The 142,247-nt window shown below is 45.6% G+C and overlaps 3 protein-coding genes and 4 long non-coding RNA genes across 9 annotated transcripts in view; 4 read left to right on the forward strand and 3 right to left on the reverse strand.

Moving 5' to 3' along the window:
- Positions 1-47,493, forward strand: part of LOC126542489 (ras-specific guanine nucleotide-releasing factor 2-like) — a 402,122-nt gene extending 354,629 nt beyond the window's left edge. For both annotated transcript variants that reach the window (XM_072286375.1, XM_072286374.1), the window contains 18 exons: positions 2,989-3,215; positions 6,061-6,143; positions 7,258-7,333; positions 7,399-7,598; positions 7,996-8,276; positions 9,206-9,473; positions 9,923-10,129; positions 10,576-10,877; positions 12,825-13,196; positions 20,561-20,691; positions 22,894-23,073; positions 23,343-23,440; positions 23,524-23,608; positions 24,598-24,795; positions 24,873-25,070; positions 33,568-33,636; positions 35,550-35,811; positions 38,063-47,493. In XM_072286375.1, coding sequence (XP_072142476.1) covers positions 2,989-3,215; positions 6,061-6,143; positions 7,258-7,333; positions 7,399-7,598; positions 7,996-8,276; positions 9,206-9,473; positions 9,923-10,129; positions 10,576-10,877; positions 12,825-13,196; positions 20,561-20,691; positions 22,894-23,073; positions 23,343-23,440; positions 23,524-23,608; positions 24,598-24,795; positions 24,873-25,070; positions 33,568-33,636; positions 35,550-35,708 — 3,134 coding nt within the window. In that variant the 3' untranslated portion in view covers positions 35,709-35,811; positions 38,063-47,493. The remainder of the gene's footprint in view (positions 1-2,988; positions 3,216-6,060; positions 6,144-7,257; positions 7,334-7,398; positions 7,599-7,995; positions 8,277-9,205; positions 9,474-9,922; positions 10,130-10,575; positions 10,878-12,824; positions 13,197-20,560; positions 20,692-22,893; positions 23,074-23,342; positions 23,441-23,523; positions 23,609-24,597; positions 24,796-24,872; positions 25,071-33,567; positions 33,637-35,549; positions 35,812-38,062) is intronic.
- LOC140216081 (uncharacterized) lies at positions 1,683-30,137 on the reverse strand. Its single transcript, XR_011892727.1, has 2 exons — positions 29,860-30,137; positions 1,683-1,878 (listed from the first exon to the last, which is right to left on the reverse strand). It is a non-coding gene; the product is annotated as an uncharacterized lncRNA (long non-coding RNA).
- A 3,178-nt stretch (positions 47,494-50,671) lies between the features above and the next one.
- Positions 50,672-56,301, reverse strand: LOC126542487 (protein LLP homolog). Its single transcript, XM_050189576.3, has 2 exons — positions 55,977-56,301; positions 50,672-50,956 (listed from the first exon to the last, which is right to left on the reverse strand). Exons 1-2 carry the CDS (start codon positions 56,188-56,190, stop codon positions 50,745-50,747), a joined length of 426 nt encoding a protein of 141 aa, XP_050045533.1. The 5' UTR covers positions 56,191-56,301; the 3' UTR covers positions 50,672-50,744.
- An 11,916-nt stretch (positions 56,302-68,217) lies between these two features.
- On the forward strand, positions 68,218-73,364 carry LOC129387760 (uncharacterized). Its single transcript, XR_008614942.2, has 3 exons — positions 68,218-70,224; positions 72,885-72,965; positions 73,071-73,364. It is a non-coding gene; the product is annotated as an uncharacterized lncRNA (long non-coding RNA).
- Positions 73,365-76,318: 2,954 nt separating this feature from the next.
- LOC126542486 (uncharacterized) lies at positions 76,319-121,403 on the reverse strand. Its single transcript, XM_050189573.3, has 14 exons — positions 121,014-121,403; positions 120,822-120,928; positions 120,591-120,728; positions 120,256-120,364; positions 119,361-119,495; positions 115,911-116,037; positions 114,038-114,109; positions 109,136-109,274; positions 99,508-99,663; positions 89,384-89,749; positions 85,675-85,870; positions 82,627-82,718; positions 77,872-78,039; positions 76,319-77,637 (listed from the first exon to the last, which is right to left on the reverse strand). Exons 1-14 carry the CDS (start codon positions 121,249-121,251, stop codon positions 77,284-77,286), a joined length of 2,397 nt encoding a protein of 798 aa, XP_050045530.1. The 5' UTR covers positions 121,252-121,403; the 3' UTR covers positions 76,319-77,283.
- Positions 89,756-113,810, forward strand: LOC129387761 (uncharacterized). Of its 2 annotated transcripts, none has more exons than XR_008614943.2 (2): positions 89,756-90,938; positions 111,053-113,810. It is a non-coding gene; the product is annotated as an uncharacterized lncRNA (long non-coding RNA). The 2 variants fall into 2 exon arrangements; XR_008614944.1 differs by lacking the exon at positions 89,756-90,938 and adding an exon at positions 100,915-102,395.
- Positions 94,012-95,930, forward strand: LOC140216082 (uncharacterized). Its single transcript, XR_011892728.1, has 2 exons — positions 94,012-94,484; positions 95,505-95,930. It is a non-coding gene; the product is annotated as an uncharacterized lncRNA (long non-coding RNA).
- Positions 121,404-142,247: the final 20,844 nt, after the last annotated feature.

Consider the following 142,247-nt stretch of genomic DNA (forward strand, 5'->3'; position numbering starts at 1 on the left):
CAATTCAGAAGCACGTGTCAATGCACCAATCTTCCTCCAAACGTTCAGCAACGCAATTTTTGTGTGTGTGTGCGATTTTTTGGGGCGTTGTGGCACTTCCGGTGGCAGTTGCCAGCGCTCTTCGCTTTCTCTTTCCTGTCAAATCTATGTTTTCAAAACAAATAGTAGTAGTAGTAGTAGTAGTAGTAGTAGTAGTAGTAGTAGTAGTAGTAGTAGTAGTAGTAGTAGTAGTAGTAGTAGAAGTAGCAGTAGTAGTAGTAATAATAATAATAATAATAATAAAGCTACATTCAAGGGTTCCACAGCGTTTTAGTTCTAAACTTAAAACAATTTTCGCGCTTGCACTGCAGCATAATCCACAGAACAATTTCGTAGATTTATTTCTCTCTCTCTATCTCTCTCTCTCTCTGTCTCAATTTATTTTATTTTATTTCATTTCAGCGCGAGAGAGTTTGCGATTTTACGAGACAACCGAACATTGCGCTGTTCTGAACAAAAAAAAAATACGGCGCATGAAGACTGCTTATTGCGGCATCAAATAACACTAACGCATGCGCTAACAGTATTTTCGGTTCCTCGAAAACGAGAGCCAGGCGCTCTGTAAACGTGGAAGAAGCAAGAGAGTGAATGAGGGCGGCGAAGTAAGTTTTCCTTGGCGGGGAATCCCGCGCGATATGTGTAAAGTAGCGAAAGCGTTGTTTCGCAGGCGCGGTTTCGAAGGATCATTGCTTACGGCTGGCTTCGAGCTGTACGCGAGCTCGACGGCCCCGGGCCACCACCGCCCGTTTGAGAGGGCTTCTTAAATCGCAAAACAAATGCACGACACCGCAACCGAGAGGATGGGAAGAAGCGCAAGAGGTTTATACGGCCCCGTCCTCTTTCTTTCCGCAGCCGCCTCGCATTAGAGTTCGCAGAAAACAGATGTTCTTCTTCCCAGGCGCATTAGGAATCGCTCTGGGTTTCGAAACGACAAAAATAAAATGAGCCAAGAAAAATTAAACGTAAAGAGGAAAACGTTATTCTCTTTCTGCCCGGCGTCTGAACCAAACGCTGCGGCCACAAATCTACCAGAAAATGGATCGTCCATACAGAACACGTATACTCTGCTCTCTCTTTCTTTCTCGCGATAAGCGCTTTATTGCCCAGTTCACTCCGCTTTCCTAAGCCGTGCTCATTGAAAACCGATTCGTCAGGTGCATCAAACCGTCGTGACGGCGCACCGCACTGCGCTCGCATTGCGAAATTTCCGGCGATGATTTGCGACTCCCTTCTGCTAGTCCCTCGTCTCTTATTCTCAAAGGGCTGAATTTCCACATAGAAGCGAATGCGCGGGACCCGGCTGCCCATCTGATTTCGTCTCCGCGAGAGGCATTGCGCAATCGAGCACTCCTGAAAAGACTACTCACGATATGTGCATAACGTTTTAATAATACATCCTTAAAATAAAGTTCGTATACAATGCTTCACTGGCAACCTCCACAAAAGACTCTCCCGTACTGGCAGGTTCATAACTGAGTAGAACAAGTAGCTTGTGCAAAAGCTTTTCGATGGACGTTTCGATCACATTGTTTCTCAGTACGCAAGTGCAAAAGCCCTCTGAAACGGCGTACCTCTTACCTCCTTGCTTCGATTTCTTCTCAAAAGCATCTCGCGATAAAAGAAAGATTTTACCTTTAATAGCCTTTAATAGCCCAATGAGCCAACCCTCTTTTAATAAAGCTGTACCATACCATCTTCACAAAGCCTAAACGTTCTTCCATGTTACAGTACAAGTAGCACCGGATCATAAGAGCTCTAAAGTGCAGCATTTGACTTTGGTGGTTTTCGAAATTACAGGCACATTATGACGTCCATTCAAACCTCCAACAAGAGCAAGGGCTGCAAAAGAGAAAGAGCAGAATTTTATTTCAGTCACTTGATCACTACTTCTGTGCCGACGACGATAGTCTCGAGAGACCCTGTCACTCGGTAGCGCTTAGCAATTTCTAGAAAGCTTTCCTTTGAGCTGCCATAAACGTTAACATTGGGGGGTCGACAGCCGGAGGCAGCCCACTCGCGAGCGTCTTCGTACACTGCGCGTCTTAATATCAGTTGTCATTAGAACAGTGCGACAGTTATGTCGCCTTTTGTACGGTTCTACATTTTCCGTTTCGTTGCGCTTCCTTCTCAACAGTGTTTAACGTGGCGAAAGTACTCGAAATTAGAAGCAATCTTGTGACTACATGCAAAAGTGGCAGATTGCTGTTCGTATACAGGTTTTAAAAAATCGCAGCGTGTGTAGTATTTTTGACAAAAAAATGTATATCAGGGAGGATTCGGTACATCCATCTGTGTCATTGTATGCTGACTAAGAGGTCGGCAGACGTTTTCTTTTTCTGTTTGTTTTTTGTTTTGGTTTTTTGTCCGCGAAGAAAGTGGTGCTCGTCGTTACAGGTAGTTTACACATTTACCTATAATACCACGCTCTTACAAGAATGGAATGACTAGATTTGAACTTATTTATATTCAAAACAGCGATTTAAAGCTGGCACACAAGTAGTGCCCTGAGCTTCAGAAAATAAATTTGCAAAACGAAGGCCTTTCTTTTTTCGTGTGTTCAAAACCGTCTTTCTTTCTTTCTTTCTTTCTTTCTTTTTTCCTTTCTTTCCTTCTTTCTTCCCTTCTTTCTTTCGTATTTTTCTTTTCCTTTCTTTCTTTTTTTCATTTTTTTTTTCAGATATGCATTTTCAGGACGACTCGATAAAAGTGAAAGCGCATCCGAGAAAAAAAAACTTAGTCACGCAGAGTGAAGAAGGCATTCGCCCTCGCGTTTGCGGCAGCATGATTCCATCGACCAGCCGAAGATCCGCGGTCGATAGACGCCTTCTTAATTTTATGAAGCGACATGCAGGCGCGGCAGCGCACCCGCCACGGGCCACGGAGAGTCAGATTGTTGTTTTTCCCCCTTTCTGCTCCTCTCGACGAACCTCCTCCTGACTTCCGGTGCAGAGGGCTCGGTGAGTTCGGTATCGAGCCTCACGAGCGGACTCGGCAGCAGCGCCGACTCCACCGCCACGACAACGGCGACATCCGGCGGTGGGTCGGGGCAACAGAAGGACTATGGCGGTCTCGACTTCAAGATCATCGTCGACTTCAAGACCGCGCCGCCGGTGACGGTGCAGCTAGTCGCTCCCACCATGCAGGAGAAGGCGGCCTGGACGAGCGACATTAGCCAGGTGACGAACGGGCACGCACGCTGCATTACGACGGTTGCCGCGCTTTGAATCCGATTCGCCGCGTGTGGCGGTGGTGACTGCGCCCAAAGCGTCGTCGCCGCTGGCGTTGTCAGCTGCGGCGGCCGCCGGTCAGAGTAAGCCTAGCAACGCCTCGGCCGCCCTCGCCCGCTCGTTCGTCCCTCGCGCTTGGTGTACAAAGCGCCACGAGAGCCGAGCAGAATTCGGTCCCGGGTGCAGCCGGGGCAGCAGCAGGCATCCCGCGGGCGCAGCACGCACGCATTGCAGCACTCCTGCTGCTGCTGCTGCTGCTGCTGCGTGCAATGTGCAGCCGGTGCAACAGCGCGCGCGGCTGGTCATGCTATCGAGCAGGCTTATCGTATGAGACGTCTCTCGACCTACGCGGCACGTGACAAAGTGCGAGCGCCTGCAGAAATTTTTAGCCAGTGGGTCGTGTGCATGCACCCACATTTTACGCGAAATATGGAACTGGCGTTCATGTCTTGGAAGCAAAACGCAGAATTGCTTTTGAACCGGCGCTGCTGCCGCTAACTAAGCGCTGCCGTACGCAGCAAGTGGAAGGTGAGTGCGAATCGGCGACAAGGCTGCTCGTCTGGTAGCACCGCAGAATTTTTCGCCTTATCAGTGTTATGTGCGTCTGATCTGCACAATGTTTACTACTGTTATTAACCATCCGCACATGAAACGGCAGCACAACTTCTCTTACGATTAGGAAATAAAAAATAAAAGTGTCTGGCGGACTTCGGAATATTTAGAATGTAGTGAAACGTCACAGGCCTTATTTTGAACTAAGATTGGGGAACCAAACGGTAGTTTAAAAAACAATGTGCGAGAATAGACCATAGAACTTCATGGACATAAAACCAAATTGCATGGCAAAGCAATTGGCGGGGTAATTCCCTTACAAATTGACGCGATTGTACAGCTCGTGTGCCAAGAGAGCCACAATAAAGTAAAATGTGCAAACATGTGACAAAATATTTTTATACTAAAACACTTTTTTCTGTGTAACCTATTTTAACTTAACATAATGTTTGTTCCATGTCACATCCTCACCATCCACTCTTAAAGCAAGTTGTAATTGGCAATACGCGAAGTACGAAGACCCAGTATAAGTGCACACTGCTCAGTGTTCGCATTCTGTATTTTGTCCGTCATCGAATTGTTTGCGTTGTCGATTACAACATGTATATAGAAGAAATTACCCGGTCTCTTATTGTTAACCAAGCGTGATATGTCATGAAATTCCCGGGACTTGTACCGTCGCAGCTCATTCATTTGCTTGTTGAAATTAAAGATAATATTACACGTGAACACTGCGTGTTACCGCAACAATGGGCGCATTCTTTTAAACAACAGGAACGACTTTATCAAGTCCTAAATTATTTTTTGCAAATCGTTAGTCTCACTACTTCAGTGGTTAGCTAGCAAGCTTTCTCTCTAATACATTAAACCCAAGATGAGTTCCCATATCCACCACCTCGCTTTTCGCCCTGCTTCAATACTGAACCCTCAGTGGTGCTAGCTCACCTAGTATAACTTTATTGATCAATGTCTGCAATACATTGCGCGAGTTGTTGGACTCCGTCTTACCTTCTCAAGTTAGCCTTCACCCCGCGCACACCATCGTCAGGTGGTGCACGCTTTACAGGAGCAGCAATGCGACCGAGAAGCAGCCTTTACGGGGTAAACGTGTAAGAGAACGACGAAACTAGAGAGAGGGATGGAAGACAGCGAAAAGCAGAAGTAATCTGACAGTTCTTCTAACAAAAAAAGAAGAGATAGGAAGATAATAAATTAATAATCACATGCCCAGCAAGGGTGAGTGAGAAAGTCAGTCATCAAAAATATATACGTAGGTTGAAAGAGAGTAAAAATCGCTATAAATTTAAAAAAAAAGGGTACACCTAAGGAGGAAGTCTCACGTTTGTTTGTTTTTTATTATTATTTAGTCAGTTTATTACTTGTGTTTGTTTATGTTACTGTGGGCCATTGTCCTCTAGTCACTCACGGTATTTGTAAGCAATGGAATGTGCGTCCAAGATTGAACCAGATATGTTTGCACGAGGAAAGCAGAAAGCACCGCTCAACATAACTTGATAATGTGTTGTGTTCTTCCTTCAGTGTTCGTCTTTTGCGCTGTGCAAACATGTCGATGCTCAATATAAGTTCCCAATCATCTCTGCGTATCCACAACGCCCATCACCTGCCATCGCCAACACACCCAAGCTCTTTACGTCAATCTACTTATTCATGCCCCTGCTTGCAGGACGGGCGTATGCATTCTCAATTATCAGCAAAATTAAAATTTACTACTCAAAGTGCGTCACAATACTCAATCCTTCGGTCTTAATTTCAACTGCGGTCCACATTCCTTCGTCTATCAAATGGAAGCAAAGCTGCAAGGCGCCACCATGAGTGACAAATAAAATTAAAGTATTTAGAGAATCGCTACGAACAAAGCGATAGCAAACGAACCACCGAATATTGCAGGTCTTTTTATTTAATTCTTACGCTTCAAAAGTTAAACAGTTTTATAATACTTGCGCCTAAATAGGCACGATCATTTTATGAGTAATACTCTAAGCTGCGGTAATTGCAGATCTTTCTTACAGTCACCATCTTTCCTGTACAGAAAGAGAAATGAAAAACATTCATTCATTCATTCATTCATTCATTCACTCATTCATTCTAATTATCTATATTTATAAAGACGTTTTGCACTCACTAAATTTTCCTCCTCATCGCATCAAATAAAGGAGGTACGCTGCGCCAATGGGCACTGCGTTTGTTCAACAATCTTCTCTCATTCCATCTTTTATTACAGTGCATCGATAATGTGCATTTCAACGACCTCTTCCACGGCACGATGAGCGACGCTTCGTCGGTCACGATGCCGCATTCCATCAGGTACGTGGCGACGACAAGAGTCATCCAGCGTTCGTATTAGTCAAGGTTCGCATGTCTCGGTAGCAGAAGATTTCCTCGCTACAAGCGAGATGTAGCGACGACTCACAAAAGCGATCTCACATTCAATAGTCTGAAATGCTTTAAATGTTTATCTCTCTAGGGGAAGATTTTGCAGCCTTTTAATCCGTCAACATCGAAACAGAACAAAGTCGACGGACTGTATTTTGGAAGGCTCGAGAAATTCCTATTTCTTCCTCCTGTCTAAACTTTTGTCGATTGTAACCAACTAGCCCAAACCAGTACCCTTTTAGTCGATTAGTTATTTGAGAGCTAATTTGCGCCTTGTTTTGACCATGAGGTGACAGCAATCCCACCACTGTAATTTAGGCTTCGGCAAGAACGATAAACGCGCCTGTTTCGAAGAAAACAGCACAGAACCTGATGACCTTGAGATTATCGATAACGACATCGAAGAAGCTTACTGGCAAATATTATTGTACTTGAGTACGAGCGGGCATCGTAGTACAAGATAGAGCATTTTTGCACCACGTTCTTGAACTTGTTATAGTCTAAGACATCAGGGCAAAAGAAGTAGTGCAGGTAAACAGTGAATGTGAAAATATATTATATATCCTGATCTAAGTTATATGGACCCATTACAGTTCTAAACATGGCAATACGTCACGGTCCCCGTGTGTAAATGTATGCTATAACAGAAAAATTAGTAAGAAGAGAAAGGTGGCGGTGAGATCAAACTTGCATTTCTGAGCGTTTCCACGCAATCTAACAGAATTTCGCTACGGCTGGTGGAGGTTAGTTGAATTAGTGTTTATAACTAACTACCCTGCCTTCGAGTGTGAAAAGAAGTTCAGGCCGGCAACTACTGCACAAACTGGTTGGCGTAATAGTGTCTATGTTCGGGAACAAAATAAAAAGTTTGCCTCGACCAGCAATGACGCTATTAGAACCATTATTTCTTTTTCAGTGTGAACCAAACGAAACAGAAATGTCGACCAACTAAACATTTCTACATTTATAAACGTTTTTACTGCAATGAATGACACATTACCAGAGTAATTGAAACACCGAGGCGCGTCATTGTCACGTGCTGCAGGAACGACCCCAGGCTGTTCAAGGACGACGTGGACATCCGATTCAGTCGTACACTCAACTCCTGCAAGCTGCCCCAGGTAAGTGCTCGCGCGCTGTCAGGCTCGTTCGTGCGCGCACACGTCACGTTCACACGCGTCTGCAGATCCGTTATGCGAGTCCCGAGCGCCTTTTCGAGCGCCTGACGGACCTGCGCTTCCTGAGCATCGACTTCCTGAATACGTTCCTGCTCACATACCGAGTCTTCACCGACGGTGTCAAAGTGCTGGAGGCGCTCAAGAAGGTCCACTACAATCCGGACCTGCAGATCAACGCGATGGGCGCCGCGCTTCAGGACTCAACTGGGTGAGTGACCGCTAAACATAGCGCGCGCACACACACACACACAGAGAGAGAGAGAAAAGAAAAGAAAGTACGTATGCGCTGAGCGGGCGCTAAACAGTACGCAGCCAAGATTAAAGGTGCCGCGAACGGTAGCAGTAATGGCACATGCGGTAGCGCAATGTTAAAAGGCTGCGTTGATGTCTCTATATTATTTGCCCACTTGCCTCCGCCAAACCTTTTTTTTACAAATTCGCTAAATTAACCTTGGACAAGAAACAGACACAGACGCAAATTTAGGCATGCCTTTACGATTCAAGAATGTGTGTTAAGTGCATACTGCTCTGCAAGTATCGCGACAGTGTCACCAGATTGGCCCAGAAGGTGCGCGATGAGGTCAGTTCCCTGGCTGCGGACGCAGGTCCTTGGACGCCGTCGGTGTCGATGGCGGCGGCCCTTCCGGGGGGGCCGCTGCCGGTCCGGCGGGCGCCGCCGCCACCGCCGGCGCGCCAGGCGCCGCGCCAGACCGGGACATGGGAATGCTGGTGGTGGAGTACGACTACTCGCGGCGCATCAGCACGACCAGCATGCTCTCGGAGGCAGGCGACGCTCAGCAGGGCCACAGTGGCCCCGACCACATGCAGCAAGTCGTGCAGCAGGTCTCGCGAAGCCAGCAGCACTGGAGACTCAGCTACAGAAAGTGTACGTCTCCTCTCTCCTGCACTCCCCATCTGCTCCGTGACCACGAGACTATATAACCTGGGTGGACTCTCGCGGTACTTACGACTTCCCCCGTCCCCACGAAAAAAGAAAGAAAGAAAGAGGAGAAACAGCGCACGATATTTGCTTCACGCCATCACTTTCTGTGAAATTATATACTTTTCATTTTTGTTCCAAGTTACGTATTTGCGATGAAGTTACACCTAGGACGTATGTCCGGCGCTTACGATGACTAGTCTCATCCTGCAGTGGTTTCATGTACTCCCTTTCCGACCCCTTTTTATGGCTCATGGATGTACTTCCTTTACGAAATACAGAACTAGCATATGCGTTTGTATCGAGAACAAGCAGACAACCTCCGCTTCGAAATATAATCATGCGTCCGCTCAACCTAGATATACCACTAATCACTAGGCACAATGGCATACTTTATTTATGTCCACTTGAATATACGTGCGCAACAGCTAACACTCTTCAATGTACTTAGTGCTCGAAACGTTCACCTAAGGCATACCAACGTATACAGGAGAAAGACAAGGGTGCGTGGCCACGCGTCGTACATGCACAGTCACGCAACTATGTAAAGGCGTTACATAAAGCCGGACAAATAGGTCTATTCTACCTTGACGTCGATGTTATTCGTAAAATCAACGAGGAAAGTGAAGTACCAATGAAGCCGGAATTATTACATCTTTTACATTGCGTCGAAAAAATAAGCAGTGCCGGAACGCTCACTACAGATCGATTGAGCCTATAGTTGTAATCATTTTCATATAGAGAGCGAGTGTAAAGCAACGTTGTCCCAGAGAGCTTACTGTTCGTCTGCCAACGAGTTCTTCATTGTGAGTCACAGCGGGACCAACAGTTATAAGTGGGGGTGCACGCGTTTATTCTTTGTCCGTCCACCGCAGTCGAAGAGGAGCAGCTGAAAGAGCAGACGCTGAAGCGGATCCGCGAGGTCGTGTCGCCCAGCCCGGAGCCCATCCTGCCGCCTCCCCCGCCCACCCCCGAGCCGGCCACGGGCGGCCTGGTTCACACGTTGCCCATGCCCGGCACCAGCGGCGCACCACTACAAGGGGCCACGCTGGCGCCGCCCGAAGACGTCGGCTTCTTCGGCCAACTCATGCACCTGCACGAGACCAGCGTGGTCGCCGCGGCCACCGCAGTCGGAATGCCCATGTAAGTGCATAGCACATAAGCTCCTCTTTCCTGCTTTGTTTCCTCCTTGAATGAAATGAATGCACTAATTTATTTCAACGGGTATGGCAACTTTACCAGCCGGTTACCTAGGAGTTAAGGTCTATAGGTACGTTACACTAACGAGGTCTCGCACGCGAAGCCCCACAGAGCGATAATTTTCTTTCCGCCCCTTACCAGAGTAATCGTCTGCATGCAGGACATTTTGAGTGAACAATGCTTTATTTCTGGCCCTATAATGCGTCACGCTTCAGTATAAGGTGTCTCATGGTGGGAGCTCAAAGTCCAACACGGGATTGGCAATGCCTGCACCACCCGAAGGCGTAGCAAGCCCGTGCACATCGAAAATGATGTCGGGGAGGTTTTCAACAAGTCCGGCGCGCTAAATGTGCCCTGGCGCTGCCATATACGGGGTGGTGTCGACTGCGCAGGGGCCTGACGGGCACCAACGGCGGCCCCTCGGCGAGCCAGCAGGAGCAGCCGCGGCTCGAGGCGCCGAAGGCTTCTCTTTCGTCGGACACGCTGAGTGCCGACGCTAGTTGCCCATCGACACCCGGAAACCTCAGCTCGACGGCGTCCACAGCCACGCTCGTTGGCAGCGTGGGAAGCAACGAGTCCCCTAAGCCCAGTCCCAGCCGGTCAGTGCAACAGTGCCGCATGCAACGTGATCATTCAGTGCGCACCGAGTAGCGGGACTGTAAAGAAGCTTACACGTTGAATTTCTGGTCAGTCAGTTAGAGTGCGTATCGAGCCGTATAAGTGACTGAAATTAAAACGCTTCGCTCGCGTCCCTGGCCCTTCGCTGGGCAGCTTCATGGAGCAGCGAAGCGTCTTCAGTTCGCTGATTTCCGCTTTAGTTCACCAGCGAAGCCGGTGAGTTGGCTCGATCTTACTTTCATCATGTCAGGTTTATGTATGCACGTCAGGAGAACGAACGCCTTGACCTAATGCTACGAGTCAGGCCAAGCTATTGGCACGACGCTCGCTCCATATTAAGTTTCAGTCGTGTCGATCCGCCCCGCGTGTGACGGGGCCGCCTCGCGCCTCACCACTCTGAGATGTGTCCGTACTGCTCGGCGTGCAGGAAGAATGCGCCCGTTCGGCTTCCGACGCAAGACAGCGTGCAGAGCGCCCACGACGACACCCCGCCCCCGACGCCCCCAGCAGCTGCGACGACAGCCCCGCCGGTGGTGCAACCCGTGGTGCCGCCGACTCCGCCGCCCTCGGCGGCGACAGTCGCGGCGGCATTGTGCACGGGTTCGCCGGCCCGCGCCGCGCCGCAGCAGCCCCCGACCGACATCCGACCAGCGGCCCGGGGGCTGCCGCCGCCAATGACCTCGAGCCAGTCCGCGCCCAACGTCATGAACTACCTGCGTGTGCGCGGCGGTCAGTGTGGGCCTTTTCCTTTTTCTTTCCTTAAGGCAGGTTGTAAGCACTCCCTTGTAACCAACAGTTCGGCAGAACACCATCGTCCGGCCAGGTAAAGGCCTCATCAGTGAAACCAGCCACCGAGTTATGTTGCAAGTACAGACTGACGCAAATTCACAAAAGTTTCCTCGCTGAACGGCACTCGCATGCCCGCCACTCGTGATATCGAGGCAATGGCCGCGGCGACGGCCAGTCACTGACTGAACGTACGTCAGCTAAGTAATGCGAAATTGGCCGCGTTACATTCTTTGTTCAGCTTTGCCACAGAAGTTATACAAAATAGCATGCACAGAACCTGCAAGCATAAAACGTACAGTATACCTCCGCCCTTACAAAGTTATTGGATTTGGTTATAAGAGTCCCGCTAGAATCGGGGAGTGTCTAAACGAGTCAGTAACGCAGGCAATGCGCTACAACAGCGCAGAAGCTCGTGAAATGTAGATACTGAATCAAACTTCGCGCTCGATAGTACTGACGTGACAGTGACGAAATACTGTTGACGGCCAATGAGCAGCTTCATGTCATAGTCTGTCGCGAAACCCTGCCGCCACGTGGCACCATGGCCTTTGAAGGCATCTTAAACCCCGTATTGTGTTCTCCATCTATGCCGCACCGAGCAGTCCCGCGCAAATTTGCCGGTTCACATGTCCTACTAAGCGGAGTGAGGTACAACTCCATTTCGAATAACCCAATCTAAAATACGTGCACTGCAGCTGAAACCACGAAACGCTTTTGTACAAAGGGCATTTTTTTAAAACAAAAGAAAGATTGTGTTGTAACTACGTTTATTACCATTCCTAATTATTTCGCATGAAATTATTACTCACAACTAAAAAAAAAAATAGCTTTCATGTTTCACTGGAAACTCGAGAGCCACTGATAGTGACAGGGAATTCTGTAGGGTAGCGCGATAAAGCTAGCTTTATCACTACGATTGTTGCGATACGCTGCAATAATTTAATAAATGTTTCCTACCTCTCTCGCGCATCTGCGCAATGCTATTAGAGAGTTCTGGTTTAGGGGACGCAAGCGGCTTGCGTACGCAAGAACTAGGGGCGACGCTACTGCGCATGCGCAGACCCTGACGTAGCGGTCTGCGCATGCGCAGTACCGTGGCCCCTAGTTCTTGCGTACGCAAGCCGCTTGCGTCCCCTAAACGAAAACTCTCTATTATGTTCGTCCAACGTCTGGGGCGCCTCTACGGCTTTCATTTGCTGTTTGGTCTATGGCTGTTGCATGGCGCATTTCGTGAGGCTATTAGAACACCTATTACAGCTGATGTACACTCCATCCAACATTGTCAACCACTTCGCACTGTCCCGTCTTGTGCGTTGGTTCCTGGTGTTACAACAACGGCGACCACTGTGATACAGTACTCTCCTCGTTGTCTAAAAATGTCTGCGGGATTAAATTCCAAACAGCGTACGGAGCTCATCGGTCAGGCGACGGTGCACTAGAGATGAAGCTGAAAGCAAGAGAAGGAAAGGTTTTTGCTAGCGCCTCTCCTATAGAGAGCAACCGTGGCTTTGGCACATTTATATCCTATCTTATGGCCGATCCAAGGAGTATCACCTTCAGACCAACTTAAAGCTACATATATAATGTTGCCTCTACGAAATGCCTCGCACCGCATGTAGTAGTACAGCGCCGTGTAATATGACATATTACGTAGTGTCCAGTAAAAAGAAGAGCGATCTCGATCAAACTATCAACATAGTTAGACGAAGATCTCGTTTCAACGTGAATACTATCCTGCACATATTCGCGCGTGACGTTCCAACTCGCACTTCAGGAGTAGTCCTCGGTCGGAATGCTAATCACGCGTTCGCTTTCGTAATCCGCGGTCCCGTGCGCATCTCGGCGGCTCACTGCTCCCCCCCCCCCCCCACTTGCACCCGCGTGCAGCCCAGGGCAAGCGGGGCAGCAGCGACACGGAGAGCTCGAGCGTCTCGGTGACGCCTCGCTCGAGCTTCCAGACCGAGTCGACGATCCTGTCGACGCCCCGGTCCAGCTTCCAGTACCCCGACTCGCCGCAGCACAGCAGCAAGGCGGGCGTCGTGGTCACCTCGTCCCGGGCCTCTACGCGACGTTCGTCGACGGCCAGCGCGGCCGCCGCGTTCGCCGTGGCCACCGCGGGCTCCTCGAACCCCCCGGAGCCGCTCGTGGCCGCGGCTGCCGCCGCAGCGGGCGGAGGCGCCGTGCCGCCGGGATCGCAACCGGCCAGTAGGGCCGGCAGCCGCCTGCCCAGCGCGGTCGGCGCCGACCTCAAGATACCCGGTGAGCTCTCTTCGGGCGCCGAGTTTTGCGCGCGCGCTAAAGCAACGCGCACCAAATGTGAACTGGCCTAAGAAAATAACTGTATCTATGATGTGTCACGTACGTACATATTGAAACACCCCTGACTGGGCCTGTGCTAAGAGTTTACATAACATGTGTAAACTTGAGTAAAACGAGTTGGACGGTAGACGGCTGCATGTTTGCTCTCAATGTCAGTATGTAATGTAGTTGGGTTCGCTTCCGTTACAAAAATGTCTACAGAGTTCTAATTTAACTTCTGTTGATTCTATATACAACTGTTTCGTACTTGTACTTTTGTTTTGTACAACTGTATACAACTGTATTTGGACTAATTTGCTTGTCAATAAAATTGAATTGAATTGATGCGTCGGCCGCTCATGCTAACAAAAACCCGGCGGCGACCTCCGATTACCTCGCGGCCTAGGATAAGACACATTGGAGAGGAAGAAACAAGTGTGTGACGCCACACGTGAGAGCAGGAACGAATAAAGGACATGAGGTGGGGAGGATGCGTAAAGGAGGAAGAGAGTGGTTTGACGTCACACCTTAGGTGCCAATAGGAATACACAAAGGTGGAAATTTAACTTTCCCATGGGGGGGAGATGGGGATGGGGCCTGACTGCAGCTTTCATATATATAACCTTAATATCAGTTGCACTTGAAGAAACTTTGTGTGACTTCGAAGAATTGTTCACTGAAGTGACGACCTTACATGAGTATATACAAGGCCTCGTAGTAGGAGACTGTTCAGTTTCAGAGCGTGAGTCCTCTCGCACCACCAAGAATCTGGCACCTCTCGGTGGTGTAAATCTTCCTTCGCAAATTTGTTTTATACTTCGCTATCACTAATATTGCTTCGCCTTTCCGGAGAAACTGCAGCATCTCTCTTTCTTTTTCTGTGAGTATAAACGCTGCTGCGCATGACTGCTGTTGATTCTGATTTCGAGTGAATCCGGCTTCGCCTCATTTCGGTTATCGAGCGAATTATACAGGATGTCCCAACTATCATGCACGAAGACTTAAAGAAAGAGTGGAGTAGCCGCCAGTAACTGTTTCATTACTGAGATTTGATTAGGTAATTATAATTATCTAACTCGAGAAGCACTGATGTAATTATCAAAGTATCAATGAGGAATCTGTAGGCACTCCCCAATGACGTATAACTGCGGTGTTTTCAGCGACGTACTAATTGCGCACTATTTTTTTTCAACTAGTTAAGAAACCCCACGAAAAATGAAGAATGCTACGTTACTGCGCTCCCACCCGCATCATAAAGCAGCGCCCCTCAAATAAGCTGATTGAAAGCAATAGGAGGTCCCGATACAAACTTCGACTATGCGACTGCCTTCTGTATACTAAATACTAAATTCTGAACTCTGTGCCTGCCGCAAACCCGAAGAGACAGCGCATCACCTTGATAATGGTACGGAAGGAGCACCAACAGCATGTTTCGCCGCTTCGCAACTCTTCCTTCCTCTAATTTCTACGCCACACTTACCATCCGTCTCCCATGGCCGACTGGTCACATTTATGACAAACGCCCCTTAATAACGGGGCCGAAGCGTCCCTCTGGCCGCGCACGAAACGCGAAAAGCAATGGAATAAGCATAGAATGTTTCGAAATCCCGGCTTTGCTCGCTTGCTTGCTTCGGACAAACTCAAATCAAACTGAAGGTTTTATTTTTCATTAGAGTGTATACGTGCTGCAAAAAGAGATTCGTGGCAAGAAAAATAATAATAAAGGCGAAATAAGCAGGCCGGGAAGTGACTCGCATGTATAGAAAAGGAAAAGCCGAAGAAAGTAAATGTACCTCTTCTAACTGAGCCGAATTGGCAATAGGGACGTGTGCACAAAAAAAAATAACCACGCAGAATCTTTGAGATTTATTTGAATGATGCGTAAGCATTTCGCAGTACTGACGTGGTGTTTCATGGTAGCTATGGTATGGTAGTACGCTGGTATGTTTGGCATAATTGCGAGAACGACCGCGAAACGGAGAAGCGCAGTTGCAACACCGAACTGTTAAGTGAGACCTGCACGAGACGACGTAGAAGAGGCGAGTAGAAGCAATGTTCACTGGACGTGGGATGACAGGATCAGGGAGATGTAGCAAATGAAGGAAATATATGCAACATTTATTAGGTACACTGAACCATTATGAACGGTGATCAACCGCGCTCCGTAGGCGGCTAAGACTGGCGCGGCGGCGCGGTCCGTATCTTGAAAGTGATCTGCGAAAGCGGCAGAGCACGGCATGTACCGAGAGCTCCGTGAGCGCTGTTTTCTGGGCGCTTCGTTGGCGTTGAAGGGAGAGGCAGCACGCAGGCGAGTTCGCTCGCTGCAGAGGACGCTATGTTCAAAGCGATCGTCTTAAGGGACGGAGGGAGGGACGGTTTTTCAGTTGGGTAAGGGTATAAATGCTTACGCATTTAAAACCATCGGATTTCAGTGTGCCCTTATTTATCTATGAATTCGCAAGCGCCGGTGAACATCAGTTCCTGCCTAGAGGACGTGCTTGGATAGGTCTCCTTCTGCAGCTACGCAGTACTGAGTTCGATTTATCACATCTTCTGTGTTTTTTTTTTTTTTTTCATTTTTTTTTTCATGGTTGACGCTGGAATTCTACGGCAGACATCCGTTATCTTTGCCTTCAGCTCATCTGACGTCCGTCTCGATCAAGTAAACACAATCTTTCACATAATCCCGAAGAAAAAAAATCGAGTGGAAAGAGGTCATGTGGCCTATAGCCGGTCAATTGCAGGCCTGTGCCTTTCAATCTATTGCGCATGAAAAGTCGCATCCAGCCAGTTTCGTGCTCGGCTGCTGCTGTGTGCTGGCACTCCATCTTGCTGATGCCAGAGATGTGGGAGACGTGACAGCGGGACTTCGCTGAGAAACTCATCCACCACTCCGTGACGGATTTCGTCAACGTAACGCTGTCCACTCAGTGTGTGATGTAGGAAGATGGGACCGATTATAGCACCGGCGTAAATTCCGAACCGCACATTGAACGACCACTGGCACATGGTGTCCATTGCGCTTTACCCAATGTGAATCGGAGTCACTCCAATGCAAATTTACCTGGCTGTTTCTGCAAAAATTGGCTTCATTTGTGCACATGGGCCCTGGACTTTGCTATGCGTCACGCAGAAGCGGTGGCGAAACGGGCTAAGCGTCATGCATATGCTGAATTGCGACGACCAGAAGCAAAGATAAAGTGGCATATGAGGCGGCTAAATGTCGAGCTGAAAAGGCCGCAGAAGCGGAGCGCCAGCGCCTTGTGTACAATTGGAGCAGCGAATGCCTTCAACCGAGACTTTCAAAGTGTTAATGTTAACGCATCTTCGTCCGATCAACCAAGTGATCAACCATTAATTTTTTTTCTCGAAAGGCTCTATTGTATCTAAATTGAATTTTTTATGGAATGCTGCTAAGTTTCGTAAACAGATAGGCCACCGTGCTTTAATATTTTTCAATGTTCAATAGAACGCCTGTTGAGTCAGTCAAAAGAAGCTGGACCCACCGTGGTTGCTTAGTGGCTATGGTGCCGGACTGCTACGCACGAGGTCGCGGGATCGAATCCCGGTCACGGCGGCCGCATATCGATGAGTGCGAAATGCGAAAACACCCATGTACTTAGATTTAGGTGCACGTTAAAGAACCCCAGGTGGTCCAAATTTCCGGAATCCGCCACTACGGCGTGCCTCACAATCAGATCGTGGTTTTGGCACGTAAAACCCCATAATTCTTTTTTCTAAAGAAGCTGGTAGGCTAGCCTCACTCTAAGAAAGTGACACTTGCCTATTTAGGAAGAAACGGCGATGCCCCTTATGCCCCTTAATTGGGGCAATTTTCCTAATGTAGGTAAAACCCGAGAAAAAGAAATTCGGCAGCGTTTCTCTTTCGATTCATATTATGAGCCGGCCCCAGGTCACATCACTTATGCATACAAACACATCTCACACAAACAGCAAGGCAACCGCTACGCAGAATAGATACACACGACACATTCGCATACAAACATTGCTCGTGCTACCTGTACCCAAGATGTCTCAACCTATTTATATACATGGTGTTTCGACCTACAATGTATATAGTGCCAGTGGGGATCTTTGTCGAACACAATTGAACAATGAATCTCGACAGCATGCTTGTATGCTTATAATAATCTAATAGGAAACTGAACAGCGCACAATCCTGTTAATACATAACCTTATTAAATTGAATGACTCTCGATTAGCAACCAACGAATCAAATTCGTTTCGATTTTCACATTTTGACAGTGATCAGTAACTACTCAATTAAATGTGTACTGAATGTGAGTCAACTGACGCTTTCTTAACTTTAGTCAATTAAATCTCTATCGACCTTACTCATTAGAAATTGACGCTGCATTGTTTTTCTATAAACTCAGAATGAACCTGATGCACAGTCAAAGGGTTATTTCATTGTTATTAACAATATTTTATATCAGGCATATTTTTACGTTACTGGACAGGTGCTTTCAAACTATACCGTACATGAAACAGTTGATGATCTTCTCACATTTTACATCCATGTAGAAAGTTCTCGCAGAGAGTTCACATTCCATAGACTTGACAAAATTCACAGAGGGATTAAAAAATATTAATCCATTCTGCAGCTATACGCGTTTCGTGATACTGAATATGAAAGAAATGTGTGGAAATAAACTTTTATACAGACAGAATTATTTGGCCCCTGAAGCGGCTGTAACCGTGTCCTTCTTCGAGCCACTGCTTTTGTGGTCAGAAAAAAGTTAGAAAGTTAGATGCTGTCCTGACGTGCGCAGTTGTAGGTGCTGCGTCTGAAAGTGTTACGGTCGTAAATAATACCAGGGTAGTATCGACTCTTACCTCTCATGAAAAAAAAAAATTTAATTTGAACAACAGATAGATCACCCATAGAGTTTTGAATAGGCTGATTTTCCTTCTTGCAAACTAGTCCTTTGGGCAATATGAAGTCCGTAAAAGCAGTTAATAAGACGACTTCCTTCGGTCTATTGTCCATGGACTTAACTAGTGGGTTCCTTAGATGAAGATACAGACATTTGCCGACAAGTAATATGAGATCATGTGTCCACGGGCGTGCAGCCACAATTGTAATGTGTCACAGAAAAACGCCTACATACTTAGTGTATACTGTCTAAATACATTCTCGTGAGATATCACTGTTATTACTACAGAGATTTATTGATGCGCAAAACGTGATCGGCCGGCGGGAGGCACTGTGCTGAAAGTGCCTACTGATTAAAGCGGACGCCGTATGACACGCACTTCGGCCGTAATAGCAGCATGCGTTATCGCAAGGTGCGAGAAGAGCACGCCGTCGCCAGGTGACGGCACGCTGAAAATGGCGTCTCAAATACTTGGTTGCCCGTTAGCAAAAATGGCTAAACTGTATAGCTCTCAAGCCGCGTGCCGTTTTCGGCGAGTCCGACGCCACGTGTTCAAGTGGTAGTATTCCCGTAGAGATCTCGAAGGTTGAACGTTCAGTTATTTCTTAACTCAAGTGAAGACGTTGCGCACTTTTTTTTACCCGCCATGGTTCATAATACTCCAAAAAAGAAATCAATGCGCCATTATATGTGTTAAAAATAAGTTCAACCGACGTTATTAAAAACCTCATACGCCAGCGTTTGGTGTGCTTCTTCGACAGTCTCGTTTATTGTTCTTCGTAATCCGCACCCCTCGTCCCCTTTGGTGAGACACCATTAGCGCTGCAAGGAACACTGCCTTAGAGCTCGCAGGCACGGCAGCGACAGTTGACACTGGTACTATTAAAAATGTGCACGCGCCAACCAGAAAGGTGACTAGAAAAAACTACCGAATATATAGAAAAAGAATAAGTACCGTCCGGAGGCCTCTCAGGAAGGCTTTTTAACGACGGCACTGTGTAAGCGCATATATTTAAGCACGTCTCAAAAACATATCACGAACGCATTTTTACGAAAGCGTCCATGCCAACAGCTTCTGCATAATAACCTTGCCAGGCTATAACATACGATCGTGCCAAGCTTGTGTACATTTCTGTGCAAGCAAAAGGGAGGGACGTCAACAAGGCTTTAGTAGATAGTGGAGCTTGCATAACAGTTGTAAACAAGAGCGAAATTCCAGACCTAAGTATCGTGGAGGATTGTCCTGTGATGATGTATGGTTACGACGGCAGGAAAGAGACGTACAATGAGTGGTCGGAATTGTTGATCACGTGCAAAGGAAAAGGTACCTTAACTAAGGCTCTCGTAGTCGATGCAGTAAAAATATCAGTTGATAACACCTTTGGGCGTTTTCGGCATATTACGTTGATGTGTAACATTATTAAAATTTTTATTTCAATGCTGCAATATTCTGAAATGAACCGGCCTTGAACACCGCCGTTCTCAACGCTCAAACGGTGTTGACGCACATGCCGTAAGCAAGCCAGGGAAAAAAATCAAGTTATTTCTGCTAATACTAACACGCTGCGGATAGAAGAAATATTGCACAGCCGTTCCCTGTTTACGAAGAGAGTCTAGCGGACAAGAATGAAAATCCGCAGTGCTCTGATACGGGACCCTGCAGGTTTGAAACATTTCTAGTTTGCAGCTAATCACAATTCCATTAATAAATCTTGCCACAATAAATACGGGAAATAATGCATACGTGTTCTTGTGGCAAGATGCACATTTCTTTTGCTTAAAAAAGTAAAAAGAGGCATTTCGTGCATTGAGCGCGCGAGAAAATGCACTTCCTTCTCCTTAACACGTGACACGGAAGTTCTTGCGGGCCACGGACTCGCCGCTGCCACGGTGCATGCGAAAGTGTCTATAGCGCGGAGTTTCCTGCAAAAAATTACGCTAGAGGAGACTCTGACGCTGCCCCCTATACGGGGGCTGCATGCGCGGCAGTTCAGTCATCATGGGAATGACGGGGAGTGCAAAGATTGCCGGCTTCAAACGGGTTTGCGAAGTTTGCAGACTGATCAGTTTATACAATATATTGCGTTGCAGATGCAACAATTTGCGATGATTACACATACGGGCAAAAACTATATATGTCTTGCTGAGCCAAGAAAAGTGTGGTCGTCCGGGTATGTAGAAAGATTAAGCCTAATAAATGACACCACTACAACGCCTGAAGCTAAAAAACACGAAGATTAGACAAATCCGTGTACTATACCCATAATTTCCACGATGGCTGAACGGTCAGTGCGCGAATGTTCCCTCTAGTAATGTTTGTACATAACTATGTGGTCTGCAGTCCTCCTATGCGACCTGTTGCATCGCCAAGCCACTTGCATCGTGCTATTCTCCAGCGCTGACTCACGAAATGGCATGATCTCGCAGGAGCAGCTGGCGGGGCCGCCGTGGGCCCCGGACCGGCAGCCTTACGCGCCAAGCGGGAATCAATGATCAGCACCGCGGCCACCATGCGAGTGCTCAACGTACTACGCCATTGGGTCTCCAAACACTCCCAGGTCAGCACTCATGAAGTTACAGACGTGCAAAGTGTTAGCTCGTAGACGACAGCGTTTCGAACGCGTTCTTTTGCTGCGTTTCGAAACGGGCAGCGTGCGTGCGTGCGTTGAGCCCCGCCCGTATATGGCACAACGCTGATAGCTTTCGTCCGCTTCTGGTAGCAATAGTACACTCAGCTATATCGAAAGCTTACGCCTTTCTCGTATTTGTAGATCGAAGAATTCTGTCGTGAATACGTCTCCATGTATAATCTGTGAAATGTATCCGACATTGCAGCTCCGCCAAGCCGGTTGTCGGAGACTATGGCCGAATACTAGGGTGTATTATCTTTCGGACATTAGCAGCAAGAAACACAAGCCTAATTTCGCTATTTAGCTGAAATATGCTAATTAAGCATATAATCACTATCTAAAGGCCACATGACGTAAGTGCGAAATTGAAGCCGACGAGTAGCGAAGTTATATCTGCTAAGCAGAAATCCTACAACTGGCACCGCTTTCGTATATGCGACCTTAAAAAGTGCTACGAAATGCATTGACCTTCCCGTTAAAGTTTCCCAAAAGCGCCCCTTTAACAGTTCGGGACGAACTTGAAGGACACTAAAGGCAAATACTAAGTCGACGTGGACTGTTTAAATACCATTCCAGAAACCTCGCAACGCTTGTTTCGTACCAATGAAAAACTTAGTTTGCGAGAAAATAGCAACTGAAGGGTATGAATACCTTTGTCGCAATTCAAATCTCCCGACACATAACTGGAGAGTAGTGACGTTGCATACGCCATCACCGCCCTTTGCTGCCCCCGGGGAGTAAAACGGTGCCCGACAGACGGGGGCATGGACGGCGGTACAGTTCCTTGCACAAAACGCAAATTAGCGTCCACGGAGAAACAGAGCCAAGACAGAACGATGGATTCGCCGCTGCAGCTGCTTTTGGTCAAGTGGAGTGGACCGCTCGAGCATCCCGCGACATCACATGGAAGTGGACTCCTCTGCAATTTTCAGTTTGTGCGAGTTTCGCGAGCCAGCAAAACCAGCGCAGCATTACACGATAACGAAACTACTGAAACCCGAAAGTGCGGGCGCCGCAGAGTCGAGCGAGAACGAGACCTTTCGACCGCTCGCGTCTTTATCAATGGTAATGTCAACGAGTTCCTTATATCTTTTTTTCTAAAAATGAAATAGAACTGGACAAGTAACATTTTATTTCGTCTTGTAATGCAATACCATGATGTTTTTATAACGACTGGTTGAATACTAGTGACAGAATTTAAATGAGGACGCCCTTCGTCATCGGGCAAGTACTTGAATGTTCCGGAGGACTCTATAATCGTGTCCTGCATTTACCTCAATATTTCGATTATTAAGGCTCTGGTTGCGATTATATTGACGCCTTACAGATTCTCGAGCACTAATAAATCATTTTAGCTTGACTTTGTATGTGCCTTTAGTGTCCCTTCAGGTGAAAACGGCAAGGCTTTCTTTAGCAAATATGGCAAGGATATCTGAAAAGTAGTGCTTAGAGTCTTCGGATTTTAGTAAGTAATCCTTCGCTTCAATTTCGCAACTACATGTGCCCGAAAGTTAATAATTTAAATGTAATTAGCACGTTTTAGTTAATCACGGGAATTACCGCAGAAATATTTCTTGCTGCTTATGTCCCCCTAGGCATGTTGCCTATCTGCAAAAAAAGAAAAAAGGGCAGGAGCCTTGATATGACAGTTTCTTGTAGCAAAACAAGGTATTCCAGATAAAAACAAACGCATAGTATATGCCGTGAACTTCAGAAAGAACAAAACAGAATATGTTTAACGTAGTTAAATGCTCATGCAGCTCATCTACCAAGCCACAGCATCCGGGAATCAGGTTTTTCAGTCTGTGACCTTTGGAGCACCATTACATAGAAAGTCTACATTGACAAGTAGCAAACTTATGTCAAAAACAGGTTATCAAATTTTCGACACCCTCCGCACGCACTATGAAAGTCCTTTTTGGGCAAGAGCTTGTCACCGGGGCGATTGAGCCTAGAGCAATTGTGCTACGAGGGCAGCTTTTATGTGTATGCTCTGTGAACAAGGGGCAAAGGTTCTCAACATTATGTGCCATTGGTCACCCCTATTATTTCCCTGTTTGCCGCGCACATTTTAAGCCCATGTCCACGATACGACGGCATACATGTTCGCTCTGACGGATGGCGTTGCAGGACTTTGAGAACGACCCGAAGCTGCTGCAGTTGACAACAGAGTTCCTGGAGGAGCTGGCTCACAACCCCAACCTCCTTCCGGCTGAACACAAGGCGGCCGCCCAGCTCTTGCACATGATCTCCAAGCAAGATCAGGACAAGACGAAAGTAGACCTCGACATCCTCTTGGCTCCTCATATGGTACGTCTCTTGACCAACATCGCCTTTCACACGGGTGCATAATATGAAAAGTAACATTTCCAGGCATATATTTCCGCAACAGTGGTGCTGCGCTTTCAGATGCGTAAAACTAATAGATTGGCAAGTTCTTTACCAAGAATCATTCTTTATCCAAGAGCTGACCGCTTAAAGAATATCGTTGGTAATTAGGATGTAGAGCAGTAAAAAATTGTATTATGTTGAAGATTATGAGAAGATTCTCACGTAATTTCTTGCTGTATTCACTGCAGACACCAAGTAAAGAGACAGTAGAGTCCTTGTCGGCCCTTGAGATCGCCGAAGGCATGACCTACCTCGACCACAAGATATTCATAGCTATACGCAGCGAGTGAGTGACACATTCTACCGATGTCGGTGTTTTCCTTTACAGCATGATGTCAATCCTGATTCTAAATAATCTCTTGAACACAGGGAGTTTCTAGGTCAAGCCTGGATGAAGCCCGAGAAGGCAACCAAGGCTCCTCATATTCTTCTTATGACAAGAAGGTTCAATGATGTGAGTTTTCTATCTATTCAGCACTGTTACATACGCATATTTCGACATTTAGACGCAGAAAATACACCCGACACAATTTATTTAAGAGGTTATTTGAGCCAGAGCTGTGATTTTCCGTGTGAAAGCACACAGGCAACCTTAAATCGTCTGGATCATATAACGTCATCGTCTCTGCCTCCCTTTCAAACACACAAGTGCATACACACACAAATCTGAATGCATCCACATGGACGACTCGGATCGCAGCCTTCACCGCCATGATGCCGACTTACCAGTTGTCAGGCTCGCTTCACTGCTTAGCCTAATCTTATTTCCGATATCAGCAGAACCGCCTTTGTACTCGCCACGTGATTCCAGTGCCTATGGCATTGCGCTACTGAGCACGAGGTCACGGGTTCGATTCCTGCTGCGGCAGCGGCATTTTGGAAGGGGACGAAACGCAAAGACACTCGTGCACTCAGATCTATGCGCACGTTAAAGAACCTCAAGTGGTTAACATTAATGCAGGGTGCTACGGCATGCCTTATAATCATTTCGTGGTTTCAACACGCAAAACCGAAGAATTACATATTTTTAAGAACCGCCTTGTTTCATCGCAGGGTACTTGGGATATTACGAAATCAGTGAAATGCCACACGGTAATGACACAAAGACTATAACATACATACATTGCGCTTTTAGTGCCCTGTCTTGTCATTGTCTCGTGGCACTTTATTACTTTAGCAATGCTAAACCAGTATGCTTGACATTCTATTCCATTACTGCTTGTATACGTATACATGATGGCGGTCACTTGTACGGGATGCTTTGAATGCCCTAAACTGTTCTGTCTCGTTTAAGTGAGCAGCTGCCCCTCACCTCTGTACATGTCACATTTGATGCTCACATTTCCGAAAATCATGCATTCAGATGCGCCGAATTGTGATCCCGTTCAAATTGGAATGAGTGACTAATGCAGCTCACCTTGTGTGTATCTGTCACGTGGACAGGTGAGTCGTTTGGTGGTGTCGGAAATTATGCGCTGTCCGGAGATGTCCAAGCGAGTGACCATCATCGACAAGTGGTCCGCCGTCGCCGACATCTGCCGCTGCCTGCACAATTTCAACGGTGTGCTCCAAATCTGCGCGGCCTTCATGAACAGCTCGGTGTTCCGCCTCAAGAAAACCTGGGAGAAGGTCTCAAAGACGGTAAGTCCTCGAATAGCCCGGCTGTCTGGTCGCACACAGCACGGGTGACTGTGGCGCTGTCTTCTCTTTCCGCACAGACGAAGCAGACGATCGACAAGCTGCAGGCATTGGTGTCGGCTGACGGGCGGTTCCGCAACATGCGTGACGCTCTTCACCGCTGCGACCCACCCTGCATTCCGTACCTGGGCTTGTACCTCACCGACCTCTCCTTCATCGAGGAGGGCACGCCAAATTTCACAGATGAAGGACTGCTCAACTTCTCCAAGATGAGAATGGTGCGCAAATTGATGGCACTTCCTCTTGCCTCGCCTTGCCGGTTTTATTGCGTATACAGAATCCATCCCAGACTTTGACATACGTATTGAAACGTCGTTCAATGAGTAGCACAATTATCAAACTATTTATTTCTGCAATAACCCACAAGGATTTCCTAAGCTCCAGGAGAACATAACCCCAACTATCCCTTTAATCTACCTATACCAACAGTATCGTCGGCGCTCATGTTGGCAAGCACATTTAGAACATATCACTTGTCGAAGGATGCAGTTTATACGGAAAACGCAGTAGAAAACTAGAATCTGCAATCATATACTGATATTTACTTTGCTTCAACACAATAAGGCTTAGCGTGCATCAGCGCACATCATACAGGGATACCTGCTCCAATATATTATAAGGTGATACCAGCGTGCGCGCGTTCGCAAACAAAATACACAGCAGTTCGCAGAACGCTTTGGGACATATGAGCGACGAGCAGCTCAGCAACCATGACATTCTGCTTCTGGGCATAAGGTGGCGAGTTCGACTCCCGGTTGCGATGTAGGCTTTCCAAAGAGGGCGAAATGACAAAATACTCGTTCACTTATAAGTTAACGAGCACGCAAAATAAAGACATACTCAAAATTAATTCGCAGCCCTCTATTACGGCATCCCTCGCACACCTGGTGTAGCTCTAGGAATTAAGTGTCCATCAACTATTTGTCCTTTGTGCGTGGAGAATAAACATCATGCACGAGGTCTCGCGGTTTTGATTCCTAGCTTCTGACGGAGACAGAATACAACGCTCGTGTACTATGGTTTGGTTGCGTGTTGAAGGGCTTGGCCGTTTTAAGCAAACAAGAGTAGCGTATACTTACGCACTGTCAAGCGTGTCTATAAGGTATTACGGCACTACTACGCCTCGAAAACAGCTAAACCATGCGCCCTTTCAAGGATGCTGTGCTATTAGCCAGTGAGTCAGTCACACGCACAAGGGCCTCCTTGCAGTGCGATCTACATCACTCACCATGACTAATTATCCAATGCGAGAGGCGCAACGCCGCCACTGTAAATGCGCGGCGCTGAGAGGAAGAGAAAAAAAGGAGGCAGGGCTCGACACCACAGTACCTCCCTCTACTCCGGTATGAGAAAAGGAAGGGAAGGAATACCACTTGGAAAGACCACTAGAGGCAGAGGGCCAGAGCGTCTCCGTTGGTAGTGACACTCGCCACCTGGCGGCATCGCAACAGTTGAAGTTTGAAGTTTATTTGTCCTGCCTGCTTACAGGAATAGAAGCAGAAACTAAAGGTGCTACATAGCCTGACAAAAGGCATCTGCTCCTATTACAGTTCGGAACGCAGGCCGATGTGCATGACACAATATTGCCCCTCTAATCATTTCAAGAAAAAATTATATTTCACATTGCCATTGTTTTCACAGCATTTCACAGCAGAGAAAAAGAGCATAGAAAATGGGAAAGAAAAACAAACAAACTATGGGACAAGTCATGGTACATTGTCAAAATTCACGCAACTAATGTAACGCAGGCGTGTACATCAGCTGAATAAAAAAAAAAAAAAAATTAGGTCACACAATGCAAAATGACATAAAGTATGACAAGACAAAAGCATTTTGTTATTTAAGCAAATTCAATATCATGACGTGTCAGGATAGACTTGGCCATAGTACTAGAATGTATATGATCAGAATCTATGAGACCAAGTAAGTGATTTAGCAATGCCGGTACTTGATATTCTATTTGTTTACCATAGTTTTTCCTCAGTGTTCGTTTTTTTTTCTTTTTTGCATTGCTAACATATGTTTTACATTGTATCCGCTGATGTACTCCGAAAAAATCCAGGCTTCTTTTACATAACCCATTGTAAAATCTTGAAATGGTATAGTTGTGTTACTTTTAGCATTGAATATTTTTCAAAAAGGGATTTAGCTTTCAAGTTCTTGATAAGGCCACGATGCTGTTCGAATGCTCGCACAACTCTCTTCTGCAGAATTATTAGTTTTTGATAATTAGTTTGTGCGGATGTACCCCATACCAAAATACAGTATTTTACTCCAGAAAAGACCAGAGCATAATATAATGCATGTTGTAACCATTTTGGCAAGACTGGGCTGAGTTTGCATAAGCATCCAACAATTCTACTAAGTTCTATTGTTAGTTTTTTTACATGTATATTCCACGTCAAGCCTTCATAAACCAAACTGCTAAGAAAATCTGGGTCATTACCTACTCTGTCTGCCCTCAAACACAATGATTGTTTTGTATTGATGTGATGTGGCTTATTGATTGGAGCAAATATTATGTATTTCGTTTCACTAACATTTACTTGGAATTTATTTGAACTAAGCCAACCTGCCAGCTTACCTGGGTAATTATTCACTTGGTGCTCAAGTTCTTGAATAGATGTACTGCTGAAAAAATTATTAGTGTCATCTGCATACATTATTACCTTGGGAGAACATTGGATGTCACCGAAATCGTTTATATATATTCTGAACAGAGGCCCGAGTATTGACCCCTGTGGCACTCCTCTGGCTATATTTGCATAAGCCGATGAACTGTTATTTATGCTAACATACTGATGGCAGTTAATTAGATAGTTTTTAATTAACTCAAGAACCACTCCACACCCATCGTACTTGCCAAATTTGTACACGAGGGCTTCATGACATACCGAATCAAATGCCTTCCTAAAATTTTTAAACAAACCTAATGTGTAGGGCATATATGATCAACGTTCTTAATTCATTCATGTTTAATATTCAGAAGGGCTGCTTTGCAAGATTTATGTTTCTGGAAGCCATACAGCGCCTCACTGATCACATTGTACTTAGCAAAGAATTTGTGCGATCGAGCATCTGTCACATTCTCAAATACTTTAGATAAAACTGGAAGAATAGAGATTAGTCTGTAGTAAGTGAATTGTTGCTTATCACCTCCTTTAAAAACATGGCAAACTCTGGCTATATTTATGCTGTCTGGAAAAACATCAGTATCAAATATTCTATTAAATATATAAGCGATGATTGGGGCTATAATATAGGCTACATATTTTAAAGGGGCCCTGAAAAACCCCCCGGCCTTGGTGAAATAACAGTCTGCGGATAGCATACACTGCTGTGAACATCTCAGCAAAGTTTTGCTGCCGTACGCAGTGCGCGGAGCTCGCAAGCGGACTGCGAAGTCACCTTTCTCTCAAATGCTCTCTTTTCAACAGAAGGCCCTGTCCTCACTCTCTTCTAGACGCACTATTTCGTCATTCCTTTAGATGGCTATTGGCCGATAGCTGACATCGAGCTGCAGTCGGCTACATGGCGTAGATACCGCAACCATCACAGGGTGCCGCCACAAGTCCATTGGCTTTCGCTGTCAATTGGCATTGTCCATTGGCATTTGGCTGAGGACAACTGCGTTTTGCTTATGTTTAGCGAATCGTAAGCACCAAAGGAGGAAGTCGTGGCGTCTATGTTAACATCCAAAATGAAAGTTGAACTGGGTGCCACGGTGACACTTAGAAGGTGGAGCGTTGTGGGCACGCCCCACTTCGCCGTAGCCGTCGCAGTGCAAGACATTGAAGAAGGAATGAGAGCACAGCGGAAGCCATATTTGATTGCCCATAACTCCACTTCTGCTGAATGCATTGAAGTACTTTTTACAGCAAAGTATTTCTGAAATAGCCTGTTTTCACTTCAAATGCCTTTCTCCACTTTGATAAAAAGTGGTTCAGGGCCCCTTTAAAGGAGTTGACTTAACCTTGTCGAAACCAGCCACTACATTATTCTTGATCTGATATATTAATTGCATGACTTACTTCAATGTCATGAGGGTTAATACTACAGAGTTTGTAAGGCTCAATTCATTTAATGTAGAATAACGTATCAAATTGTTATCTTGTCTTCTGCACTTGTCACAAAAAATTGTTCATCTTAGTAGCAGCTTCCTTATCCGACAAGATGCCTGCACTGGTTTATATACATAGCAGTGAAGCCTGCTTTTTCTCAGTCATTAGGTTTCTTACTTCTTCCAACACCTTCTTAGAATCATTTTTTATCTTTGCAAACAGTTCTTCATAATACCTTTCCCTCTTGTACCTTAACTCAGTGGCCAACTTATTTCTGTATATTTTTTATTCAAAAAGTGCCACTAAATTTCTAGATTGAACGAAGGCATGGTAATTTTATTTTTCATCTTGATCATTTTCAATAGTCTTGCATCAACCATGGCTTTCTTGCTCGTTAGGACCGCTGGTTTCTGACAGTCATTAAAAATGCTTGATTACTGCGCATTATAAGCATCTGAAAAAATGCCTCGTAAGCTACATCGGTGTTTCGTGGTTGTCCGAGTTTGTCCGATTAGAACCGTAGCATATATTGTCAGTCTTTTCTTTCATTTGTTTCCAGGTTATAGTTGTAGTTTGAAACGAAATGTATCTTAAGTGTATTTCTTGAAAACATGTTCTTTTTTTTTTACGAAAATATTTTGTATCACGACACTCCAGTTGACCTCGGTATGTCTATATAATTTGTATGCTGCGTATGGCCTGCATCCCGAATTGTTCTAGGAGCAGAAGCCTTTGTCAGGCCGCATAGCCTTTAGCTTCTGCTTACTTTCTGTTGTAAACAGGAGAAAAAAAGTAAACAAGCATGCCCAATCGATCAAGTGAATACATATGAGTGAAACATTTCTAAGGCTACAGCCCTAATGGCGCGAGATGAAATTGCCACTTTAGTTTTATGTTTACCCTCCGCATTTGGAATAAAACATAAAATCGACAGACGATCACTTACGTCAGCAGTTAGCAGTCCAGCGATACAATCTGCCGAATGAATGTTCATCTCACAAGTCAAGCAAGGTAGTACTCATTTCTGTTAAACTTGTGGCTTCTATGATGAGACTTGCACATCCAAAAGAGTTGATTTCAGTAACTTAGCAGAATCGTCACCTGATAACATATTAATATTCACATCACCCATTATGACAAAAGACATTGATAATACGCTTAAAAAATGAAGTACACGCCTAAGTAGTCTAAGAAATCTACAGAAGAGTATGCATTTGGGCTGGTTGGTTCATGATTACGAGCAATAAAAAACAGCGCTAAACAACAGGACTAGTTGTTTGCGTCCCTTCACTCGTCCTGTTGTTTAGCGCTGTTTTTTATTGCTCGTAAGAAATCTAGTTTGTTTCCCATTGGCGACCTGTAAATAACTAAAACTACAGCTTGCTTCGACGTTCAGTCAGACACTCAATACTATTATTTATTGTTGAGAATTCTGAAACAATCCCGTGCCTCAATGACGACTTAACACACATGGCTATGCCATTGCCCCTTCCGTTTTGTTGCCAAAACCGTTGTGCGTATAATCATCAAAGTGCGGAGGATTATCGTATGCTGCTAGCCATGTTTCCGTAAACATTAAAACGTCAAAGTTGTGGGAGATCGAGGTATATAAGTCGCTAAGTTGCTCCTTTTTTATTTTTAAGGCTAAGCATGGTTATGTGTAAAATCTTGAACCATTTCGGGGTACATGAAATTTCAAATTCGTTGAAATTTCTGACATCATAATAGTTACATGCATTGGAGTAGTCCATATTTTAAGACAATCTCACAAGTCCACAAAAAAAAGAAGCTTCACACTACACTCCTTCGTTCAACTTTTCAACATTGTTAGCGCTGGAAATTTTCAACACCGAAGAGTTCTCATCTTACCTTGCAAACACTTTACCCCCTGTGATCCACATGAATCTCCATCGTAGTTCCTTCTTTTGTTGCACTGTGGCACCAAGCAGCTGCTTGCCATATCTGGTTAAGTGTTAATTCACATAAATCTTTGCCGAGAACTGAAAGCCAAGTGTTCTTGCATCCAATTTCGCCTTCTTCGATTTGCTGAGAAAGGCACTTCTCTTGGTTCTATGAATCAACCGGACAATTTGATTCGTCATGCTGACCACCAGGTACACAATGATAAATGACAATGTCAGCCTCTTTGACTTTGTAACTTCCTCCTGTATGACTACACCAATTTGTTTGACTGTACCTACTGGTTCAGCCTCAAGAGCAATGCCTTTGATCTTAATGTTGTTGGCATGCTGGTACTGTTCTAACTCTTCTATTTTTTTAGTCAACTTCACATTTTGTAAACGGAGTTCTTGGTTCTCCGTCAGAACTTCCTGCAACTGCTTCGTGATCTCGGTGATGCCTAAAATTTTTCCTTTAAGCCTCTGATTTCCAACCTGAGCTAGTGCTTGAAATCTTCAAAGGCTTTAGACATATCATGCACTTCCTTAGTCGTAAGAAGAAAACCCCCAAAAAATGATTATGTACAACTACTATTAATACGAAGGCAACAATTAATTGATCGGCAGCTGTGCACAGCCCTAACATAACACACGAGACAATGGGGTTTTACCAAAATGCTGCTTACCTGTAAAAGCAAGCACAATATTTAGTTGCTATCCTTATGAGCACTGCCACTGAACAGGCACCTTCATTGCACTGGTCCTTTTTATCCCATCGGTACCCTGCGTATCCCTCATGAAGTGGGTGTTGCTACATTGTTTTCCCAAGCAGATAGACTTGTACGATCAGTAACGAGGCAAGCGATGATCTGGGCTTGTCGCGTGCATCCGTATTCCACCAGGTAGTAATAGTTTATACCACAGGCCTATCGGAAGGATATAAAAGCAACCACAATATTTCGTTGCTATTCCAATGTGCACTGCCACCGAACAGGACAGTTAATTTCTTCTATCTCCTCCCATAGCGAACCAATTAATAAGTATTGCAGTAAAATGCTCGTTAGACAATGTTTTACAGATTCCAGTGTCTAACCAAAGTCCACAGCCCCTCACAACCATCTGCTGCTTTGAGACGTTAACCCATATTTTAACATGCTGGGATCAGGTATGCATCGGGAATTGGTGCACTGGTTGAAGATGGCGTTCCGCAAGGTAGTGTGCAAGGCTTTATACCTCACATGATTAGAACTCCTTAACCCTTTCAGGGTCGACCTTCTTATTGCAAATCCCAATTCTTCTGAGGGACCTACTTCGAAAAAAATTTACCGTAATTTTTCTAGGGTGACCGTAAAGTGAGAAAAAGATATTTTGCGTTGGTATATATGTACTCTTTATTCATGAATAACAACAATAAAAAAAAGGAAATAAACTTATAGGAATTAAAATTTTTATGCATTGTTATAGTTCAAGGCTTTGAATATGTTCACACGAGAATATTTCGCAAGTCTCAAATGTTCCTGCTCTTACACTAATATTTACGTCCATAGAGTAATCGAACTGCGTAGGTGAGCGCACTCAAGAAAACCGTGTGGTTGTGTGCCCGTCAAAAAAGCAAAACGTGTGATAAACTTCCGCTAATCTTCATCTTATCACCAACCAGATGCAATTAGATATTGCGCGTCTCAAAAAAAAAGGGGGGGGGGGAACGCATGCACGGCAGCATCCTTCATATGCTCACCCCTGTGGGCACTAAACGAGTGAGAAACAGGCAGCCCCCCTTTGAGCGATTAGTAACGCGATAGCCATCAGTTTTGCAAGCGCAAGAAGCCGAAACTGCCCACGGTGCAAAACCCAAACTGCCGCCTACTTGCGAGCGCGCCAATGCGCGAGCGGTAGTACATCGATGTGCCGGAGCAAACTAGCTCTAAAACAAACCATGCAACAAAAACCGATAGAGGGATGCACGAGAAACAAATGTCGTGTATTCCCACATAGTGGCAGCACATGCTAGGAAGGAAAAAATTAGGAAATTGGCGCGATTTTTAAACGTACGGACGGCGCCGTAAGTAAACGGCATCGACCATTTTGGACTTGTTCGCAGCGCCGTATATTTGCGTCAATGACCCTGAAAGGGTTAATACATTATATTTTCAAAGCCACAGTGAGCTGCGTCCAGTTTATTACAATCCCTGTCGTGACTTGTTTTGTTTCGAAATGGATGGATGGATGGATGGATGGATGGATGGATGGATGGAATAACTTTAATGAAAGGTCCTGCGAGCTACGGGGCGCAAGGTCCCACAGAGCGGGCTACTCCCACGTTGGGACCGAGAGTTGTAACTCCCTGGCCGCATCGTGGGCTCGCTGGATGGCCCTGAGCTGCTACACCAGATCCGTGCTGCGTAATGCTTCTTGTAGCCTGGCGGAGTCTTGATTCTTGTTTGCGTGGGTCCGACCAGACGGCCAGAGCAAGTGATATACGTCTAGTGTGCTATGGCAATTTTCGCAATATGATGTTGTGTATAGGTCAGGCATGTAGTGATGTAGTCTGTTCTGCGTGGGGTACGTGTTTGTTTGAAGCATTCTGCACGTGAGGGCTTGAGGCCTGGTGAGCTTATTGTGAGGTGTGCTGTATAATTCTGCGGTCTAGATAAAAGTGCTTTGTGATCTCGTTATATATGGAGGGAGGGTCCAGATTCTCGCTGGGATGGTCACGACCAGAATAAGTGAACCAAGGTGAATGCAATTCTTTGCAGATTGCTCATGTGATCCGGGAGATTCGCCATTTCCAGCAGACTCCGTACAAGATTGAGATGATTCCTAAGGTAAGCTTGTTTATAGGCACGTGCACAGATAAGCTTGGAAATGCAAGGATGAATGAACTTTATTCATAATAATTACTTGCAATGATGTAGCTAGCATCCCCCAATAGCTGCGTTCCTTCAAGATTCACATTTTACGCCTTTTCTTAGAATTTTTTGTAGCATGTAAGTAAACAACATAAGGTATATCAGCAGTGAGGCTCTAATTTCCTGTCACATATTTTCAATCAGTAATTGACTTCGTGGTGCTTAGTTATTTATTGATCAGTTCACGATACCTTACAAGCTCCACTAGCGAGCGTCTTCATGCCAAAACAAACAAGAATGTGGCTTTGGGAGTGTAAGAAGTGACAAATCTTGAACTACAAATTCTTTTTCCCCTCTATTTACTGTTTTAATGCTCTGCGTTGCTGCTTCATTAAAGATTATTGCAGCATTGAAATAAATATTTTAATACTGTTACTTGTCAACTTAAGATATTGATAATGCCTAAATGCTTCTTATGCAAAATCTGTTATGGAAGCATTTACACAAGAAGGAAGAAGACATTTAGGCAAGACTGGTGTACTAATGAAGTTAAAGCATATATGCCAGATTAAGAAAATATTTTACGCTCATGAAACACCATGGTAGTATTTTTAAACTGGGAATAGAAGATGACAAATACAATTCATCAACACCCTGTTACATATCAGTGTGCAGCAAACACTTTATTTATTTAAAAATGCCTCACAATTGTGCTTGGCAGCAATTTAAGCTGGCAGTTTATTCATTGCAATGGTTGATGACAAGGCATAGTGGTTACTGATGCAGAAGTTTATTATGGGCGAACTTGGATTGTACCTTAAGGGGGTGATCTAATAGAGGGAAGATGGAGACGGGCCGGTTTGATATGGGGTTCTGTGAATGCTGAATACTCGCATCATAAAGTTGGTGAAAAAAAATATCTGAGAGGTGAATGAGTGGTGAATGCAAAAGGATTAATGTCCAATTGAACGCTGCTGAGCGGTCCTTCGAGTTTTCTGCTGTGAGTAATGTTTTCGAGTTTTGCTACAGGATATGTTATCAAATTTTGTGATTAAATTGGTGCGAATTTTTCTTATTTTTTCTTCTTCTCTCTCTTTTTTGTGTTGGGCTGCTAAGCACAAGGCGTGGGATTGAATCCCGGCCCCAGCTGCCGCATTTCGATGGGGGCTAAATGCGAAAACACCTCTGTACTTAGATTTAGGTGCACGTTAAAGAACCCCAGGTGGTCCAAATTTCCAGAGTCCCCCACTACGGCATGCCTCATAATCAGATCGTGGTTTTGGCACGTTCTCTCTCTCTATCTTTTCTTTTTTGTTGTTGTTGTTGTACAGTTTCTATGGTAGCACGTTGGCTGTAGATCAGAATAATTTGGACGATATTGCTGAGAAATCAACGACGCCGCATGCTACCGACGTCCTCTACGACGAGAGACCGAGGAAGCAGCAGCGACCACCAAGGCCGGCAGGCGCGCGCAGCAGCAAAGCCAGTGGAGTGAGAGAGAGAGATTATTAGAGATGTGAGCCGCGCACCGGGCTTCCGAGAGCGAGACAGCGGCACCCGCACATATGCGTCATGCGGCTGCCTCGCCAACAACAACCCGTCTCACCCCGCAGTGCCGTGTCGCTGTATTTGCTCCGTCAAGGTGTGCTGGTGATGTGGCGTCGTGGCGATGCCGTCTCCTCTCACGCAACACCTGGAGCGCTAATGCAGCAGCAAGTGTTCCGATTCGCTCACTCTGCTCCGTCGAGGCACGCTTATGATGTGGCGTCACAATGGGAATTTAGGTGCCGTTTTTCTGCTACAGACATCGGCTTTGTCGTTCAATGGGCCGTTTCATGCTTTTGCATCAGAATGGCGCGCCACCTTAACCTGGAACTTGACGACTGTAGGTGTTCAACTACCTGCTGGACCCAGGGCGGCTGATGCCCGACGAAGAGCTGTACCGGCTGAGCCTGTGTTTGGAGCCACGACTGTCCCGGCTCGGCACCAAGGTTACGGCATCACCGTTTACCCCGTCCTATGCCTCTACCACCACGCCATCCTCGTGAGCACCCCTCACCACCACCCCATTCATCACCTGGGACCCACTGCCCTCACCCTAGAGTCACCGCGCACCACCCCCGAGCAGGATTGCTCCCGATAGGCGCACCGGTAAGCCACACTTCACTCTTTCGAGACAACCCATTTACAGTGAATCTCATGCATGTGTAGTGGCCCCAATCGTTAGGCTTAGCTGCCTTGCACCAAAGTGAATATTTTTGAAGCCTGTTAGCCACAATAATTTTAACTACTACTTGGCCACCTTTGACATCAACATTAGGTATCACAGTTGTGCTACATACAGTAAATCTTGAGTGAACTTCTGGAGACCTCAAGAAAGCTTTCATTGACATAAAAGTTCACTCAAGTTAAGACCACTCACAGTTGTTTGCTATCATTAAGAAAATTAAATGCCCTGACAATCATTCGTATATATAAGTACAGTGACCTTTGTAGGGTGGCATAAGGGGAGCTAATATTTCAATGTCCTGGAGAAGCAAACTCCGCAAGTGGTTAAAAATTCGTACTAGGCAGCTGCGCGGAGCTGCGTATTGCGATAGCAAAATCCACATCACGGTATGCTAAAACAAATAATATTTAATTGTGCCACACCACAGCGTTGACCATCACAAATATGTGTATCCCGTCACTTAAGTGCTTGTACACGTGAATGAACATCTGTGAAACTCGTTTTTGAATGTAAAATCAGTGTGATCAGAACAGTGAATTACCTGACAAGCCCTCAAGGTCACTAAAAAAGTTACTATCCATGAATTTTTGGAGTCCAAAGCATCACTCACCTTATTTTCTTAATTTCACAGAAGCTGTAAAAGACAACTTATAAAAATATTATTCAGAACCAAACGTTGAGAATCAATGTCGTGCAAAACATTTTGCGGGTAACTGGCTATCTAGCCCCGTGTGGGCTTCCACAGTTCCACATGGCACAATGTGTCCATGTAAGGCGAGCAACTGTGTAGTGGTGTCTGCATACATTAACACATGTGCAATGTAATTTAACATGTGATGCAATGCGAGTGTGACAGAGGCACAGCGACGGCATGACAACGAGGATGGCTCGACAGCAATGCTAGTATGACAGCAAACAGCATGACAACCGATTCCAGTAAATGTTACAGCCAGTTCCGTTACAACATGGGTGACTGGCAAAATTTTGGCTGATCCCAAAGGCAGTTATAGACAGTTTTAGCAGTGTCGTTTGCATTCTGTTCCACTCAGATTTCACATTTTTGATGTGCGTTTTGTCGAGAGGTGAGCAACGGGCTATCAGCCTGGTTGCAAAATGGCCAAGAAGCCAAGTGGCCACACCCTTACGCTCCACTAAATCAGTTTTACAGAAGAGTGGGGAAAGCGATGTTCCATTTATGACGTTGGCCGTAGTGCGCCCACGCACTAGCCTTCCCAATAAGCAGCTGTGTGCAAATTGCTAGCACACACCGGTCTGTGCAGACCAGACTATGCGCTCTGCTGAAGATGTCACCTAGCATCTCAAAGCGCTAGCTACCACTAGGGATGGATAGCAAAAACTGGCGCACGGTCGCTTTTATAAGCAACTTGTTGCTATGTGACATGACGTATGCACCAATCGTCCCAAAGCTCTAGTTGTTGCGAGAAATGTATGCATTCATGTATGTGTGGACTAATGGGTAGAGCGTAGAGTGAGGTGATTCGAATCTCACCATCGGACAAGTAATTCTTTTTTATTTAATTGAAGACGCCCCATATGAGGCTAGACAGAAACCTACCGCAATGTGCCTGGTATGAGGCAAGGAATGCTTTGCATTAAAGGTCGTTTTATACCAGGTATCCTGGTACACAGAAATTTCGGGGGAAGAGGGGTATGTGCCCGATGTGCCCCCCCCCCCCCCAGCTATAAGAAAAGGGAATCAAGATTTCTGGCTTAAACTTTGCGCAGATGTAGATTAATCCCTCTAGAAGCCAATGCTGACATTGAAAATTGAATTATCGAAATCGCAGATATATACTTGAGCACGTTAATCAGAGCATAATGCAGTAAGTAGTGGAAGGGGAGGAGGAGAGATAATGTCACAAGAATGTCACAGGAACACAATAGTTTCCAGAGGATGCAGTGTGTCATGGTGGCATCATTCTCTTTGGTGGGAAAGTGTGACAGCTCTGTTGGTAGTTCATCAATAATTCTGCAAAATCACATATAGCTGTCCTTATACAACATATCAGGCTACGTAATGCGAGGTAAACAAGGGAGAGAAGATACCTTGCTTTGCTAAAAAAGGGAGCAGAGCACATCTAAGTAAAACAGGCAGCAATATCAACAAGGACTGATATTGGTATCTATTGCACTTTCGGTTCCGATTTTCAGCAGCACAAACGAGACTACCCACAGGGGTCTGGTCAGTGGAGCCCAGCAGACTTCGCGCACCGCCTGAAACTTCACCAGTCAAGTTCCACGTGCCTCCTTCCAGAAGCAAGCCTGACACTGCCCTACCCCTGGAGAGAGATGCAATCCAAGAGGTTCAGACATCCACAAGAAAGCACTGTGTGGCCAGCCTAGTCGCATGGGTCCATTACGTGTAACTATACTGCACATATCCACTGCACCTTATCCCTCTGACTGACAATGGTTGTCACACAAGAGCTCTGTTTAAGCGCCTTGGTGCACAAGTGTGACTACGTTCTTCTTGCATGCTTTATCATACATTGTCAACCAATTCTTACGTGATCCACAGCTTGGAACCGATGAAAATGGCAGAGGTCAATAGCAACAAGCAGCCACTGTTTTGAGACCAGCAGCAGCCAGACCTTGGAGCACATTTATGTTGTTGTGCTGACTCAGCCAAAGTAGTATGCAAGATAAATGCTATGTGAAGTTCAAGCAGACTTTTTGCACAGGAGGGTCTTGTTCACCCTAGCCGTCGCTTCTAGCGACTCTCAAACACTTCAGATTTTTTGCTATGGTACTGTGGCTGTTATTTGCATAGAAATGCCTCAGCACTAGGGGCAACAATCAAAAGCTTCTATCTGTAATCACTATGCTGAAGGACCCACATAATATGCGCTGGGACTTAAGAAATGAAACATGTTTTCAGAGGTAGAATTTCTAGCCCATTATATACTGTCAGGCTCATAACTACTTTCTCGAAGTGGTCATGACCTGCATTTAGCTGGATATTGCATCTTCATATAAATATTGCTAGATGAAAACGAAACTACTGCTGCATTATCTGAAAATGTCTTGTTAGCTTTCTGGTGTTTGGAATTCTAAGCTATGCTAATAGCTTTCATTATGGTAATGATCACACCAACAAAAGGCAGTGCCTGTGTGCAAATGAGTCAACAAAACCAGTGGCCAACGTTAATTGATGCTAAAACATTCAACAAGTGAAACAAGAACCGGGAGAAAGTGTAGATGCTAACAAAAGCACACATATGAAGTACTGGCTAGCAGCCATTTGCTTACTGTTAGACGTTTTTCCTGTCTGCCTCGTCTCTATTGCTACCTGCAGAGTTGAACAAGCACACATAAGACTGCCCTACTGAAATTCTATATCTTAAGCACTTTCCTAATAGCCGAGAGAAAGCTCTTGTGTGACCAGCTTAGACATGTGGGCACAATACGTACAACTGTACTCTACAACTCCGCCACAAGGCAACAAACAGATATTAGAAATCATGTCATGTGTCTCTTTGAAGAGTTGAAAATTTGCTAAATTTCAATACAGAAACATTATAGAAACAGTTATCAAGATAAATGATAGTGGTAGACTGCAGAGTAGGAGAAGATGTGTAGAAAGGCAGAGTGGTCAATCAGAGGTAGTTCTGGTTGATTGGCTACCTTGAACAGGGAGAGCATGATAGGAAAAGAGAGACAGGAACATAAAGAAGTAAAACTGCTTAAACAACAATGCAGTGGTAGCATTCCAAAAGTCTATCATATGTAACCAACTAGAGCAATGCCAGATATAGCCTTCTGTGTGGAGTTCTGAGCATTCCTGTGTCCGAGAGGCAAGCGACGTGTGCAGTGCTTGATAGACTGGACAGCAGTCCACTATAAAAAAAGATGTCCTTGGCCAGTGCTCCCAAAGTGGTAGACTATAGGTTTCTTAAATACTAAACCAAGAAATGACGCTAATGAGATGGGCAGAGATGTGACTTAGGTACTCCTGACAGCAGCTCCCCTTGACATTATGTAATTTGTTCATGACATGATTGATTGCTTATTAAGGAAAAAATGATTACTAAAGGAGGACAAATGTGACTTTTCTATACTTTACCCGCACAAAAGGCGCTTAATCACGCAAGAATATTGAAAGTACCACATTACCCAATATTAATCAGAACTGCAGTTTTGACATGACATTCAAAAGGTAAGTTCCTTCATCAGCATCCCCATGATTTAGCCACCTCTTTTCTTTCGCCAAATAAATGAAAGGAAGTTCTGATAGGGTGATCTTAACTTAGTCCTTCAGTCTAGTGTTCCTTTAAAATTTACATAACAGGATCATTAACCAAAAATGCTATTCAATTCTTAAAGTCTGGCACATTTTATGTAAACCAAACAAAACACAGGCTGGAGTAATATTAGCAGATGTCAAATATTGCCAGAAGCGAACATTCTTGAAAATTTTAATGGCAGCTTGCAATATGAAGGCTTACCATATGTTGCTATTGACCACATGTCGCTATGACCATTTGCCCCTTAGAATTAGAGGTCTCCAGATATCTCTGGAGAGCTGATAAAAGAAAAAACATGAGTGAAAACAAAGAAAAAGACATGAGTGAACCAAGAAGTGCACATATAAGTTCTACCAGCAACTCCACAATAAATGTGCACATAGAAAACCAAACTTTTTGCTTGAGCCAACTGTGGTAAATTAGCGTATTCACTATAGTTGGCTCACGTAAAAAGTATTGGAAAACAAACCAAAAGGTTATGAATATCCTACTAAGTCCAAGATGTGAAAAAAAAAGGAAAGTTTGTTCTATTAGGTGACAGTGGCACATCTGTTGCTGACAAAAAAACATAAGAAGAGAGGCTGGCTTTCTTCAGCCAAAAGATTACAAAATTAGGAACCCAAGATTGTGGCATCTGACAAGTTTCATGGCACTCTGAACTTTACTCCTGCATGCACATAACTGCAACCACAGCACAAAACAAACAAATTCAATACAGGTGAGGACAAAACTTTAACACGTGACTGTTCACGTCTAAAAGAAAAATCAGGTGTGTATTAAATGCGCTTGTGCAAGCTCCTCAAATATGGGAGATTATGACTGCACAAATAATCTCTCTACAGACTTGACAACCCTAGTTGCACACTTTGGGGCTTTTAGCACATCCTGGCTTTTGATGTGCTTTAGAGCTACAAGAACCTGAAAGGTCCTCCGCTCAGTGAGATGCGACACAATTAAGGTAATAACATGCACAATATATCAAGCTCACAGCCATGTACTTCCACTCTGCATGAAAAATTCCACCATTACAATTTAACCAGTGTTGTCAAATTTCAACTAATAAGCATGAGTGATTCAATATGTCAAAGCCTTTCACCACACTGCATAATGTGTAATTATTAAATAACACGAGTGCACTTCATTAGATAAAAAGACAGCACTGCATTATCCCCGCACAATTCTGCTGCTTCTGAAACTAGTACTTAGGACCAGCACCTTGAAAATGCCACCAAAAAGCTAAGAGCTCCTTTACAATCAAATCAGTCTTTGTGCGGAGAGATGCAGCTATGACAAAAGACAAAGTAGCTGTACTTTCCAGCATCCTTCGTCATGTTCCTCACAGTATTTTATAAACATGCAAGCTACACACTAATACGATCTCGCATGTTCCAAATGCAGTGTGCTGTACAAGGATTAGAGTACCTTAATGTCTGCATTTACTGCATATTGCGCTGACGTCAATGACATTCTAGGCAACCTGGAGAAAGTATACACAGAGATGTATATGCTATATATAAACCTGTTGTTTGTTGAGACATCCTGCAAAGTATATGTGCATGTTGGTATGCTTTAGTGAGGCAGTGAATCTTCATTGTGTCGTTCCTTGAAAGCGCAACCGCTTTAACCGAGCTCCCACTACGCGAGCAATGGTAACACATAAACTCTGCTTTCCAAGTTCCCAACAAAAAGAATTAGCACAGTCTACGTGCAGCCATAGATGTTTTTCCCAGCAACCTCCTCCAGCGACATGAATCTCTCTGTGCACTGCAAGATATATCTAGTGTTGATTGTTAATGACACAAGACTACATTCAACCGCAACAGGATAATGTTGGGGGCCCATGCAGTGATGAAGGATGAGTTTTGCTTTGGCAAGAAAGCCAGGAAATGGCTAGAGGAAACTTGCAGTAAGGGCTGTAGTAGAAAAGATAGAGCTTCGCACTACACTGTATCATGCATGTGTGGTGCTCTACTATCTTTTCTTTCTGGGCCACGGCTCAACACTTCTCAGTAGCATATAAAGAGAGAAGAAAGGAAAAAGGCTACCACAAACATACGCGCGCACACACACATACACACACACATTCTCACACTTCCACAACGATAGGGCGTAAATCAAAGTGGTATAGGCGTCCATGCAACCGCTGCACCATGCAGCGCTGCTATTGCGCCACAAGCGCGCAGGCACAACGGCTATTGGTGCAACTCAAAGAGTTGCCAATGCATCACTGAAAGGCTACGATTTCCTTAGATGACGCCAAAGCTTAGACGCTTGAGCCTCCTACTGCAGAGATAGGAATGGAAGCTAGCTCAAAACTGTGTCCGCACCAAATGGGATCAGGTACTAAGCAGTATGACCCAGTAAAACCACCAGTCATGAGAAAAAAATTATGTTAGTTCAGCTGTTGCAAATATGAACAACTTTCCTACCCAACGTACCATCATGTTTAGTAAAATGCTTCCCAGACACAACGTTTCAGAATGTATTTTATTGGGCACTGTTGTTCAGCTCAAAGGGGCAGTCAGTAAAATGTTGGATCTGTTTACCAAGACTGGGTCACGCCACTTGGCACCCGTGCTGTTTCCGATCATTCAGATTTTTGTGCAGATGCAATAGGGGTGATCGGGCTGCTGTCGATGGCAAACCGTTGCCGTGAAGTTAAGGCTCTGCTACATGTACATAATCCACAATACTGTTATCCCTGTTACATTTTTTTCCTGTTTTGCGGCTTCTGAACTTGCTCAGAAGTGAGACGTGAGGTTCTCTCCTGTGAGCGATGACTGTCCGATTTCCCAACATTTTGTGGAAATGCAATTTTGTGGGATGAATGTGACATTGTCTATTGCTGTACATCTGGGCATCCCTGTACATATAAGAAACTTGCACATCTCACCATCCTCTTTTTCTTTGGCATTGCTCAACCACGACACGAGAATTCTCGAAAACACAGCAATGAAACTTGGATTGGTTTCGCGTCACCACCGTGGAAGATGGTGCCTTCTGAGAAGCACTGAGATGTTATACAGCGTACCAAAGTCTAGTTTCTGCACATGCTCGCTGGGTGTACTCAATAAACATAATCGAAATATAGCTCTGTTAAGAGGGCAGTTAGGCTTCTCATCTTTGCCGTTGAACATTTCAAATATGTTTTGTTACCACTACTATACTGTTGCCACTGGTGGTGTGCCATTGTTGGATTTCATGCACCGTGCAATTCATGGTGGTCATCATATCAGCAGAGTGTTAAGGTATGTTACTGTTCAAAAGAGGTTAATTCATGTTGATAGCCAGATGAGCCAAGAATGATATAACACTATATAACTTCATGATGATTGCAACTCCACTAGTTCTACTACACACGTTGATACAAGCACATTCAAACATACCTAGTGGTTTAAGTACTAACGCTTCTCGTGAGAGAGGGCAGGTAAGACCGCACATATCTGCTTGTTCTCGGCTTTCTACTTGGTGGAAACATCTACTGAAACACAAACCATGATCAGAACAGTAGCCAGAAAACAATAATAAAGCGAAGAAATCTTTAAGCAAATACATGGCCCAAAATATTAAAGGTAAATTGCAACAAAGTTTGACTTTTATTGAATTCATTATAAGCGAGTAGTGTAGTATACTACCGATGCAATTTTGGCAATGTAGCAGGGCTGGTAATAGCCTAATTTCTTGTTAGCAGCCTTTGACTAGCACCTAAGCAGGCAATGCATGCACTTGGTGGTTAGCAGATATGACATAAATTGCGGCAGGTTTCCTCAGAGATTTTTCAGCGTGCTGTGGGCAGCTGCTGGCCCAGCCTAACCACGCTGGCTTAATGTGTTGTGTAATGCACAACTTCCAGCAAGCAGTACTAATGGCGTTTTTCCTTTTCTCTTTCGGTTTTAGTGTCGAAAGCATCTTTCTTGCTGGCTTTTCGTGATGCATCCACTTGTACTTCAAACGTAAAATTACTCTATACCTACACTATCCAAAACTAGGCTTTATATGTAGCCTGAAATTTCGTTGCACTAGGCTTTTAAGTGCAGGTGAAACATAGCTTTTTGATGCATTCCATATGCTGTCTAACTTGTTTGTGGGTAACAAAAGTACAGTGTATAAAGTGTGCCGACGAAATTATTTTGACGCACAACCAATTAGCTAGGCTTTCCAGGAGGAACACAAAAGCAGCTACCAGAACATGTAGCATCAATAAGGGTGGGTTGAATTGCTCACTGCGGCAGGCATATTTTTATGGGGACAAAATTAAGAAAAAGCTAGTGTATTTAGATATAGGTGCACCTTAAAGAATTTCAGTTGGCAAAATTAACCTGTACCCCTACACTACCAAGGTCCCTTATAGCCCACTGTGCAGGATGTCCTGGATGAAGAGTCCCGCAAGTTAAATTAAATTAAACTAGAGTGTGCACTGTCTCAGTGCCACCTTGTGAACTTGATGCAGACAACTTGTCTCCCATGATATTTGAGGTAATTCCATGCTGTTTATCACATGCCTCTGATTAGCGTGAAAGCTTCAGGTCAAGAAGCACGCTATATATTTTAATGCAGGAATGTTAAATAAGCCTGAAACAGAATATAAGATTGATTTGACCAGCAGTATTATTTTCACTTATTTTTTAGTCATCTCAGAGACTGTCCTTGCGATTTCAAGTGCTTCGTTTATGTAGGTTCATGGCTATTTAGTGATTATTAGTCTGTCTTCAAAACCGTAACATGCACAAAGCTTTGAACACATAATGGCTCCCTTTACATGCACAAAAGAGCAAGGTTACTGAACCATAGCTTGCTACATCAATTGGCCAAATTATCAGTTCTTAGAAACACCAGTTTCAATATCTTAATATAGGTAAACAAATGAAACTGAAAGGTCTGTAGCCATCAACAGAGGAAGCTGTAGGCAGCAGCAGCATCTTGAAACACAGTTATCTTGGTTGTGCTTTCTACACAATTTCAAGAGGGCACAAAGTTTTTTAGAAGCCTGGACTCGCGATCACTCGCGCATGCTGAAAGTAACAGCGGCTGCGCGCAACGCGGCAATGACATAAAAGGACACGCAATGTTATTTGTGCCACTAACCTTCTTGCTTGTATACCATTTGCACTCTTTGCAAAAAAGTAAAAAAAAAAAAATGTTGCTTCAGCATAACCATTATTGTTTTTTCGTTCAACATTCTCACTGAACTTTCGAGCCCCATATACAGTCGGTATTAGCATGATCATTGAGAGCTGTATACTCTGTGTCTGCTATCTACCATTATAAACTATCACAGGTTTACCAAAGAGTCAGTTGAAAGAACCTTAGACTTTCACACACTTAAAGTAAACTATGCTATTCTTCAGAGCTCAGTGCAAGTTATGAGCAGCAACCTATTGTGTGCATGTGTCATTAAAATGAAACAGTCACTTGTCCACAAAAAAGCCCGTAACTTGGTTTTTGCACCATTCCATGTTTCTTGGAAGGCATATCAAGGTGAGCACCAACTGTTCAACCAGGCTCCTATTATTTACAGTGCTCAGATGGCGTTCATGATAGTTGCAGATAAAAGTGCACATGACATACAAAAAAAGAAGAGCGAAACAACTGTACAGCTTACACGTACAGCCCGCCCTCCCTCTATTTTACACCTATAGCCTACGCCTACTAGTGCACCACACATCATGCCGAAATGCAGCATTTTAGTTTTAAAGATAACTAAAAAAAAAAAAAAACCAGGGACGTCACTGTTTCGTACGTCTGCTTGTGGAACACCTCATTCACCCTCGTGTGACCGTTGCGATACTCATGTAGCTAGGATGCTTCGAAAAGCTCACAACCTAACAGGCCAGTTGGCCAATAGCAGTAGACGCTTCCTGCAAGAGATAAATGGGCTTGTGGGAGAAAGCTTTTAATGCTTTTCTCCCCCAAAACTCCAAGCAAGGGGAAAAAAAACATGGGGAGAGGCAAGCAGACAGAGAAGGCACCACACGAAAGTACTACATACATGCAGATACGTGTACACAAGCGAGCTGCAGTGTAACATAAAATGTAGACAGACTACAACTAACGAACGCGATCAAGCAGCAGATGCTTTTTTCCTTCTCATTGCTCCACTTTTGATGGCCTCCCCATCCACATCAAGGCGTGCCCCTTTCCCAAAAGCATGTTTTTTGAAGAGAAATAAAGCTCTCTCACATTTCCCGCCACTTCTTTTATGTGTACAGTGTCAGAAACTGTATTTACTGTCAAGTGGTGGTTGAAAGCCTCTGTGCAACTCGAGAATGTATATGTACCTACTTTTCATGTTGGTTTATTTTCCATTTTCTTTTCTCATGACATGACCTGTCATAGCACTAACATTGTCTGTACCTATAGCATTGCCATCCATGACCTCTTCTTTTATGTTCATTTCTGAAGTCTGGTTCTAGCACACTGTTTTTGATACTTGAGTGTATTTCCAAGTGATTTTGTGACATCTGTGCTACCCTTGTCCTCTTGCCCTACATTTTGTCTTTCACTTGTAACAATGAAAAAAAAATTGCCTATCTCTAAAGTGTGTTGATATCACAGTCATGCCCACCTCAGTACAAAACCTACTTACTCTCCCTTTCATAATAAGGCTTGCATATTTCCAGCTTGCCTACACACGGCTAACACCATTTCAAAAATTCAAACTTCACATGATGAGAAAGGTCCATTTTACAATGAAAACTGATTGCCCTAATGAGACCATCGTTTATATTTGATAAAATAGCAGGTTCAAAATTTAGTTATCAACATGAAAACAGCAGCAGAAACTTCTATTTTAGCATGTTTTCCTTAGCAATTTTTGTTCTCATAATAAAACAAGAATGATTTTGTGTCCACTCTTTGGGAACTGTATGCAGGTGCACTTGACTGAAATCTGCTAGCACCATTTCAAGGGTTACAGCCATCATGTGTAAAAGCCTCTACAGTTGAGTTGTAACAAACAGTGTTTCACACCCCTGCTTGAGTATCAGTGCAGCTGTTGGACAAGCTGGTATATCATAAGCAACCTCATGTACATTCCATGGAATTTGTCCTTTGAAAAAACATTTCCTTGCACAGATTTTATTCTTGTCTTGTGACAATCACACCAGTACTAGTTGAAATGCTGTTCGTGTTTCTTACTTGCTTGTCCCTTTCTCTTTCCTTTCTTTTTTTTTTGTGTTTACTTAGAAAACTGACTTGGGTTTGATCCTGTTGACTGTCCTGAATGAAAAATGCATAACGAAATGCACAATGTTCATCGTATTCTCCTCCTCTTTCCATGACTGTACATTCCACTGTGAAGTCACGCCTTGAAAAGTAAAACTACTTTGCTTCAGCTGACACTGTGTTGCTCTTCTTGAAAAATTGGCTGTTGTTGCGACGCCTGTTTCTCGAACCTAGACCGGCGTTACTATTGGGTAGCGTAGCGTTGTCGGCAGGCTGCAAGCGTCCGGTAGACCATGGCGACCAGGCAAGGATGAGACAATTTCTAGTGCAAAACTTGCACTGTTTATTCAATGGTTGGTGAAGGATATAGAAAAGAATGAATGGATAAAACATTGCGGGGCCACTTAAATAGGCCCGCTAGAATGGTAGGCGGGATCTTGCTCACGTCAACGTCACGTGACATGCACCGAGTCTGGTCGGGGATAATTTGCTGATCCTTTCTCCTAGGCGACGTTGTACATGCTTGCCTCCTCTGGCAGCAACCCGCGGGTCCTGTTTGGTTTGCGGAAAGGGTCTCCCCTAGAGTCGGACAGTTCGCGGAAAGGGTGCTCTCCTAGAGTCGCACAGTTTGTGAAAAGGGTTCTCCCCTAGAGTCGCACACATACAAAGGGGCCTGTAATCACTGCGGGGCGCCTGCCAGACCGGCAACCACTTGAAACAACCATAGCAAATTAGGGATCCATCCTCCATTTCGATTAGGCATGGTTTTTGAGCATCCTTTCTGCCCGGGGTGTTACATGCCAAACGTAACATTGTGCAGTGCCATTGCTTGAATGCAATGTCCACTTGGTGTTGGCGAACATAACTACAATGTGGAAGTGTTCTATATGTGACCACAAACACAACTCAACTAGGAGCATGCGAGCAGAGTGCACAGGTGATGCTAGTCATCTGTAGTGATGTTATTTTTTGCGAACTCCTTCGGCCTTGTAAAATATCTGCTGCCATTTGCTTCCCATGATCACACTTACGTGCCAAAGTAAACTAGCAGCACCAGCACACATATACAAGCTAATTACTTCAAAAAAGGTTGCCTAAATAAAGAAACTACAGAAGTTTTGTTATATTCTTCAAAGTCTGGCATCCTTGCGAAATGAAAGAAGGACATGACACTTGCATTGAGCTGCCTGAAGACAACCTATGAATAAATAATCTAGTGCAGTTTAAATAAATAATCTAGTGCAGAATAAATAATCTAGTGCAGCGCCTGCTGCCAGACTCTGTTGTCTAAACCTTCATAGCAGCAAATACTGCTTTCTTCAAAAGAAATGGCATTTAGCAGCCTTAAGTGAAGTTCATATCCTAGATGATGTCCTAGGACACAAGCGATGCCTACGGGAGCAAGCACTACTGTGTGGTCAGACATGCCCCTAATGGATACCCCTGTGCACACCTATACATATATGGCAAATTCTCCAAGGCCACAATTTTGTGTGACACAATGTCCAGCACACTATGTCACAGAGGCAATACACATCCAGTCAGTGTCTCCGAGGCTCGCATAATGTGCGAATTCAAGCATTCTTTCCATCATATCTACTTGGTTTAAGCATTATAGAACGTGATATTATGAGCAAATTTAGATAGGACAGAGTGAAAGAAAAGACACAAACACCTTTGTTTTTGTCCTGTGCATTTTGTTCTTTGCAGCCAAATCTGTGCCATAAAATCATGTTCCATAATACTTGTAATAAACTAATCCACCTTACTTGCTGGTAGGCAATCCAGAGGCACTTATTTAAAATAATAGCGTAAGTGAATATCTAAAAAAGAAAAAGAAAGTTTTGTTTGTGTTAAGTAACTAAAATTGACATTTCTTTTTGAATACAATTCAATATCTTATTTGTTTCTGTAGGAAGTTTTTACATTGAAATAAGCAATTTTCTAAACAAAGTTATTGCTTGACATACCCACTTCTTTTAAGTGACTAGTGATATATACTCCTGTTGCATGAAAAGCAGGCAAGAACAAAAGGTTGTTTTTAAGCCAACGTTAATGTTATCATCAATTGTTCTCTGGAAACACTGAAAGCCTGCTATGAAGTAAATTCAGGCATTAGACATGCCTGAAATCCAGCCACAAGCACACAGAGCATGTTGCTATAGCGTTGCTTATGAGGTAAATCATGTGCTGTTCATTCTGGTGTCTTTCAATGTTATAGGTCGTTTAGCTCCGAGCACTATGGACACTGTCCTACAATTACATGGAATTTTAACGATGAAAGCATTGCCTGAGTAAACGTCCTAGGAGCACTGTCCTACAGTTCCGTGAACTTTTAATGATGAAAGCTTTGCCTGAGTAAATGTCCTAGGAGCATTCAATCTTTCACCAGGATGCTACACAGTGCAACGGTTAAGAGGGTTTGACCAGCGTCGACTCTACTTTGCTGAGTGTGTGGCACAGCTGATCACAAAAGAGGCCCGGATAGCCAAACAGGAAGCAGAGAAAAGGAAAGTTGATTGCGTAGATGACTTCATGCCCTGTGGCTACCAATAGGCACCTCAGTATGTTTCTGCTGAAGTACAAGTGGGTAGTAAAGCATTGTTATTACTTTAGTCTAAGTTATCTCAAAACATCAACTTTTCCTACATTTGCCCCATGATTTCAAAAATTGACTAAGCTAGAAAAATAACTGTTATCTAGAGCTTACCAAATCATTACATATGTCTACTGTAGCAAAAATATAAAAATTCAATGAAAGGAATTATTTCTACAAAGCATACCGTTATTATTATTATAGCTGGAAATTTCGGGACATTAAGTAAAGAAATTATCTAAAAATAACTATATATCCCCGAACAAAAACTCTGAATACAATGATACCAGTACGACTATTTTCGCATGCTCAGTACCAAAGAAAACTGGTTGTGAACATGCCTAAAAATGCGTGGTAGGTATAGGGCTTACCCTCTTCCCTTAAAAAGATGCGTTCGAACCTCAATGTAACCAACAGAGATATAATGGATTATCAAGTATAATGGACTAAACCTAAACATTGGTTGGCCATGCTTATTTTGATGACTATTGTTCTGCTATAATGAAACCAACAATACAAGATTTGAGACAATATTGGCCATAGTGAAGCGAATATTTCTTCACTCGGCAGCTCACAATGTTTTCTGTATATCTACAAGAAGCTTTTTCCACTTACATTTCCCATAGCGTCCACAATCGCTTTCACTAGCACACAAAATGTATCTGACCTATTTATCCTTTGTAAACACTGTCACTAGAGGATTTCAACATGCATGACCAATTCTTCAGCTTTGCATTAAAATAAAATTGAAAACGGTTAGTGTGTATGGTTAGTTTTTATTCCCAGACAAGATCTATTAACAAGGTATTTGATGAGCTAGCACGAACGTCTACCGTGAGGACTTGCGCTTTTTGTTTTTCTTGACGCCCTTGTGAGATGCTGACTTTCGAGACTTGCCTCGTCCCTGCTGAGCTTTCAGCTTCCGGATCGCTCTTTGGCTCATCCAAACAGGGTAAGAGCCATGCTCATCTCTCAGTGTCTTGGGATCATATTTCCGCACAGGCTTGTCAACGTCCATTTCTGTTGAGGCCTGCCCGTCAGCTACGGCAGAAAGCATCCGGATTAAGCAAGCATTAAAATAGCTGCGCACACAGAGACATACACGTACAGTGCTCACAGAATTAAATGCGACAGGGAAGCTTTAGGCAGAGCACTCCATATGTGCAATTATTTGTGATTACCGAGTCATGTCCCAACAAATTTGTTCACTAAAGGTGATGCAGACCCTTATCTAAGAGTGTGAGCAAAAATGACGATGTCACTCAAACTGCAGGTGGTGAAAATGAAAGTCTGCAAATTTGTTAGCCTTCAACTTACACATTTCATTCTATGAGCACTTTACATATGCATGCACACATGCAATAATCTTCAAAACTCATGACCCTTTAAGCAGTACTTCTAACAGAAAAAGTACAGTTGTGCATGCATAATAATGGCCGATGACGAAGAAAACAAGTATTGCTACTACAAAAACAGGTCTTATTCAATTTATTGCAGCTATGTACATGAGTGACACCTCTAAGACAAAAGATTCCAAGCCAATATACTTGGGGCCAACTGACATACTACAGTCTATGTTAATTACAACGAACCCACGTACAACAGACTTTCGGATATAAAGGACCATATTTCAGCCTTAAATTGGTCTACCTATTTTATTAATGCAACGAAGTTTGCTTTTAAGGGACAGCACTACAACGAACTATCGGCTAGAGCGGACGAAATTAGCAACAATTTTTGTCAAAATCGGGCGCATAAAATGGACTTTTGTCGTGTCGACACGGGCTGGCAACTGACTTGGGAGGGTCAGCCGACGATCCCGGCTCAATATCTTGCACATGAAGGTTGGAAGAAAGCGGGGCGGAAGGACGCTGTCTTTCGCACTCGAGGCACGGGGGGGAGGCAAGATAAAGAAGTGGGGGAGGGTTCTACTCCGGTGCCTGCTGTTAACGGTGCGGCCGCGTAGGCGCCGTGTCTTAAAAGCGATGCACGATGTGGACAAAGTGTGCACCCACGCGGGCCTCATCTTCAAAGCGACCTGCGATGTGGGCAGAGAGCGCCCAGTGCCGGTAGCTTCGTATGTGCTATGCTTGCTGGGCTTTCAACGTTTGGTTCGCATTGAAGCGAGAGACAGCACGAAGGTCAATTCGCTCGCTGCTGCTGCCACGCTTATCTTGCTTAATTTGCTATCGCAATCGATGCTTCACCTTTCGAGCAAAACTGCTACTTCTTTTTCTTTTACTTTGGACGTTCGTCACTCTACAACAATGTTGTTAGACATCGCGACGAAAGTTAGTTTCGGAAGTAAGGCGTCTCTGATATTAAGGACTTCAGATAAAATCGACGTTTTTTGTCAGATTATCAGGGTCCGTTGTAACGAGAGTCGACTGTGCCATGTGGTGGTACAGCACATACTAACAATGGTTTAATTTATGATTACAAGCACAGCTAGATGCATGGAAGTCTCCATCTGGTAATGCACTTTAATATAACAACATTAATAAGTTAAGTAGTTACCAATGCTTTGTTCTCAATGAAATTTTGCAACATGATTTTATTTGTCAGTCCACAATTTTCAATAGAAGCACCTTGCGTCGTTGTGAACATTTTAGTGCTAATAAGAAGCAGACAAAGAAAAAGACAACATGCTTTATCTCTTTATCTTATTAGTGTTCGCCTGTGTATTATTTGTGCTACAAAGTTCACATTACATCAAACCAACTTGCCCAAGAGCATTTCAGAAGAAAGTAGGTTTTAGCATGTTTGTAATTCATTGTTATACAGAATACATAGCACAGGAAGAACAAAGGACAGGTTGAGACAGGACAAGAGCAGACTTTGAACTAAGGTTTTATTGCAGATCCTGAGTATGAATATATACACACATCTGAATCGGCAAATGGAAAGACCTGACATAGAAGACAGTAAACTGCCACGTACTGACTGTGCCAAGAAGTCAAGCTCTTTCTTTGCAAAGTTACAGAAGGCATACTGACGCATACATCTCCGGCTCATGCAATCTCAGTGACTTCAATGATTTCCGTAGTCACGCTGTTGTGATAGCGACACACAACAAGACTGATCAAATAGAGGATGGCAAGGTGGTTTTGCATCAAATTTTTTACAGTGTGCAGCCAGCTGGCCATCAGCAGCAATGTTGCCGACATTATTGTCGTGCTCTTGCAGATGCACATTCAAGCATTTGCCAGTCTGACCTATGTAGCGTCTTCCACATGAGAGTGGAATTTTGTAAGAAACGCCCCTTCTGCAGGGTACGTAGGCATCTCTGTGTTTGATAGTGCATTCTGGTTTCCGCTTTCTAGTGGGACAGCTTAGTTGAAAAAAATAAAGATAAAGCCTAAATTGAAAGTCAGCGCTTGTCCTGTTTGGATCTGTCTGTTCCGTTGCACGCCCTAGCATGGTGATAGCCACGCTCTTGCTCTCACACCCTCCCCTGTTGCCCTTACCCTTGTAGATAAGGTGGCTCTAAAGCACTTTGCGCAAGCCACTGGGCTCACTTCTGTTCGGACAATCATGGAATAAACGATTCCATTCTGTCAGTGTGCATTGGCATGAACATGACATAACTGGCGACAAGGATGCCAACCGTACCCTGGGATAACGCCCCCTGAAGACCTTCAGCACCTGGAGCAAGAACAACGCCTATGCTGTTGTCAACACCTTAGCCTTGGCCAGTTTTGGGCAAGTTGAACATTTTGATGAGTCTGTAAGTGACTGGTATTCATACGAAGAGTGATTACTGTCTTATTTCCGTGCAAACAAGATAGCAGAAGAACTAAAGGCTGATGTGTTTGCAGCTTAATTAGGCCAAGACTTACACACTTCTGAAATCCTTGACCATTCCCGAAACGTCTTCAAGCCGTTAGAAATGCTGCTTATGCTACTTCGTAACCATTTGTCTCCAGAACTGTCCATTATTGGTGAAAGCCAAGTTTCATTGCGGGTCACAGAAAGAAACCGAGACCATACAAAAGTTTGTGGCTGAGATACGACACCTTGCTCAAACATGTGACTTCGGTGAATTCTTGGAACAATCTTTGCCCGACCAGTTTGTTTTTGGCATTCAGCGCGTCGATATTCAGCCACATCTGTTCACCGAAGATAAAGTTTTAACTTTCCAGAAGGCTGTCGAGCTACCTTTGGCAATAGAAGTGGCGCTGAAAAATGCAGCAAGAACACAATTCACAGCTTGCAAGATAAGTCGAAAGCAAAGTCAATTAATAAAGGAAAAATGAGCCATCCACCCAAACAGAGCAAATTGCTACAAAGGAAACCCATACGGGTTCCTCGAAAGAAAAGTATCGCAGTTGAGGAAAAATTCATCCTGGTCCGGGACTCGAACCCAGGACCACCGCCTTTCCGGGGCAGCCAATCTACCATCTGAGCTAACCAGCAGCTAGCAGATGGCAGGGCGCAGTCGAATTTGTCAACAACTCAAAGCAGAGGCAAAAGTTTGATGTAATAGTTCTGCAGAAGCCCACAAAGTGGAGAGGAGAAATTAATAAAGGGAAAATGAGACATCCACCCAAATGTAGCAAATTGCTACAGAGGAAACCCATATGGGTTCCTCGAAAGAAAAGCATCACAGTTGGAAAAGAATTCGTGCTGCTTCCAAACAAATTTTCGAGGAACCCATATGGATTTCCTTTGTAGCAATTTGCTACGTTTTGGTGGATGTCTAATTTTTTCTTTATTAATTTCTCCTCTCTACCTTGCGAGCTTCTGCAGAACTATTACGGCAAAAGCAAAGTTGTTCGAATGATATCGATGTGGGTCAGCAAAACACGGAGCCACGACGTGCCCACATGCAGAAGCTACCTGTTACAAATGCCAGCGGAAAGGTCACATTAAGCGCGCTTGTAAGGTTAAGACAAGACACCAAAAGAAAAAGTTCATGATGAGATCTGTCGAAGCGCGGGAGGAATTTCTGTTCAATGCCATTAAGTCCGACACCCATGTAAATCCCATTATGGTAACTGTTCTTGTTGACAGGGTACTGCTGCAGATGGAACTGGACACTGGAGCCGCAATGGCTGTCATCTCAAAAAGCCTTTCCCGCCGTCTTTTTCTGGACCTAGAGCCGGAAAATGCCAGTCTTGTCTGTGGACCTATACCGGTGAATCCATCAAGCCGATAGGCGTGCTTTACATCACTGTCGAGACCAACGCTCAGAAGCAGTTGCTACCGCTCTACATCGTTCCACAACATGGGCAAGTACTTCTAGGATAAGGGTGGCTTCAGCACATTCAGCTCGACTGGGGCCGCATACAGGAATTGAATGCCATCAAGCCAGTGCTGCGTGCATCCGAAGAAGTTCTGACAGGGAGTAAGTGTACATGGTTTGAAATGGGCCACTGATACTCCCAAGATATAAGAAGGGAGAGAAATAATTGTCACAGTCCAATAATGGGGAAGGAAGCAACAGAAACACACACGCACACCTACATGCTTCACTGGAAAATGGCAAAGCTAAGGCACTTGATGTCTGGAATAAATGAACTTTGGACTAATACTACACATGATTATAGCGTTCGCCTGGGTTGGAGGCCATCCTGCAATGATTAGCAAGACTAATGCGACGGAAAAACCACGAATAGGCACATAGAAATTACATTTTTTCGAGAAGTCCTCGCGCTTTGTGTCTCCACTAATTTGTGTGTATCATCGTAGCTGGTACACACCAATTGCTTGTTAAGGTTTTTCTTTGCCTTCTTTGCTAATTTCTTGACACTACGCCTACCACTGCCACAACGTCGAACTTCAGGGGGGAATTGTTGCTCGCAACCACGGTTGTGCGCTCGATTTCTTTTTCGCATTCCGACATTGGGATTTTACCACTGCCCTTGTATCGATTCGTACAAACTGAGGTGCTACCTTAATGCCGCACGTGTAATTAACGTATGCGAAAGCGTGGCTCGTTTTCTTCAGCACCTTCTGCACACATGCTGTGGCACTGGATCGCTTTATTAAAGCACTTATTTATCGGAAGTAATAGTTCTACACGCGAAGATTCAAAATCAGTCACAGAATGCGGACACACCTTGAGTGCCCGATGGCTCGCTGGACTCGACGGCACGGTCGGCGACTTGCTTGCCATCTACGATGGTGCACGTATCAGACATGTCAACGTCGCTCTTGGAAGTAGCAGCAGCCGCCAACATCTCCTTCAGCTTGGCCAGTTCTTTCACGGAGTAACGCTCCCGTTTTTTTGCGCGCATTTTCCGTTTCCACTTACTCCGCAAACTCTTAGCCATTATTCAACCTACGACCGACGACAGAACGGACTACGGATTAGGCAATTTAGCGCCTGGCATGCAGGAACAGCAAACTCCGCCAACGTGCGCGACCAGAATGGCCGAGTGGCTTAGGCATTGGCTAAAGCTTCAACTACTTACACGGCCGGTTTCGGTTTCGGTCATTTCACTTTACTAACCTGCACTCTTAAGCAAAATTGCACACTCTAAAAACAGTTTGCACCCTTTGGGGTGTATATTTGTCCCACAACAATAATCGTCATCTGCCTTGCTTGCGTTTCCTTTCTTGAAAACTCGGCGCTCGCTACTTTCCTGTCGAGAATGCTGCGTCACACTGATAACGTGCATGCCGTTCGTGACTGGGAAGTACCGGGCTCGCAGCGTTAAAGAAAGGAAACGCGGGCAAGACAGATGACGATTATCGTTGTGGGACAAATATACACCCAAAAGGGTGCAACTGTTTTTAGAGTGCACCCTTTTGACACACAATGATAATCGTCATCTGTCTTGCCCGCGTTTCCTTTCTTTAACGCTGCGAGCCCGGTACTTGCCAGTCACGAACGGCATGCGTGTTATCAGTGTGACACAGCATTCTCGACAGGAAAGTAGCGAGCGCCGAGTTTTCAAGAAAGGAAACACAAGCAAGGCAGATGACGATTATTGTTGTCTGGCAAATATACACCCCAAAGGGTGTACATTTGTTTAAGAGTGTACTACACCCTTAAACGGTTGCACCATTTGGGGTGTATATTTGTCCCACAATGATAATCGTCATCTGCCTTGCTTGCGTTTCCTTTCTTGAAAACTCGGCGCTCGCTACTTTCCTGTCGAGAATGCTGCGTCACACTGATAACGCGCATGCCGTTCGTGTCTGGGAAGTACCGGGCTCGCAGCGTTAAAGAAAGGAAACGCGGGCAAGACAGATGACGATTATCGTTGTGGGACAAGATAAGCCCCAAAGGGTGTAAATTTTTCTAAGAGTGTACACTCTTAAAACGGTTGCACCCTTTGGGGCGTATATTTGTCCCACAACAATAATCGTCATCTGCCTTGCTTGTGTTTCCTTTCTTGAAAACTCGGCGCTCGCTACTTTCCTGTCGAGAATGCTGTGTCACACTGATAACGCGCATGCCGTTCGTGACTGGCAAGTACCGGGCTCGCAGCATTAAAGAAAGAAGCGAGGGCAAGACAGATGACGATTATCGTTGTGGGACAAGATAAGCCCCTGTCCCGCCGTGGTTGCTTGTTGGGCTGTGAGCACGAGGTCGCGGGATCGAATCCCGGGCGCGGCGGCCGCATTTCGATGGGGGCCGAATGCGAAAATACCCGTGTACTTAGAATTAGGTGCATATTAAAGAACCCAGATGGTCTAAATTTCGGGAGTCCTCCACTACGGCGTGCCTCATAATCATAGAGTGGTTTTGGCACCTTAAACGCCATAATTTTTTAAGATAATCCCCAAAGGGTGTACATTTTTCTGTGTTTACACCACCCTAAGAAAGGTTTACACCCTTTGGAGAGTATATTTGCCACACAACAATAATCGTCATGTCTTGCCTGCATTTCCTTTCTTGAAAACGCTGGGCTTGTTACTTTCCTTTCGGGAATGCTATGTCATGCTGATAACGCGCATGCCGTTCGTTACTGGAAAGTACCGGGCTCGCCGCGTTAAAGAAAGGAAATGCGGACAAAACAGATGATGATCGTTGTGTGGCAAATATACACCCCAAAGGGTGCAACTGTTTTGAGAGTGACTCTTAGGCAATGTTACACCCTTTGAGGTGTACCTCTGCCACACAACAATAATCATGGGCCCTATAAAGTAAAACTATTCCAATATGTTTTTATTCCAATCTCCTGACGTCAAATTTGCGACGCAAGCACCGAGCGGTCACCCGCAGGGTTGTCTAAACAGGCCAATCAAACGCTCTCCTCGTTCATAGGAGGTCACTTTTGTTTACTTGAAAAACGAATAACATTGCCTACACTGAGCGGCTTGTCGCATCTAATTGGCTGACAAGAGGCGAGGAGAACGCTCAAGTGGAGACGGATTCGATGGGGCAGAGCCAGTGCACTGAAAATCGATAACCGGATGAAGAGGGTGGTGCCGGCGTCTGCGGTTGGTCCGCTTTCCCTTGCTGGTCGAAAATCGCGGCGGTATGCAACGGAAGCTTAAGAATAACGCTAAAACGTATCCTCAGCAAAGAAGAGTTGGCAGAACGAGGTCGTAAACGTACCGAAAGTGCTCGAAAACGTTACACGGCCACGTAAGAAGATTAGATTATTATACGCAAAAAAACCCATGCTCTCCGGCAGGTGCGAGTAGCCAGCGCCTGAGCGATCGGCGGCAGCCATCTTTTATTCCTTTCGGAACGGGGCAGCCTGCGACTATCCAAAAGAAATTTCAGTTTTGTTCGGCATATTAATGCATCTTTAATGCGTACACGTCACTTCGACGTGGTGAGTTTTCGCGGTTTTGTGACGTTGCGTGACAGGCAGCTGAAGTGGGTGCAGCCTGAAAACTTTTGACCAATAGCCGGGGGCTAATGGTGAAAAGGCGTCGAATCAGAAATAACAGTTTTTTTTTTCTTTTTTCGGTCAAATCATGCATAATCAGCGTGTACACATCATATCAGATGGGGAGGTATCGCGGTTTTCGTGACGTCGCGTGACAGACAGGTGAAGTGGGGGAGGTTCAAAAAAGTTTTTGACCAATCGCGGAGGGCTGATAGCAGAAATGGAAAAGTTTGGAATAGTTTTACGCTATAGCGCCCCATCCGCCTTGCACTCTTACACTCTAAAAACGGTTGCACCCTTTGGGGTGTATATTTGTCCCACAACGATAATCGTCATCTGCCTTGTTTGCGTTTCCTTTCTTGAAAACTTGGCGCTAGCTACTTTCCTATCGAGAATGCTGCGTCACACTGATAACGCGCATGCCGTTCGTGACTGGGAAGTACCGGGCTCGCATCGTCAAAGAAAGGAAACGCAGGCAAGACAGATGACGATTATCGTTGTGGGACAAGATAAACCCCAAAGGTGTAAATTTTTCTAAGAGTGTAGGCAGAGTTACACCCTTTGGGGTGTATCTCGCCACACAACGATAATCGTCATCTGCCTTGCTTGCGTTTCCTTTCTTGAAAACGCCGCGCCCGCTACTTTCCTGTCGGGAATGCTACACTCTAAAAACAGTTGCACCCTTTGGGGTGTATATTTGTCCCACAACGATAATCGTCATCTGTCTTGCCCGCGCTTCCTTTCTTTAACGCTGCGAGCCCGGTGCTTCCCAGTCACGAGCGGCATGCGCGTTATCAGTGTGACGCAGCATTCTCGACAGGAAAGTAGCGAGCGCCGAGTTTTCAAGAAAGGAAACGCAAGCAAGGCAGATGACGATTATTGTTGTGGGACAAATATACACCCCAAAGGGTGCAAACTGTTTTTAGAGTGTATATCATGCTGATAACGCGCATGCCGTTCGTAACTGGAAAGTACCTGGCTCGCCGCGTTCAAGGAAATGCGGACAAGACAGATGACGATTATTGTTGTGGCAAAAGGGTGTAATTTTGCTTAACAGTGTGCTTGCGTTTTCTTGAAAACGCCGCGCCCGCTACACTCTAAGAACAGTTTACACCCTTTGGAGTGCCCCTTTTGCCACACAACGATAATCGCCATCTGCCTTGATGCGTTTCCTTTCTTTAACGATGCGAGCCCGGTACTTTCCATTAACGAACGGCACACGCGTTATCAGCATGATAGCATTGCCGACAGGAGATGCTATCATGCTGATAACGCGCATGTCGTTCCTTGCTGGAAAGTACCGGGCTCGCAGCGTTAAAGAAAGGAAACGCTTCAAGGCAGATGACGATTATCGTTGTGTGGCAGAAGGGGCACTCCAAAGGGTGTAAACTGTTCTTAGAGTGTAATTTTGCTTAAGAGTGTACACTCTTGGGCAAAGTTACACACTGTGGGGTGTATCTCTGCTACACAACGATAATCATCATCTGCCTTGCTTGCGTTTCCTCTTTGAAAACTCGGCGCACGCTACTTTCCTGTCGAGAATACTGAGTCATGCTGATAACGCACAAGGCATTCGTGACTAGGGAGTACCGGACTCGCAGTGTTAAAGGAGTACTGACACAAAAATTTGAAGTCGAGATAACTTGTGAGATCGATTTAGTTGGTCACACACACATCGTCTGTAAAATATCGCTTAGAACATATTTTATTAGATTTTTCTGACGGTCCTACCGCTGTCGACCAGATGTAGGAGTCGTCGGACTATCTCGCCGCTGCCACCATTTGAAGGAGATGAAGGTCGTAGACAGGAACTCGGTGAACAGGATTTATTTACATATTAACAGTTTAAGCAGGATACATTGGCAGACTAGCGCGACTCCCATATGGAGCCCGCAAAACTAACATACAGCAAACAGTTTACGAGCACACAGCTCACTACTACATTTCGAGCATGACAGAGCACTCAGCTCCCGACAACGATCACGACACGAGCACACCCTAGCAGCCGGCAAACGCTGCTTATAAGCTCTCCGCTTGACGTCATAGATCGACGTCATCGTTCGGCCGTGGACGGAGCACGAATGGTCGGGAAGGTTCGTCCAATCATTGTAAACTTGCCGCCGCCCCGCACTATCGTTTACGCCCACACACACGCAAACACACAGGTGTGAACCCATACACACAAAGGCTCCGGAGTCGACGACCGAGGGCTTCGTAGAACTGTGCTCCGTCTCGGGTGGTGCGGCCAAGTACCAATTTCCTGAGTTGATCGCGCGCCACGTGGCTGCCGGTCATCCGCAGTTCTCGGTACCGCCCAGCTTTCAGTGCCGACGTCAGAGGGCTTCGAAGAACTGCTTTGTCCCGGGTGGCGCGGCCAAGTACCGATTTCCGGAGTTGATCGCGCGCCACGTGGCTGCCGGCCGTCCGCAGTTCTCGGAATGGATCCCTGTCTGGTGGGCTTGGAACACGTGCAGCGGGCTGAAAGCTGGCCCGTACGGCCATTCTTAACAGCTCCTCCATGGCCCGGAAAATCTCGCCTGGCCAGTGCAGGCAACCGCTGGGCAGGAAGAGAATGGCTGGCGAGCAAGACGATGGCTTTGCTCTCTGCAACCCCTGCGTACTTGGAATGCCTTCAACCATCTTACAACAACTGGCACAGAAGAGTCGACCCGGCAACACAATACCGCTCAGCGTTCAAACGCCCGGAATTAGCTGCTAACCCACCAGGCCTCCTATCACAATTTCCATGCAAGTCACTCAACTGGGAATCCCAAATTTTGCCCCAAAATTTCGTGCCGCCAAAGCGAGGGTTCACGTTCCTCCTGAGTTCGACCAAACCCGACCGTCGCGCTGCACAAGAGTAAAGGTTTACGCAGAATTAAACCGAAGCCTTTCAAACACCAATACTCAATCATAACTTCAGCAGCATAACTTCGCGAACAGCCTGTTCCTACCCTATCACAGTGGCGTACTTATCTCATGTACTGCTGCCACTGAACCGTTTGGCCAACTCCACAGGTACGTCATCGCAGACGCGCTAAGTTTGAGGTCCCTATTCCGAACACGTGCTTGCATCATACAAAGTTTTCATCACGCTGACTCACATTTGTTCCTTTAGTCCACACAGGACACGTTCCTTAAATAAACAACCAAATTTGAGTAACTTGCGCAACACAGAGGAACCTTCGAACAAATGTGTCTTCTACTAACTAGCGCTTCGCACGCGTACTAGAGAAGTCAGAATACGGCTGCCTTCGACACACCCGAGCAACCCAGTCATAAACGTTCTGCTTCCTTCCGTCCACACAGGACACGCGCTAATGGACCTAAGAGCTCTTCTCAGTGCAAATCACGCACTTACTGAAAATCTACCCGCTTAACCTTAGAAAAATCAAAAACACCTAAAAAGAAAGAAGGTTAAATAACACACACGCGTTACGATAGGCCTCTCAACGATAACCTTGACCTACAGGTTACGCACACACACACAAAAAAGAAAGCCTATGTACTCATTATTGAACATCTCGCGAGACTACAGGTTTACATAAAACGCATCTTTCAAATCTCGGAGCTTCTCTAACGAAAACACAAAGAAAGCTCAAACCTTACACATTGAAAGAAATCCCAGCCTCAATTCGCGAAAATTCTCCGATGCTCAAAAAATCAAACAAAACAACATGTTTCTACGGAAGGGCTCTTTGCCTCCCTTTCCAAACGCTTTCGTCTGACTCATACTTTGAGTCGGACGCGAGGTGGCCGCGGTTTGAAAGCTACTCTGGCTGCCGAGGAACAACAAAAGGGCTGACTCACTATCAGCTCCCCCAAGACGTTACGGTCTCCTGCCAATTTGCGTCCTCGCGCCCCGCTTTCAACATGACCTCGACTGACCGCGTCGCTACTCCCCACCTGGTCTCGTCTTGCCACCTTGCGCTACTTTGTACTGCACGCTGAGCTTCGAAGAGAACGACGGAACGACGAGGAATTTGACTGCCCCGTGCCCTTTGTCCGCGTCCGTGCAGAACAAGCTTCTCGGTCCCCCTTTGACCGGTGGCTCGAACGTTTTCGATGCGTCAACATCGTCAGTGACGACCGCACCTTTTTCCTCGCGCCCTGCCCTTTTGGGTTTCTCGCCATCTTTGGCGGCGCTACATTAGTTACCGTCTTTCGGTCTTTACCGCGCTTCTTATTTCGGCGCTTTCTCCTCGAACTCTCTTTCATGCCGTCATCTCGCGCCTCGTGCTGGCCGTTACACATCTCGTCGGCCCGGATCGGTCTCTTACCCGCACAGTCTGAGTGATTTACATTAAAATCTACTCTCACTTTGCCTCGACTGGCGGACAGCTCAACCGACTCTGGCACAATGCAGCAGGCTTTACTCGAGTTATGCAACTCGCACTCTTGCGAACTGCCCTCTACTGCATTGCCCAGCTCACGCTGTGCATCTGCACACAGCCCGTCGGTATCGATCGCTGTCTCACGCGCACAGTCCGAATGATTAACGACTGAATCATCCCTATCTAGGCTATCTAGACTGGCGGAGAGCCGCACCGATCCTTGAACAATGCAGTTGTTCTCTCGTGAGCTACGGAGCTCGCCACCCCGAGAACTATTCTCAACTGCATCGTCCAGTTCGCACTTCACTTCTGCACGCAGATCTGACTCGACATGGGTGCTCGCGTCTGTCAAGTCCGCAGTATTTTGTACCTCGCTAACGACCTCGCTACCATGAGATGCGACGCACACGCGCGGTAACTGTGCCAATTTGTTCGCAGCTGGCCTAGCTGTCTCTACAGTCCTCTGTTGGCACAGCACCTCGTCGCTCTCACTCTGGCCTTTAACGGCCTCTGTTGCCACTAAGGCATCGTTAGCTGCTAGCACTTCGAGTTCACTTGTGAACGTGCTGCTACTCTCACGGGTACTACTACTTCTCTCGGCTTTCGACTGAAATCTGCTGTCTATTTCCTGCCACTTTCGCTGCGTCCAGCCTACAGATTTCTCCAGCCGCTGTTGACTTCGTGCGCTTAACTGCTGCAAATCCTCTATCTCTTTCTGTACTGCTGTCATTTCTTTTTCAAGCTTTTGCCGTCTCTGCTCACGCTCTTGGCGTTCTTGCTTAATTGATTCCTGTTCCTGTCTTTTACTTAGAATTCGTTTGCTCATTTGTTCTATGAATTTCGAATCATTGTTACTTTCTAGAATGGTTTTACGAATCTCTGATTCCTTCAAGTCCTCATCTACGTTTACCTCGATCTCCTCACACAACCACAACAGGTCAGCTCTCGTCAAACACATTAGGACCATGGTTGCTACTTTAAGCTTTGGCTCTGCTGTCACACAATACTTGTTGCAATACCCACGCAAATCAAAATACAAGTAAGAGATCCCAGCGAATCAAATCCAAAAACACAGTGAAATTGAAGCCTGGTAAATCTTACAGCCAAAACCAAACGCTTACCCACTGAAGCAGCACCATATCACCAGTCCTTCCCCGCCGTATCCAGTCAGTTGCAAGAGGTGGTCAATCTCAAGTCGCCTCCAACTTGATCAGGATGCCGGTCGGTCACCATGTGCCAACGTCCGTCAGCTGCCGTTGCTGTCTCCGAGTCGTAGGCCGATCTAGGAGCCGTAGTCGGATCCCACCGCTGCCACCAGTTATTAGATTTTTCTGACGGTCCTACCGCTGTCGACCAGATGTAGGAGTCGTCGGACTATCTCGCCGCTGCCACCATTTGAAGGAGATGAAGGTCGTAGACAGGAACTCGGTGAACAGGATTTATTTACATATTAACAGTTTAAGCAGGATACATTGGCAGACTAGCGCGACTCCCATATGGAGCCCGCAAAACTAACATACAGCAAACAGTTTACGAGCACACAGCTCACTACTACATTTCGAGCATGACAGAGCACTCAGCTCCCGACAACGATCACGACACGAGCACACCCTAGCAGCCGGCAAACGCTGCTTATAAGCTCTCCGCTTGACGTCATAGTTCGACGTCATCGTTCGGCCGTGGACGGAGCACGAATGGTCGGGAAGGTTCGTCCAAGCATTGTAAACTTGCCGCCGCCCCGCACTATCGTTTACGCCCACACACACGCAAACACACAGGTGCGAACCCATAAACACAAAGGCTCCGGAGTCGACGACCGAGGGCTTCGTAGAACTATGCTCCGTCTCGGGTGGTGCGGCCAAGTACCAATTTCCTGAGTTGATCGCGCGCCACGTGGCTGCCGTTCATCCGCAGTTCTCGGAATGGATCCCTGTCTGGTGGGCTTGGAACACGTGCAGCGGGCTGAAAGCTGGCCCGTACGGCCATTCTTAACAATTTAAAATAAATTTTAAAGTACGTGCGCGCAGCCAACCGCAAAACAGAGCACCTCGCGACATTGACATCAAGCGGGATTGTAAATACCCAAGAAAACGTTACGTCATGTGTCTACGTTACGAATTTTCGTTGGCTGCCATGCGGCTTACATGTGCTCTTCTCTGTTGTTGCTTGTTCTAGCTGTTGTACTTGTAGTGGGACGCTCTCCGTGTCGCTGCAACTGCAGTTTTTGTCGTGTCCATCGGGATATTTGCCAAACTATCAGCTTGACTGCGCTGCCACAACGTTCAACGCCGATTTGGGGTGCTATCGGAGATGGTTGTTCGGCGCGTTCGTTCTGTTACCGGCGCGCGCGATTGGCCTACTCCGCGCCGACGTCGTCTAGGTGCGTCGGTGGTTCCTAGCTTTGTGCGTGCAATGTGTCCTCGGTGCCCACTGCGTTGAAGCGAGACAGCACGCTTCGCTCACCCCAGCGTTTTGACAGCGAGTGTCTGCGATTATCGAGTGTGATGTGTTCATGTATGTTGTGCGCGCTGACACTATACTTGTTAATTTAGTTAGCAAGCGAATGTTTACATGTTGATACGGCCAATAAATTAGTATCCTTAATTCCTATGGCTATGTGCTAATTTGCTATCGCAATCAATGCTTCGCCTTTCGGGCGGAACTACGAATTTTTTTTGTATTTCTAAGTTCACTGTTTCAGGACTCGTATTCGCGCAATCCAAAATTTAATTATCTATGCGTGGTTACATCATCCTGTAAAGAAAATATTCGCAGAATATATGTCTTAGGTGTATGCACAATTAATCGGAAACTCAAGTGTCATTGCATGGCATGTACAATTTTCACGGCGTAGCACACGTGAGCAGCAAATTGTGAGCAGCAAATTGTTAGCAGCATCTTGCCCAACCACAATGGTATTAGATGAAATTTTGCTTTCATCTGGTTAGGGACTCGGAGCAACTTCCTTTTCAAAGTCGTCGTCAAGGGGAGAAGACATGTCAAGAGCAGTGTACCTGAACGTTCTTTTGAAATGAAGAAGATGGTTCAGGTCAAAGTACAGCACCGTCAAGATTACTGACACCGTAAAGAATGACACGACTGCAAGAATGCAGGTCAACGCAAGCGCCCTAAAACGAAGCTGTTCGTACTTTGACACAACAGGGCCCGACTCTTGAACGTGTGAGACGCGGGTGGCCACCTGGTCAAGTACGTCCATCAACGGCTCGTTGTGACGGGAGCTATTAACGAGAACGTTCACCATGTCGTCGACTTGCTCCTTTCCTACGTTGGTCTCGTTGGTGTTGCGCTTGGCCACTCCCTTCAACGGTACCTCCCTCGACAATGGGTCGAGGACGCGTATATTGTGGCGGAGCTTCACGCCACCAGCATTCGCTTCGGTACGAATCGGTGCGGGCCTGACAGCTACTTCTTCCGGCGATCCTTTCTCGTTATCTACGCGCCTGTTAATTATGATCCTGATCTTACTACTACTGGCGCCAATGACACGTGAATTTTGGCCCTCTTCTCTACGAGTAGGCGTGACAGCGCGCTCTGCAGCAGGTGCGAAGCGGAGCGACCTCATAAAGCGGACGTTCGCACGTCTGCTTCGTAGCTTTGCCTTCGATGGTTGGCGGTAATTACGAATACGTTGCAGACTTTCGTTTACCTGCTTCACTCGCTTCTCAAATTCTTCCATGTAGTCCTGGTTAGCGAGGTAGGGATTTTGTTCCTCGCTCTTGAATTTTTCGGCATCGTTAAACGACACACCTTCAGGGATAAGATGGCGATCTGCTTCCCGCACTTTAAACACTTTGGAGCCGTTCACTGCAAAGAAATGATCGTCTGTCTTCACCATCAGCACATCGTGACCCGTTTTGTTGACGTGGCTATGGTTGGCGAAAAACGTCTCGTTGACGTCTGCCTGTGGGTTGGACGGCCTGTGCACTATGTGAATACGCAAATGATCACCGCGTGATGAGTGCAGTCTATAAGATTTTGCTTTTGCCCCTGTCCCTTTGACAACCTTCGTCGTCGTTATACTTTCTGCATACTCGTCCGGAAGCAACTCATTGTCCCCGGCGTTCGTTGCACTATCACTATCGGGCTCCGGCTCGTGAAGATCTTTCGATGGCTGTGTGTCGGTGCGTGGATGGGACTCAGTTTTAGACGCGACTTGCACGCTCGCATCGTGTCCAGGTGGCTCTTCGCCATGGTGCGCGTCATCCGCATCTTTGCGACCCTCAAAGTCCTCCAGGACTTCTTTCGCAGCGTCGTTTTGCGCGCAATACGCGACAGGAGCACTTATTGACGGCACCGTTGAAGACTGCTTGCTTATCTTCGCCGTCTTGACTGTGCGTGTGGGAAGAAACGGCGGGGTCGTAGTCGTGGCGCGCCGCCGCGCGTTAGTGACCAAGAGAGCGACCGGACACGGTGTCGTTTTCGCCGGCAGCCTCCGAGCGACGCCCGAGTCATAGTCCTCCTTTTCGCGCCCGTGGTGCAGAATCTTGATGCGGATCACCCGAAGGGACTCGTCGTCCCTTTTTTGCACCAGGTCGTCGGCGCTAGGCGTGGGGTAAGCGATGGGCTTGATGAGCCTGCCGTCGCGATAAGCCCCGGTGTCTCCGGGACCACGACCACGGCGCCTGCGGCTTTGAGGGCGTTCGTTATCCTCCGACACCGCGGGCTTCCCGTCTTCGGCAGCCTGTGGGAGCACACCGCCGCCTCTCTTCTCCGCCACTGCTGCGTCGAGTACTTGCTGACCCTTCTTCTCGAAATTTCGGAGCGACGACGCGAATTTTGCGAGCGATTCGTGGAAGTCAATCATGGCGTTCAGTTTCTTGGTTGGGGAGCCACGGCCGCTATCGCCGTTGATGCTGCCACCAGCCGCGAATGCCCAGCTGAGTACCAGGACCACGACGACGGCCGTGCGGACCCTCATGCTGGCCAAAGCGCAGGGGCTTACGCGATAGCGGCTGAGTTCTTCCTCTCAGGCCATGGAGGTGCAACGTTCCGCCGTTCGCCGCAGTGGCCCTGGTCCGGGCCGCTTCGTTGTTCCTTGCGAAGGTCACGAGCTATATGCTAGCTTGGCTATTGTGGCGCGCCACTACTTGCCATCGTCCCACTATCCGCTATTCGCGCTTCCACAAACTTAATAGGAAAGAAACATTACAGAAGATCCAGCGCACTCGTATACGTTGCTTCCCTGAATAGCTTCAATTAAATGATGTGCAAAGAGACATGTGATAAATGCGATTGTATTTTATTTCGAGCTTATGTATTTGTTCATCCCTCACGCTTAGACGCAAGACATACGCGTTGACATAGCCTCATGGGGTATGCGACGTGTAGGAAGCGATGACTTGCAGGATAATGCGACATTTTACTTAATTTGATTAAGTTCGACCATCTCGGGCTCTTTAACGTGCACCCAAAGCTCTGTACACGAGTGGTTTCGCATTCCGCCCGCGTATGCATGCGACCTGGAACCGGGCTCGCAACCTCACGGTCACCAACAGAGAAAGGTAGGTCTAATGATATGACATGCAGAGGCCACGGCCTAGGTACATTCCTCTAGCCAGCTACTCTGCGCTGGGAGAAGGGGAAGAGGGAAGGAAGGCAGGAAGAAAGAGGCACATGCGCATGATGGATGACGAGGAGGAGGATGTAAAACATTAGCAAGCCGTAGGCGCGACCACGCCGGGTTTGGAGGAGCACTGAAGAGGAAAATAAATTGCGCCGTATTGATACACTACCCACCCCCAATACCAATAGAGTTACTCTCACAGTGAGAAGAAGCTTAGTAAGCCAGAAAGGGCATGAAAGCGAAAGACGGGTAGCGACGCCTCCTTTAATTTCTAGCACTAGTTCGCCGTAACGTCATATATTTTGCCGCCGCCTGCTCAGGTCTTTGGAAATATTTATTGGCGAAAATCGACTACATTGTATTCTAGTTGAGCCATACACTGAACTTGGCAAGTTTCAATAACTTTTATTGAGCCACTGCGGCCCGAATATGAAAAAAAAAGAAAGCTACACTGAAACCCATGACGCAACGCTGATGTAACAGCGCGAAATTCAAAAGGTCGAACTTTGACTTACTGAAAGCGCCCCTGAAACGGTTCGGACAAATTTTGTAGACGCGTAGGGTACAGCTAAAGTATCTCATCATTCGCACCACAATTTGTGTGAAGCATCTCATATTATGAGAGCTACCACGGAGCAAGGTTAACTGAGGAGAGGCCCTACCCCCTCTGCGCGCTAGGAGAAAAGTGTGGCGGAAATGACGTAGTAGGTTCTAATTTTTTTGCTGCTTTTTTGGTTTTTTTTGTTGTATGGCCACGCCTTTTGGGTTACAATGGTGGCGTTGTTATGGTTTTGAGCGCTCACACGTGTTGCTCTGGTAGGTTTCGGGCCGTGGCAAAGGCGCTGAGTGGGCGGGTTTGCGTTAGTCACCGTGTCTTGTTGCGCTGTGTTACCTGCACCGTGCTCTGCCAGATGTTGCGCGAGCGCGCGCGACACCACGCGCAACGCGGCGTGGTTTCGCGAAAGATGTAAACAAGAGAGGAGGGTGGCCCAAAAGGCGGAGCATCGCCATGAGCAACGCCAAATTCCGGCTTCACTTTTGCTTCACAAAGAGTGACGTCAGGGCCTCTGCTTAGTTTCCTTCCTCCGTGCCCTACCCCCTCCGCGCGCTAGGAGAAAAGTGTGGAGGAAATGACGCAGTAGGTTCTTATTTTTGCTGTTTTTTTTTCTTTTGCTCTAGCGGCCACGCCTTCGGGCCACAATGGCGGCTTTGTTACGGTTATGTGCGCTCACACGTGTTGCTCCGTAGGTTTCGTACCGTGGAAAAGGCGCCGTGTGGGCAGGTTTGCGTTGGTCTCCGTGTTTTGTTACGCTGTGTTATCTAGACCGTGCTCTCCCGGATGTTGCTGCGGCCAAGTGGGACAGGAGGAACTAAAGTTCGTGAAATGAACGCGCATGCAACGCTGTACGCAATGTACTGTGCCACGGCAATGGCAACAGACGAAGGAATATCCGCGGGAAATTTTGCCCTCTTTAGCGGAATCGTGCTAACGTGCCATCGCAGGCCGAAACCGATGCGTTTCAGAATCTGTACAATGAACGCCTTGCAGGTCAGTGATTCCCGCTTTTGACAGCGCATATGGTGTATTTGCAGCACAACGTACGTTATGCAAGAATGCATATTTCGTGTTCAGTAACAACTTGCTTTTGTGCATATAAAACACACATTAATTGTTGCTTGTTTCTCGCAGTATTCGCGACAGCACGAAGTCGTTTAAGCAGAGCGCGTTCGAGGTTCATGCACACCTGCACAGGTCTACCTCAATACACGTGCTGATAGAGCGTTACGCAGAATATGTGCATTTTGCTGCCCTCGGCACCGTGCGCCGGCCAGCCGACGCTTTATCCTGCAAGATGGGAAAGAAGCGGCTGCTCGTATCTTATCTGTGCGCGCGAGAAGCGCAGGGAAGTGAAGGTTAGCGGATGCGCTGCAAGACTGAGCAAGGCTCCACAGAAGAAACGGCTGTTCAATGGTCGCACGTAGGCCGGTTCTACGCGCGACTGTTCTGCACCGTGCGCCGACTATCGCAAAACTTTTGTTCCGTGAAGCTTCACTTACCGTGGTAAGAAGGCACCTCAGGCCGCAGTCAGTGAATTTAAACGCGGAGTCAGAAATGACGTACGTTTTGCCTCCTCGCCGGCGCGCTGTCGTAGTGATGCGTGGCCACCCGAAATTTGTTTAATAAAGCACGGCGATTCCACAAGCCACAGCGAAAATGTGTGTTTGTGCTCATAAACTCCAAATGGATCGCAAATGGGTCGGTGTGTCGTACGTGTCTCCAGTGCGTTCTTGCAGTACAGTGAGAATGCGTACATTTTTTTTTTTTTAGTATCACCAGACGTCTAGCTCACAAGTCCGTCTGAAAGCCCCAGGAAGCATAAGCAGAGAAAAGCAAGTAGAATGCAGCGATAAAGGTTACCTTTTTTTAAAAACACGCAAGAAATGGGCAGCAGCCGGTACCTGCGGTTGATGAGAACAGTTCAGTTGGCTGGCCTTATAAAGCATGTTTATTTTCATAAAAGCCGGTAAAAGCAGCCGATTCGACCTCACGTCCCAATTTTCGAAGTTCATTATGAACTTCTTTCAACATGACTTCGGCAACGGTAATGCAATGAGACATCGCCGATTGCATCCTTTTTAGTTTTGCCGCGGAGCGCGCGCGTCCGAGCAGCCCGGTTGCGCGCAGCGCGGCGTGGTTTCGCGAGAAATGTAAACGAGAGAGGAGAGCTGGCCCGATAGACGGAGCAACGCCTGCTTCCGGCTTTTAGCTTCACAAAGAGTGAGGTCAGGGCCCCTTCTCAGTTTTCCTTCCTCCATAGTCATGCATTTTCTCAACTCGTTCGCCGAGTGATCGGGGCTAAGCTCCGCCTTCACTGGCTCTGCGTTATGATGGCACGTCGTGTCGTCGACTTCCGGTTCTCTACGGGCGAGCTCTCCGCCAGCTGCTTGGCAGTCGACCTCATGCGAGAGCTATCAAAGCAGCGTGCGTTGCGAGCATTCTGTCGCAGCGCCAAACGTGTCTGGTATTCCGGTAACCGCAGGAGAGCTGGACGTTTCGACAGATGCGTGGAGGCATAAACTCAAGCTGATAAAGGAACTTTAGCGTAGACGTACGTGAGTGGCCTGATCGCCCTGCACGGTCCAGTCACCTGTTGGCGCAAAGCTTGACCAGCCAAACGAAGTGCTAATATTGCTCTAACCAAGTGTGAAACATTTTAAACATATACAAAAACAATGTGTTAACGATTACACTCCTGCGAAAAATTTACACCAGCAGCGAAGAATACATTTCATTACTACTACTGTGTGTGGTTGGGCTCCGTGCTACCAAGTGACTGCACCGTGCAGACCATTCAAATTTGCACTTCTGCTCATCCCGTGAAATGGCACGGTCAAATGGCCAGGCCCTGTCCTTTTGCACTTGCGTTTACCCGAATACCGGACTCACGGAATGCTATTGTGGTAGTAATCCTCCGGTGTAAAGTGATGGCCGCGAACGTGCAAATCCTGGCGCCGATCGGATAGCGACAGTCCGATGCGCTGCAGCCAGTTCACTCCTCTGCTGCCTTGCAGAGACACAATGTCGCAGCTAGACCTATTGCCAGTCGCTACTTTTGCAGCTCACAATGCAACAGTTGAATCATGGTGCTCGCGAAAAGACTGAGACCAACTCTGACCGCGGAGCTCTCATCCAAATGGAGCATGTTGTAATACAAGCAGATGACGCTTGCTGTGTGCCGGAAGTGCTTAGTGTAGTGAGAAATTGTTCTTGTGCATTTTCTTTCGGTTAGTTTCTTTTTATAGAAACAAATTAACTAACATTCCAGCTATTACAAACATTTGTTCACCATAAAGCTGGAAAAATTATTGATGACGCGCCCTAGGCAGCCAATCGAATAGCTCGCCCTACTAACATCGTTGGGGCCAATGACGTCAAATGAGTAGGGATGGCTTAAAATTCACCTGAGTGATGTGCTGCGATCGGCAGCGATGTACATTTTTAAAACCTTATAATTACATGCTTTACGCAGAGCACTTAGATGCGTCAATTAATGATCAGAAGGACCTACTCTAACAACTTGATACATTTGTACAAAATCGTCAAAATCATGTCAGGGTCCCTTTAAAAGCAATTCTGGGGTTGTACGTGCCAAAACCACTATTATGAGGTGCGCCGTAATGGGGGACTCCGGATTAATATTGACCACCTGGAGTACTTTAACATACACCTAAATCGAAGTATGCGGGCGTTGTTGCAGTTCACCATCAAAATGCGGCTGCCGTGGCCAGGATCAAACCCGCAACCTCGAGCACACCAGTGCAACGCCATAGCCACTGCGGTGGGTGGCCTTGACTTTCTCAAATATAACGGACATATTACCGCGGAATTAACAAAAGTATAGTTTAAAAAATACTTAATCCATCCTAAACTTATCTTTCTTTAGTGTCCATTTCAGGGAACCAGAAGATGAAAAGGAGAAGAAGCACATGAACTTACCAGATTCTTGGTTAAGTCCCCATAGCGGGTATGAGCCACTCTTGGAGGCAAACAAATGAACACGTGCAAGCTGAAGTTCGCAGCCCAATATGCAAAGCTTCATGCCCACTGTACATTATGTACAGTGGGCGCAAAAGCTGCACGCAATAGGCACTGCGACGATTCATGGTGGGAACGAAGTGCCACTTTTCGGCAAAAACTGCCTGCATGGACACACAGCAATAAATAAGAGGTGCAAGAACACCTGTATTAGTGTAGAAAAAATAACTTTTTACTGAAAACAGAGCATAGTTAACAGAAGGAAAGGCTCACATATTTATCTGAAGTCACATGGAATAACTTATATGGTTATGATGTTCCGCATCAAATTGAATATATATATATATAATTATTTGAGGAGTAATGCCGTCCACTACTTGTCTCTATTTTAAAAAGTAACATCTCCATTGGTTTCACAACTTCAAGGCACAGTCTTGGCATAATATGGTCCTTTTAACTGAGCACAACAATAGTTGCCTAAACTTGAATTAAATTCTGTGGCTTTACGTGTCAGAACCATGATTTTATTATGAGGCACACCATAGTGGGGGGACTTAGAATTTATTATGACCACCTGGAGTTCTTTAACAGGCACCTAAGTCTATGTATACGAGCATTTTTGCATTTTGCGTCCATTGAAACTTGTTCAAAACCCTTCAAATCAGCTTTTTATAACCTCAACAGCACGATCACCCAGAATAGAACATGGCTCTCAAGGGATCTTTTAGACAATTCTATGTGATGGAGCCGTTTCATGTTTATTACAATACTATCGCTGGTAATTATTAACCCAAAGGCCTGGAGAGAGAGAGAAAAGGATGCATAGAAAGGCAGGGAGGTTAACCAAAGGCAGTTCCAGTTGGCTACCCTGCACGGGGGGAAAGAGTGAAGGGGAATAAAAAGAGAAGGAGAGCAGAAGGGGGAGATAGAGAGAAATAGAGACGAGCACGAACAAACCGCGTACACTACAGAGCCACTGGGGCGGTGTTCTTAGAGTCTATCGTGAAGCCCTGCAGACTGCAGGAACCTTAATAATGTGAGTAAGGCCTTCAGTGTGGATGTTCTGTGGGAGTACTGACCTAATGCTTCGAGTTCTGATAGTGGACGATTGTCCAACTGGTCCAGTACTCTGTACAGCACTTGTCTCTGGGAACTATGTCATGGGCAAAGGCCTGGAAACACCAGATAAACACCAGGGGAGAGTAGCTAGCTCTCGGTATGACAATGTTTATTGACAGTGAATTATGATGATGTGTGAAGAATGAAGAACAAACATGGCATAAGGCATTGGTGTGCTTCCTGCAAAACTTCTGCAAAGGGTAAACAAAGCCAGACATTGTGTCAAGCACCAATAGCCGTAACCAGCATTAAGTCCTGTTTGTCCCTATGACGTGGATAAGTTGTTTAATTTAGTGGCAACTGTTAATATTGCTACGGCACAATATGCGCGATCACGAAAGGCCAGCAGTGTGAAGACGACGACGACGATTAGAAGCTAGCGCGGGCTGTTGCCTCTTGGCCAAGCGCAGCGTATTTTCCTTGTAAATATATTTGTGCATAGCTTTTCGTCTGCGTCTTCCTACGTAACATATCTGGTGGAGGTGGACGTTCCCTGTACCTCGTCACGGAGCTTCGCAGTGGACGGTACGTCGAGCCTTCCTTCATGGCTCCCGGCGACGACAACCCGACTCCGCCGGCTCCGACACCTGCTGCCACTTCGACGACCTACATCACTCTCCCCGCTCCCCGTGATCCTGGCGTATTCTCGGGCCAAGATGGGGAAGACGTCGATGACTGGATCAGCCTGTATGAACACGTCAGCCGCAATAACCGGTGGGACCCTACTATTATGCTCGCCAACGTAGTCTTTTACCTCGGTGGCACACCTCGAGTTTGGTATCGCACGCACGAAGATGAGCTCACCAGTTGGGATTCACTTAAGACACAGCTTCGAGACTTGTTCGGCAACCCCTACGGTCAACAACTTGCCGCGCAGAAGGCGCTTTCCGGCCGTGTGCAGACGTCAACAGAGCCCTATGTCACGTACATTCAGGACGTCTTGGCTCTGTGCCGCAAAGTTGACACCCACATGACTGAGTCAGACAAGGTTTCCCACATCCTCAAAGGCATTGCCGATGACGCCTTCAACTTGCTCGTTTGCAACAACGTAGCGACGGTGGATGCTGTTATAAGAGAGTGCCGCCGCCTGGAACTCGCCAAAAGCCGACGTATTGACCAGCAGTTTGCCCGTCTGCCCAACACCCCAGCGACATCTTCCTGTGCCGACGCTCCTCGTCCCAACAACACTGCCGATGTTACCAGGATCGTCCGGCGTGAGATCGAGGCCGCCTATCCGGCTGCCTTCGACTCCAGTCCCACCAACACATCTGCAGTCACGGTCTCACTGATCCAGGCAGTTGTCCGCCAGGAGTTTGAAAACATGGGTCTTCACACCATCTGCTCGGCCCATCGCCCTAATACCCGCCCGGCTTCTTCGATTTCGCCCCGTCCCGCATCTTCTTACCCACCACGTTTCCGCAACCCATCTGAATGGCGCACTGCTGACGACAAGCCTATTTGTTTCCACTGCCATCGAATCGGGCACATTTCTCGGCACTGTCGTAGTCGCTGGAGTTCCCCGAGCCGGCCTACTTATACTGCCTACTCTCGCCCCTCAGGTGGCCCTTCTCGTCCCTATGCCGCACGCTCCGATAATGCCGCCACTGATTCTCCTGCAACGAACCGCCCCTATTCTCGTTCGCCTTCGCCCCAACGACGACAATCTCGCTCTCCCCAGCCCCGTCGCGCCTATTCGCCGACTCCCTTCGGACGCCGCTCCCAGCCGGAAAACTAGACGATGCAGCGCCTCGAGGTGACGCTGCATTGCTCCCTACGCCGCCAAATCCTCTACTGACTTTGCCCACTCATCTGAACCTTCTTGACGTGCAAGTCGACGGTGTTTCTGTGTCTGCTCTCATAGACACTGGGGCGCATTTGTCCGTAATGAGCGCTGACCTTCGTAACCGGCTCAAGAAAATTATCACGCCCGCCACGACGCCTGTTGTCCGTGTCGCCGATGGCGGAACAGCCCCCGTAATTGGTATGTGTACCGCCCGCGTCTCCTTCGCCGATCGCTCAACAATCGTGCTATTCACAGTCATCGCCCACTGTCCCCACGACATCATCCTCGGCTTAGACTTCCTTTCCGCACATTCTGCTCTCATCGATTGTTCCGCCAGTACTCTCCGCCTTGACCTGCCTGTTCTGGATCCTGCTGAACCACACCCCAGTCGCCTCAGTTCCGCCGACTTCGTTCGCTTGCCACCTTCGGCACTGACCTACGTTGACCTAGTGTCATCCCCACCAGTCCCCGACGGTCACTACATCGCGGCTCCTATGCAAGACGTCCTCCTTACACATGGGATCACAGTACCCCATACACTTTTATCTATTACGGCGAATTGCGTCTGCCTGCCAGTGGTCAACTTTGGCTTGACGACACAAGTGCTGCCACGTGCTGCCAGTACAACGCCCGCCATCGTGACGTACAGTTTTCACCTGGTGCGCTCGTGCTCCTGTGGTCGCCCTCTCGTCACGTCGGACTTTCAGAGAAGCTCCTTTCGCGATACACAGGGCCCTACCGCGTGCTGCGCCAGGTGACGCCTGTGACTTACGAAATTGCTCCTGTGGCCTCAACCTCGTCCTCTCCTGTGGCATCTAGTGATGTCGTACACGTCAGTAGGCTCAAGGCCTACTACACTGCTTCCGAGTCCGATCTTTAGTCGCTCCGGGACGGCGCTTTTGCAGCCGGGGGTAGTGCTACGGCACAATATGCGCGATCACGAAAGGCCAGCAGTGTGAAGACGACGACGACGATTAGAAGCTAGCGCGGGCTGTTGCCTCTTGGCCAAGCGCAGCGTATTTTCCTTGTAAATATATTTGTGCATAGCTTTTCGTCTGCGTCTTCCTACGTAACAATATGTATCAAGACTAAACTGTCTAGAGAGATGCAACAGATCAGGAATGAAACTGCACTGGCCTAGCTCCTAGCCTATCTCCACTCCCTTGGAGTCTTCCAAGGCCTGCTGATGGAAGAGGTGAATATGCAGCTTCGGGCTTCCTCAAAATCCATCTATGCTGATTTTCTTTTTCTTTAATGGCAACCTCCACTGCCTGGACCTATCAGGCTCCTCTGTCACAGACACCTGCGTCAAGCCAGCCAAGTCATTTTCATCAAAGAGAGGTTGACTTGGGTCATAACATTCAGGCTCAGAGTTCTGTGATGGCAGATCTCCTGGAAAATTCACAGCCCTGGATGTCAGGGCCAAAATTGGGTCCTCATTAAGAGGTAGGCTCTGCCATGTCTCTGACTGTAGCTCTTGCTGCTGCTGTTCTTTTGTCCAGTCCTGTGAGATGTCCATAATGGAAGTGTATTCATCTTCATCTTCTTCTCTAGTGCTCGGTGGACATCCAGCCTGGAAAGAGCAAAATAGAGACAATCATTACCGACTGTCTGGTGACCCCAACACATGACTTTAGTAGCAAAGAGGAACACAAATGCGTAGAGCCTATAAAAATGAACTCAATTACTACTACTATACTTGTACTATTACTAGTATTACAACTACTACTAAAGAGTATCACAATTGCTACTACTAATACTACTACAGAACTACTCGGTGCCATGAGGGAGGAGAGAAGCACTCAACTGTTCCTGTCCAGTGTTCCAGGTAGCGTCTTGCAGTTCGATCCCATGTACCTAGGTGGACTGCTTCCAATGTGCTTAAAATGCCATCCACATTACTGTCATCTTGCCTTAAATGTGTGCTGTTTGCTGTTGTGGCTTGCTTCCACTCTTTTGAGGACAGTACTTTGTTCTGTAAAATGGATTAAGTGAAATAGCAAAAGGAAAGCAGAACTTTGGGACCCAGTGAGACAAGAATTTCGTCACAAGTGAATGTACCCATAGCAAAATAAAAATTTGAAGCCGGTGAAAATATTTTAGGGGACATAGCCATAATAAATGCCAGCTGTACGATCTCAACACAACACTGTGCTCACCGAGGAAGTTCTACCTCAGAAGCTTTTACCTAAAGGGATGAAGATGTACACAAACTACACAAACTTGTGTATATATGCAAAGGGTTGCAGCTCATGTATAAATAATCTTTGAAATATTTTTTTTTATTTTCTCAAACACATTGACCTAATTTACCTATTTTGTTACCGCTACAAATATGCCCATTTTCGTTGCTTTTCTTTTAACATTTTCTTTCAAGACATAGTAGTCGCAACGTATACTGTGATGCATAAGATTATATATACCCTGATCACTGGTGTTTTGAGTCTAGATGTATAGCAGTAATAATTGCTTGAACAATTTTTGAGAATTCTTAGGTGAAACTTCAAAGAAGCACCTAAACGAACATGAATGAAAGTAATAATTTTTCTAAAACAAGCAGCATCACAAATGGAAAACGGGTGAGCTTCTATTTGTACAGGAAGATTTTATTTTACTTATTACAGCAGGTACCTGGTGTGATTTTTACTGCATCCTTTAGACTCACAAAGCAATGGTTGTCAGGTCAGCAAGCAAGTAGAAGCCTCCTTATACTTGATTATTGCATTCAATCAACTTTTCTGTGCAAGCAAGGTGGTCCAGTGCGTGTTCAACTGGTGCTGAAGCCTCCAAAATGCTTTGTTCAATTCCTGTACCATGCTATACAGTAATGTGGAGTGTTGGAAAATATTGTACAGTAATGAATAAGGACACTTGCACAGACAGTGTTCAAAATGTAAGCGATTAGACGGTCAAGCTTCGGTCGAAGGTCAGTCTGAAAATGACTGCATACTCTTGTGTGAGCCACGACAGGAAGCATTGCTCCTAATAAGTTGTACATGCAGTCTCAAAGTGCTGATGGCTAAAGGCAACTCACAGTGGGGAAAATAAAGTTGCACTTGATTTTAGTTGAACACAATTAGCTAAATAACACACGCTCATGAGCATCTATGCTGCTTGAGACAATAAACAGCCTATATGTCGAATCGAAAGATTGACAACCTGAGAGAAGCTTCTGTGTCTTCATTGCTTGTCATTCAAAATGATGTTGACGAGTTCACCAAAATGCAACTTTTGCATCTTTTTATTGAAAAACGTGTTAGAAGCACTGGAGGCTAGTTTCAACAATACTTCCAGTCGAAGCTTTATTTCTCCACACTCCCCTATGTGCAAAAATTGTCAAATTTGACAAAGAGTTAAAGTTCAGTCATAATTTCAGACAGTGTATGATGTTGCTAGTAGAAGAATTGCAATGGAAATGTTTAACAACATGTAGAAAAACTGTCAATCTAATTGACCCATATCTATAGGTGCAGTACAGAAACAGTTAAGAACTGTGACTCTTATATGAGAATACAGTCAAACGACGTTATAACAAAGTCGCACCGGACTTGAAAATACTGACATCTTATATATTTGTTAAAAGCAAGTAATATTCAAATGTGCAATGCCGATAAGGAAGATGATATATTTAGTATGTCATCATATTCAATATTTTTATCATATCTATCATATAAAGGTTTGAATGTATCTAAGAATCAGACTCCTCTGGTCTTGATCAATTACCTTATTGACTACACAGTACTGTCAGATGGACAAAGATGATTTAAGTGATGCATTCTGCTACAACTAATGATGTTCATTTGACTGGGCAAATCATGTGGCTTCCGAGCATTTGCACACCAAAAGGCAAAAAAGCATGGAAAATAAATTGTTGCAAAACACATTCCTCAATCAGTTCAATTTTCAATTCTTTGTATTATCCATCTAAAACAGTGGGCGATCCTGGCAGTAACAGTGATGTGTCTGTGTACAGGCAAACAACAAATGGCAAAAATAATCTAAAAGAGGAATTGTTACAATATATGGTCTTAGGAATTCAATTCGGGAGAGGTTTTCCAGCATGTCACCGGTGCTCACCAGGTACATATTGTAGGTTGGGAATTTCCCAATGCCATTTGGATCATTAAACAATCCAGTTTAATACACCAGCACCAGTAGCCATCAGCAGACAACAACTGTACATGCTGGGAAACAGATGGTGGTACATACACACATGTTAATCTGGTTCATACAGGAAAGCTGCGGTGCTGCTGACATTAAAACGGTAATTCTAGTGAGGCCATTGGACCGAAATCTTATCAGGTGAATCAGTGCAACCACTGAGGCTTTGGAAACCATGTGCACAAGATAGTGTTTTTCCTCATTTTATTTTGCACCCCAAAGGTTGAAAAGTATGCTCATGCATTAAATGTCCATAACCTGATTGATCGCTTCCTAAGCTGCAAAAGAACTATATTGCTTTCTTTTTTAAATGCTCTGAGTGCATTAACTTTTATGATTAATTGCCCACTGTATCAGTAAACAATTTCAAAATGTAATTAACAGAATTTCAATAAGTGAGGTCTCAAATGTGTACTACTATAATTGAAACCTGGTCACTATAATTGACAGACTGCATATATATATGGTATTTAGAGAAGCCAAGTAAAAAAATAAGCAGTATAACCAGTGAGTTAGCTAATGAACACTCATGACAGGTCATTATGCTCTCATGCATGAGACTAGGGTCCTTCAATACTTTTCATCTGGTCATGAATACTAATCCCCGAAAGTTTCATACAGGGGCAGAAGGTGGCACCAGAGGCGCTGGCATAAGTAGAAGGTGAACAATCAACCGTGCCAGAGGGCCGTGATGCACAATCATGCAAATCTATCACTAGGAGAGGTGCCTCTCCCACATTTATTCTAGCATGTTTGTACAGTGAACATGCAACGGCATCTTTTGGCAAAATAATTTAATGTGCCATGTGCTTGTGTTTAAATTATACAGAGCGCCGTTTTACAATTGAATTGGCGTTGCCCCCCCCCCCCCCTAGTAGCCTTCCTTGCACAAGCTGTTTCGTTCAGCTGTCTCTATTTGCACTTTGTCTAGTTAGTTATTATAGTTAGGGAGGTTATCAGTGAATATTTGTTATTTCCATTAGACAATTTAATTAATCAGTTGGCTAGCCTTGTTAGTTTTGTTAGTTATTTTTGTTCGTTACCTTATTTATTCAGTTAGTTTAGTTGGTGTAATTGTTACATTAATTAGTAAGTTATGTTAGTTATTAGGCTGATAATCAGTTTCGTAATTATGTATTTGGTTATTTAATCAGTTTGTTAACATTGTTAGATTAGTAATTAGTTGGTAACTTGCTATAATAATTAGTTGAAATTTGTAATTAGTTTGCTAGTTTAATAGTAATTGGTAATAATTTAGTAATAGGTTGGTTAGCTTTGTTAATTTAGTTATTACCTATTTGTTTGGTTAGTTAATCAGTTGGTCAGCCTTATAAGTTTGAAACGCAGGTTTTTTTATGCACAATTACATAAAAGTGTGATCCGAACTTGCTCTGTAGTTGGTTTCTAATAATGGAGTATTCCAAGTGTACAATTTGAATTATGAATTAAGCTGTTGTTGCGAATGCAGTTGAACCTGGAAATGAAACAAGGCACTGTAGTTGAGCGTATAGGGTTGTAGTTGTAGTTGTTTTGTTGGTTGCATTGTAGTTGTTTTGAAATGGTTTGCGTTTAAGTTTCTAAACACTGTACGGAAACGGGGCAGTGATTTGCATGTTGTGTCGACAATGACACGCCAATACAGGCAGCCGACCCTTGTACAATAGCGAGCGTACGCAGCGAACGCCTGTGGCCTCTGTTCGACGTCTGCTCCAGTCCACCTTCTACTCGCTCAGTGCTGCGGTGCGTCCACTGCGGGCACTATATGAAGCTCTTCCATAGCATTGCACAGAAGTTTCATGACCGGACGAAAAATATTGAAGGATCCTGATAAGACCCTGAATACATATAGGATGCTTTTTTTAGCGGCCCCAATTTTTTAAGGTTCAGAGCGATACAATGTCGCGACATTATCTTACCATTCGAGTGTTCAGACTGGCAGCCTTTAGATAAAAATGAATGTGTACTGTTGTGAGCATAATTAACAAGGTTATAGAATATTAACGTTTAAATGAATGATTTTAAGCAACTGATGCAGTTGAGCAGTTTGGAGTCCATTTATGACATTATCAAACTGAGTGATCAAATTTCTATTGAACAGTCTCTTGTGAGAGCTACACAAAGAATTATTTCAATTAGATGGCTTGCTGAAAGCGAGAATGACTAGTAAATAGAGCGCCCATGGCATTGACCTACCAACCCCCCATTTATTCACAATGGTACCGTCGCCACTGGCACGGCACAGAGTAAACATAATGTCATCACAATGTATATTGTTCTAATTTGAAAATTTGGTGAAGCTAAAGGAAGAGGACCCTGTAATACATAGGAGTTCTTTAACATCTATGAATTAAGCAAACATGCATTTGAAATGAATTAAAGTAGGTTGTAATAAATCTTTTACCTCATTCATGGCCTGAACGATCATATCCTGAAGGTTGGTAAGGTTTGCCCTGTTGTGCTGTGTCAGTGGACTGTCATCATCTGATGCAACTCCTTGAAACATCCACAGGTCACCCCAATGATAGTCATGAAAGTAAACAAACATGCCTCAGTAACATTCACCCAAAATACAATGAGGACATTTCACGACATTGCATACAAGATTGCACTATTCTATACTGTGCTGTACTACTATGTACTATACAAGATTGTACTAATTTGTAGATTGTACTATTTGTAGATTGTAGATTAACTGTATAACTGGTTACTTACATGCTTTTCACTGCTAGTATCATGTTCATTAACTGTCATATGAAAACATGGATTTTTGTTGCTAAACTCAGCTTCCTTCTTATATTGCCATCTTTGGGCAATTGTTTCTTTTTATTTTACTTTTTTTCAATTAACTGTTCTGCCTAGATGCATACTGATATACATGTATACTGTATCACCCAATTGCCACACTCTCAAATGAGAGTAGGAGTATTGTAAACAAACAAACAAACAAACAAACAAATAAATAAATAAATAAATTTGTAGAATGTGCGATGGGCACAGTATATATGATCCCGTTTAACTGCAGTAAGGTTTACGTAGGCCAGTCTGGGCGTTGCATCAACGTGAGGCTAAGAGAGCACCTGGCAGCATTTAATTCATCAGGAACGACACATCTAGCCAGGAGAGACACAAACTTGAAGGATGGGTGCCAGTGCCACCTTCAAGTTCCCGCACTAGCTAGACAGATTTTGACGACATCTGCTAGAGCCCGGCTAACTCCATATCACTAGAAATGTATTTTAAAGAAGCCAAAGACAGAACTTAGCTAGCTTTGAGAACTTTTATTTCACCCCATGGCCTAAATAAGAAATAATACCATATTGAGATCTCTGACATGACACTGAGGTATTGGTGCAGAGATTTCAGCATGAAATTAAAGGGGTGCTGAACCACCCCTTGGGCTTGGCGAAAAGAACACAGTCCGCGGATAGCACATTCTGTTGTAAACATCTCAGACAAATTTTACATTCGTGCACGGTGCGTGGAGTTCGCAAGTGGAGCATGAGGTCACCTTTTTCTCAAACACTCTCTTGAACACTTTTTTAACAGAAGCCCTCTCCTTTATTTACACAGTAGTGCAGAAGCACATGGATGACGAAAGAAAAGGACAGGACATAGTGCAACCAACTGTCAAATGTCATACCAACTAGCCCACCAGTCTGTCCTTTTGCCCTTTCCTCACTATTTTCCAGCACTATATTTCGTCATATAGCATATTCCCACATGCGGTTGCTACTGGACAGTAGCTGACACCAATCAAGAAGTGTGTTTGGATCAGTGCACTTCTTCCTACTGTTACTGCATACATTTATTGACGCAGTTTAATAAACAGGCTGAAGTAAGTGAAAATCTGCTTTCGAATTTTGATAAGAATTACATACTTCTGGAAGAAGCCAACTACTGTCCGCTCTTGGTCGGCTGCGGCCGCCTACGCAAGAACTAAACTTTGGCCAGACAGCTTTTTGGTGTCATAGCCATTGGGTCTCGCTAATTTTGACTAGTTTCGAACACTCAACTAGCCTCGAACCACACGAAACTTAAGGCCAGAGCACCAGCATGCTTGCCAGTGCATGGTCATTGCAGGCCACTCCTGATTAGACACCTTGGCAGACTTCACTTCGTACTGACCTATTGACAGTGCTTCAATATGTGCAAGTTGGATGCGGCTACTATCCATCAGTCAAGCTAGTGCAGGAAAAAGCCAGTTTGCATCATGTGGCATAGTCAGACAGGACCATATGAGTGCGAGTGCACACTCAAGCCCTGTTGTGCACAAAGCAAACGCTGCACATAGGCACCCCAGCTGCATGTAGGTGCGGCCTGCTCCATAGCAAGCCGCCGCTGCAGGTGCTGCGATGAGTCCGCTCGCTTAGCGCACTGTGGCTCAGTTAGGACAAGCGCATTTGGTGCATCGTAATTGCCAAAATTGGAAATAGTGGAGTCTATGTGAACATTCAAAATCAAATTTGAACTGCCCACCACGGTGACGTTCAGTAGGCAAAGCGCTGTGGGCACGCCGTGCTCTGCCATCGCCTTCGCAGTACGAGGCATTGAAGAAGCAGGAGCACTGTGAAGGGGATCGTATGTAACCTTTGACTGCAAATAGCTCTGCTTCTGAGGAACACATTGAAGCACTTTTTGCAGCAAAGTATTCCTGAAATAATCTTGAAGTACTTTTTGCAGCAAAGTATTCCCGAAATCTTCAAATTTAACTTCATATGCATTTCTCGATTTTGATAAAAAGTGGTTCAGGGCCCCTTTAATGTGCAATGTACTTCTAATTCATGAGAGCAACATTCTCAAAAAGAGTGTTTGAATAAAATATAAGGCTAATGACAGGCAACCATCACATAAATTGTGTCACTTATTTCTGCTTATTGAGATAGCTTATCTACCACAGGATTTCGTAAAGCGAATAAACACTACTTTGTAACTTGTACCTGGGCATTGCATTCACCAATGCATACTCATTCTTGGTAAGCATGGCTGATGGTGCCAATTGCAATGCCCAAAGAAACTGTGAAATACCTTCTATGCTACTGCCTGTTATTCCAAATGAAAGACTTATCTCTGCACCACTGTAAACTGGCTAGATAAATGACCTTTCTTAAAGAACAAGATCTTGGGACCAAGTTCTTGCATATCACAGCTGCAGAAGGCTACACAAGTGCTGCTCCAAATCCTGAAAGCAACCAGATTGAGCAACCATCTGTAACACAGTGTTGAGAATTTTCATTACATTGGCGACTCCTTAATCTTTTTCTCCCCTTTCGCCGGTGGATGGGAGACAGCCAGGTTTAGTCCTGGTTAACTTCCTTGCCTTTCATTTATCCTTTTCTCTTTCTCTTGACGTAACAGAAGTGAAATAAGGTTGCAAGTGATCAAAGCAGAGACAAGGCTGAGTAGACAGGTTTGAAGTCCATTTTCAGATACAGAGAACTTGGTGTTTTACCTCGATAGTGAATGAAATGACTGACAAGAAGAGGGTGCTTCTCTGAAGTGTTCTCGTTTACTGGGTCAGAAGCAATGACAAGGTCAGTCCACCACTTTACTCTCTGCTCTACTTCTGGAACTGGGAGCAGCTTGCAGCCAGCACTGAAGTTCCAGTTACCAACACACAGGGGCTCATTGGCATTCCACACGAAGTCCTGCAGAGCAAGTGGCGCAATGACTTTCACTTTTCTGGCTGAAGCAGGTTGGCGTAGGAAAACGGGTAGATTTTTAGCACGGTAACTTCTCAATAGCGCAAAAAATATGAACACAAAGACACATCAATAGGAAATACACAGGCAATATAATTTTGTGAGTACAGCAGCAGCAAGTGTATTATGCATTCTTTCCAGCATGTTTCATTCCTGTGACACCACTGCACAGCTGAAAGAATGCATAATGGAACTACAGACACCATACAGCATCTCATTTGACTGTTCGGACATGAGTCAACTGTGATATGTCGCAGATATCTTTGGTGTGAGTGAAACTGCTGCTACTCAACTTATCGGCTCATATCATTTGGAAAGCCAAGTTTTATGTTTGTGAGCGCTACTGGTCATTAAGGCTAAGCAATGAGATGCCAATCAAATTTGAACTGTACTATGCACTGGTGTTGCTAACTTACTGCCTGGGGCAGCAAAGCTCCTGATGAGACAGTGCAGTCCAAATGCACTGTCTCATCAACCCCCCACTAACTCGAAGCTGCAAATACCAGGGAAAGTTTCGAGATAAGCGGAGCTCTGAGATGAGCAAAATCACGCAAATAGAAGCCCTCTGGCCGTGCACAGACCACATGGAGCCTTTTTATAATACCACTAGTAATATTTTTGGTGACTTTTGCGTGCATCAACCCTGGAGATGGCAACGGTATTGTTGGCACTGCGTCAAGACCGTGTGCTTGACAGTGAGTCAAGACAATTGATCATAATGCAATATTTGAAGCCAGTCATCTGGGCATAACCAATTACAGACATCCGAAGAGCTGATGCTGCTGCTTTCTGCACAGCAATCAATTCCAGACAATTGAACTTCAAAGGGCACAATTGTCTGTCTTTAGCAGACGTCCACGAGTGATGTGGCATTTATGCCTCATCATCACGCGAGCATGAAGCCAGCGTTCTTACCAATCCGTGATCTCACTGAAACGCTGTGGTCTCACATGCTCGCTTCTTCTGGGTGCAGCGTGTAGGCTGATTGCGCCTGTTTAAAAGTGGTGATTATCTTGCTCAAGGTCACGAATAACACTGTGACAACATTGACACGTCACTGACGACGTCTTTAATCATGGGGGGAAAATATTGACAATTTTGCCAGAAGGGTGACACCGTCAAATAGCAAGGTTTAGTGTTGTGCTTGAACTTCTAGGAGGTTGCTCTAAATACACACGGGTCAAACTAATGCGGACGCGACATACGTGGATGCGCCAAAGTTTCTGGCACTCTTAAATGCTTTAACACGCTCTGCAAGGTCTGTAATGACATCGTGCAGCGGCCACTACACTGCCCGTAAAGAGCCATGCCAGTAAAATTACATCACTTTCAGGGTTGAGCACTGATATTGTTCTGCATTTTTAATATTTAATAGTCTGAGAAGATTTAAGATAAAAGGCATGCACTGTGAATGTTGTGCTTCATGACATTTGTTTGCGGGCTGCCACTCTGGTAGTGATGGAACTTTAATGATTTAATAGTGTAGCAACATAACCTGCATATACGGCATAAATAAGCATAGAACATACATATACCTAAACATACGCGGAGCCTCACGGCAACGTCGACAGCAAAAATTCGTTTGGAGTGTCCATGTAACTGCTATTGCAATATTAAAAAAATGAGAGACCGACTCCCAGCTCACCGCGGCTGCGTGAGGTGGGAACAAGCAGCTGAGCAAGTGCACGCAAGCTGTAAAGTCTAGAAGTAAGGGGGAAAGATAAGCGAGGAGCATGGCTTGGTCCAGTATTTAGATTGGCTAGCAAGTTGCCACCGGGTAAAAAGCGAGCACAAGTGTCACTGCCTATGCTGCACGGTGCTTTCTTCCTGGCATTTTCAGAGTCGAGATGTTGAGCCATCTAGAGTCTGGCGCAAAAGCTTTTTGATATATGAGGTGAAAAACACACAGGTTGAAACCACAGCTAGAAAATAAAATCGAAATTAAATGATAGTTTGAGATATCAGAGTCGCAGTAAATGAGGGTTTACTATAGTCGCAAAATAAGTAATGAATGGTAAAAATAAAGAGAATCATTTTGTGTGCAAATAATCGCTGTTACTTCCAGTAAGTATAAAGTCTGGGGCAACCATAGTGTAAGTTCTTTCCATTTTTTCCCTTTTTTCATCTAATCAATTGAGCTTTTTACCTTCACATTGTGTTGCCAATCTACCCTGTGGGTCTATGCCACTGTAAAGATCTCCGACAAGTTCTGTAATAATGTTCTACGACTGCAATACGAGTATATGTGAGCATTCAAGCTTGATTGATGATGTGGGCTGTGTTTTGCACAGTGGTTTCTGGAGTTCATGCTTTGCAGACCAGCAGAGGTTTTGTGACTGCAGGCATGTTGTCACTCTGCTGTGCGTTTGTTGTTGTGGAGCCAGGAATTACATGTGCAGGCTTGAGTAGTGGCTGCTTATCTGAACCTACGTGCACACCTGGAGATGAGTAGCCAGAAACAGCTGAGTCCCACTTGTCTGTGCATTTACTGGATGGAGCATTAAGAGGTTGAGTGGAGGAGGAATTATAACTGTTTTTCTTTTTAACTGACACACATACATAATTAATTATAAGCGGGTGTTACAGTGGCAATAAATTTAATTTTATAGATAAAGGGAAAGAGAAATGAAACTGAAAAAAAGACAACTTGGCACGAGCTGAATACACAACTGTCGCAATGCTCTACCAATTGAGCTACAGTGACGATCCACCCCCGACTCCTCAGCTTTCTGGGTATCTGCAGACACATACTAAACCTAGTCGTGGGAAAGTTAGCTGGTGCCACTCATGGTCATGATGGTGGATGTGGAACATCCTTTAAACTGGAGCTTCCACATAGTTTGTGATGTTAGGAGCATGAAACAGGCCACTAAACCCTCGTATGCAGTCTCAGGGCATTAAGGCTGAAGTAGTCAAGGCCCTCGCTATACAATGAGCGAGAAGAAAGCAAGGGGCTTCATTTTTAGTAACAAACATGTGAAGCCTACAGACCATGGAGAAAGAAGTATTTGAAGAGAGGAATCTGTTAGGCTGTTACAGCGCATACGGGCGGCCTGATAAAGTCATGGTTGGGTGAGGAGGAAATTATAGCAACACACCCGACGCATCATCTGTCGTGCTGCGGTGAAAACTGTGTTTACATGCTCTTCTATGGACGTGACGAACAAAAATCACGATATTGTCTCATATATTGCTTTTTCGGAGAGCGCACTGCACACGTTTTGCCTTTTTGGTGAACCAAATCATGATAGAGGGCGCGTCAGAACTGTGCCCAACGTCGTAACATTATTGGGACGCCAAGCGAGCGCTGTTTCACCTCCCCAATAATTCTTGCTCTGTGCTATAGACAATGAAATATAGTTATAGTAAAACACATGAAACAATTCAGAACTGCTTGTACAGTTTGTGTTGGTGTAATAATGTTGATAACTATATCAGGTAGCTGTCAAGCTCACTTGCCTGGTGGAAGATGTCTCCGTATGATGTCAGTTGCAGCGCTGAGAAAGTGCCACTTGCGCACTCGACCATGCAGCCTCCTATGAGTGGGGCATTCACACGCATAAGAACACGCTCATCCATGGGACGTCCCTGATGCTCCAGGTGCTTAGCGATATCACTTGGCCGGGACAAGTGCCATGGGGGTACTAAGGAAAGTGGCTGAAGGGTCAGCGAATCCTGACGAACGTGAAAGACCGTAACCTGCCGTGATCTCTGTGACCCCAATGTGACGTAGAGGTTGCGATGACTTCCGTCCTCAAGGTCTTGGAAAGGTGTGAACTCTAGAAATGCTGGCGAATGTTGCAGGCAGTGGTTCCAAGTAAGCATCTGGAAGCATACAATGGCATACAATGGAAGCACACACAACCAACAAAGCAATTGGAAGCATGCCTTTAGGCTACCTCAGGCATAATTACAGCATGTTTAACATCCTGAATTGGGAAAGTCTAAATGTATAACAATTTAATGACCCTTGTTGCATGCAGTGAAGCCAAGTAATAAAGTGGAGAGCCGGCAAGAAATGTTGCCATTTAATTCATGCCCTTCTAGTTCTGATAAGATATTTAAAGGGACATTAAAGAAAAACACAAAATCAGTTCTGATGGATAATTATTTGTTTAAAAACCCCGTATACATTTATTTGAACGACAAAAGCTCACTATCGCCATAGAAACAGAGCACCAAAGCTCTCCTTTGGAAGTTTCGTACTGTAGTCATTGCACAGATGACATTAGAGTGATGTCATGAATTTTGCAACATTTTCGCATTTTCCAGTGTTTCCAAAGATTGAACAGTTTCCATATATTGCCAGAATTGGGCCTTGAACACTTTCGTGCACAATGCTTTCTTCCTTTATTGATAAGCTCTTAGCCAACATGGAGCATTCGCTGTCAAACTCTGACATTGGAAGCTTCCAAGCTAAAATAAGCACCAATGTGTTTGCATCCTTTCTGGTTTACCAATTTTTCATAAGGAACAAGACCCCCTTATTCACAATTAGAGAACTGTAACCTATCAATCTAGCTTAATTACTTACTTATTCTAGATCTAAGCTAGATCTACGCTTATCTAAACTACACACAGCTTTGCTTCTTGTCTGATCAAGCTTATTTCCATTAACTGTCCCTTTAGAATTTTAATGCACTATTAGAAACTCATCACAGAGACATAAATTGTAAGTACGAAGGCATTTAAATTTGACAATAGCCATCTTTGTGGAAAGACAACTATAATCTAGGGATGCCCAGCATCGATAAATGGGACTAGCTAATTGCACCCCACAACATTTTGATGAAGTGCATGAGGCTTTCTTGCTCTATTGTGTTGACATCAGTGTTGTAAACAGCTTCATTATCTTTTAAGCGCACTACCATCAGCACCATGAAATGCCACAACTTCAGAGAAAGTTACATTTTTTATCAGTTGCCATTCCGAATTGAACTCATCCAGCAGCGACATTGAAGACGTGAAGACACTGACAACATTGGCACCAGAACTTCAGCACCAGCCCGAAAAGGTACAAAGCAGGCGAAACTGCAAGAAGTGCTATGCAAAGTTGAACAAAAAGCAAACGTTCTTTGCTGCTAAATGAGTTTAATGTTTATCTTTGCATTGCAACATCGAAGAACTGCTTCACTGTATGGCACCATACTGTCACGGTCAACAGTTTTTATTTTTTATATAGTATAAAGATGTGGCTGTATATTAGCTTCTTTTCCTTAAAGAAATAACATTGTGTTATTTAGCTATGAAACACACATTCTGAGTTTCTTTTTGCATCAGTTGTTCTGCAAGCATAATACACACTGATACTTTTTCAAAAACCAACAAGAATGACGATTTAGTAAAACTGGTGTGGTGTATCTTAAATATCTGTTCTTTGGAACACGTATCACTGGACACACTACTTATGCTGTTATAATTTCTTGTGCTGAGTTAGTTAAATTAGGTTTAATGGTGCAATAGTGACTCAAGGCCATGCTGTGCCAGACACAAGGTGTTGGAAAAACAATGGCAGAGGCTACAAGAGCTGTGTTGCTCTAAAGCCTATTCATCAAATTGGTTTCTTCGAGAAAGTTCAGGACTTCGGTAAGGGGCCCAAGTGGTTCATCTCCCAAAATCAAAGCAGGGTGTAAAGGTATGTGCAATCTGCATAACTTGCGGAAACATTTTCTTCTTTCTGTTTCGATATGCGGACATGTGATTAGAAAGTGCACCGCTGCTAATGGTTCCTGGCAGTTATTGCATGTTGGTTGTTCTTCCCTTTTCAATAAATAATTGTACGTGAGGTGTGTGTGCCCTATTCTAAGTCGGCACAAAATTACTTCGATGAAGTGTACTTGATGGTAACACGTTTTCCATTCACCAAGGACTGAATTAATAAGTTTGTTGTTTTCTCTCAAATTCCATTCACTTTACCATTTGAAGGTTAGCACTTGGTGAATAGCTTGAAGCTCATAATTAACTGGTACCTCTATTTTCAAAATAACGTTAAATCTCGATATAACGAAGTAGGTAAATCGGCAATTTGCTTTGTTATATAGAAATTTCGTTGTATGAAAATTTGATCTTTTGTGCAAATAAGTACAGTCACTGATCGATTTCTTACGCGGAAAGGGGCCGCAGAAATTTTTGAATTATCAGGCAATTAAAAAAACAAATTTGAATGAGAAAACAATTCATTTTGATGAATTTGGGAGTTGACGACGAATGATACAGTTTCCTGCCGTGTCGACGATACCTTCACATAGGCGGTATGAATTAAGAGAAGCCAGTCACGCTTTTGCGTGCACTCCACCCCTGCGGCTGATAGCGCGCCCGCACTGGGACGACGCTATCATGAAAAGCGCCGGCAGTGAGGAGCGAATGCTTTGTAAGCCTCTCGCTCCAACGGGTCACCGAAACTCGAGATTACGCAATGTTAAATATTAAATGGCCAAGATGCGGGCCAGAAATCGTGACACGCGCCAACTTAACCCCGCTCCCGCACCGCCCCTTGCGAGCGCTTGAACACGCTACCGCTCCCTCCCTCCCCTCCCCGTGTTTCCCTTTGCTCGCGCGGGGAAGCGACACTCGTGTGTGAAGCCACCATCTTTCTTTCTCACTTTCGCACACGTTCATTCGCACCTAAAGCACAGGGTGCGTGAGGCGCGATAGGATTTTATTGCACTTGGACATTATAGGGAACATGATGAGGCTTCACTTCGGCGGTCGCTCTTGTTGCGCCACGCGCGATTTGAGAGGTGCGGAATTCAATCATTTGACTTTCTGCATCCAAGGAAGTTTCCATTTATTGTCTTGGCATTTCTTTGCTGCTGAAACTCCCAATCTTTGCATCCTCCCGCTCCCATCCCATATGTCCCCTGTCCTGCATGCTGGCCGTCGTCACACGGCCGCGCAGCATCATTTCCCCCTCTTTACTACCCACGGAGTAGCCTACACGGATGCCTCTTTCATAGCTCCTCGAGGTTCCTGCGGCTACGCTATCTACCATCCCCACCTCCCAGCACCTGAAACTCACACGAGTGGGCCGTACCTACATCCTCCGTATGCACTCTCACTCGAGGTCCTTGCCATTGTACATGCCCTACAATCATTTCCCTCCCTTCCCTCGCTCCCCGAGTACACGATATACATCAACTCCCGAGCCGCCATTTATCACATACTGAACCGCACCCTACCCCATTTACTCCAACAGGAGGTCGAACGAGCGGTCTTTGCACTGCAACCTTCCACCATTTTCCTCCGCTGGGTCCCTGGGCATTCAGGGATTGACGGCAATGAGCTGGCCTATCAGCTCGCCCTTGATGCCTTTAACCGGGCACCGTTGATCCTCTGGTCCAGGCCCTCGGAGGATTCTGGGACTCTCCCTGCGCTGCGCTATCAAGGAAGTTTACCTCCAGCTCCGTCTCAACAAGTGCCTCTACCCTCCCCCTCATCCATCACTCACTGTGCCGGAGGCTCGCCTTCTGCGGCACATCCGAGTGAATGCACTGGTTATGCCCTTCCAGCCTCTTTATCTCTATCGCTCCGACTTCTCCTGTCCCAACTGCACCTCTACTTATGCAGACTTATCCCATTGCGTATTCTACTGTCCAGCTGCTCAGCAATCAAGTTCCTATCCTCCCCTTCCCTTTCTATCACCACCTGGCTCGACTGGCTTGGCGCCGAAGGTGAAGAAAACAGCGTCGACTGGCCAACCAGGCGGTTGATATGCTCGACCTGTTTTTTCTGCTGAATAAAAGTCTTATACTACTACTACTACTACCAACACACTATCAAGGTTTAACTGTACTATATAAGTAGAACCCCGCTGTTACGTTCCTCACTGCTGCGTTTTCCCGGCTGCTACGTCGTTTTCATCCGGTCCCGGCATAGCTTCCATAGGATCCAATGTATAAGGAACCCCGCTGTTACGTTGTAGCTGTGAAAACGTTCCCGCATGATACGTCGCAACTTAGCACCCCGAACCCGCCTGGGCTAAAGTAGACAACGCGCTCCAACCGCCATTTTGGCTTTTGACGAGTTTTGGCTGGGCTTGGCCGGGCTTGGCTATGGAACTGGCTGTAAGAAGCCGCACACCAGTTCGAGAGGCCGCATGAGGCCGCCACTAAGTGGCCATTCGTGAAAAATGATCTTACTATCATCACTGTGATTACGGTCACCGCATGGTTGTTGGACGGGTCGACTCACGGAGGAAGGAAACTCAGGAGAGGCCCTGACGTCACTCTTTGTGAAGCTAAAGTGAAACTGGAAGTTGGCGTTGCTCGTGGCGTTGCTCCGCCTATCGGGCCTGCTCTCCTCTCTTGTTTACGTTTCTCCCACGCCGCGCTGCGCGCAACCGGGCTGCTCGGACGCGCGCGCTCCGCAGTAATACTAAACAATCGTTAGCACGTTAGCATGATTACGCCAAAGAGGGCAAAATTTCCCGCGGATATTCGTTCGTTCGTCCGTTGCCATTGCCGTGGCGCGGTGACGACAAGAAGCACGAGCCGCATGATGCCGGGGAGTTGCCAAATCCTAGCTTTGGAGAAGCCGTCGCGGCTCTGGACCTCCTCCGCAGGTACGTCGCACCTCACAGCGACGCTGACAGCAATGCGGCCTTCCAGGGTATTGAGAAACGTGTGGCGATTTCTAGCGAGCGAAAGAAACGGCAAGCCACCATTCTAGACTTTTTTAAGTCCTAAGCGCACTCTGTGGAAATAACTTGTCTATAGTTGAAGCTGCACTTTTTTAATTCATTTTCGGAGCTTTCCTCACTGTTGCGTTTTCCCGGCTGTTACGTTTTTTTTCCCCGGTCCGGTGAAAAACGTATGAACGGGGTTCCACTGTAGTAGTAAGTCCCACCTAACATTAGCCAAGTTGTTAAAGAACACTGGTACAATATACAATTATGATATGTACAGTCGCAATAAAAAATATGCAGCCCACGGCTCCGGGCGCAGGAGCAGCTGCAGGGCCACACCGCGGCGCTGCTATTGCCATCAGGTGAAGGAGATTCTTAATGGAAAGGGGTTGAAAATATGGGATTAAGTGCAGCACAGTAACTCTCTCTGTAGAGGACACCTCAACCACGCTGCACAGGGGAAAAGGGAAAGATAAGAGGGGTGAGAGAGGGAGATCGGGCATCTGCTTTGAGGATGCACCGAGTGACGCCAATCTTCACCCTCACTCTCGTGCGGCCAAGTCATGCGCTTGATAAATTTCAAGTGCGGCGTACGGCTGTTTCGCAGCTGACAGTCAGTTGGAATGAGGGTTTGTCAGTGCGCGCTTGCCTTTCTCCCCATGCCAGCTCGCGTTCGGCCGCTCGGCTAAGTGCACGAAATGTATACCTGGCAGTGTCCGATTTGGTTTCACGTTTCATGTTAATGTGTGTCTCACATCTGTGTGTGCTGCGTTTCCATGCTTGGCATTTGAACAGACGGCGTACGTGCATGCATGCTCTCAACGAAAGACACCATGGCAAGGCATGTGTGCATAGGAGTAGCAAGCAAAGAGCCACTATTTTGTTGGTGTCAACGCCCGTCCTGACTAATGTTCCATTCTTGTTTAAGGCGAAAGCGTTACTAGGCTCACATTGCAGAAGCCGTCCGAACCTGCCAGCCGTGCCCGGAAGCCGTCCGCCGCCGCCGTGCCAAGCTACGGCAGCACGGCAAACGAAGCAAAATGGAAGCGCCCTCTTGTGCACTGACCATCAGCTGCGGAACAGCCGAACGCCGCACTTGAAATTTATCAAGCGCACGACTTGGTCGCACAAGAGTGAGGGCATCACTCAGTGCACCGTCAAAGCAGGCGCCTGATGGAGATAGCAGCGCCGTGGTGTGGACCCGCAGCTGCTCCTGCGCCCGGAGCTGTGGGCCGCGTGTTTTTCATTGCAACTGTACAATGTTCCCTCCTTAGGCCTTTTCAGCCATCAGTACAGTTTTGTGTATAATTATCTGAATAACTACAAAAGGCTAATTCAAGATTTTTTCAATAAAGGGCATCACTTCTGATGTTAAAGCTGTTACTGCATCCTAAAACATTGCGTTCAATTGTTTTCAGCCCCACTATGTCCTGGATAATTGATTTTCAGTGCTTTATCTGTAGTTTCATATAGAGCCAGTGCCCGCCACTAGAGGTGTAACTGTGCACGAGAGGGCATGCGAATGCCGCTACTGCCATGGTTGTGTGTGGGGCAGCCTCGGTATTCTAGCTTTCAGACTTGCGCGTTCGCTGCTTTACTTTCACGTAACTACTTTTAACATTTCACATGCACCAACAACTGCCTGAGCACATCTTCTGCCATGAAAGAAGCACCCGGAATAAAAAGAAAGAAAGAAAGAAAGAAAGAAAGAAAAAAAGAAAGCGCCATCAAAACATGCAGCATGTTACGGTCTGTCAGGAAAAAAAATTCTGGGATTTTACGTGCCAAAACCAAAACATGATTACGAAGCACGCTGTAGTAAGAAACTCCGGATTAATTTTGACCAGCTGGGGTCCTTCAACGTGCACTTAAATCTAAATAAAAGGGTCTTTTTGTATTTCGTCCCCAACGAAATGCGGCCACCGTGGCTGGGCGGTCTTAGTCCAGATTTATTTCTTAGGGCCATTAGTGTGAATGCTTTGATAGGTTCTGCTTTTTAATATTTGCCTGAATTTAAACACCACACATTCACAACAAAGTGCCAGTGGTGCCACTTATAAACAGGGGAAAACATCTGGGCTGCTGCACCCTCACTCATCCATAAATAAGCACAAACTCTCAGTTGCATATAGTGCCACGTTGTTTGCCAAGCAGAGCTGTTCGCTTTCTGTTAAACCGTGAGCAGTTCCTTATCAGGAAACCAAAACAATGAAATCACTACTGCAAGGGCTGCTTCCAGAATAATGACCGTTTAATTACAAAGAAAAGGTAACTGAGTTGCTCCGTGAGCTTTAGATTTCTTGGCAAAGCGATGCCATTTCTGAATTAGATTTAAGTAGGATAAAGGCAAGACAAACCTCACGATTAAATGTCTTTGGTGCGGCTTTTAGTATAGGATTAAGGCGAATGTGAAATGTTAAGGCTTGTACAGCTGAAACTGCATTGTAACTAGGCATTGTCTTAGCAAGCAGTCATTTAGAAGTGTCAGTAAGCCCAGCACTTATTCATGTTGCTCGTAGTTTCAACACAGAGACAACGAGACTAGGTATATTGGTTCTTAATGCGCAACTATTTGCAAAGGGTTAAAATATTCTAATCACCGGTCCAGTTATTTCTGTCAAGGTCGAAAAAAGGGGGGAAAAAATAGTTTTATAGTTCAATCAGACAAAGCAATAAAACATGTTAGTGCAAGAACATCATACAAGCACAATCATTTATTTATTATGGTCCACCATTCACAATGCAAGAAGTTTCATTATGCAAAAAAGAGGTGAGGCGTGCAGACAGGACACAAGAGTAGAGAAGTGAACAACACGAACGCCCCGCTACTCTACTCTTGTGTCCTGTCTGCACGCCTCATCTCTTTTTTGCATAATGAATCCTTACCAACTAGCTCAGCTTTCTGTCGTTCTAAGCAAGAAGTTTGTTAAAAGCATGGCACTTATATCAGAAGCATAAAGAAAGAACATCAAAACATAGGAGATATGCATTGGGGCGTAGGAAATACCAGCGAACAAACGGCAATAAATACAGAATGCATAACTGATTGTCCTTATACACAAGAAAGGATAAAGCATAAGCACTTCATAACACATTGCAAATCACCTCTTAAAGGGACACTAAAGGCTAATACTAAGTCGATATGGACTGTTTAAATACCATTACAGAAATCTTGCAACGCTTCTTTCGTGCCAAAAAAAGACTTAGTTTACAAAAAAATTGCACCTGAAAGGTCCGGACACCTTTTTCGTAATTCAAATCTCCCGCCGCCCAACCGGGGGAGTAGTGACGTTGCATACGCCATCACCGCCCTTTGTTGCCGTCGGCGAGTAAAACGGCGCCCAACAGACAGCGGCACCGAGCCAAGACAGATAAAGTCAGGACAGCGCATTCGCCGCTGCAGCTGCTTTTTGGCCAAGTGGTGTAGACCGTTCAGGCATCCCGCGGCACAATATGGAAGTTGAATTCTTTGCCACTTGCAGTTTGTGTGAGTTTTGCGAGGCAGCAAAACCAGCGCGGCACTACACGATAAGGAAAGTACTGAAACGCGAAAGCGTGGGTGGCGCAGAGTCAAGTGAAAACAAAACATTTTGACTGCCCGCAGCGGTGTCAAGGGTAATTTCAATTAGTTCTTTCTTCTAAAAATGAAATAGAACTGGATAAGTAGCATTTTATTTTGTCTTCTAATACAATACAATGATGTTTTTTGCAACGAGTGGTTGAGTACTAGTGATAGAATTTAAACGAGGAATGATTTCGTCATCTGGCAAGTGCTTGAATGCCCCAGGGAAGTCTCTAATCATGTCCTGCATTTACCTCAGTTTCTCGATTACTAAGGCCCTGTTCGCAATATTATTGATGCCTTAGAAATTCCCAAGCACTAATCTATCACTTTAGCTTGGCTTAATATTTGCCTTTAGTGTCCCTTGAAATGAACACAAGTAGCCACAGAACCAATACCGCCGTTTGTTACTACTCAGACAATTTTTTTTAAATAAAATATTGGCGCTCTATAATTGCACCCAACAACTCATGTGGTTGGTTGCATGGACGTCGAACTGTGGATTAGCAGCACCGAGGTTTGGGTTTTGCGAGATACGCTGGAAGGCCTTCAAAAATCCTTGTAACGGCGTTAGGCTTCAGCATCAGCTTCTCACTCCAGGAACATGGCGTTGCAGTTTATGTTGCAATTGTAGGCAGTAATTATGTCTGGGGCGTCGAAGTGTTTCGTGCACAAACGATTATATTTTCGTTCAAAGTTAAAACCACCACTTTCCTGCTGCAGTATGGCCCGCTTCCATTTCTCACGCTGCTCCTTGTCAATCAGTAAACAAAACGACACCTTTTTTGGTCGTTCCCTTGTAGCTGGAACGGCACCCCGGCATGCAACACATGTTCAGCCTAGTCGTCCCACTTCGCCACATTGGCTAAACAGTCTAGAACTCGAAAAATATTGCAGAACATGCACAGAACACACCATATCAATCAGCTTGTCTTGCACCGCACAACTGTTTCAGTATACGAACGATGACCTCTGAGGCACAGTGGCGCCACATCGTAGCAGCTTTGAGCAGTGCCTGGACCTCTCCCATAGCGTGACGACAGAGTTTCGTGACCAGAAAACATGGAAGGACCTTGTATTATTAACATGCCTGCCTCCCGACGCGACAAGCTGGAAACCGCAGACAAGGTGATGTTATTTTAAAATGCCAGCAAATAAGGTAGTATGGTTGAGTCACAACTGCAGAATATGCCTGGAGGAAAAGCTCCAGAGGAAGTTTACCTTAACTGGCATTTATTATTATTATTTTAGTTCTAGAGTGAAAAATATTGTAACATTCTGATACAATTCCAGTGCCCGCAAAATGTTTCTTTTTTTTTTTTTCCAGTTTCGGATCAAGATCCTGCATAGCTTCAGATTAAAAAAAGTAAAGAAAGGAAAAGCAACAGCTAAACTTACTGGCTGTCGAGTGTGACGCTCATCCCATACTGACAGCAACTTTGAGCTTGCCAGGTATAACTGATGGCAGTTGAAAGGGTTTGGCTTGAACAACACAAACTCCTCTTTTAGGAAGGCTTCGTGCTGTATGGTGCAAAATGTGTGCTTGCGAGAACCCTAAGGAATGGAAAAAAACAAGCAAACATTAGACAAGTGCGACAGGAATTGTCGGAGAGGTGTTTATAATTATCTTGTTTCAGGAATGCCTCCCTTTAACTCTTTCTCTACCATGGGGAAAATAGGTGTTTTTTTGTAGGATACGCCAGATTTATTTTTTCTGAGGGAACTACTGCACTCAGTATTTTATGTAATACATAAACAAAAAGCAGAATGAATGCACCTTTCCCACATAAAAGTTTTATTAACGGGTTGTACGTCATAAAAAAGATATAAACTGCTAGAATCAAGATTGTGGAACAAAACTGAACAAAGTTTGTAAAGACACGCTTATATCTATTAAGTAAAATATGTAACAAAAATTATGATATACAATATGTATTACTGTCTAATAGGCACTATCTCCGAAAAAAATCTAAATTTTTATTGAGCAGGTATTCCACTACAAAAATTTAACTGCAAGCACTACAGTTGGGCATGCTGGGCTGCGGCCGGCAAGGTTCCAGCTGGTTTCCGTCATCTCTCTCAGAGTCGAAGTACGACGAAAGGGCAGCATCCTGAGACTCGCTGCTGCTCGATCCATCTAAATATGAGCCGCAGACACAGTGGAATCACAACATCTGTGATCTTTCGAAGTGCGCGCGCCGCTCCCGGAGGCGGCCATTTTTGCTTTCTATTTTGACGATCCTGTTCAAAAATTACTGCCTGGCATGAAAAAACCAAACATCTTAGAAAACAAAAATATAGTTCTCTTCCTTCACGTCCGATAGCACAGTGTGTCCATGGGTGGTGCGAAAGTGTCTTGAAAGCGGCGTTTCAAACCATTGATAACGGACTAACTATGCCCAATGGGCATGGCACGGAAAGAGTTAAAGGGCCCCTAAACCACCTCTGATATCTTTGAAACATTTCAAGTAAACACGCACATCGAGTCCAGAATGCCGTCACGATCAACAATGCCAAATGCTGCAGCGCTACACGCTGCAGGCAGGCCACAAAATAAAAGAACAATGCCGTGCTCCTCTCGGGGCCTTTCCGGTTTGCCCTGTGCTTGTCGTGACGTCACCAAGGTGCATCTGGTGATGTCAACAGGAGCAGACGCTATCGATTGGTTGAACAATGACCTATGACTTTCCGATAGTCTGCTAGCCGGTACATACGCTCCTTGCGCTTCCTCACTGTGTTGCTACCTTGTGTGGATTTGCCAACCAGTAACTACAGCCCGCAACAAAAGTGCGAAATCACTCACATTCCAACACAGTTGTGCTTAGCGGTCTGATTAGCTGTCCGACAGTGTTTTGCGATGGCTAGAAGGCATCCGTGTGCGGTGCTCGGCTGCAAGAGTGCCGACTGGAAAAACAGAATGATGCAGCACCGGCTGCTTCATGATGACACCCTGCGCAATGCCTGGACTGAGCGCATTGGGGCTGTTTCAATGAGTTAATCTAGTAACGTTGCAATGAATGCATATTTTGCTCACTTGTGTAGCTCGCCTTCTATTTGCATGCTGAGCTCCCGGAAAGCGAAGTACGCCGCCTCGAGGACTCCAGGATTTGGACATGGTGGGGAAATGTAGGTTGCGTGTAATGCAGTCATTGTTTGCTTTACGACTTCTGTCACCTCCCTGCTGAATGCTCCCTCCCTGAATGGACTAACAACCAGTGGGCTTTGAAAACAGCAGAACATACCAACCAATATTGTCACCACGATCTGGGGTAGGCGGCAATGGTGGCAGTTAACCTCTAGCGGAGGTGCTTCGCCACAGCGGTTTACCGTACGGATCCATTATATATTGGTGAGCCTTTCTAGACGCGCACACAACACAGGGTCCACAGCGGCAGGCTTCAAAGGAGCATGGGCCGGCCCGGCAGCAACAGCGGGCAGCCGAGATGCACAGAGTCGCGTTAACTGGAAGCTGACATGTGTTTTGAAAAGCGCGTTGACGATGACATATGTCACATGACAGCTGGAGGAGCCCTCGGTGAGGAGAAGACCAGCTGACGAAGGGAGAGTAGTGAAGGAAAGAGCAAAATGAGCGAGAGCCGCGTTTCGACCATCAAACGCGTGTAACTCCGCTATTACTGCACCATTTCGAAAAATTCTCGCTGCTACATGTTTTTTCAAGACTTGTGGACAGCTGCAACACCACACCTAAATTTTGACCTCTGGGTGGTTCAGGGGCCCTTTAAGCCGCATGCCCTTTATGTACATGAGCCTCAACAATTTTGTTCATTTTTTACAGGAATCTAAATAATTTCAGAGGAACCTACAACGTATAGTAGGACCCGTCTAATAAGTTTTCCATGGGACCGCTACAAAAAAACGCAATACCCGGGAAACGTATTATGTGAACATGAGCTTATACATGATGCAACCGTGCTGTTAAATATTAAAACAAAGGCACTACCCATTGCTCAGCTGCTGACAGCTAATGAGGACTCGACGGGGATTGCCTAAAGTCTGAATAACTGGGAGTCCAATGTATCGAATTTGGGAGAGAATGAGTAACTAACGTAAAATGAGTAACTATTATTTTTAAATGTGAGCAGCATTATGGGCTCCGTGTCGCAGAAAATCCGCTGTCGGAGTCAATTCATTCGTGAGCGAAAGTTTCCATGTCTATACTATATAGTATACATATATGTATATAACAGTGCAGCTTATCCACGCTGAACGGTATGGCCTTCGACACAGCACAAGATGGAAGTACTCCGTGTCTTGTCGCCTTTCGGGTGAGAGAAGCGACCAGTCCCACCATTATTTTGCCCCCTTCTCATTTTAAGTGCTTTCAGAGGTCGTCAAAACACCTTGTTTACCTACCCGAATTCACGGCCGCCTGCATACGTGAGAATCTGGAACAACGAGGTCAGAACCATCTATCGTGGTTAAATCAAGGAAGTTTTTAGGCATATAAGATCCTCTAGGCTGAAATTCTGTGCCATAAGACAGCCTCACAGCCTGCAGGGTTATCTGACTGAGCTAGCTTGTATGCTCAGTTGTCTTGGTCAAAAGTTCGAATGCTCAAGGTTTTTTTTTTTTTTTTTTTTAATCTGAATGGGGTAATCTTTAATTTAGTCCCTTCAGTACTCAAACATCTCCAGGCTTGGAGTGGCGCCTGACACCGGCTAAAACACCGAGAACCTGTGGGGCTAGACTAATCCAATTAGGAAGGCCCATGAAGCTTCAACAAAGGGACTCCCTCACCAGACCAGGGATTGGCCTCCCTGGTGCAGTATTCAGCCACCACCTCCCTCATGATTCCTACAATTAACTCATGGCACTCAGTCTTCAGCAGCTGCAGAGCACGTGACCAAGGCGGCGGTCAGACTTGTAATGTAGCAGAGGGTGCTAAGAATCTCTGGACCCGGACAGGCCGCCAATGGAAATTGGCTCTTGCATCCTTTAACACCCGAACTCTTTCGAGTGAGGCTAACTTAGCAGGACTCTTTGAGGAACTATCAGGCATTGTTTGGGATATCATTGGCCTTAGTGAGGTTAGAACTGGTGAGGCTTATACAGTGCTGACAAATGGCCACGTCCTCTGCTATAGAGGACTACCAGATAAGAAGCAGTTCGGAGTAGGATTCCTAATACATAAGGACACAGCGGGCAACATTGATGAATTCTACGGCATTAATGAAAGGGTATCAGTAGTTGTAATAAAACTTAATAAGAGGTATAGACTAAAGGTGGTACAAGCCTATGCTCCAACCTCCAGTCATGATGACGATGAAGTAGATTAGTTTTATGAAGATGTGGAATTAGCTATGAGAAAAGTGCAAACTCAGTACACTGTAGCAATGGGCAACTTCAATGCAAAAGTGGGAAAAAGCAGGCTGGTGAACAAGCAATTGGCCACTACAGCGTCGATTCTAGAAACACTAGAGGAGAGATGTTGGTAGAATTCGCGGAAAGGAATAAGCTACGAATAATGAACAGCTTCTTCAGAAAGCGTAACAACAAAAAGTGGATATGGAAAAGCCCTAATGGTGAAACAAGGAATGAAATCTATTTCATACTTTCTGCCGATCCCAGCATAGTGCAGGATGTAGAAGTGTTAGGTAGGGTAAAGTGCAGTGATCATAGGTTAGTGAAGTCCTGGATTCACCTGAATTTGGAGAGAGAGTAAAATTAGTCAAGAGGAGACAGGCCAACCAAGAGGCAGTAAGGATAAAAGTGGACCAATTCAGGCTGGTACTTGCAAACAAATATGCAGCCTTATGACAGCGAGATGTAGACTGGCTTCAGAAGCAGCAATTGAAGTGAGAGGCAACACACCAAGGCCAACAGTAGGTAAGCTCTCCCAAGCAACGAAGGACCTAATAAAGAAACGACAAAGAACGAAAGTGTCCAACTCAAGAGATAAGATTGAATTCGCGGAACTGTCAAAACTGATCAACAAAGCGAAAATAGGTGATATTAGAAATTATACGTGAGAAAGTCTGAAGAAACCGTTAAAAATGAACGCAGCCTGAAATCATTGAGAAGGAAACTTGGCATAGGACAAACCAAAATGTATGCACTGAGAGATAAACAGGGTAACATCATCAGCAATCTCGAAGGTATAATAAAAGCAGCGGAAACATTCGATACTGACCTTTACAGTACCCAGATGACTCGGGAGCGCTCTATTCAAAACAATAATGAACAGTATACAGAAACTCCTCCTATGACTAGAGATGAGGTCAGAAAGGCGTTGCAAGGCATGAAATGGGGAAAAGCGGCAGGAGAGGATGGAATAACAGTCGATTTAATCAAAGATGGAGGAGACATAATGCCAGGAAAACTGGCGGCTCTCTATACGAAGTGTTTATCGACTGCAAAGGTCCCAGAAAACTGGAAGAATGCAAACATTACACTAATCCACAAAAAGGGCGACGTTAAAGAACTAAAAAATTATAGGCCCATTAGCTTACTCCCAGTATTATATAAAATATTTACCAAAATAATCTACAATAGAATAAGGACAACAATAGAATTTGGTCAACCAAGGGAGCAGGCTGGCTTCAGGAAAGGTTACTCTACAATGGATCACATCCATGTCATTAACCAGGTTATCGAGAAATCCGCAGAGCACAATAAACCTCTCTATATGGCTTTCATAGATTACGAAAAAGCATTTGATTCAATAGCGATACCAGCAGTCATAGAGGCATTGCATGATCAAGGCGTACAGACCGCTTATGTGAATACCCTAGAAAATATCTACAGAGATTCCACAGCCACCTTAATTCTACCCTGATCATGAGAAGCAAATTTACAGAAGAATAAAATTGGGTTGGAGTGCATACGGCAGACATACTCAGATCCTTGCTGGAAGCTTACCATTATCACTAAATAGAACGGTGTACAGTCAGTGCATTCTACCGGTGCTGACATGTGAGGCAGAAACTTGGAGACTCTCAAAAACAAGCTAAGGACTGCACAAAAGATGCTCAAAAACAAACTAAGGACCGCACAAGGAGCGATGAAACGAAGAATGATAGGCGTAACGTTGAGAGACAAGAAGAGAGCGGTGAGGATCAGAGAGTAAACGGGCATAGCCGATATTCTAATTTACATTAAGAGAAAGAAATGGAGCTGGGCAGGTCATGTAATGCATACGTTAGATAACCGGTGGACCATTAGGGTTAGAGAATGGGTGCCAAGAGAAGGGAAACACAGTAGAGGACAGCAAAAGACTAGGCGGGGTGATGAAATTAAGAAATTTTCAGGCAAGTTGGAATCGGTTAGCACAGGACAGGGGTAATTGGAGATCGGAGGGAGACGCCTTCGTCCTGCAGTGGACTTAAAATAGGTGGTTGTTGATGATGATGATGAGTAACTTATTCCACAAGTGGCCAAGAAAGGTGTCATACTCTTGAATGATCACTTTCAGGAATACAATCACGTTTGCAAGATTTCATATCACTAGTGCCAGACACATTGCGACAAGCGACAAGAGCGACAACATTTTGGCACACTGCTAAACATGCTCTCTAGTCACAGTGCCAAGATCACTTTTGCCCGCCGACACATTCGGAGTTACAAAACCGAAAGTATTATCTTTGAAAGTGATTGCACGAGAGTTTGGTACAATATGGCCCAAGTTTATCAACGCGTTGCTGCGCTCACATGCACTAGCCTGCAAACTGATAAGTTTGTATTTTGACCATTGTCATGCTGTTGCTACAGATAGATGAAAGTGCAGTCAGTGTGTGCACTGAATCTTCATCCCGTGACAACATAACAGAAGTTGACCAAGCTGTGATAGCAAAATTATTGTGAATTTCTTTGCAACAGTGATTATTGTACAGCAACAGTCATTATTGTTCATTACAGATGGAATTTGTGCCGCATGCAACTGTTTGAAGTTGCTGGGATCACGTTGCTATTTAACATGTAGATGAACAAATACTAGACATGCAGAACTCTAATGAAAAACAGCAAATACAGCCTTTCAACATGAAGCGATCCTTACGTGGTCGGTGACTATAGTGGATGAACTAGTCTTCGGTAATTTTGGTTTCGAGGAGGCACCAGTGACATGGCTGACGACCATGCCATTGACGTATTAAAACCAAATTATCGCCATTTTGCTCGATTCTGTGGGCAAATTGGTACATGGTCATGCAGGGTCCAAACATCGAATGGTGCACTGTTAGGCGTCAGAATTTTCTGCCAGGACCACACCACCAAAGCTCTGGCATGTCAAAAGTGCACGTTGGTGGTGGTATGATGTGTGGAACTAATGTGTCTAATGTGATTGATGCTTTTCTTTTAGAATTTTTAAGTTGCAGATGGTACACTTGATATCCTTTTGTATTGATAAGCCAAAGTCGCCATGTATCACGCGGGAACATTGCGGGAACGATGACATATCAAAGGGTATTTTAATACATAGATGTCTTTGCTTGGACTGGGCTTTAGCAACATCATGCCCGGAAATACATATGAACAACGAACACATCAGCAGGGTTCCACTGTACATGTGATACAGAAGGAGAATGAAATTAACCCCCTTAGGATAAGGTTTAAGAAAAGTCAAGTTCCCTTTAAAGCAATGGATGTAGAGATCTAAAGTGGCTACTGAAAAGGCTTAGTGCGGTTATTGATAAAGGTTACAAGAACAGCATCAGGTAATACAACAAAGCCTTGTTCTTCACTGAAAAATAAAGAAAGAGAAAAAATTGACTAGATCCTTTAATTCATTCCATTAATGTCAAATATTAAGCCTAATGTCAAAACAATAAATTCCTCACTATTTAAGAAAGATCAGTGGTGTTGCACAATCTCTACAGCACCTAAATTGGTCTTCGAACGACTATTATTGCACACAAAAATATCAGTTCAAAAAATTACGCGTCATTAGCAATAAATGACACAACACTGGCATAAGAAGCCAACAAACACTGACACCAAGGACAACATAGGGGAAATTACTTGTGCTTAATAAATGAAACAAAGAAACGTTAAATTAATGGAAATTAAAGTGGATGAAAAAACAACTTGCCGCAGGTAGGAACCGAACCCACAACCTTCGCATTTCGCGTGTGATGCTCTAGAGCATCGAGGTCTGTGAGTGGTGGCGCTGGCTGACACTCCCAGGGTTCTACTAGGACACATAAATACCAAAGAAAGTGGATGCGAAAACAGCGCCGCGGTAGCTCAATTGGTAGAGCATCGCACGCGAAATGTGAAGGTTGTGGGTTCGGTTCCCACCTGCGGCAAGTTGTTTCTTCATCCACTTTAATTTCCATTAATTTATCGTTTCTTTGTTTCATTTATTAAGCACAAGTAATTTCCCCTATGTTGTCCTTGGTGTCAGTGTTTGTTGGCTTCTTATGACTAATAAAAACCGGGCCCCTCGGTCAACCCCCTTTCTTCTCGTTTACAACACTGGCATGAAACTTTGAAAAGACAAACTGGTCATTAAACTCAAATTTGGAATCCTAACTAAACGAAATAAAATGGTTTCTCTTGACGCATTTTGCAACAAAACTTTTCAAACAGAAATACTGACCAAGCATCTATTTTCACTACAAATAGTGAAACATAAACATACACACATGAACTTACATAAATGCAAAACTAGATTTCCTGTAATGCAATTTACTGAGCTAATGATGGCATAGTCATTTTTGGAACCAGCGGGTATGAGCGCAGTTTACTTTTTAGTTGTGAGATGGAAAATATAGACGTGGCTCTTGTTATGAAACTATATGCAACAGACAAGCTTTAGTAATTGCAGCTAAGCACCTTGTTTTCCCTCGAACTACGAACAGTGCTGCCATTAGTCCGGCAAATGTGCAAATGCACTCTTATTGTCCCCAACTTACATTCGTCCACAGCTTGAGTACGCATCATCAGTATGGGACCCTGGTCATGACACCCTCATACAGTCTCTAGAGGCAATACAGCCTGTTTCAGTCTCACCAACTACCAAAGAACTGCGAGTGTCACTAACATGGAAGCTCTCCTACACCTCCCGCTGTTATCAATCCGCAGAAAACTATCTCGCCTATGTCTTTTCCATAAAATCTACTACCACAACGCATATTTACGTTCTATCTTTGTTCAACTGCCACCATACATTTAATCTCGCACTGACCACCCCCAAAGGGAAACATTCAGCGCTGCAACACCGTCAGCTTTTAATATTCATTTCTTCCCCAAACGAGCAAAGTTGGAACAACTTACCCGCATTACTTACAAGCATAGCTGACACCAATAACTCTAAAACCACACTTCAAGGTTCCATGTTATAAATTAATGTTGCGTTTGCTTGTTCTGCATAATAACTGCTCTTATGCCATAATTTTAAGTAATGGCTTGTATTTTTATATGGTATGTTTTTTTTTCTTTCGTTTTTTTCTTACGCCATGTATTTTTGCCATGCTTTCCAAGTTTCTATTTACCATTCTTATTATTTTGTATACCACATTTTGCTATGTTTTTGCCATGTTGTTGCCTTCCTTCCTTATTTTTACTTGTTCTTTTTATTAATTATTGACTTCCACGTATTTAGCTTTGACGCTTTCTTCGAAAGTTTCCTCTTCTTTGTACTTATAATTTTTTTTTCTACAATCAACTATTGTGTGATTTGCCTCTGTATTTACCTTGCCCCTGCCCTCTGCAATGTACAACCGTACCTTGAGGGTATAAATAAATAAATAAATAAATAAATAAATAAATAAATGCAGTGAAGCCCACTTTGAAATTAAGAAAACGGTCTATTAGTTCATAAGTGAGCGAATTCACTGATGAATTCACTGATGGCAGACAGCTTGGGGCACATTTCTGTCGATCTATGCAAAGCTGGAGCAATAGTCAACAGGAGAGTTACGACACCATAAAAGCTTTCACCACAAAAGCTACACAAGCAATGCAACGGCTAAAATTTATTGCCCAAGAAAAGTGATGCTGAATTTTTTTATAGATAAACCATGAGTGCACAAGTTTTCTTTTACACTGTAAAAATATGAAGCCATACCGGTCTTCTTGCATCAAGGCTATACAGTCCAGAGCGGTCCATGTAGCAGACATGCCGAGGGTGGCTTCCAAAACTGGTGCACCACCACTGATTGCTGGACGGATGCTCATGAGACACAGTGGCTCTCCACGGCGGTTCGCTGCAATATATGGATTATACTTGCTTCTCTCTTGACACCCAATTTGTGGTATAGTTGAAACTTGTTATGCAGTTAAACCTCGATATAATGAAGCTGGTAAAATTTGCAATTTGCTTCGTTATATGAAAATTCTGTTATATTGAAATTTGGTTTTAAATGCAAATAAATACAGTCGCTGATGGATGGCCACAAGACTTTCCAAATTATCGGGCAATCGAAAAAAAGAAAATTTGAACAAAAAAAAAAAACAATCATTTGATTGAATTTGAGAGTCGCCAGCAAAAGATAGTTTCATGCTGTGCGACAATACCTTCACATCAAGGGTACGAAGGGAAGCCAGCTATGCCTTCACATCGATTCCGCCCCGCAGCTGAAAGCGTCACCAGCAGTTGGACAATGCTATCATAAAAGGGCTGGCAGCAGGGAGCGAATGCTTCCATCTTGCTTCAACTCGTCTCAAAAACTCGAGATTATGCAACCTCCAGTATTGAATGCACAGGAAGACAGTGCACATGATGCCCCGTCAACTTTACTTGGCTTGCCCACTCTTTGCACACTTGGCAAATTATCACTCAAATGGGGTGCACGGGCTGCGTTTGCACTCAGCCATGAGCAGCCACGGCTGCACTAGAAAAAGAGGTGCGTGCCAACCTGCCCCCCCCCCCCCTCTACCTCTTCCCCTTATGCACGCTTGATTGTGTTATTGTGAGCTCGCTCTACTGCCCCCTTTCCCCTTGCTTGCGCAGAAAGACGGTGCTCATCAAGCCACCATCCTTTTTGGCTCAACCTTAATGCTTTCAGTTGCACCTAAAGCGTACAGTGCGCCGGGTGAGACAGGATCTTATCGCACTTGGACTTTATATGGAACACGACCCTGCTCCACTTCGGTGGTCGCTCTAGGTTGCAGGATGTGCGGTTTGAGAGCTGTGTTCGCAAGCAGCTGCAAGTAACCCAACCATTTGACCATCTGCATCCGCAGAAGTTTTGTTATATTGAGATTAAAAATACATGGTGTTTTATATACAAAGTTATATGTTATACAGTTATAAGCTTTGTTATGTCATGAATTTCTTTATATTGAGTTCGTTATATCAAGGTTTAACTGCATATTACGAAGTCCTATCCGGCATGAAAATACCTTTGTTATGTCTGCCATTCGTTTAGGTACGTATTTGTCACATGCTGATATTGGTGAGAAACATTTTAGGTTAACTTCATTGGATCCGTGTTTATTATGTTGAGGCTAGACTGTAATATACACAAATGGAACGCAATAAGCAAGTAAGCTGGCGACAAGAACAGCATCTGCACCAGAGCATCTGCAGAACACAATATCACAACAACAATACACAACACAGCACTTCCAAACGAAGTTGCACAATTTCTGGGATACAAAAAGGCACTGCCTCACGAATCTCCTCCTGCAGTGAAATTAATGGATAGTCCGATGCAAAGTTGTAAAGAACCAAAAGTTGTCTATTGCAACCTTAGCCCTTTCCTGTTCTTTTCACATTCAGCTGTCAGTGTTCGAAGCCTTCTGCCTCTTTTCATCTCCAGCATGATGGAAGGTGCAATTCTCTGCAGGTGTTGGCTGTTGACACGCTAACTTGCACCTCTCCACATAAGAGAATGGTGCATTAAAGGGGTCATGAAACACTTCTTGAACTAATCATAAAATGGCATCACTATTAAAGGACGTCTCATGAATCTCATGCTGCAGAAATCTTGTGAATCATTGTGCCGATACCCTCCTTTCTCTCTCTTTTCTTCTTCACTAGCATGATGGGAGCTACACAGCAAAGAAGGCAAGAGAGCAAAGCCCTGGCCAAAGGGACTCATCACGGCACCCAGCGGCGGCCACGGCAGACTATGCTACGCAGCACACAGCTGCCATTTGGAGGCCATGTGCAGCTCATGCAAATACACACAGTGGAAAGATGAAATGATTCTGTTTTTCTGAGAACGCAGACATATATACTTTTCATTTATTTAACTCAGAATTAGCAATCATGCATTACTGAGAATGCTCTTGCGATCACAAAACGAGGCAATAGCATTGGTGGGCCGGCAGCTTTCGATGACGCTGCACGATGGCATTGTGGAAGTGCGAGCAAGAAATTTTTTGCCGGTTTTGACGCGTGATTGTAAATTCCCTGCTGCATGCAGTGCAGTAATATTTGGCTCACATGCTCACACCAGCCTCCACCACAGATAGGCAACATTTTCTTAGTATTTTCAAAGAGTGTTTCAAGGCCCCTTCAAATTTCAGCATGGCATTAAGCAACTGTTTGAAATGCAGATTATTACAACTCATTTTATTTTTGACTAACTGCTATGTAATAAATATTAAGGGCACTACTTGAGCTACATAACCATAACAAGCCAACAGACCCAGGATCTGAAGTTAGCCCACAATGTCGGGTCTAAGAAATCCCACTCTTAATGTGAAACATTTTACAGGAGGGGTAGCAGATGTTTGTGGAGCGGTTGTGCAGCAGGAAGCCCAGGCAGAGTGTAGAAGGATGCTACCAGGTGAGCTACAGAGGGGGAGGGAACTCCATGGAGACTGTGAAGTGTAGGTGCACGCTGGGAGTGGTTCTGTGCGAGCAGTGACATCATGCCATGTGAACCCCTCAATGCTTGCCCAAATGTTGATAGCACACGATCAGCTCTATTTGCACAGTCATACTGCCCTTGGACCGCACATGGCTACCTGCTCTGCATTGCTCGCTTCCTCTTTATATGCACGTGGCATGATTTGCTAGTGTGTGAAGTGAGCGTGATGTCACTAGAGTGTTTTAGTTGAGCGTGTTTACGCTCCACTAAGCAGCTAAGCGGAGCGGAAGTGCGAATGCGCATGCGCCATCCGCTTAGCCGTAAGCGGGCTAGCGGAGCGAGGAACACGGTCCGCTGAGAAGCTGCCTGAGCGGAGCGCTTTGGCTAGCGTTGGCGTCAGGAAGGATTGGATTGGATGCAGAAAGCAAGCGCACTGGCTATCACGTGGCGTTCCCCAAGACGGCACTTTATATTCCATTAGGTAAAATGGACCGGTAACGCATTACAAGTGCACTTCTAGATACTTCATTTAGAAATAAGTTATATATACACATATGTGTTTTACTGTATAAAACTGATCAATAGGTGTTTTTATTTTCTTTCATTACCCTGAATTTGGCCAGAGGACGCTGCAAGTATGAAAGGTCCGCTCCGCTATGCTTAACGTATAACTAAAACGTGAAAATCGCCCGCCGCTCCGCTTTGGCTTAGCGGAGCCACTCGGAGCGGAGCGTACCGTAAAGACACTCAACTAAAACACTCTACTGATTTAGCCAGTTGCCAAGAAAAAATGCTCACTGTGCTGCTGAGATGCCCGAGAAAAACATACCAATGCTTTTCAACCAACTAGCCCAACTATCTGCTCTCCTGAGGCCTGTGCATTTAGAAGCTGCGTGGATGTATAAGCGATGGTGAGGATGGGTAATAAAAGATTGCCCAATAGCTTAACACAGATAACGGGCGAGAAAAGAGCGGCGGAAATAAATGGACTGGTATAAAATACGTAGGGTTAAGGATTTGTACACCACATAATGGTCTCAAATAAACCTCACTCAAGAGTAATGTGCGAGGTTTTGCAGGTGTTATTACGTTTATATTTAATTAGCCAAACCTGACAGGCAATTCCGTCAAAACTTTTGCCTTTCAAGGTTGGATATAAATTATTTTTCTTAAACATACAGTAAGAGATCACCAGAGTACATGCAGTTTTGGATGTAGGTGACCCCATGACCAAAAAGTGCAACTGTGTCACAGAGTGTATGCCCGCGTCCCTCTCGGGATGGCCGCCAGTGCCGCCCCAGCTACAGCGCCGCTTGCACGGCGATGGGAAGACAGCGGTCCCCATTGTTCCAGTCTTGCCCGACCGTTTGGTCACGTGGGTCGCCTGAGCGCGACGGAGGGACGAGGCAGCTCGGGGAGCGGCAGAGTGGCTTGGAAGACGGAGGAGGGTGGTCGTGCACCGGGAGACAGCTGAAGATGTGGTCGGCAGGCTAAAACCTCCTGGCCGAAGTCTTCGCCGTTCGACCTACAGACGGTGCAAGTCCGTCAGGATCTTCGGCAGCGAGGTACCAGCAGCCCGACGCTCTTCAGACCGGGATCTCGGCAAGCACGCCACAGTTAAGCCTCGTGTTCCAGCCCGCTCTCAGAGCTTTCCGCCAGACTGTATTTTTTTAATCGCGTTTAATCTTTCATTTATTTATCCATCGCGTGTTTATTTTTGTATGTTCTGTTAGTGTAGTGTTGGCCCTATTTATTGTCGCGTGTATTTTTCATTTTTGTCGCGTATTTTGTTTGTTATTTCGCGAGTGTTAATAGCTCCCACGTGGTGGGCTGAGTGTCGTGCGAGTGGCGTCAGGGCGTGCGTTGTGTGACCCGCACGCCTTCCGCGAACTAGGCCCCCCTGCTGGTAATTTGTATGTTCTTTTTTCGAGCATGTCTCGCGCATGATTTTATTGTATTAAATTGAGTGTGTGTGTTGTACGTCGCCTCCCGTCTCATGCCTCTGGTTCACGGTCGATCAGGCGTGGACCTTATCGCCGGTCAGCAGTCGAACCCTCACTAAACGCACGCGGGGTGGGTTTGTTGTCGCCCCATCCCCTCCGGTTCGGAGAGTGCGATTACCTCACCATCAATACTTGACAAACTGGCATGGTCAATATTAAATCTAAACCTGTGAACTTTACAAAACGATAACATCACAAACTTACATTCGATCACACTGCTGCAACAGAATATTTCCAGCCTCAGTAACTGCAAGAAGCTCTCCAAAGATGTGGTTGCTGAAAAAAAATATATACATAGATTAGAAAGAAATCATATTGGCATCAATGTGTAACGTGGTGAAGTTTATCAGCCCATCATTATGACAAAAAACAAATAAACATTGGAAGCAGAAACAGCGTTTCTTTCTGATGTGGCTTGACAACATCATCAAAAACCTTTGTGTCAGTTGTTACTTGTCCCACAGCAGCATCACCTGGTGGCTGAGAAACAGTAGTGTGCAGATATTTGTGGATTCCAATGTGAACTCACATTTTTTTGTTATTAAATTTACATGCCAGTAAATAGGAACCAGGAATCCCAAAATATGGGAACTACATCCCATATTCAACGTTTTCTAACGCTGACTTGCTGATGAATATCCAGGGGTAGTGTAACTGATAAAGCTTGCATATACAGAAACATCCAGACAAATGTGATGTCTGTTCTGGATGAAAGATTACTTTTACTCCTGTAGAAACACAACACTGAAGCATGAATGAAGCTGTTACTTAGCAAGCATCACAAGCTGCAGATGTTTATGCATTTTACAAGATATCTTAAAGTGACCTAACTGCGAGTTCCTTGCTGTCAGGCTGCTTGCATGGTCATTACCTTGCTTATTTGAAACCTTCTTTACATGGTGGAACTACGTATGGCTGTAACACTAATATTCTTAGCGTTGTAGAGTTGTGTTTTGCTAAGCCAAACGACTAGTTTTTAAGAAATATTTCTAGGCAAAGTGACTATAACCACACAAATTTCTCATGTACATCTGGTTACATACAGACTTGGTGTTTCATTCTCATACTCGAACAACGTTTCATTTACAAACTGTACTGCCTTTACTGAAATAAATACTTTAAATTAGCACTATTTGCCTATCCTCAAAATGCAAAGTTAAAAGAGTGAATGCAGAAATGAATAGTTGTAAGCTCCTTATATCCTATTCTTTTTTCATCATGTGTTGCGCAATGGCCTGGTGGCAGCATGTCAGTCGATAATAGTGGGTGGAAAGAGTGGATCAGGAAATGAATCTCTTAAAAAACAAGGCCCCTGTATTTATGTATTTCACTATTCAAAGCCAGGTCATCTGAGTGTCGGAATTCGATTAGAAAATTTAGTTGCTCAGAGATACACCCAGGAAAGAAGACTGTCCCAATCACACGGTTGTCACAGTGACACCAGCAGAAGCATGTGCTCTGTGCCAACAAGTGGCACCCATGACTGGGAAACTAGAGTGCTGTGATGATGAAACACTAAGAGGATAGATATGAGCTCCTGTGTGTGTCCTCTTCATGTCTTGTCGTCAGAGCCCATTAGTTTGCCAATAATTAAAGACCAGCTAGCCGAACTCTCCATTCTAATGTCACCTATGCATGCACCTACACCGATTACCATCCACAGTGTTGCCACTGCACTGTTATCGAACTGTCTACTTATGCTGGTGCGAAGATGGGGTTTCTACTCCTAAGTTTATTTGCTTATTCATTTTTACCTACATATACTACTGCTGTACCTTCACACTGGGATACTGCAGGCGTGGGTATCGAAAACATAAACTAAGAAACAAATACTACATCGAAAGATAGTTGCTTCACAAAATGACCACATGGTATTGTCCACGACACATTGCAACATCCAAGTTGTTCCATAATCCAATTGTAATTGGGAAACAAGAAAACAAAGCAGTATAAATATATCAATGCTTTCATGCTCAGCAAGTGGGCATGGCAGTGGAAGAGCTCATACACGAAATAGGCATTAAAAAAAGTTTCTCTTTCTGGGGTCACTGACCAGCCTCAGCAGCTAAAGTCTCACCTTGGTGTCGTATAACAAAGGGTGTCATCATACATAAATTCCGAGAGCACCACTGGGTCCTTGTTCAGTGTGTCAAACAAATGAATGTACTGACAATGGTTCCTTAATCGCACACAGCAAGAAGTTTCTAGAAAAAGAAAAGCAAGAGAAACAAGCATAAGAAAAAAAGTGAAGGCAAATATTTCTACATTAGATGTGCCTACTTTCAAAAGCAGCTGATTCACGTGCCAGCCTTAAAAGCCTGGTGAATGCTTATACATACTAAGAAAGTGTCCCAACACCACAACAATGTAACCTTCAATTGGTTTCTATGCCTACATAGCAAACAAATTTTGTGTGGTTTGCAGCTAACAAGTGGTCATGTTAGGCTGAATGAATGCGATTTGACAATTATTGTTACTGAATGTGCATAATGATAGAGGAAGTGCTCAACACAGTGACGGAGATGACAATGGTGTGTGTGCTTATTCAGCCATATTGCCTTATCCAACTTGTCTTTCTCTGTAGATAGCATGTCATGTCCAGGTCACCAACCTGTGGAGGTGGGTCGAACAGCGAGCCACCACAGCCACAGTACAATGAAGCTAACCAGCCTGGTGCGGATGTTTCCAGGAACGGCAGGCAGACACGGCGGCTCGGATCAGGCGTGCTAGTGTGTTCTTATCCACATACAAAATCCACACATGGCAGTCTTCCTTTTAGCTGCGCCAAAGCTAAATGTAGTGCCACCACAGTGTAAATGTACTTCTCGTCTACCTCTGATCTTCAGCAAAACATTGTAGCAGAGGATGGAATTCTCTTTGACAATCTGTAAAGCTAGTGCTTGTGAGTCAAAGCCAGCACTGACCAAAAACACTGACTTTTATTGCATATTGTTGAAAGTTGCCAACGTCAACTATTCAAGCTTTGACTGGGACAACAGTTGTGTGCTGTTTCTTTGATTGTTTGAGCTTTGCAGCCATAGCTCTGCTCTGTCAGTGGCAGAGCACGAATGGAGGAATGCAAGAGCTCCTGCACTGATGTGTTTGTTTCCAGTGATTCGTGGCACATGCAAACCCGACTGGCAAAGTGCAGGCCAGTGACCCATTGATAATGAACTCCTGTGAATGCACCAAACTCCAAGCATGTTTCCCCCTGCAGACGGTAAAACATACCAGCAATATTCCAGTCATATTTTTGTTGTAGCTTCAGTCATTTTCACAGCCGCTTCCAATCAGCCTGCACATATGTGGGACAAACTTTAGATGTCTGCGTACAAGACTAGTACTTGAAAATAACTTGTGCGTATGGCTGTTTCATAGCTTGTACATATCGCATAAGGGTCACATTAATTTTCTTTTCTCTTTTGTTTCCCCCCTGTGTCGTGAAATAAGCAAGTGGACACTGATCCTTGCATAGTTAGTTGGGCAGAAATGTGAACCAGTGTTACATTTGCACATGTCTATACCTAATAAGAAAGAATTTGTTAATACAAGTGAAGTGCATCACTGTCTTCATGGAGGGAGCCTTGCTGCTACAGTGCGATTTACTTGCTTCAGCTAGTGCACACTGGCAATTTTAACTGGATAACATTTGTTACTACGATTGCTGTGACATGCTCTCACGGCTAGAACATAAACACTATACTATCAAGCACATTTACAAGGAAGCACTTGGGAACTCCAAAGTCCTTTGTTATATAGGTCACTTTGTTGTAAAGGAAGCACACATACTCACTATAGAGCAGGCTAAGCATGTCTGGCAAAAGACCATTTTTATTCAGTACAAATTCAAGAGATGCCTAGCGAATTAGGTAAGCCACTAAATTTCTTCTGAACGCTTCGTTTGATAGAAACTGCGACTTTAACTGATGTTATGGCAATGAAGTTTGTGGCACGCACTTTGGTGAAATCCGGGACCGACGCAAGACACAGCTGTAGAGTGTCAAATGCCGCCTGCCTTGTCAAATTTATCAGTTATTCTGCAGGATCTTCATCACTGCCTTCATCAACATCCATCTCATTTTTTATGGTCTCGAACATGTTTCTGAGCAGAGCATCGCATCAGCTGGAAACAGGGCGAGGGAGTGGGGGTCGGCCTTTCATAGCTACTGCGGTTTCCAGACCGTCACACACAATGGTGCTTCCTATATGCACCGCCACTCCGTGGTGGCTATGGAGGGAAGTAGCGGTGTTGCTACGTGTGTTCATTGTAAAGCACCAAATCAGCCCATGGGGATGCCTGTATTTGGTCACTGTACAGGCAAATTCGTTGCAGTGGTCTTCACTGTAGAGGTGCTCACCACAAACATACAGATAAGAATTCGGTTGGACAATCGCAATCCTTTGTTATACATAAAATTTTGTAGCAGAGTTGTTTAACAGTAGTCAGGTTTAGGAGAGCAGTCCTGATGTGGCATGAAGCATTTTCTTCCAGTCAAGGCCATATCACTAAGAACAATATCTGCAATATCCTCAAGCCTGTACTTAACTGCAAAAGTTGTAACAAACCACAGTAAAGCAAGTGGGTGCCGTAGCAATCGGTTGGGAGCCTCCTTAAGGTCTCCAACATTCTTCATGCTAACTTCTGCAGACTTGAGTGATTTTTGTGAAGACTCAAGCATTAGCTAACAACTACATTTGGAATCCTTATGCATATTAAAGGATTCACCCTAATCTGATGCTATTCTTAAAGCTTGCTTACTAACAATATCTTTTGAAGATTTTTTCACTTTAATTCTGATCGAAAATTGTTGCAAAAGGACGAGATTTCCTGCATATAAAGGGACTAAAAATAAGTACTGAATCAGTTTCGTCTGATGAAAGTGTGTTTTCAAAAGTGTACTTTTGCTAATTTCGCAGTATGAGGTTGACTGCTACAAGAGAAAATAAAGCCCAGACTTCTTTTGTAGAATTTCGTGTCCAACCCCACTCACTGCCTGTATGTCAGTGTGACGTCACAGATTTCAAAGAATATTTTTCATGTGGGCTGTTGTGGCTCAGTAAGTGTTCTTGCAACTTGCGAAGTTCAGTCATTGGCTGTTTTATAATTCAATGTAGTTAACGTTAACTGATATAAAATTAACTATGTTCAAGCACATGCCGTAAGTATCTATGGTGTCATGGCAAGATGGTGCAGGAACTTCAAGGCAGCGTTACCACCTGTCTTTCATTTTTGCATCCTTTCTGACTTATCAAGCCTCTTCTAACGGTAAGGCACTCTTTCTTGGTATTCTAAAAAAGTAGCTTAGTAATGCAGTTCAAATGATTTTGCTCTTTAGTGCCCCCCTAACCTCACAGCATATAAGTAAAAATGGGCGACATCAGAAAACTGGAGCACATATAGCTGAAAACTGCTGTCATGGTAACTAGGTTATGACTTATGGCATTAATGCCAGTGTGGAAAGTTTCAATGATGGTTACTCCAAGGTACATAAAAACAAGAAAACAGAGTGGTTGAGATACATTTTACCTTTTTGAACGTTTTCTAGGCTCACTTGAAAAACTGTGCCATTAGCTGTATCCGAGTTGTTCAGCACTAGGCTTGATTGCTTCTGCAGAAATGCTTTCTCTGAGTGCACAGGAGCTGACCTGTATTCAGATATTGCTGAAAAAGGAATAATAAAGCAAATAAGTGAATTAATCACACAGATGGCAACTAGCGTTCACTAATGAACATTTAGATCGGCTGCTGGCATGAAAACATTATCTGCATTATGTGCAAGTAGGTAAAAACAGAGTGCATTGTGGCACTTTGCAAATCTACAAGAAAATATTTTCACATTGTGCTATAAGAATTTACAAAGTTGGTTTCTTGCGTTACGGTTATGTATCTCATAAGAAGAGGTACTCCAAACTTGTATCAAGTGAAGAATTCATATGCTGCAAACGTCTCATAATGACAGCCTATAATGATGCTTGCAAATGAGTGCTGAAGAAATGACCACATAAAACTGATATGCATGACAAAGTGTGGTTGGGGTTATCTGTGAAAGTGACAAAATGAAATGCTACCAAAGACTGCTGTCACCTACACATTAAGTAGGAGCTTGAACACTGCTACATAATTATGATCGCATGCTGTTACCAGCTTACTTTTCTTAGAACCTACACAACCCTGGCAGGCAATGACAACTGTACTCACCCCCACCAACACTGTTACATAATGTTTGGAGTCTACCTTTCCTCAGAGTTTGTTTCTGGGCAGGACTTGCACACTACTTCAGCATGGTCAGTGCCTTTAGTGTGTGTGGTTGTGCTTGTGACGAGACCAACAGTGACAGTTTAGTTTGACTTGCCTGCTTTTTGGAGCACTGGGATTAAAGTAAGATTAAAGTTGCTTGGAATGCAGCTATAACATAACCTACCTAGCTTGCTTAGCTCGGCACCACATGGATGAGCCAGCAGAATGGAGCCATTTGATGAAACATGAGGAGCTGTAGCAAGGCAACCACCAGTGAAATTCCAGTTACACTCCTTCATGAAAAGAAAAGAGTAATAAGCATATTAAGATACTAGTACGTGAAATGGAGTCGCAAGCAAGTGCTTGCATGATAATACCACAGAGTGTGGGTCCAAAGCCTACAGCACAGTTTTCAACTCGCACGAAATGAAAAGATTACAAGGTGCGCATTAATGTTCCACTGCTTTAAGCTTCATGCTCTATATATTAAATCACATGCTTGCACACTTCATTGCTTACTCGGTAGCAGAACGATTCAGGTTGTGTTTGCATTAGCTCTAGTAGGCTCTGATGAATTTTCATGTTTCTCAGCCCTGTGCGAGGTTTCTTTGACATTAGGACGTCCGCAATGCCTTGAACAGCACTTGCAAAGGGACCCTAAAGAGAAAGAGAGCACATGTCAGTGGCGAAGTAGCCCCTTAACGGCATTTTAATAAGCTTGCAACGGCAGGAACTGAGCCAAATACGTACCTTGCGCTTGACAAAACCACGGTAAATGCCGATCGTTGACTCGAACATACGTATTCTTTTATTTAGATCAAGCTGATATTGTAAGCACGGTTCTACTGCGGTCGAAACTGTAACAGATGTGAAGAAACACGCTATTTTATATCTGATTATATGGCAAAAACAATGACGCAAGAGCGCTGCATGAAAACATACCCTTGTTAGGAACTGACAGAGGCAGCGTCAAATACTGTGCGGACAGCTTGTTCCGTCGAGAATCGTGGCATTTCAAGGTCAAGAAATGCGAAAGTCCGTCGCCATCCGTTGCGATATCGACTCCAGCACCCCCAAAGTCTGGTTGATATTTTGCGTCGACGCTGAAATCAACCAGATCAGCTAAAGCATGTTCTGCAGCGTTAGACCACACCGGTAGCAGTTTCGGCAGCGAGTCCATGGTGTCCCTTGAATACCATCAACCTTAGTTTTACATCCCGCTTAAAGATTTTAGAGAAGCACGTAAGTAACCGTAATTGTCGCAGGGTATTTTTCATAATTAGTGTGCCAAGCTAGCAGACAAAACATCTAAACACAGGCTGCTGGTTTACAGTTCACACGCGCGCATTGCGCATCATGTGGTGTGGGCGCAATGACGATAGGGCTGTCGGGCCAGTCGGGCTATCGTTGAGAATTATTTTCCTTCCTTCTTTTCCTCCTATTAAAGTGAAAGGACAAAATCGCAAGCAGATGCCTATATTCAGATTGAATCTAAATTGGAGAGTTTTATAGGTTGTCTTTAAATTTTATCAGCCAAAAACGGATTCCTCAGAGTAAGAATAGCGAATCTCGAAGGCCATGCTATAGAAAAGCCATGTACTGAAAGCACCGTGACACGACACTCGAGCTTTTGCGTAAACGTCCATTGTGATATAGAAAGCACACAAGTCTGGTAGACACCGAAATCTCGCGAGAGTGAGGTTCAAAACCTGACGTCTATGGCGTTTTCCGGCTCTCACAATCGTTTCGACCATTTTTGCCTCATGCAGCCAGCAAAAATAATATTTCAAGCAGCGCCGCGACGGATCGCACAAGCGAGAGAGAAGGAAAGGCTCGCCGCGCCCTTTCCACCTCGCCCGATGAAAATGTATAGATGACAGGCGCTCGCGCCGCGGCGTGTGCCGTCTCATTATGGTTCTCATTGCGTTCCGACGCGTCGCCTGCGTGCGCCGGGAACCACTTGAGTCGTACTTTTCGTTCGTCTAGTTTTACCGCTCGCAGTACGCGCTCAGCCTCCCTGCAGATTTGCCCTTTGGCGAAGTTTCGCACCGCCTGTCTTGAGTCACTCAGCACCGTGTGGCAGTCTGCGTCGGCGATGGCCAGGGCGATGGCTACTTCCTCCGCTTGTTCCGCTTCGGTGCTTCTCACGCTCGCTGCCGTCCTCGTGGCGCCGGTTGACGCCTCTATGACGACCGCTGCGAAGGCGTTCCGTTGGTATTCGGCCGCGTCCACGTACCGCGCGTGTTCGTCGTTGGCATGCTGGTCGATGAGAGCCTTGGCCCTCGCCGCTCTTCTTCCCTTGTTGAACTCGGGATTCATGTTTTTCGGTATGGGGTAGATTCTGGTCTGGCGTCGGACCTCTTCGGGGACGGGGAGCTTCATCTCCACCTCGTTCGAGCGTCTTATTCCCAGATCGTCCAGTATCTTCCTCCCGGCTTTGGTCATGGACAGCCGCTCCAGTTGAGAGGTCCGTTGCGCTTCGGCTATTTCTTCGAGCGTATTGTGTAGCCCGAGTTGTAACAAGCGGGTCGTGCTTGTGGACTCGAACAGGCCCAGCGCCGTCTTGTACGCTCTTCTGATGAGCACGTTGATCTTGTTTCGTTCGTGTTGCAGCCATCTGTGGTAGGCTGCAACGTACGCGACGTGGCTGATGACGAAAGATTGGACGAGCCTAATTAGGCTCTCCTCTCTCATGCCAGCCTTTCGGGAAGTGACTCGTTTGAGGAGTCGAATCGCGTTGGCTGCTTTTGCCTTGAGACGGGTGATGGTTTCGCCGTTCCTTCCGTGCTTTTCGATGACCATGCCTAGGATCCTAATTTTGCCGACCTCGGGGATCACGTTGCCGGATTTGGTCACGATTCTGATTTTTTCGCTTTCGCGTTGTCTGGTCTTGCCTCTGCTGTATTTGGTAGGTGGGAGTATGAAAAGCTCCGATTTGCTCGGCGAACATCTCAGTCCGGTGCCTTCCAGCTGGTCTTCTATTGCGTCGACGGCGGCTTGCAGCGCGCCCTCGATGTGGGCGTCGCTGCCACCGGTCACCCAAATCGTGATATCGTCCGCGTAGATGGTGTGCCTGACGTCTTCGATGCGCCCGAGCTTTTCGGCCACTCCGATCATTACCAGGTTGAACAGCATCGGCGAAATGACCGATCCTTGCGGTGTTCCGGTGCTCCCGAGCTTCTTCTCTTGCGTCTGTAGGTCGCCTGCTCGTAGCTCGACGGTCCTGTCCGTGAGGAAGTCCTTGATGTAGTTGTAGGATCTTTCCCCCATGTTGAGCTTGGAGACTTGGGACAGAATCGCCGAGTGTTTCACCTTATCGAAGGCGCTCTGCAGGTCGAGCCCTAGGATGGCTTTGTTGTCGCGGGCGCTGCCACCATCATCGATGATTTGGTGTTTGAGCTGCAGCATCGCGTCCTGCGTGCTGAGATGCTGTCTGAAGCCGATCAAAGTGGCCGGGTACAGCCCTTCTCGTTCCAGGTAGTCTTGCCACCTGTTGAGCAGGACGTGCTCCAGCACCTTGCCCACGCAGGACGTGAGCGAGATGGGCCGGAGGTTATCCGTGTCCGGCGGCTTCCCCGGCTTGGGGATCAGGATGGTCTTGGCTGTCTTCCACAGCTTTGGTAGCGCGCCCGCTCTCCAGCACTTGTAGTATTTTGCGAGCTTTTCAATCGAGCCGTCATCGAGGTTCTTGAGCGCCTTGTTCGTGACGAGGTCCGGGCCGGCTGCCGACCGGCTGTTCAGGTCGTGCAGGGCCGCGCGTACCTCCTCGACGTCGATGTCACGATCGAGCTTCGCGTTAGGCAGGCCGCTGTACGGCGCGTGTTGTTCGGTAGGTGTAGTCGGCAGGTATTTGTCGTTAATGCGCCTGGTGACTTCATCGACGCCGTGTGCTGAGACCGCCCGATGTATGAGCCTGGCGAGTCTGTCCCTTTGGTGCGACTTGGTCTTCGTTTCGTCGAGCAGGTGCCGCAGTAGGTTCCACGTCTTCCCGCTATGCATCTGCCCGTCTGCCGCGTTGCAGATCTCGTTCCACTGTTGCATGCAGAGAGCGCGGCAGTGATCCTCGATCGCTCGGTTCAGGTCCGCCACCTTCTTTCGCAGTCTGCGGTTAAGCCGTTGTTTCTTCCAGCGATTGAGTATCGACTGCTTGGCCTCGATGAGATGCGCAAGCCGGCTGTCTACTTTGTTGATCTCCGCGCCCGTTTCAATCTCTTTGGTCGCGTCGCGTACGCTCTTGGTGATTTCGGCCGTCCACGAGTCGATGTCTTCGATCTCGTCGTCACCGTCGCTCTTCTGGCTTCTGGCGTCTCGAAAGGCATCCCAGTCTATCCATCTGTGAGTTTTGACGCTGGTGTCGTTGTGTTCCGGTATGCCGATTTCCACGATGGTGTGGTCGCTGCCTAGGTCGATGCCCGTGTTTCTCCAGGTGATCGCGCCCCGGATGTCGTTCTTGACGAACGTGAGGTCCGGAGTGGTGTCCCGGGACACGGAGTTACCAATTCTCGTCGGATGTGTCGGGTCCGTGATGAGGGTGAAGTCGAGTTCCGTGGCGTCTTGGTACAGGTCGCGGCCCTTTGCTGTGTACTTGTTGTAGCCCCAGGCAGGGTTCATCGCGTTGAAGTCTCCGCACGCGATCAGCGTGTTGCGGCCCGCTGCGGTGCTGGCTCTGTGCAGTAATGTCTTGAATCTCTGTTTTCTCTGAGATGGGTTGCTATCGCAGTGTGGGCAGTGTGTGTGTGTGTGCGCTGTATTCCTATAAATGCCCATCGCAGTGTGGGCATTTATAGGAATACAGCGCATGCATGGTGCATGGCGTGGTAGAGGCTCAAGTGAGGAAATGTGTTTGTTTGGAGTTTTCGCCATACTACGGCATCTTCTCGCGTCAGAGCATTATTAGGCGGCGGTATAGCGTTCTTCGTGAAAGACGATAGTGTTGTAGGATGTGCGTGTAGGTTAATGGTATCGCCTCGGGGTGGAACTGCTCGGCGTGACCCTCTCCCGGCTCCCGCTGTGCATGCGTTCGGGCGTAGGCGTGTGCCTGCTGATTGTCGCGTAAGAACTCCTGCCTCGGAGTACACAGGATTTTTATATATGGTGGGAGCTGGTGCGCCCCAATCAGAATGCGATGTGCGGCCCTCGAAATCTTGGCCGTGGAAAAATTTCTGCATGTCGTCTGAGAGTCCGTCAGAACTCTGACGCACTCTCAGCGTGGTCTCGTCGTGATGGTTAACGCTATCGCTAGTTCCTTTGCCTCTGCAGCTCTCTTCCTGGAAACCGACGACGCATTTATTTCGGTCCCGTGATTGTCGACTACGCTGGTGACAAATGCGGTGCTTCTTACGGTGCTGGCCGCGCCTACGTGCAAGACATTCGGGTGATTCTTATACTTTCTCGCGGGCGCCTGCGCTCGGACATGTCCCCGTCCGACATGGAAGTTCGGGTGCATGTTTCTGGGAATTGGTGAGAGGTGCATATAGGTTCCTGTATTCATGCTGGAATGAATGAAGTATTTTAATGATTGGAAATGTAGCGAGGTCGGCCGGATAATGGAGCATCTGGCCTGCTACTCTACGTAAGGGAAGGGGAAGAGGGGAAGAAAAAGGGTCACAATGGGGGATGATAATGGGAGGAACGAGGCGAATGACAGATTACACAATTGGTATCACAGGCGTGAGTCCAGGCCCGTGTCACCTAGGAAACGTGAAAGTGCACGCATTGTCTCTGCCGTCTGCCAACTCTGTGGCCACGCGCCTAGCAAGAGGTCCTCCGACAGTGGTTCATTGTGTAAATGTCTCAATGTATCTGCCAATATCAGTCTTTCTCGCGCATACTCAGGGCACACCACGAGCACATGTTCTATAGTCTCTACAGCGCCACACACTGAACAGTCCGGGGAGTCTGTCCGTCCAATAATGTGCAAATATTTGCGCGTGAAGGCGACGCCTAATCGCAGTCTGTGTATCAGGAATGTATGAGGGCGTGGAATTCCACGCAGAATAGGAAATTTCATATCGGGATCCATGCTGGGATTTTCGTCAGTGAGCTCGCCTTCCGTACGGAATATTCAAGATGTTTCAAGACGCAGTGTCCCGCCGTTGTGCGTTGTAGCCGCTCCTACTGGTTTACCAGGTGGGTCTCTATAATTTCCCGTGCGTTGTTGTACACTCCTGTCTCCTCGAGGCGAAAAGTAGCTGTTCCGTGTGGGAGTGTGCTTGCTTGCTTATACGCCTTGCGTATCAGCCGGTCGAGTACCTCCACTTCCATATTGCTGAAATTTAAATATAGTGCCGAGTGCGCAGTCCGACTCACAACCAGAGTCTGCACTAGTTGGATCAGGCCCTGTTCCTTGAGTCCCCTTTTCCTGCTGGTAATTCATTGCATCATGTGCAAGACCTGCGTGGTCTTGTATTGTAACATCTGTATGGCGTATCATCCGCCCCCGTCTTTTTGTAAGTGTAAGCCGAGGATACGAAGTCTGTCCACCTTGGGGATTTCAGGACCTATTCGCAGGTGGATGGTTGGCACCTGGGTTGTTGATCGTCCTCGTGAGCACTTGTCGGTTATGAAGAGCGCCGACTTTTCCCGCGCGCATTGCAGTCTGCATGTCTCCGCGTATCTTGCTACGACGTCCACTGCCTCCTGCAGTGCCTCTTGTTGTTCTCCTATGGACCTCCGACCGTCCATATCGTGGTGTCGTCCGCATAGGCACGCCTGATCCCCGGTGTGTTCTCGAGTTGGGCTGGGAGTTTCATCATGGCCACGTTAAAGAGTGTCTGCGACAGCACTGCTTCTTGTGGCGTTCCTTTATTAGGTGTGTCTACTCGCTGCGACATCACGTTTCCCAGCCCTATATATTGTGGCTGGACGATTTGTGAGGAAAGCACTCACGTAGTTGTAAGCTCGTCGGCCCCAGTTCGCGTCACTGAGATTTACTAGTATGGCTGCGTGCCCCACGTAGGCCCCCTCTAAGTCTAGTGCAAGAATTGATTTCGGGCAACACGGCGTTGCTGATTTCCTCTTTGAGCTGCAGAGGCACCTTTTGCGTTGACAAGTTGGGCCGAAAACCAAACATCGCTCACGTCTTGCCTCGGTAAGCTGACGGAACGCGTGATCTTAGACAGGCTACAGACGCATATCGAAGGACATCAACTGATGCCGAACACTTTGTTTAGCAGTTGAGGAGATATATCTGTAACAATAATCGATGAAAAGAGAAATCCCTTTCCTGTTGTATAAGCTGCTGCTATGTGATATACAGCAAATATGATAGGATTCGTAATAAAAGCACGAAAGGCACGGACGGGCAAGTTCTTGGTCGTTTCTACCTCTACGTACACGTTTATTTCTTTATCTTTCTTAAAATGAAGACGTCTCTTTTTTTCTTGGTCAAAAAGTGCCTCTGCATGGAGAAACTTCTTTTTTCTGGGTAACATGGATGCTGCATTCAGTGTCTCCCAAGTTACAGAACATTTAAAACAAACTGCTTTTCTTCCCTGTCACTGTTATCTTTTCTCTTGGTGCTTTAGGATTTGAATTCTTCACTGAAGCGTCATATACTTCTAAACCTCTTTCGATTTCGTGTTTATTTTCTCTGAGTACGCATTGCACTTTCCTTTCATATCCTAATTTTCGGACTAATATTTCCCATTTTCATTAATGGCCTTTAGCAATATTTGAGAGCTAACAGCAATTTCTTGTTAATGTCCTGTCATTTTTGGGGGTCCATATCGAAGATAGTGCAGTCTGCTTAACATTAAAAAAAATTTAATTATGGGGTTTTACGTGCCAAAACCACGATTTGATTATGAGGCACGCCGTAATGGGGGACTCCGGAAATTTGGACCAGCTGGAGTTCTTTAACGTGCACCGAAATCTAAGTACACGGGTGTTTTCGCATTTCGTCCCCATCGTGCAGTCCAACTAACCTATAGCACCACTGCAGTCTAATTAACACTGCGGTGAAAACCGCGTGGTGGTGTTATACCGCCATTCATGCGGTGGTACCGGGGGTAAAGAGAGCGTTTTCGCAGTCTTCCCTCGGGACAGCTGACGCAGAAGTCGCACAGGCTGTGGTCTGAGACGCTGCGCCTCTGATCGCATACGCTGCACTGTATTTCGAACACCGTGGTGGTCGTTCCGAACTGATCCTTAAGGAAGTGGCGCTCGAATTGCTAGTTGGATCCCGTACGGATAGAGCACGGTGGTTAAGGGAGCGCCACCCATAAAACATAGAGCAACGTAGTGTCACACATGACCATTTCACAAAGCATGTTAAATGCATTCTTAGCGACTAGGGTCAGTTTTTCGTTAACTTTTGTATTCATTTTACTTTCGGTTATTCCTAAATCCAGGTGGCATAGCGGCAACAACAACGACGACAAAGATTTGCGGCAAGGCATAAAGAATAATAATAATAATAAGTTGAATAAAAGCTTCAAACCCTGCATATTTCCAGAACTGCAGCACTGTCTTTACAAACTTATCCGTCATTCAACGGTCGTAGTTTTCTCGTAGGTCTAGCTGCAGTCCAGGCTTTCTTAAAATCTTAATTCTGATTGCTCGCGTTCCAAGGCACATCCAAAGCAGGTGTAGTGCATCTCACGTTATCGCAGGAGCCGAGCATTTGGACCACGCTCTTTGGTCAACTTTTGCCAGCCCCAAGCACAGGTGACCGATGGTGTAAGCGCCGCTCTAGCCCGAAGCCTCCGAGCAGATGCTTCCTGCGCCTGGGTAATGTTACGGGAAAGAAAGCAGACACACAGAAGAATCAAGGCGCGTGGGCATTTCGTTGCTCACTATTCTTGCCTCAGTAGTGTATTTGGGATTTCGGGATAGCCGGCTCTAAAAAGGACTACCTTCACATATTTCATATCGCTCTTCTAAGCTTTCCCATCCCTTCTCTACCTCTATCGCCTGACCGACTTCCCACACTTCATACACGTACACTTTTTTTCCCAACTTTGACGCTCCTTATGCTCACTCATGAAAAAAAAGAACATTTCGCTAGGTTAACATCTTCGTCTGTCATTACAGTCTCTCTCTCTATTGTAACGGCAACTTAAGCCATCAGGCGCACATTTGAATCGTCGTGCGCTTTAAGAACGCAGTTATGGAAGTGCTGCCTGTAAGTTCACCTAAGTTCCGTTCTGTGATCAACATTCTTGTGCCTTTTGCATGGGTCCGCACGGCAGTCATCAAACCTCCAGCCTCGAATGCTTTTACCCGCTGGACCAGACGGGATCAGAACTCCGTACCACGCCATGTACCAAGTACAAGCCATTGCGCGTACGGACCCAGCCTCTGCATGAGACACTACGAAGAAGAAGGAGAAGAAGAAGAGCGTCATGGTAGCAACAGCCAGCAGCATGGCCGCAATGAAGAAACCTGCATGCAAGACATCGTTTGCCGTCAATGCTCCCCCTGAGGTCGGTGGACGACTTGTTTAACGTTTGTGCAATCTCAGTGTCGGAATAGGTAGGCTATGGGCCGTGTAGAAGTGTGTCATTTCAGGCACCGGAGTGAGCTGGGGCAGGGGATGAGGGGGATATACCTCGCCTTAACACGTATGCCATTGTGAAAGCCAGCAGCAAAGTTGGAAACGGCCTACATGACGTAGGCCGCGTAGGCGGATTGCAAGGTTTTCCGCTTAGAAGCTGCCCGCGTACAATGAATTTCAGAACAAAAGTAATGTCTCATGCTACCCAAGGCGCTAGTTATCGCGTTTTCGAGCGCTTAGCGCTGGACACAATTTCAGTGCTCTGCTTTCTGCTCAGTCACTATCTTGCCCACTGCTTGTTTACCTGTAGAAGAATTTTGTTCCGAATGCTCTCGAAAAATTTCGTATCGCAGCATCGCATTCCCCCGGTGGAGGGACAGTCCTTCCTGCTGGCCACACAGCCAGACTCGGTGGATCGAAACCAGCACAGAAAATCACTGCTTGCGCCTTCTAACATCTTCGAGTCAACTCTTTCGTACACCAGAAGGCAAAGCACGTCTGCTATACTTGAGCAAGTAAGTGCGGAAGAGCTCGGAGGCAACACTAAAAAATGATCACGGATACGCGCTTCGCCACTGGTTCACTATTGTAACCGAATGCCTCCCGTTAAGAGGAAGTTTTAGCTCGGGCCCAACTCCGACGCATCCTATTCAAATATATGTAAATCGCAGGAACGCTTTTCTGAGATAACCCCTCGACCGATTTTAATGAAATTTGTTGCATTTGAGAGAGAAACTTACATTCTAGTGACTGTTGGAAGCAGAATTTCGATTTAGGGCCCGAATATTGTGAAAAGAATTTTCAAAATTCGAAATTCCGGAAAAGAACACAGACGCACGAAGTTTATAAATTAATAGCTCAGCATCAAGAACAGATATCGTGGTTGTGTAAATGGAATCCATTCGATCATTCAAAGCGGACAAATTCGATATGTGAATTTATATCTTACGTGAATGTGTTACGTTGGTTACAAAGGTTCTGCAAAAGCTGAATTTCCATATTACTAAATTTTTTTATATTCATGTATAACATATCAATTTTGTCCGCTTTAGACGTACTATTAGATGCCATTCACAGAATTGTGATTTCATTTTTCCTTGCTGAGTTAGAGTTGTAAACTTGATAGTTTAGTTTTCTGAAAATGTTCGATTTTTGCCAATATTTAATAAAAAAATTCACCATCTATATAAAGGATTCGAAACCAACAGTCACTAGATTTTAAGTTTTTCTTTTAAATGCAACAAACCTCGCCAAATATGGTGCAGTGGTTGCCAAGAGAAATGAATTATCCTTTTACATGTACTTAATTAGGAGCGCCCGAACGAGTTTTTCAGTGTGATAGGCAGCCTATAGGATGCTGGGTTTGTTTGGGACCAATGTATGTTACGTATGGTGACGCCCATTTTGTAACCACTTTGACTGGTCATGAGCGAAGTGAAAAAACAAAACAAAGATAAAGATTCAAAATAGAGCCGGAACGTTTTCAAGGAGACGAGACAATTTTAACTGGCGTACTTAAAAGCCAAAGAGCATGTTTAATTACCTGGATGAGTGACACCAATTCACGCAGGGCACTAACTGCTCGTGGGGCGATTCAGTGCCGCATAAGTTGAATTGACACGACGGACCAAATCAGTGATTCAGTCCGCGGACGAGTGTGACGTGTCTTACTGGTATCGAATCACATTGGTCACCAAAACGGCACGCACAATAGTTGATCGATCCGGTGCAGCTTAGTCACGGTGTTACGCACGTCCCTGAAGGTAAGCTGCGATTCAATCCGTCATGCGAGCCACGATACACCCTGATCGCGGAATGAACCCACAAATAAACCGGTATTCCGCCGTCGTGTGAATCTACCTCATACTCAGGCTTAGTACTCAAGTAATCAGGATTCTGGGATAGCCGGCTCATGTGTAGCTTACCTTCCCATGTTTCTAAATATACAAAAGAGATAGACAGACAGATAGATAGATAGATAGATAGATAGATAGATAGATAGATAGATAGATAGATAGATAGATAGATAGACAGACAGACAGATAGATAGATAGATAGATAGATAGATAGATAGATAGATAGATAGATAGATAGATAGATAGATAGATAGATAGATAGATAGATAGATAGATAGATAGATAGATAGATAGATAGATAGAGAAGAACGGGACAGCGGAATATAAAGAGAAGACATAGTTCTGACTATCATTTGATGTTTATTGTTCAGTCCTTCGGACTATAGTACGAATCAAAAGCAGAGTGGGAAATATTGACATACAAAAGCACACCTTTCTTTCCTTCGAGTCGCATGCAGCATACCCGGTTGCGTATACGTAAGAAAGAAATTCAAGTTTCTAATTTGCCATGCAAACGGACGCAACACTGACGCACGCATCACCAACTCCTGCGATTTATGTTGCCTCCATCATCTCTGGCGTCAGCATGTCGCGACCTTTGCGCAGCACTCACGAGTCATTGAATCACGGAGCGCATTTTCACTTCATACAATGCAGTGAATACAAGGTTCTCCTGAAAGAAAAAAGATTTTTTTTCTTTAGTTTAACGTCTCTAAACTGCAGAGTGGTTTATGAGGGATGCCGTCTATAGGTGGAAGATGATTCACAATAATCTGGACCATCCGCGGTTCTTTAACTATTTCCGTACCATGGGGGAAATAAGTGTTTTTTGCAGGTTACGCCAGATATTTTTTTGTCAAGGAACTACTGCACTCAATATTTTATATGACACATTACTGCAAACTATGTGGCAGGGCTCACGCATCTCTTAGATACATTCTCTGGGAATGTGAGGTTATATGCAGAGAAAACGCAGTTTCCCCAGATGAAGCTGCGGCGCGATGGACGGCCGCGTTGCGCAGCTCAAACCTCCAAAATCAACTATGGGCCATCCAGCAAGCCCGTGAGGCGGCGAGGAGACAGGATCTCCGGACCTCCTCGGGGGCGGCCTATAGGCCCAGGTCACGAATTTGCCGGATTGTCAATAAAGTTGTTACCGCCACCACCATAAACAAAAAGCAGAATGAATGCACTTTGCAGGCAGAAAAGCTTTATTAACGAGATATATGTCATAACAGAGATATAAATTGCCGAAATCAAAATTGTGGGGCAAAATTGAAGAAAGTTTGTAAAGACACGCTTGTATCTACTAAGAAAAAAATGTAACAAAAATATGATATACAATATATATTGCCGTCTAATAGACACTATATCACAAAAAACCTAAATTCTTCATTCAACAGATTTTTCACTACAAAACTTTAAGTGCAAGCACTACAGTTTGGCGTGCCAGGTTGCAGCCGCCGATATTCCGGGCTGGCTTGCCTCGTCGTCGCTCTCAAAGTCCGACGAAAAGACAGCATCCTCAGACTCGCTGCTGCCCGATCCACCGAAAAAAAAAATCAGCTGCAAACGCTACGAAATCACGAGATCTACGATCTTTCGAAGCTCGCGCGCCGCTACCCGAGGCGGCCTTTTTGCTTTCTACTTTGACCGTCGCGAAACTTCAGAGTGCGTTGAAAAATTGAAATATTGCGGGGGAAAAAGCGAACTGTTTAGAAAACGACAATATAGTTCTCCTCGTTCACGACCCATGGCGCAGAGTGTCCGTGAGCGCCACGGAAGGTCTCGAACACGGCGTTTCAACCACGGTCTTCCTCCGTGGTTTCAAACCATCGATAGCGGGCGGCCATTTTTGCTTGCTACTCTGACGATCTTGAAAACTTCGGAGTGCATTCAAAAATCACCGCCTGGGAAAAAAAAAGCGAACTGCCTAGAAAACAACAGAGTAGTTCTCGTTCATGTCCGATAGTGCAGTGTCTCCGTGGGCGGCGCTGAAAGTCTCGAAACTGTAAATACCCTGAATCTCCAAAAGTAGCGCCAAACACTTCCCTTCTCGTCCGCTCCACTCCCGCGCTCGGCGCGGCCTTGACAGTTACGCCGCCTATGCTGGCCCTGCTGTAGCATACGACGGGTAACGCGCTACCGGAGGAAACCCGCGAAAAAGCTCGTTCGAGCCCTGCGGAGCAGTTTTTGAGGCGAGATATTGCTTCGTTAGTCGGTAAGTGGCCTTAATAATTGGAATTGGAATAGCGCAAGAAAATAGAGAAAAGGACCATTATTTAAGGCATAAAGCGTCCGTACGTTGAGAGCTCGGGTTGCTGAAAACACGACGCACGCACACGGTGTGCTCCAACAAGCGCCTCAATCAATACCTCAGTTTCAGGTTTTGACTGCGTGAAAATATGTGCACGTGATTTCGTAGGTTCATTTGCGCACCTGATGGACACTTTTGTTCGACCGGCGCGTGAGAGATTCCAAATGTCTGGGGCCAGCAATGCCTTGAAACACGGTCGCTTCTGCTCCGCGCCTTTTTACAGATGTGTGTAGCTCATGCACGGGTTGTGGTAGCCATGATCAACGTTTTCACAGGTAGACAGTATTGATAATTTGAACAACGTACCACCACATGAAATAGATTTATTTATTTATTACAGTGCGAGTGGTTGGAATTTGATAGCAAGAACGAACTTGATGGGACAACTGGACAGAGTTTCCGAAAATAATTATCCCCACCCCTCATTAGCACCAGTCACACTTTTGTTGAAGTGCTAAATTTATATCTGTATACTACGTGCATCTGTATTCTTTCGCGTTGTAAGTTTTCGCAGGGAAGCCGTGCTGCTTTAACTGGAACACTCCAAGGCACACAAGACAGAGAAAAAAATTCAATTATTCTTGGGTTTTACGTGTCAAAGCCACGATCTGATTATAGGGCACGCCATAATGGGGGATTATGGATTAATTTTGACCAGCTGGGGCACTTTTACGTGCCCCAAAAGCACGGGACACCGCCGTCTTTGCATATCGCCCCCATCAAAGTGCGGCCGACGCGGCCGCGATTTGATCCGGCGACCTCCCGTGATCAATCCGTCTGCGCGTACTTTTGTCGCACTGGGCCCGCGATGGCGGTCGGAGCGCGCTGGAAAGAAAAAAAAAATATACAAAAGCGCGTCGCGTGCTCGGCCAATGGAGGAGCGGAGGCGGAAACGCCGGGGAGAGTGGGGTGGCGGAAAGATCTAATAACGCTACTTTTGGAAAATTGAGAGGCTTTACGAAACCGGCGTTTCAAACCATCGTCAGCAGGCTAAAGATGCCCAGTGGGCGCGGTACGCAAAGAGTTAAAGAGCGCCCTCAAAAAGGCACAGTATACGAGCGTTTCTTGCAACCTTGCTCCCATCGGAATGGGGTAGCCGGGGAGCCGGTAATCGTCCTCGTGCTCATAAAGCCCTTTAAACTTCGTAAAGTAGCGACACTCTTCTCCTCTGCCTTCCCTCCTCCTCGTTTCTCCTCTCTTTCACGCTCCCTCTTCGACCGTGGCGCCGCCTACACTGCTCGAGCGTAGCAACGGCGCCAACATGCGCTCCTCGCCAATCCGTAGACAATTCTCGAGCAAAAATGGCTCTGATGCACGGCGCGAGGACCCACGTGATGCTATTAGGCCAATAGCGACGCGGCCTCGGCCGGAGCGCGCGAGGAGGAGGTGGCATTCTTCAAAGCGTGGCACTACTTTAGGGGTTTTACGTGCTCAGCAGCACGAGCGCCTCAGCCACCAAGCCGGTCCTGCTGCAAAGCGACGTGTACCCCTTTTCCTCCGCTGCATGTCGTCGCAGCTTGTGCCCGTCGACCACTCCTTGCCGTCGCAGACGACCAGCGCCCGCTACTCGCTTGAGGGCTGGCGGCGCCACTGGCCGCACTGGCGCGCAGCGCAGCGCCTCAGCGAGGCCCTGCTGGTGCTGCTGTACCACGCGTACTTGGCGTGGTGCGTACAACACGGCTGGCACCGTGGGGGCTGGTGCAGCGGCGGGCGCTTCCTACTGGCGCTCACGCTGCTCGTCTACGCCTCCCTGGCGGTGTTCGGTGCAGCAGCGGCTCTCGAGGCGGTCGCCAGGAGTAGGCCCGGCCTCGGCGGACTATTGGCTTGGTGAGGGAAAGGGCAGGGACGCATACATGGGGGCTTTTCCAGCGCCGACGTGGAATGTAGCTGGAGAGCTTTAGCATAGCTGAAACGTCGTTATCGGACGCTTCGAGGAGGTTATTCGCTTTATTTAAGAAATGTTGCGCCTAAATGTGTGTATATTGGTTTCTGTGATCATATTTAGATGGCGCCTGCTTCATCGCGTAATTCCGTAGAGAACAGAGCGGTTAACCCTCGCAACTGTAGCGGCAGTATAGGACGCTATACATATTCGCCGATTCGTCATATATATGCATGGTGTCTCCTGTGGTGCAAGCGCTAGCGTGGAAGGCGACTGCCACCCCCGTATCCCGGGTCTGGAGCCTCTCCTTCAGTCGGCGTATGGGGAGAGAGCGGTGAGAGGGAAAGGAAGGATGTCGCTCCACCGCGACGTGTAACCGCAGAAAACCTATGTCTAACCACACGGGGCCAATCTTGCGCACCTGGTTAAATGCGTCTCGCGTCTGCGAGACCGTGCATGTTTGTCCCACGCCTCTAGAGAGCAGAAATACGTGGGCCGCGCTCGCGTCAGCTTGATTTATGCCGAATTCGCCATTAGAGAATCATTTTAGGCGTACGCGACGGATGTGCTGGATGTGGCCGCATGCGCACTGACATCACGTGGCCGGCATGTTAAACTTCCGGCGCGAGTTTTGAAGCAGGTTGTTGTGGTTTCGAAATCATGCTGAGACGTCAGGAGTCACTGCTGGTTCCGCGTCGCACAAAGACGATGGACACTATCAGTAATGAAACGCTGATCGCAGCAAAAGCACCATAAGAAAAATCACGTGACGAGATGCTTGTGGGCTGAGTTGGCGAGAAATGTGATGCGCAACTATGTTGACGTAACAGGTAATTCAAGGCAGAAAGTTCGCCCATACACAAAGGCATGCTCCAGAATGTAAAAAAAAAAGATGAAAAGGGGTGTAGAGATAAGAAAGACGACAGAGCAAGTACAGCGCTCGACCTTACTCTGTCATCATTTTTCGTCTCTGCACCTTTTTTCATCTTAACGCGACAACGTTAAGCACAAAATTGTGCAGCACAAATCCGGTGTCGGCGTCGGACGTCGTTTCGGAGAAAATATTTTCGGTCCGCCCATACCGAGGCCCTTCATGTGACGCAAGGGATTTACTGAACTAATTGAATTTCTCAAACTAAAATACGTGGAGAAATCGTAAACTATGACTTACCCACAATATAAAGTCGTGATACCTCTTGGATTGTAATTTGACTATACGGGAGAACATAATTCTGTTGCGCGAAAACTCAAAGAAACCCCTTTCCTGCGTTTCTGCCGTTCACAAACCAGCTGCGGCTTCCGCCAGTTGTGCGCGTCGGCGCGCGGGTGTCGAGCCCCACGGAGCGGAGCCAACGGTTCTTTGCACTACCTCCAGCTGGCGCTCGCCTCCATCGCATCGTAGCATCCCTGTATATGCTCCCGCAGGGAGCAGAGTTGTGCATTATCATCATCAGCCTGGTTACGCCCACTGCAGGGCAAAGGCCTCTCCCATACTTCTCCAACTACCCCGGTCATGTACTAATTGTGGCCATGTTGTCTCTGCAAACTTCTTGATCTCATCCGCCCACCTAACCTTCTGCCGCCCCCCGCTACGCTTCCCTTTCCTTGGAATCCAGTCCGTAACCCTTAATGACCATCGGTTATCTTCCCTCCTCATTACATGTCCTGCCCATGCCCATTTCTTTTTCTTGATTTCAACTATGATGTCATTAACTCGTGTTTGTTCCCTCACCCAATCTGCTCTTTTCTTATCCCTTAACGTTACACCCATAATTCTTCTTTCCATAGCCCGTTGCGTCGTCCTCAACTTAAGTAGAATCCTTTTCGTAAGCCTCCAGGTTTCCGCCCCGTACGTGAGTACTGGTAAGACACAACTGTTATACACTTTTCTCTTGAGGGATAATGGCAACCTGCTGTTCATGATCTGAGAATGCCTGCCAAACGCACCCCAGCCCATTCTTATTCTTCTGATTATTTCAGTCTCATGATCCAGATCCGCGGTCACTACCTGCCCTAAGTAGATGTATTCCCTTACCGCTTCCAGTGCCTCGCTACCTATCGTAAACTGCTGTTCTCTTCCGAGACTGTTAAACATTACTTTAGTTTTCTGCAGATTAATTTTTAGACCCACCCTTCTGCTTTGCCTCTCCAGGTCAGTGAGCATGCATTGCAATTGGTCTCCTGAGTTACTAAGCAAGGCAATATCATCAGCGAATCGCAAGTTACTAAGGTATTCTCCATTAACTCTTATCCCCAATTCTTCCCACTCCAGGTCTCTGAGTACCTCCTGTAAACACGCTGTGAATAGCATTGGAGAGATAGTATCTCCCTGCCTGACGCCTTTCCTTATTGGGATTTTGTTGCTTTCTTTATGGAGGACTACGGTGGCTGTGGAGCCGCTATAGATATCTTTCAGTATTTTTACATACGGCTCGTCTACACCCTGATTCCGTAATGCCTCCATGACTGCTGAGGTTTCGACTGAATCAAACGCTTTTTCGTAATCAATGAAAGCTATATATAAGGGTTGGTTATACTCCGCACATTTCTCTATCACCTGATTAATTGATAGTGTGAATATGGTCTACTGTTGAGTAGCCTTTACGGACAGAAAGAGTGCGGTTTGGATCATAGAGCAAACGGGTATAGCCGATATTCTGATTGAGATTAAGAGAAAAAAATGGAGCTTGGCAGGTCATGTAAGGCGCTGGTTAGATAACCATTGGACCATTAGGGTTACAGAATGGGTACAAAGTGAGGGGAAACGCAGTCGAGGACGGCAGAAGACTAGGTAGAGCGATGAAATTAGGAAATTCGTGGGCGCTAGTTGGAATCGGTTGGCGCAGGACAGAGGTGATTGGAGATCGCAGCGAGAGACCTTCGCCCTGCAGTGAACATAAAACAGGCTGCTGCTGCTGCTGATGATGATGACACGAACATGTACAAACACATGCACGAACGTGCATATAAGGAGTAGGACCCCAATCGATCCCTCGAAATTAAATCCTGACTACGACAGTGGCTCGCACAGCTCAAAAGTTCGCGTGCAAACGCGCATTACCTTGCAACAAAAAGCGGTGCAATGTTTTTCAGCATGCATATGAAGTTTTCTTGCGGAGGCCGGAAGGCAAGAAATGCTTTTTAAGGGTGTCAAAGAAAACTTCACGCACGTACGGTGGACAATTATGTGAGCGCATTTTGGCGTCCGAAACCAGCTGATTAATGCTCGTCGCCAAGAGAACCATCGTGCCTACAGTTATGTCAGCGACCGTTAACCTTGACCGTCTTTCATCATTAACTGTCGTTCACAGCAGCTGCACGTTTTCGATATATGCGGTGCAGACACTTAGATTTAAACGAATTTCAGATGTTCACATGCGCATATTTTATGCAAAGCTTATTTTTTACTGTTCATACCACAAACTTAACAGCTGCTTCGTAGCAGCAAATGTGCAAGTGGAATAAGATTCACGAATAAGATGCACGAGCTTCCAGATCATGTTTATTTCGTTCAAGGGAATGGATGAGCAATGGCTGGTGGCAGCAGGGAATGAGTGCGGGTTCTTGGAGGCTTGGGGGGCAGAATTCGAAGCCACTGGTAAGGCAACAAGTTATTAAGAGTAAGAGTTCACAGGCTATTTTTATTGTACTAATCACATAAGATGGCAAACTTGCGAAGTAATTATTCGCACAATGCAGACTGTAATACGACAACGCATTTTTCTTTATATCTTCATGTTAATTTACTATAACAGAGCGCTTATTAACGTACAAAAGGAATCTTATATTCCTCACGTTGACTAAGGCCGATCGAACTAGCAACATATTGCGGGCGGTAAATGCTGAAACTATCACGGCTGTCTCATCAGTGGGAGCGCGCGATGTTTTCGCTTACTACAGAACAATGAACACCAGCACATCAATCAACCTTACATGAAAAATCAGAATACCGACAAAAATATTAAAAGAAAGAGTAGAGAAAAACCAGGGTGCAGTGGGCAAATTGTATCTGTTAGTATTTACTCTGTTTTGAACATACTGTTCTAGAGCCGCATAGTAAGAACAATCGCACAAGCAACACAACGTATTGGACGAGTTGGTAAATTAACATTCTTGGCGTATGTGTGCGGCGCGACACAGGCGTGTCGTTAAGTCTTTGTCCCGCGTCTGTGTCGCGCTGCACATATACACCAAAAATTGCACAAGTGAACAATCTCTCATGCCAGGCGTGCGCATTTCAGCGTGTACAGGACTGTTACACGAGATAAATGCTGCTTTAATGTAAACAAGCCGAACTCACCTCTGTAAACAAGACGAACGCACGTCGCACATCCATGGTCCCTTTCGGAGCTGGCTGGTCTCGTCCGTCCGCACGGCACCGCGTAGAAAGCTTTGCCACTTTCCGTGCGATTTGTGCACTTTCCCCGTCATACCGGAATGGAAGTGTCAAAATGATGTGTTTCGTATCACTTCACCAAAGTCATTAACTTAATATCGTCGAATACCGTACCTGCAACCCGGAGCCGATTGATGCAACGCATGCTCGACGGTCCAAACGAGTCGGCGCCTCGCCCGTAAAGTTGGCATCGCCACGGTGCAGTTGAACATTTGACGTCATTTTGCACGACGTGTAGTGGTCGGTGAATAGCGGTGCGAGCGGCGCCGGAAAAGTTATGCGCAACACTGCTCCCTGCGGGAGCATATACAGGAACCCTATCGCATCGCGGCCCACGCAAGAGGGCACGTTCGCGGCAAGCGTTTCCCGGTAAACATTACGGTTACATACGCTCCAGTTGCAAGGAAGCGTGAGAAGCAGTCAGGGATCTTTCAATGCTATCGGGTTTCATTCTTAAAGGCGAAGCTTAAGCGTCCTCCAAATGTTTCCTTGCGCGCTAGAAAATGTCTTTTTCGTAACGGGTAAGTACTCAGAATTTTATACGAGTGTCATACAAAGCACTTTCAATAGCGATCGGGCGCGATCGCGTTCATATTTCTCGATCACGAGTGCCTCTTTTGAGCAAATTAAGAATAAAATGCCCTCAAACCCAAACACAAACGTTTTGCTCGAAGGTGATTGTTGCAGCACTGTGCTACGCGCAAGGAAGCGCTCACTTGTGCCCGTATCGTGTGGCTGCTCGGCCTTCTCTGCGTCACACGCCTACGGCTCGGAGAAGCTTACGCTCACGTATACGCTTAGCCAGACCACAATGTAGACGAGCGAAGGCGCGAAATAAAGTTATTCGCTTTCAAAACTCATATGGCCCATACACAATAATCTCATACAAATGGAGATCCTACAGAAAAACTCGTGTTCCAGTTCATATATATATATATATATATATATATATATATATATATATATATATATATATATATATATATATATATATATGCTTCAGTACGCTTAAAAGAGAGAGAAATAGAAGACAGGAAAGGCAGGGAGATCGACCAGACGCACGTCGGGTTTGCTATCCTGCACTGGGGGAAAGAGTACGGGGATGGAGAGAGAAAGAAAGAAAGAAAGTGAGAAAAAGAGAGAGAGAGAGAGAGCATAGTTTTTGAAGGTTCACATTTGAAGGTTCACACCGAGTCTACACACGGTTGCCAAGACCTGTCGACTTGAGGTATATCAAGAGCGCTTTCGTGGCTTTCTGTGCCATCGACGCGTTCGGCTATGGTCGAAGGATCTTCATTACCGAAAATGGTCTAGAGTCCAGCTGGATTAATGATGTCCGGAGAGCTTCACGCTCGACGTCGTATGGGCGACAGATACATAGTATGGGTTCAATCGTTTCTGTGGTTCCACAAGAGTCGCACAAGGGCGTATCCTCCGTTCCTATGCGGAACGAGCAGGCCTTCGTAAATGCCACCCCGAGCCAAAGGCGGCACAATACTGCCTGCTCAGACCGGGAAATTTCTCATGGCACTTGTAGCTTTAAGGATGGATCCAGCCTATGGAAATGACACTTCGGGAGGTTGGGAGAAGACCAGTATTTGTGTGGCATAGCTTTAGCCACGATATGAAGCTTTCTTGCAGCGTCAGTTTTGGATAAGGGGATTGGAACTGGTCGGTATTCTAGATGGGCAGACCGGGCGGCTTTGTCGGCGAGGTCATTACCAACAGTGCCGGTATGTCCAGGTAGCCACTGAAATATAATTTAATGCCCTTTAGTGATAGCTTGATGGTGATCTTCTCTTATTTCATATGTCAGCTGCTCGTGAGTATACTCATGAGCACGCTCAAGTCCGATGATATAGCACAAAATACAGACTCTGAAGTGCTGCCTTAGAGTCGCAAAATTTGACCCATTTCTGAGGTGTTTCTTGCAGGAGGTACTTGACAGCAGCACGCAGGGCAGCAAACTCTGCCGCCGTTGATGTTGTCATGTGGGGCAGTTTGAATTTCATTGTGGTTTTCGTAGCCGGAATGGCAACGGATCCATTCCATAGAAACCGGCTCCATTGGAGGGAACATAAAGGAACGTGTAAACGGAGAAGTAGCGTATTTGGCTACTGAAAAAAAGATAGCGAAAATGTATTGTCGAAAGCCGCTGAGCAATGCTCGCGCGGGACAGGAATTCCGTCGTTTATTTTCAGGGCTGTTTCTGTGCAATTTAATTAAATT

Source organism: Dermacentor andersoni, chromosome 2 (assembly GCF_023375885.2).
Source record: "Dermacentor andersoni chromosome 2, qqDerAnde1_hic_scaffold, whole genome shotgun sequence".
NCBI lineage: Eukaryota > Metazoa > Arthropoda > Arachnida > Ixodida > Ixodidae > Dermacentor > Dermacentor andersoni.

Excerpts from the sequence above, each read along its gene's own strand:
- LOC126542486 (XM_050189573.3), bottom strand. The coding sequence starts at position 121,251 with ATGGACTCGCTGCCGAAACTGCTACCGGTGTGGTCTAACGCTGCAGAA. Across the intron at positions 120,729-120,821 it reads GTGGTTTTGTCAAGCGCAAG|GGTCCCTTTGCAAGTGCTGT; the intron begins GTACGTATTTGG and ends CTTTCTCTTTAG. Across the intron at positions 116,038-119,360 it reads CCTAGAAAACGTTCAAAAAG|AAACTTCTTGCTGTGTGCGA; the intron begins GTAAAATGTATC and ends TTCTTTTTCTAG.
- LOC126542487 (XM_050189576.3), bottom strand. The coding sequence starts at position 56,190 with ATGGCTAAGAGTTTGCGGAGTAAGTGGAAACGGAAAATGCGCGCAAAA. Across the intron at positions 50,957-55,976 it reads CGAGCCATCGGGCACTCAAG|CTGACGGGCAGGCCTCAACA; the intron begins GTGTGTCCGCAT and ends TTTCTGCCGTAG.